The following is a 128,708-nucleotide window of genomic DNA, read 5'->3' as shown; positions in this document are numbered from 1 at the left end:
TGAAGGAGGTTAAAAACTGTGACTGTTATTTAACTCTGGGTTTCTTAGACAATTTGTTTAAACCTTTTAGAGAATAATCCTCCTTCAGTTCAGCATGTTTCTTTTCTCAGATGTGATCATTTCTGTGTCTAATGGCTTGTTTTCAGCAGAGTTAAGCTCTAAGAACAAGAACACGCTGAACAATAATGAAAATAATAAATAGAAAACCCTTTAATCTGCCTCTTAATGTACCCACAGTTGTCTAATCCAGATCTTATTTGTTCTCCGGCTTGCAGTCTATTTTCCTGTGGGATGAGATGGTGTTTAATCGACTTTGGGAGAATTAGTCATTCCTTATTATCGTCGTGGTTTTTACAGGACTTTCCTGGAAAATCCCATTCAACACACATTTTAATTTCATTTCTGCGGCTCAATCATGTTGAGGGCAATGTAAATAATCCAATAACATTAATCATCAATTCTTTTCCTTTTTTTTAACTCCAAAAATAGACCAGAGACATGCGGATTGGATGGACGGAGGCTGTCGTTCACTCTGCTTTATTGGTTTTTAGAAGCTCTGATGATTTGATAAAATGTCATCATGATCCCAATTACTCAGCAGTGGGGGAATGTTTTGTCAAAGCCTCTGGTTTTATCCAGTTTCTGCTTCACAAAGGTTTAAAATCTGTTTTATCAGCATGTTTAGGAGACTGAGGTTAAATGTTTTTAGAATTCAGAATCAGGAGCGAGCTCGAACTCTATCTTCATCTGCTTCTTACTGAATAAGACTCTTATTATGAGGCTGATATTGACTGTGTAAGCTTTACCTGACAAAGTCAATATCAATAGTTAAAAGTTCAAAATGTTGAGATTTTAAATGTTTTTTTGTTGTTGTTGTATTTTTATGGTTTCACATTATTTCTTGTCTTCATTGTGTTAGGCTAGCATTCCTTTATTCTGAAAGTCTGAGGGCTTTATACATAAACACTTTTTTTGATTTTGTAAAATTCATATTGCTTTACCAGGTTATTGGGATTCAGCTTTTTCCCCGTTTTCAGTATCTCTTTACCAAGGTTCTTTTATTTGCTTTTATAATTGACTCAGTCATCGTAAATGAGGGTCACCCTTCAGTCATCTCTAAACATAAATAAAACTTTAGAATTATATTGAATTAATTGATTTTTATTTTGAAAGTCATCCTTCTGGTCATTTCGTAACCAATATCTCAGCTTTTTGTTTCCTGTCACAAAAAAACAAAATTTTCAAATACATTTGAATGTTTTTCAGTTTTTCTCCGTTTAATACATTTCAAGGAACACATTTTTGTTATGACATTAAATATATGTTTTCATCGGAGTTGAATCGGGACACTCATGAACATTTCCTTCAGAAACATCCGTGACAGTGGGCACAGGGAGTCCTGTGTGCAGCTGCTGCAGATTGCACATGATAATCGGAGTTGATAAGATGCAGAGATGATAAGACATAACTAAGATGCAGCCTAATAAGGCTCAGAAAATAAGGCAGCTCAGTCCAGATGTCCCCTCTCCGTCTTCTAATCCACACTGAAGCCGCGTCTTACAGATGAAAGTGGAATCTTCTATCAATTATTATCCTAACATACTGAATTATATCCCCAGAAATCCTTCAAATTATTCCCTAATAATCCTCCTGATGGGATCACATGACCCAGATAGAGCAGAAACATCATCAGTCACATGACCTTCCTCCTCAGCTCCTCTTACACTCAGCAGTCATGGAGCAATTTTTCAATCTAAGACAACACATGTATGTGCTTTGAAACCCAACAGGAAGAAAATATTAGGCTTATTTAAAAGAAATATGTCCTCATTTCTCAGCTCTCCAGAGTAAAACAAATATTTTCCCTTAGACATTAATGTTGATTTTGAATCATTTGTCTTTTTCTTTACTTTATTTGTCATTATCTTATCAGCTCTTAAGCTGTCCTCATGCTTAAATTATGTTTTTCTTACAAGAAATCGGTACCATGCACCTCTAAAACAAATGAATCTGAACATCTGAAAATATGAACTTTAACTTACACACATACAAACAGGAAATATACGCAAAATAAAACTACAGCAAACATTAAATATTTTTATTTTTCATTAGTCTGTTTTTCAGTAATTCTGTGAAACTGAGTTGAAACACTTCTCTATTGACATATTTCAAACATACATTTGAATTTGGTTGACAGCTCCTCCACATAAGCACTTTCTCTGCCTTAAACAATTCATTCAAGTTTGACGTCAGCCTGTTATCAGGACACCTCTTCTCTTGTGTGTATTTGATGTTCTATCAAAGTCCAGTGACGTAGAGCAAGAGAGTTAAATGACAATGTGTGAACATTTAACAGACTCACTACATGCTGTTTTGTTTCATGATTTTCTATTTCTCTTTTCTTTTTATATTTACATGTTATGTTATATATATATATTCGATTTTTTATTTCTATTTTCTTCTGTATGTTGCAAAAAATACTTTTCAGAATTTCTTTTTTCTTCGGAAATAAAACTTTTTCGTTAATTAAAATGTTTGTTTTCTTTTTAATATTTTAAAGTGTCTGAGTTTTTATTCAAATAAATAAACTAAAACTAAATCAAACTAGAAATTCATCAAATGTGCTCTACAAATGAAGTTTATTATAATAATTTGTATATTCTTCCATCAGTTACTCTTCTTCTATTTGAAGGAAATGGGAAATACATTTCACTTGTTCTGTGCATATGAATATTCTTCTGTTTCATGTCTCTGTGTCTTTGTGTGTCGATTAACAACTTAGTTGGATTAGTGTCCGAACTGATGTAATTGTCTCTAAATGTCATTTGTATGTAAATCTGCGGGACGATTAGGATCCACTCAGCTCTGCTTTTGTTCTGTTGACCATCAGTGTGATGAAAATAAAAAGGCAGCAGAAAGATTACAGAACCATTAACGTCCCCGCGACCCATTAACTGATAAAAAGCTATTAGAGGCTTATAGATTAAATCACATATATGGAGCAGAGTGATGATGAAGGCTCGGCAAGAAGAGAAGGAGGGTGGAGATGCACACCACAGAGATGGTGATGTGAGGAAGGAGGAGGAAGAGGATTTTATGTCAAGATCACAGGTTTGATCCACTCAGACAGGAGAAACATATGAAGTATAATTGAGATATTAACTCATAGACTGAAACAAGAGCAGCTGTGGAAAAAGACCTTTTACTTTAGTTAAAATACAAATTCATAATCACTTTCTTTCCTAGCCATCAAATACAAAAGCTTTGACAACATCCTCAGCGTCACACACAGTCACACGAGTTCCACTTTATTAGACACACCAGGTTATAAATCAAAGGATACGTAAGACCCTTCAGGTTAATATGAGACACTCAGAGAAACCTTGCCTTTGGTCACATTGCAGAACAACATTGTCCCATCCTAATCAACGAGGTGGATGACGGTGCAATGGATTTTGCAACTCACACAACTCTGTATGAAAACCATGGACTGTATAAGAAGATGGACAACAGAACGTACCCCCCAAAGTGAAGCCAAAAGGAATTGGAGCTCCTCCTGGAGTATAGGTCACAAAAACGCCATGTTAATAGACAGAATATGGGTAAAATTATAAAATGAAGTTAAACTTCAATTAATCTTTTCTCAAACCCAGTCTCTGTCTCAACCCCACACTGATTTGTTCTCCAGCCTTCCTTTTTCTGAGAATATTATTTTTAATTAGTCAGTTGATGCTATAAATAAATGTAAAATGCCATGATTCACATTTTTGACATCACATGTCAAACATGGCTCCTGCAGCACTGTGTGCACCGGATAAGTGGAGTAGATGAGATATGGTGAGAGGAGAAAAACCCCAACACAACAGTCATTGAACTTTCCTAACTGTGAGTGTCTGCTTCCAACCGACAAAACAATATGTTCTGCTGACGACTGACCTGAGGAATCTATTACATTTTAATAAGTTAAAGGTGTGTATGGGTTAGCACAAGCAGTGTGAAGTCAATTCTGCAGCTCTGATCTATCCTGTTCAGATTCTGGCTCCAAATGAGTAATGTCAGTGCCAATCATGGGGGTATTTTGGCTTTAGATTTGTTCTACTGAAGGAGGTGAAGATGCTTTGTCCACCTGCATACAGTCAATTGTGAAAAACATTTTAATATGTTGTGTGTGTTTAAACATTTTTGCTAACCTCATTGGAACAAAAAAGTTGTTTATGGACCAGATTTTTGTCTTAACCTTCAGATTAAACTTGCAGGAGACAGATGTGATTCAGTAATTTGTTTGTGATGATCAGTTGACAAAGATACAGTTCACTTTTTGATCCTTGCTACTTTTCTTATGGCACAGCTTCCACTGCAGCAGTTACTGCAGATTTGTGAAGGACTTTTACTCACTGTTGATGAATACACACATTGTCCATTATGTTATATGTTAAGAGATAAAAAAATAAGGTATAACATTTTTAATCCTAAAGAGAATCCTTGTGCCAGGTTGCTCAAACCTTTCAGACCAAACAAACAGCAACACAAAAGAGCTTCAAATATAAGAGAAATACAAAACAAGTGCTTCATAACAGTTAAAGGAAAGTATGATAAGTAACACAGTATGACAGTGGTGGATTTTTGACAGTCGTATTGACAGTTCAAAGGCTCCATTTATGCAAGCTCCAGACAGTGACCATGCACATCGATAATACTACATGAATATATAGAAAAGTAAAATTTGACATCATAGTAATAGTGATGTGAAGGTAAATTGCCCAAATAAAAATTATGAGGTTTATTGCATGTGATGGAAAGCAGTATATGATATGATATGAACGTCATGCTCCTCAGTACTCTGGTAGAGGACTCCAGAGTGGTGTGAAGGGGTTGAGAGGAGTCGTTGTCCATGATGCTGAGCAGTTTGCTCAGCATCCTCCTCTCAGACACTTCCACTACAGGCTAACACTGCAATCTGAAAACAGAACCAACTTTACTGATGAGCTCGTTCAGTCTGTTAGCATTATTTGTCTTCAGCCTGCTGCCCGAGCACACTAAAGCGTAGATCACATTTGCTGCAACGGAGTGATGGATGCAGATCTGAGTCAACTAAGAAGATCTAGGAGGCTTTGACTCTTCTTGTAAACAGTATCGGTGTACTTAGTAAGTCCCGTTAATTGTTCATGTGGACGCCTCTGCCCACAATGTCCACCTCTGTGTGCCAATGGTGGAAAATACACTGAGAAAGCTCAAATCTATTAACATTACATTGGACGAAAACAAGTCCAAAAACAAAAATAAAGTCAGATGGGATCTGAACTGTGATCTCAAACATAGAAGGCCTATAGATTATTATTTTCTTTTCCTGAAAGATGAGCTTTTCCCAGACGTAACCAAACTGGGATTGTTTGTTTTGTTTTTTGCGGTCACAGTTTGACTCCTCTCAGCAGGTTCAAAACATTCACTGAATGTATAAGCTGAAGTTGCTTTCCTGATTTCCATTGTAATAAGTAATTATAATAATATTGTAAACAACATACTTAACAATAAGACAGAATGTAAGGTCAAGAAAACTAGATAAACTTGTACCAGCCTGAACATGGAAGTGATGAACACATAAACACATTTATAACTGAAATAATCAAAACACAAATGTCAACACGTTTCTTCTACTAATTGCATGAATATTTATTTTTACTTTTCCATCAGGGTCTAAGGAATTCATTCAAAAAACTGAGTAATTTTTATGTGCGCAACAGTTTGTTCTTCTTTCCCCTGAAAGGCCTCCACACACGCATTCTCACATACACACACACACACACACACACACACACACACACACTCTCTCTCTGCCCCCCCCCACCCACCCCCTACACATATCCCAACAAACATACACTCTCTCACCATATGGTGTGTCACAGCCCGCCCTCTGCAGTGAATGGGGCAGTGTCTTCCCACCAGATTCCCCACAGACCCTCATCACACACACCGCTGCGTCTGATTGGCTGCAGCAGATTAATGGGGTAATGAGCGGCCTCACGCCAGCTGCTGCCGACAGACGCAGAAAGAAAGATGGAAAATTATTATTCTTACTTTTATCTATAATGTGTGTAATCATGTTGGCGCCCCCTACAACCTGCAGGGTTCATTACAGGCTCGTGTTAAATACAGACCGAGCAGCAGTCCAGTTTAACATGACAATAATTGTCCTGAAGGGGGCGCTGAGAGAAGGTCATGGAGCCATCCCTAACTAAAGGGTTCATCCTCTGGAGAGGAAGGAGAAGATGTCTACTAACAGTTTTCAATATTTCATTGATAATATTTTTCTCCTTTCTCTCCCTAACAGTCATGGGAATTTGATGCAATAATAAGAAGTATTTGGGACTGCAGAGACTTTAGGTAATCATCTGTTCATTTTATATTTTTTAAACCACAAAATTATCTTTATTCTCTCTTTTGCCATAACTATGATAATGGAATCTGAAATCATGAAGTAAATTCATCAGGATTCATCGTCTGCCTTCATTTTCATTGTTAATCTGATTTTGTTTAAGTATTTAAATGTCAGACACAGTAAACAATTCTTTGACACTCAAGCTAAAAATACTTATAAAGTAAACTTCTGATTACTTACTACTAAATGAAATGGAAATTGTATACAAATGGAGGCAAGAATATAGTTTTGGAAAAGGAATAAGGTCTGTAATTTGTATATTCTTTTAAAATTCTCATTTAAATGAATAAGGAAACAAGCTGATTAATTATTACCTTCAATTGCATGATAGTCAGAGAGATGATCATTTTATTTATTTTATTATATGTCAATATATTTGTGAAGATTTTGCATCTCAATTGCAATTTAAATAAACACCAGCAGGTTAAGAGGCTGTGTGATCAAAATGTATTAAATATTAAACTATTGAATCATTCATATTTTTGTAGCGACCTGTAGGCCTACATTACATTTCTACACATTTATGTATTTCTTTGCCATTCTGTTTTTTTGTTTGAGCGTTAAGTCTACTGTCTACCGAAGAATGCAAATCTGCTTCCTGTAGTAAATTGTAAGGTACAACTGTTGCTAATAAAAGAAGGTTTAAATGCATTAAATTGACTTTTGATATTAAGGCGCATTCGTGTTTTTGGCCACGTTACCACCTCCGTTCGCGTGACGTCATCAGACGGCGCCGTGTTGACACTGGAGAGGAGCAGAGAAGAATGAAGACATGAAAACTATTTGACGGAGATGTTGCTGATGGTCTGAACTCGGTAAGTATTCACATATTATCGCAGTTTGTTCGCTCTGAAACAGCCTTTGACCGGGGAGACATCAGTCCGTGGCTAGTTTACTGTATATGTGTAAGTCAGCTATGAAAACATAAAACCCCAAAGCACAGATAGTGTGTCAATGTAACTTAACAGAGATATTAATATGTTTTACACCAAAATCCATTTAAATACCTGACATTTGAATAAGAGCTCACATTTAGACATTTAGTCTGTTTAATCTTATTTAATATCTCACATCTGTGTGTGTGTGTGTGTGTGTGTGTGTGTGTGTGTGTGTGTGTGTGTGTGTGTGTGTGTGTGTGTGTGTGTGTGTGTGTGTGTGTGTGTGTGTGTGTGTGTATGGTGGGTGTAAATGGATAGGTGTGCGGTGTAAAAGCACTACGAATACTCAGAAGACTAAAAAAGTGTTATACAAGCTCAAGTCTATTTACCTACAATTCACTTAGCAGACGCTTTTATCCAAAACGACATCAGAGAGTAAGTACAACACAAGCGAGGATCTAGAAAGGAGGAAACAATGTCAGTAAGTGCAAACTGACACACACATTTACCATTTATTTACAATTTTTATGAAGAAAAACGATAGATTGTGTGTCACTTGTGTTTGTTTTGTATGTGTTGGCCCACACTTCCACACAGTAACTAATGTATGGGAGCATTGGGGAACAGGACAAAGTGTATAGTGAATGTTGATTTAACAGCACTTTCAATTTAAGTAAAATTGCAGTCGATTTAGATTTTTCTTTAAAGATATGCATTGAATGTAAAAAACAGTGTAGCAGTAGACCCAGTTTAAAAACAAGACAGACTTATTTCTAATGCACAAGTGACAGTTTATATTGATTTAGCAGCTGTTGAGGACACCTGACTGAAGGCTGCATCCAGCTGATAAAAGTGTCCTGTTTGTTGTGAATCATAAAGTGTCTTCTTCGATTCTTCCAGCAGGAACTCTCAGGATGCAGCACTTGTCGCTCCACACAGAATGAGTCATCATGAAGAGACCAAAGCTGGCTGGAGTTTTCCTCTGCGTGGGCTGCTTGCTCGCCTACCTCATGTTCGTGAAGCGGCATTACAGCGCATCAAAGCCTGAGGCCTACAGACTACCTCCCCATGCCAGCCCCAGCTCAAACAAGCTCAGCGATGATCGACCCGCATCCCACATCCAGTTTCAGTATGGCATCATGTTTGATGCTGGGAGCACTGGGACAAGAATTCACATCTTCAAGTTCCAGATAGAGAACAAAGGTACTGTAGAGGACAGATCGGAGATATTATTGCCCTGACACGATAAACAGCACAGCCAATAAGAGTCCATGCTAAACTTCACTCACACATCAGCCAATTTAATTAGTTTGGATGTAAATTGATGACAATGATTTATAAGGAAAGCAACCCAAAAACAGTTTATGCGACTCAATCTGCACATCAGTTTAAAACACCAGTGAAGAATTAAAAAAAGTTTGTTAAATCAAGAATGAAACTTCCTTGTTAGCTTAGAATTCAGATCTGCAGGTCAGCCCCCGGGTTCTGCTATGAGCTCCACTAATACATTAGTGGATGATTTTGCCCTTACACAGGTAGGAAGAAAAACACTCATTTTACAGTTAGACAGCTCACACTGTTTCTGTGTTTAATGCCTCTTTAATGAATATTAATAATGTGTTTTATGGTGTTGTTACAATCAAAACTTTCTCTCAGCGTTTTGTTTATGAGATATGAAAGAGAAAGATTTATAAAGGTTTTAGAGTCTTGTAACAGTCGATTGTGGCTGATTGATACTACAGATTAAATTATATTTAACACATCTGAAGGGAGTCAGGTACATTCTGAGGAGACAACATGTTTTTAATCACGTTAATGTTTTTATATACAACAACAGAGTCTCTGTGCTCTTCTTAAGCAGCAGGCAAACAGCAGAAACGTTATTATTCTGATGTTACTGGTTTTTTCTAAAAGCGTGTAAATTTGTTGTTTTTTCCACCAACATTTCTTCATTTTTCAAGCATTAAACATTAATTCAGTTTCATACTGTAGTTCACTTTTGATTTTAAATCCTTACATCAGTTTTTAGTTAATGCAATGTTAATGCAAAACATACCTAATCATTTATCCCTCATTTGCTCCTTCTTTAGAACTTTTTTATACTAACTTTTGTACTAATTGAACATAATTTTATTTTTTATGCCAACGTGACTGTTGTGCTTTTTCTTGCGGGTTGATGTTTTGTGCCACTTAGAGTGTGTTTTGTTCTACCTGTAGACACAACTTTTTGAGGGTTCTGAAAACTCAAACTGTGCTGCTAGTAGCAATTTCTGACTCAAAATGAAATACTCCCTGTAGGCGTTAGCTAGAGATGAGGTTTGTCAATCACAGGGGGCATGTGATAAACAGAGTAATAAGAATACGATGGAGGAAATGCCAGGATGAGGGTCTTACATAGATTTCCTAAAAGTAGCTTTTACTCTAAATACTGAAAATGTTTATATAACATTTTATGTTATAAAATGTTACATTTTAACATTTTATAACATAAACTGATATTTATGCCAGATATTAATCAGGTTATCTGGAAGTTAAACCTCTATAATCGATGCTAAATGGATTCAGACAGATCCTTTTAGATTAAACTGAGATGTTTGTAAAGCAGACCTCACTGAATTGCTTTTAGTGTATTTAAAATCCACACACGTTGGCCCCAAACATTAATTACCAGATGTAAATCCCAGCAGACAAGAGGAGCTTTCAGCCTGTAAGTCGTGCTCTGCTGTGGTGCTGCTGCCAGAGTCAAAATGGACAAAAACTCATTAGTGTGTTTGAGAGGTTTTTGGTTTATTAGGCTTAGAGAAAGTTTCCTGCAGAGCCTGGTCCAAATGCCTTCATTATCGCATTTAACCGCTAAGCTAAATCACACAGGCTGAGTGCTATTTTGGCTCCTTTGTTAGCATCAGAGCTAACCGGACTAATGGCAGCACCTGTTAGTTATACAGACTGGGATTGTCATTAAGAGCTTAAAAACAGCTCAAATGTAGGCACAGATCCTGGGTCGCTCAGTTAGAGAGTTAAATTCAAATGACATCTTTGATTATTTACGACAAGTGGAGAAAAAGGGAGATCTTTGTTATGTTGAATATGTGCATACCTGCAGATTCTTTCTAAACTTTTAGGTATGTTTGTCATGTTTCCTGCAGAAGCTCCTAAACTGAACCATGAGACATTCAGAGCCATCAAACCTGGACTGTCTGCATACGCTGATGATCCAGAGCAGGTACAGCTGAGATTTCTACGCTGTATCGACCTACATGCACTTCTATTTGACATATATAAACCATGCTTTTTTTTCTTCTTTCAATCACTGGGACCTCTACTTTCTGTCTTTCTATGACATCATTATGTCTGATTATTAGCCAGATCTAAAGTCCCTAAATCCACTTTGAAATCAGAGTAAACCATGTTTTTACGATTTTCTTCAGTTTCAAAGTAATTTGCTGATTGTGTCCAGTGTATGGCAGGAATCGTTGAGCTTCTGGAGGTGGCCAAGTCCAGCATCCCCTCCTCAGTCTGGAATGTCACCCCTGTGGTTCTGAAGGCCACAGCCGGCCTCCGCCTGCTGCCTGGAGAGAAGGCCAAACACCTGCTGGACCAGGTGAGACACTGCCAACAAGCAGTTTATCTGCAGTTTGTACTCAGAATAAGTCTTCAGATAAAAAAAAAAAAAACCCTGCTGAGCCTGATACACACTGAATAGTTTTTTAAGTATAACACATCCAACCCTAGAGGGATTTATGGTTGTAGCAGACCAGATCGAAAATGACAGCAGTATTTTTGTTTAATACTGTATTCACCTTTACTGCTCACACTCTTGATCAAAAGCATGTAAGAATCAATAGTTCTCACTTTGAGTTTTTCTTTACATCTCTCTGCCTCTCTGCATTAACATCCTCACAGGAAGCTAAAGCCTCCTCTGCTGTCTTATGACCGTCACATCATCGTTATCTTCATCAACATCATCATCACCATAATCATCATCATCATCATCATCATCATCATCATCATGGCCAAAAAAATAGCTTTTAAGTAATCAGTAATAATAACAGAACTCCAGTAGTCAGCCAAAATGTGATTTAATCTAAAGCTTTGCTCTTATTATCAAACTGTTTCAGATGCAGCCAAACACAGAGCTGATTATACAGACAGAGGGAGGGGTCAGCATTAGCCTTTATTTAATTATAATATTCAAATATTGTTTTTATTCATCGTCAAAAGCAATGATATTCACACTATAGTTCATGCCAAATTATTATTTATGTTATATTCTCTGCTATATTGATTTAATATATTTTTGGTTATATAAAAGTATTAAAGTCTCATGGATTTATATTTTTAAGTAACGTGCAGACTTGTGATATTGAACTGCAGATGGAAACATTGTGCTTTTTACTGCTTCTTCTTTTCTTTTTTATAAATCAAAAGTTCCACTGAAACCATTAGTCTCTTAGTTAATACATGTATCTATATGAAATTAATTAGCAGCCATCTTTATGATTATGTAAGCCATTAATCATTTAAAGCATCTCATGCTTCATGATTCTTTGGTGTGAAGATTTGTCAAACTTTGGAGGATTGGACTTTTTGTTAGATAAACAAGACTCTTGTGAAAGAGTCACTTTGGGCTCTGACATCATTTTTCCACTTTTTTGGTTTCTACTTTAATTTTAAGACCAAACAAACTTTTAATAAATGGAGAAAAGTAATCAGCATTTTTTGAAGAATTAAGTTATTATTAGTTGCAAAAGCTCTGAATGAGCTCCAACTCAACCAACTCCAGCAGTAACAGCCTGCCTTTACATCAGTATATTAGTAAACATGATTCATGATAGAATATAACATATAAGATTAGAGTTTTCATTCTCCACTCTTATTACATCAACCTCGTTTTCTGGATAATACCTGAGTTTTTTTTTATTGTGGCAACTTTTTCAACTTAATCATATTACTTGTAAACGTGTAACAAAGTAATTTTACATGCTATGAATCTGCTTTGTGTCCAGGTGCAGGCAGTGTTTCTGAAGTCTCCGTTTTTGTCGAGAGATGACTGCGTCTCGATTATGGATGGCACTGACGAAGGTACAATGTCTTATCAAGAGGCTTTAATATCTACTTAAAGAATCAAATGTGTGGTTCACAATGAAACCAGCATCAAATCAGTTCTTGATGTTATAGCCTTAGAGATGGTGTGTTCTCTCATTCTGGCACTTTACCACGTATTAGAGAGTTTGCTCTGAGCTCATATTCTAACAGCATGAGTGCAGTGGTTTAACCATGAAATAGAAACAGCTGAATGGTCAGTTTTTCCGTGGACTGTGAAGAGTTTTCAAGGCCTCGTCCTGAACGTGACTCTCTCTTTATACGTTTATTCGATTACAGGGAATTTGTGCCTCACTACATCTCCTCATCATTTCATTTGTTTAATCTGTGAAGCAGCTCACATGTTGCACTACACAGAAAGACCTCAGAGGTCCAACTCTGATTTCCCCAAAGAAAACTGCCAATATGGAGGATTAAACAATAAGGAGGATTACAAATTAGATAAATCAGGAGAGAACGGTCCTCATGTTGAAAACCTGCTGATTTAACTTTGAAAAGAAAAAAACACACTCATGGAGTTCCTTAGTGGGTTCTACACTGACATTAAATCCTGATTCTCCTGCTGGAGGTGCCTACATTTACCAGGATGCATTGCATCAGCCATAACACTGTTACTGTTACAGCAATACAACTGCAAAATATATCCTCTTCAAAAAAATATAATTTGCATTTATGTTTTGGAATATAGTTTTCTTGTTTATAGTGCAGTTTTGTAGCTAGCTACAAGAGAAGGTGGAGATCCATGCTGAAATAGACGGCGTCTTCAGGACGCCAACTACTACAAATTGTTGCGCTGGTTCTGATAGAACTACAGATTTAGCTGCTGCATTCTAAAAACACAGAGAACACCTGTTACTACTGCAGGAGGTTCATACACCATATCCCCTTCACTGAAATAAAAGATCAAGTAGGAAAACAGAAAAGAATGTCTTCCAACTTCCATAAAGATTTGTTTCCCATCTTGACAACCCTGCAGTAAGAACTTTTGATGATTGATGGTTTCCAGCATCCTTTACATTTGGAGGAACTTATTGATATCATCCCTGCTGGATCCAGATGTGCTCCCTTCAGCTCCTGGATGTCCAGATGTTTGATGCACATTATTCAGCAGTCCCTCCTTGTGGTTGCTGGGTCACAGTTTTGGCCCTGCTGTGACCTCTCTCCTTCTCTGCTATCACAATGAGCCTGGCTGCACTAATTCCACTGTTGGTGGATACATATATATATATATATATATATATATATATATATTATATATAGGAATCCCATGTAGGTTCTGTGTTTTAAATGCTCGCTCTTTATGGAACCAAGCTCGCCCACATATAATCCAATCCTTTTAAAGTAGTTCATACAAGCAATTATGGCCATGTGGGATAATGTCCCACTTAATCTTGAAGGGGGAGGGAGGGAGGATGATTATTCCCCCCTCAGTTTATTTCTGAAGCTGAAATGTTTTCTCCTTGTCTCTGAGTGGGATCAGCTCGTTACTTCACTCATCTTTTGATGATTAGTGAATTAACTTCTTATCCCGCTCCACTTTTCGTCCAGTCAACGAGCCACTAATGGACAGATTCTTCCGCCATGGCTGCCTTGCCATTCCTTTCTAAGTCTAACCGGCTTCCATCAGCCTTATTATTACGCAGATATTTTGCCGTTCTTGGCCTGGATGCTTATCTCTCTCTGAGATTACCCTCCGAGCGTCCTGAATGGAGGCGACTTATTGTTAATGCAGACCTCTGAGTGGTTTGTGGGGGGGCAGCAGGGTGCTAAGTGCCGGTGTTTAGCCTCCCGACCTAAAGCCTTCTCTCTCTCTGTACTTGTTTGTTTTGTTTGGAAATTGCTTCTTAGTGTCTCTGCCTAAGAGTTTTACAGTAAAGCTTCTATGATACAGTTTCTATCAAGCCCTTTAATCACCCACTCCTGCATGCAGACCAGGTCAGAGGTCGCTGGTGAAAGGCACTAATGCATGCAGCTGAGTGCAAATATTCAACCACAGACACTAATGTCATCTTTGAGTTTGACCCGAATGAGCCGACCCTCAGAGAGCTCACAACACGTCAGATTTTATATCTATACTTCAGACTTTCACTCAGAAATCCTTTGATAACTTTGGGCTGCATTTTCAAAGGTATCCACCGCACATCAGCATACAGGAGTTCAACATGATAAATCCATTATTGATTAAGTCCATTGGCAGAAATTTTCTAATAAAATGTGTTGGATTACATTTTGCATACAGGCCTTCTTTGGATGTTCTTCAAACGGAATGTGTCATTTGGTGCAAGTTAGAAGCTCAACACAAAGTCACTTAAGTATTTTTTTAAGGGTTAATGTTAGCTCAGGTCCACAGGGTTAGACCCTCTTCTCCCTGCAGGATCTCCTAGGTTTTTCATGGCAGAGATTGAACATGTTTCTGGAGGCGTTCCTCTGAAGTTTGTGTCTGGTTGGCTTGCAGCCCTGGTAGCCAAAGAGCTTCAAAGAAACACCTTCTTTTTTTTTTTACACACGATAGTAGTCTTCTCTGTGTTTTTACTTTGTGTCATCCCTGAGTCATTTTCTTCTGCAGAGGAGGAGACATGTGATGTGTAGACTTCTTGATAATTGTGTTCTTAGTAAAAAGTTGCTCCTGCATAGCCCCGGATTCAGGGACAAAGCATTAAAGAGTGACACAGATTTGACTGGTTAAGATGCTAGTTGATTCAAGATTTTCTCCCCCGGTGACATTGACTTTTTCTTTTGGTTAGGCTGATTGTTCCAAAGTATGCCAAGATAATACTACCTACATTTTCACAACAGCAGCATCCTGGACCGCTGATATAATGCACATTGACCTGTTGACTCAAACCACTTGTTTTTTTTCTTTCAGGGATTTCTGCCTGGATTACTGTCAACTTCCTAACTGGTGAGAATACAACACACAGACACAGTATCCACAAATTATATTATATACACTCACTGCTTAAAAAAATATAGGAACACTGAATTGTCGAACAGTCTGGGGGGCCACCAGGACCTCTGGCCCCTATGAAAAGATTTTACATTGGGCCCCACCACTACAGCCCAAACTAACCCTGCAGAATTTCTATAACACGTCAATCGCACAAATGACTCATTAAAACGTTAAACAACTATTATTTATTTTACACCGTGAAAATGGGAGTAATATATACTGTAATATATCCTTATTTAAACAACAGTGAGGCTATCTGAATGTTAAAATTATTATTATAATTATTATAATGAGCACAGTATTCTCTCATAGTGACAGCCTATGTTTATGAATTAATATGAATAAAAATGAAGTTATGCTCTTATATTTTTTAGGGCCCCTGTCAGTCATGGGCCCTTAAACAACTTACCTCTTCACCCAATACGACGCCTCTGGTCACAGTTTAACACCAAGTCAGTTTAACCTCTGAACCATGAGTACCACTTAAAAAAAAGTATGTCATGTAAAAGAGTTGTTCAAGTAAACGCTTTATATTGATATATAATTTCAGCACTTCACTTATACATCAGACAGCCCTTTTCTTTGGGACTATGTTTCTATCGGTGGGGTTTTCAGTTGGTGGTGGTGGTTAGCTCCTCTGAATGTAAACATCAGCACTCCACACGCACCAGTGACAACATCTGCACCGATCATTTTTCTGGAGAGGACCAGATCAGACCCAGCTCAGTCTGGCGAGCCTGGAGGAGATACCAGTCGAGTAGACTGACCGTTACACAAGGAGAGCAGGGCGGAGCCTTTCTAAATGAAAAGAAATCCCTGAAGTTAAACTGACTTGGTGTTATACTGTGACGATAAGGAGGTCCTTTGATGTTTTTGAGCAGCGTATTACATCGTTTTAAGAATACTTGATTGATGGGAGGAATACAGTTTTGTGTTTTCCACCACGTGTGGTTGTAGGCTGACTCTGTACATGAGTGTGTTTTGTAAAAACAGATTAATGGGGACGAGAAATAGTGATTACCTGTTATTGGATTATACCACAGCTCTCTCTCTCTCTGTTTTTCATAATCTGTTTTTTTTTCTTGTTTCTCTCCCTCCTCTCATTTCCTCCCCCCTCCCTCCCTTCCTCTCTCTCTCTTTTCTCTCCACAGGTGATCTTCACGGTGCTGACTCGCCCACGGTGGGGATGTTGGATTTGGGGGGTGGCTCAACTCAGATCACCTTCAGCCCTCAGGATGAGGTAAGGGTGATCAACAAAGACACAAGCCAGTGAAAGAGAGAGGTTATAAAGGGAGTGGTGGAGAGAGGAAGATTCTCTCTCTGTCTCCCTCCCTCTGTCATAACGAAGGCGAATCTGTCAAACTACCATGATGGCCCCATCTTAGAGGCTTTAATCTGTAAATGCCCCGCTAATCCCAAATAAACACCCTCACATCAGTAGGAGGGGGGCAGAAAGGGAGAAAAGAAGGGGGGGGGGGGGGGGGGGGTATTTGTTATGTAGGTCAGGCTGTGTACATGAAGGATTGAAGAGCAGTTCACTGTGTCATCAGATCTCCACTCACCACCACAAAGATATTGTCCTTTCTCTTCCTCTTGTTCTTTTTTCTTCCCCTACTTCTTCTTCTGTGGTTCATCTTTTGCTCTTTCCCGTTTCTTCTTTTGCTTCTTTTCTTTCATCTTAAAGACCTCCCTCCCTCGATCCTCCTCCCTCTCTGCTCTGCTTCTGTGCTACAGATTCTCTGTATCCTTAAAAAAAAAATGAGTAAGGGGTTTAAACAGGGATGGGAGGGGGTAGGGTTGAGGAATGGACAGATTAAAGGCTGATGTCTTTGGACCCACTTACTCTCATTCCTCAAAGTCAACACTCAAGATACACTTACTTAGGAGAAACTGCAGTTTCACAGTGTTTTACCCAGCATGCAGCAGTTACTAAGAGCAGCTGAGATAGTACCGATTACTAGCTCCAATCAACTGAGTCCAATAGAGCCAGTAAAGAGTCAATGAGAAACCCTGATGAGGCTTTATGATGTGGCAATAGTCATAGAAATGTCATTGATAAAGCACATTTCATCACATTTAAGCTTAAACTGCCTTAAAAAAATGTACATGAAATGAATAAGATAAGACAGTACAGGTTCACTAACTGTATGTATAAATGTATTTTTGATATTATTTCTCATTTTATGTTTGTTTTCTGTCTAAGTTTTTTTAAATCAATCTTTTAGTTGTTCAGTAACAAGTGAATTTCCTCAGATGTGGGGGGGGTCAACAGCTAAATGAGTTATCTTATATTATTAACTTTGTGTCAAATCTCTCATTGTTTTGAATTTCTCTGAACAGAAAACCATTCAGACCTCCCCCTTCGACTATATCAGGTCCTTCCAGATGTTCAACAACACATACACTGTCTACACCCACAGGTATACACACACACACACACACACACACACACACTGGTACAATCTCAATTCATGTACTTGTATATTTGGTGTTTAATTGTGTCTGCTTAAAATTGGATCGTTTGTTTGTTACAATATTAATGATGTACATTTTTAAGCCTTTCATAGCTTGAGGTACTTTATAAAAAGGTAAAAGTTTTAATTCCCATCTGTATTCTGGTCTCCTGTCTGATTTCTCTCTGCAGTTATCTGGGTCTGGGTCTGATGTCGGCTCGACTCGCCATCTTAGGAGGAGTGGAAGCCTCCCCCTGTATGTACCTCCCCTCATTCGAAGTCCATTTTTTTTCTTTTGGTTTTCAGTTTGCTTTCATCTCTGCCTTTATACCCCCTCCCCACCTCGTCCTCTCAGATAAATAAGCCATTATCTAATCTTTTAATAACACACAGCAAGATTAATTCCTTGCCTGCCAGCTGTTGCTGCGATTTAGCTGCTGTAAGAAGCTGCAGCACACATCCACCCTGCTGCCTGTCTTACTGTCTGTCTGTCTGTCTGTCTGTCTTAATGTACAAAGTGTGGACAGAATAATGGAAACATTAGGTTGTTTTCTCCATCATTAGCAGGACCCAGTTTGTTTTCCCTTTCTGTTTTATGAGATGTTTGTAATGTGTTACATTAAAGGGATAGTTCAAGTTTTTTTGAACTTGGGTTTTAGAGAGAGGTTTAGAGTTATTAATCAATAATAGGTCTTCTATGTAGAGAAGAAAGCCGTCAGCACAGCTTCTGTTTGGAGAAACCGGCTGCTGTACCTTCACTGAACCTGGGTTATGTACTTCTACCGACTGGACCATGAGTACCATGTACTTTAGCCACTTAAAAAAAGTCTGTCATGTAAAAGAGTTGTTCAAGTAAACACTTTATATTGATATAATTTCACCACTTCACTTATACATCAGACAGCCCTTTTCTTTGGGACTATGTTTCTATCGGTGGGGTTTTCAGTTGGTGGTGGTGGTTAGCTCCACTGAATGTAAACATCAACACTCCACACGCACCAATGACAACATCTGCACCGATCATTTTTCTGGAGAGGATTAAGCAAAACCAAGCCTAAATCTGGCTACCTACTGTACCCAACTCTACCAGGAGCGCTAGCGTTAAATAAATAAATAAATAAATGACAAAAACTCACCAAACAACCCTGGAAATATTCTTCTGTCTACAAGGCAAGAAGTCTCTTCTGTAAAAGTAATTCCTCTGTTTTGTCTGTTTTTTCTAATACCTTGTGCTGAATGCCTAAGTGTACAGGTCCATCTATACAGGACCTTTTTTAGTGTTTCAAATACGTGATACTCATGAACTCGTCTGTAGCAGTAAAAAGCAACTCTGGCCAGTTTTTCCAAACACAGGCCATAAAACCTGTTGTACATTGAACACTAATAATAAGTACTTAATCCAACCCCCCATTTGAACTATACCTTTAATACAGTGTGTGTTTTTGTGTGTGTGTGTGTGTGTGTGTGTGTGTGAGCAGTAGGGGGCAGTACAGAGCTGGTCAGCCCGTGCCTTGCTCCAGAGTACTCGGGCAGTTGGGAGCACGCTGACATTGTGTACACTGTAAAGGGACAGAAAGCAGGTACGGTCAATGCAGTGATTTTTTTGTCTTTTTTGGAATACCCACCATGCACTTGGAGCATGAAAGACCTTAAAGCATTGTGTTTTTCATTTCAGGGGAGCCAGTTTACGAGGCGTGTCTGACCAAAGTGGAGAAGGTTCTGTACAGAAAGGTGATGAAGGCGTCTGAGGCAGCTGACATGGACTTCTACGCCTTCTCCTACTACTATGACCGCGCTGTCGACCTGGGAATCATCGGTAAGATGAAAAGGCCAATGCTAATCTTGCTCCTTGCCTGCAAGCTGCAGATATCGCTCTTTAAGTCTCTGATGTACCTTAAACTCTGATTGATTCATCAGGACAATAAATATACAGCTGTGTTTAAAATAACTGTTAAATAATAAAAAGTCTACAAGAAGTCTGATGGAGAATAAACTACGACTCCCAAGGGTGGATTTGACTTACAACAGCCAATCACAGAGCTTATCTTCTTTTGTTGTGTGCTCTGTTAACAGCAAGCTTCTGGTCAAGATAACAACAGCTATGCAATCAGTTTGTAAATTCAGTAAGCGTGGTGAAGTGTTTTGTTCTCTGTAAAGAGACATTTTTTTTAAACTTACTATTAATTCACACCTCATAACGGCCTCTGCACAGCAACAGCTACGTAGTCTCATGGGTATTGTTGCATTCAGAGACAAAGAGAACAAGATTTGACAGATATTTAATGGATTAAAGAGGCCTTAAATCAGATCGTTTTACAATCTGTCACACTATGTTACTTTTATCTATTTTATAGCAGGTTCTGTAAAATCTTGTGTTTTCTGCAGTGTGACTCAACTGTTAACATGTTTCATTAATCTGATCAGTGATCTGTTTTTTTTCTGTCTGTGTTCAGAGGAGAAGTCAGGAGGAACCGTTCAGGTTTCAGATTACATCAATGCAGCTATAAGAGGTGAGAGGGCGCCATCAGGCTGTGAACACTGTGAACTGCACGTCATACTCATCACTTCATTTTCTTACATCATATATTCTTGAACTTTAACCAGGGTTACTACACAGTTTGGAATAATCTCAAATGGGATTTCAGTCATTTCCAATTATAGATGAGTGTGGAAAACAAGATGTTTTTGTTTCCAGATAATTTATTGTGTTTCTTTGCAGATTATATTTAACATAGCATTAAAAATAATTCTTACTCTACTTAACCCATACATGCCTACACTTAATCCAATAATGGACTTGTTTGAACATTTCAGAGACATGCAGTAGTGTAGTGAAGTAAAAAGAGCGTTTACATGTAATTGGTGGGTTCATCTTTGTTTCCACAGAGGCAGTGAAAAAAAGCAAGACAGTACAGAAGCTGTGAAAACTAACTAAACTAACATCTGAGATAAATCCTTTAAACCCACTCATTTATACAGCACTTAAAAAAAAAGGCTTTGACATACAACAAATGCATGATAAGATCAAAGCAAAAAGAACAAACTGAAAACGTTCCCTACAGCAAAAGAACCAAACGTCAAAATACCCAAGAGCCACTGTAGGAACCAATGAAGACTCCTCATTACCTTTAAGACTTATGATGAGTCCTCATTACCTTTAAGACTTATGAAGACTCCTCATTACCTTTAAGACTCATGATGAGTCCTCATTACCTTTAAGACTTATGATGAGTCCTCATTACCTTTAAGACTTATGAAGACTCCTCATTACCTTTAAGACTCATGATGAGTCCTCATTACCTTTAAGACTTATGATGAGTCCTCATTACCTTTAAGACTTATGATGAGTCCTCATTACCTTTAAGACTTATGAAGACTCCTCATTACCTTTAAGACTCATGATGAGTCCTCATTACCTCTAAGACTTATGAAGAGTCCTCATTACCTTTAAGACTTATGAAGACTCCTCATTACCTTTAAGACTCATGATGAGTCCTCATTACCTTTAAGACTTATGATGAGTCCTCATTACCTTTAAGACTCATGATGAGTCCTCATTACCTTTACTGTTTGTTCCATTTTTTAAATGTTGTGTAATCTCTTGTCTGTTGTGTTGTTTCAGTGTGTAGCAGTCTGTCCACCAGTCCTCCACAGAGTCCCTTTCTCTGTCTGGACCTGGTCTACATCTCAGTCCTGCTGCAGGAGCTCGGATTCCCCCAACAAAAACAGTTTAAGGTGAGGCCGAGCACATTCTGGACCAGAGTCTTGATCACCAGGCAGACTGTAATGTTTATTGAATCTTTTTGTGTGTGCGTGTGTCTTTGTGTGTTGCAGCTGGCGAGGACGATCGACCAGGTGGAAACCAGTTGGGCTCTGGGAGCGACTTTTCATTACATCGAGTCATTGAAGAGACACTGAAGCTTTTGTTATGAAAAGCCTCACTATCACACGTATCATATATCCTGAGGAGATCCTCGACTTCCTGAAGATCCCCAGACTCATTGTGACCTCACACAGTACCAAAAAAAACCTCCTGCGCCCTTACCTTTGTGGACAAACTCCTGAACCTCTACTGCTATTGGCTGGTCATAGATGATGTCACTCTGAACCCAATGCAGATCCAAGGAAAACCTGTACCTAAATGTAAAAATGAAGATACTGTCATGCTCAGAACTACAATGAAAGTGCAAATCCTTAACCCAATATTCTTTGACTTTCTCAGTACCTGTTCAGACTTAAAGGGGCGTTCCCAAGAATTTTTAAATCGAGAACTTATTTGTGACAGCACATGAGCGCCCAATCACCTACTGCCAAAGACCATCCCACAGCCCATACTGAGGTACCTGCACTTTGCATGATATCACATCTGACCAGCCAATCAGATACTCTACTACAGCTTCACAAACTCATCAGGTTGACTTGGCTGCAGTGAGATTCATATCTAAGCTTTTGTTTTTTTTTAACAAACTGACCTCATGGAAACACTCCTCAATACAAACGGTGATCCTCTGTCAGCTGCACATTATCAGTTTATAATGAGTCCAGTGGCTCTTAGTATCTCTACTTTTATTTATCACTCTAGTATTACAATCCTTTGATACTTTGTTGTGAAGGTTGAAAGTCGCATGTTTTACTTTTAATCTGTTGACAGTTTGTACTTATGATGAATGTTGGTGCCAAAAATATGAGCAGTTTCAGACAACAGTTCTTGCCAGAATCTTATGAGGGAGAAACACAGGCATATATATACAGTATACCAAAAATATATTCATTATACTGAGTAGATGAGAGAAGTGGGTTTGGATTGACTGACAACTTCCCCCTTTTTCACCCCTCAGCAGATAATCTTGAACGGTGAATAGAAAAGGGCTAATAGTTTAAATCTAATGTTAGGAGTTTTTTTTAGCTAGGTATGAAACAGACTGATATTTATACTGATGCCTCTAAATGAGCTACAAACAAGAACATCTGAGAGATTAATTATTTCTATATTGTTATTATTCATGTCTGAGACGCTTGCCGCAGGGTCCGATGAAGTGAAACTGCCTTTTTTAAATATATTTTCCACAGCAAAAATGAGTGAGTGATATGTTTTACTATTAACGGAAAGCAAAATAGGAATTTTGTACAGGGCTAAATATGAAAAGATATTAAAGGTACCATTTCCTCCACAGGGGGGATGCCAAAATTGACAAAGTGATTATTCAACTGTTCAGTAGTTATCTCTGGGATTATTTCTTCTATAAAATTAGCTTCATTTCATGTTCAAACCAGCTGTACAGACGGAGTCCTTCTTGTATGGTACAAGTGTTTGTGACGTGATGGTGATCACATATCAGACAGACCGTCAGAAGGAAGTGGTTCATCTAAGATGAACAACTGAGTTTGTTTGATCATCTGAAACATACGTTCACATCTGACCTCATGATGTTAAACTTGATCTGTTTGTATCGACAGCGACTCTGATTGTTTTCTAATCTGAAGGCTCTCCTGTTTTTACATTTGTGTGTTGGATCGGTACGAAACCTGCAATAAACAAATATGAATGTGTTCCTGAACTTTCAAAAAGGACTTGTAATTGGTTTTAAGCCGGCAGTTTATTATTTGAGCTGATACTAATAAGAACAGAGTGAAGGTTGAGTGCAGTTCATGGTTTAAATACCATTAAGAGTAACAAAGACGAAGCAGCAAGTTGAGATGAAAATGTCTTGTTTTTATGTTGAGTTGTACTTGAAATTCAGAGGTGACAGCTATCCATTTATTTGGTGATTACATTTAGATAGATGCAATAGATAGGATAGATAGACAGGTGTGCTTCGTTGAATCCAAAATGGGAAATTGTTTTCTTAATGCAGGTTAATAGTAAATAACATCCATTACGGTTATATATCTGTCACTAGTCAATCACAGGGCTGACATAAAGAGACAGACAAGCAGTCACACTCACATCTACAGGCAATTTAGAGTCACCAGTTAACATAACGAGCATGTCTTTGGACTGTGGGAGGAGGAAGGCGGAGTATCTGGAGGGACCCCACACATGCACGGGGAGAACATGTAAACCCGTGTATGAAAGGCCCTGTCTGATGGGGGATTTGAACCAGGAACCTTCTCGCTGTGAGGCAGTGTAAAAGTAAATTGTTCATAAGGAATAAATACAGAGAGAATAAACCCTAACAATGGAAGAAAAATATATACATAAGAAATTTTACTAAATGGTATTGAAAATAGTCGCTCATGTACTAAAAATGTAAACATACTTTATTTGGATTTAGAAGTGAATTGGCATTACAGTGGTCAGTTATTTAAATATATAGCAAATAGAAGGATCAGAAGTGTAAAAGTGCAAATACGTAAAAATGTGACTATGTGCAGATACATAGTTCGAAGCTGATATTTTTTTTTTTAAACACATCCACAAAAGTTCTCTTCAGGCTCTTAAACACAGACAAAAACTGGAGACCTCAAAGCATTGGTCCTTTAGCAATGAATGGTTTCTACAGGCTGAAAAGAGCCAGATGGAGAAAAAAAGCTGCAACACTGAACTGTTTGGACATAAAGCTTTTATTCATGTAAACGTTGCTCGATTAAACTCGTAAAATCAACACACCTGTCAAGGAGCTGTGACATCACAGTCACCCAGCAGGAAAGAGGCAGATAATTCCCCTGAAAACATTTTAACAGCAGCAGCAGCATCAGCCAACAGACAGATATGTGCTCTCACCATAGCTTCAGAAGCAGAAAGCAAGCAAACAGTGGAAGAAGAGCGTGGCGGGGTCTAAGTGAGGGGGCGGAGTCTCAGAGGAAGGCATCACACCACTCCTTTAAGCACTGAGCGCAGGTGCCGGATTGGCGGGAGTTTGCTCCTGTTACATCTTTTAGCCAATCGCTAAACATCTCTGTGTCTTTCTTTAATAGCAGGAACTGACCCAGAACCACATAGGCCTAAAAAAATACAAGAAACAGAAAAACAAATCATTTTAAAATGCGCACACACATATCTGATAACTTGTTTTATATATACATATATATATATATATATATATCCATATGTTGTGACCGTGCTATCTGCACTGCGTCAGATTTTGATTCTGTTGTTGCCTATAGTGGACACTGCAGACTGAGTGCAGCATGACATGTAGTTCAAGTGTGTTTCTGTGTGTTTTCCAGACCTTGTCAAAGCCCTGATCCTCCAGCTGCTTCCCCAGTACCACTCCGATCCCCGACAGAGCTGTCACATGTTTGTCTCCCATCGGCTCCCCGACAAAATCCCGGTGCTTCTGAGATGTAGTCGACATTGTTCTGGAGATCATGTGGAGCAGAACCCCAAGTCAGATAGTTATATAATCTCAGGTTCAATTATCTATCATTCAAGTTAAATCTATGAAACTATAGTTCTAGTTATTACAGCTCCTTTAATGTGACGCTCTGCTGCAAAGCAAAGACATTTTAATTATTGACATTAATGTTTAACTGATGTAATCAGTTACCAATAAAAATTCTGCCAATGATCGTTTCTTCAAACCATTAACGGTTTAACCCCTAAAGTGACAGAGACATTTTTAATTACTTGGCTGCTTTTCTAAGACCAGAATTAAGTCTTAAATAGGAAAAATCTTTTTTTTTTATTAGTCTTAAACCATGAGAAATCACAAAATACATATTTTTGTCTAATTTTGTTTTAATTATGGCAAGTTATTTACTCTAGTTGTACGGAAAAAAACTCTAAAACTCTGAAATCGTATTAGATAAATATCCTAATAAATGTACTAATAAAAGTAAAGTTGGTGATATTATCAATACGATTAAGTAATAGTGCTATGTAGTAAAATACCTGAAGTTTGTGGGGATAAAAAAAACTGTTGTCTCTAAAATAACTATACATGTAATGTTTGGAGACATTTGTTACCATTCATGCCAATAAAGCATCTTGAACTTGAAAGTGCAGTAAAAAGTATATTTAAATATTTACCATACATGAGATTCCCTAATATGTTACTTAAAGATGTATAAGTAGAAAGTAATAATAGAAAAGGATTAGTAAAATAATTACAAGTATGTTGAAATGTTCCAAGGGTACAGTTGCCTACTATCAATCCTCAGTGTGACTCAGTGTGACAGCTGATTTAAATCCACTTACAGCTCTGAAAAATCAACATACACTGAATAGTTCAACATGAGCCCATACTTGACTGTTTAGTTAGCCAAATGAATTGTAGAAATGTTTAATAGTTAGCGTGTAGGCCTACTACATATTTGTATTTCACATTATTTATCTGACACGATATGCTGGAGTCTGTCAGTGAAACCAGTAAAACCAGTGACACCAGTAAAACAGCTGCTCTGACGGAACCAGACTGCAGGTTTAAGCTGGACTTTGGTCCCATAGTCTGTCCAGAAACCAGCCATCATCAGTCCGGAGAGCTCTCTTACCTTCTGGTTTGGACCTGCTGAAGGTGGACGGGTTCAGGTTCGGGAGGATCAGGGGGCTTCAGACACAGAGAGGCGATAACTGTACAGAGAAACACAGTTTAAACACAGTATGATAAACACAGTATGATAAACACAAGTGAAAACATTTTTTATACATAAACTCAACAAACACCATGGCAGGGTTAGCTTGTAGCCATGCGCTTAGCAGATTGGCTCACCTGGGCTCAGAAAACTCACCAAACTTCACCAAGAACCCGCGAGAAAACTTTTTTTGTTGTTTCGGCGCTTTATTCTGAAACCCGGAAATACCAGCGATATTGCGTGTAGCAATTTGACTTACGTCATGACGCACACCGTTCAAAGGAGGTTCTTTAGTATCATTGTATACAAGGACACAACGAAACTTCGTGATCAGCAATCCTAAACAGCAGCGTTTACAAAAACAACAACAAAAAAATATATTTGTGGTGATATGAAAGAGAAATATGCAAAAAGTGGCCAGAGCAATTGCTGTTCAGTGACTGAATGATAATAATAATAATAAATAAATAGACAGTTGTGGTGACTGAAAGAATACATACAGTTATTGTTTTGCAGTGACTGATTAGGTAAACAAATATATATAGAGAGATAGTGCAAATAAGTGAAGTTATAGTGCAGTGAAAGAGTATATACAGTTATTATTGTGCAGTGACTGGATGAGTAAATAAACAGGCAATAAACAGTAAATACAGTAAATAAACATAAAAGATGAGTCACTCTAGGGCTGGGCGATATGGACCAAAACTCATATCTCGATATTGTTTCGCTGAATGGCGATACTCGATATATATCGCTATGTATTTTATTAACAGTGAAAACACATGGAAAAATAAACTACCTGTTTTTGAATTTAAAAAGTAATATTATAAAATAAAAGTGTTCCTTAAATACAATAAAAGAGAGAGAGAGGAGGAGCAGGGTTAGGAGGGACAGACAGTCAGTCATCATCATTGAGATGAGAAAAAAGTGACCTGGCACCTCTATAATGTTATTTTAATGCAACTTAAACTATATTGATATTAACGATATTGTCTTACCCTATATCTTGTTTGTAAATATATCGTTATATTTTAAAAACCCGATATATTTCCCAGCCCTAAGTCACTCTGAAAATTAATCATCACTTTCACTACCAAAATTGAATTGACCAGTTCTCGAAACATAGAAGGGTAGCCCATATTTGACACATCTTTACGGTATTAAATTGATAAAATCACACAGATTAGTCCCTGTCTGTATCATATAAGGCTACATCCCTGGAATGATCTGAGGTGGGCCTGAACCTTTTCATGAACCAAACAGTAGGAATACATCTTTTTAACAAATGTACAGTGTCTTTGAGTTTCTGAAAAGCGCTTATAAATAAAATGTATCATTATTATTATTATCATTATTAATATTATTAATAATAATAATAATAATAATAATAATAATAATAATAATAATATTATTATTATTATTAATATTATTATTATCATTATTATTATTATTATTATTATCATCTATTTACACTAAAACAGTAAAACTACTTGCTGCATTATCTAATAGGCGAAGAATAGCATTTAAGAAATCTGGGGCGAATGCATACTCTGCCTGAAACAACTTAATATACAAGCTAAATAGGCCTATTAACATCTTAATCCAATAATGAACACTAGAACAATAACAAACCAGTCAATGTATGTTTACCGATCATACATTCCCGTTGTATGACCTGCGAAAGAGGACGGGACACTTTTTTGGTGAAGGAAAAAGATGCAATCGGGGCTGATCTATTTTGGACCTCCGAGGAATCACCAGAGTGAGATGTCTTTCTCTGACTCTCTTTGTGAGGCGTGCTACACATGGACCCGCCCTCTCTGACAACAGGGTCCCTAAATCCCTCCCCATCCATTTCCAATGCTGTCAAAGTTTTGAGTGGGCGGGGCTGTGAGTTGTCTTCCTGATACCTGCAAGGTGTTTACCACTCTCTGCAGGCACAGCTCACCCACAAGTCCACTCTCTTGGCACTTCGTCCCGGCTAACTTTTGACGAATCATGGCAACGCCGTTGACCGACCAGGAGAAGCGGAAGCAGATCAGTGTCCGGGGGATTGCCGGACTCGGAGACGTAGGAGAGATCATGCAGAGTTTTAACCGACACCTTCACTTCACCCTGGTAAAGGACAGGAACGTAGCGACGCCTCGGGACTATTACTTCGCCCTAGCCCACACCGTCCGGGACCACTTGGTGGGCCGCTGGATCCGCACCCAGCAGTACTACTACGAAAAGGACCCCAAGGTTGGTGCAAGAGAATAGATCTGCTGAACTCTTGTGAAAAAAATATGTGGCTATCATATTATCTAACTATGCGAACAAGTCGAATACATGACCAGGCTTGCATTAAGACGTACCAGACATCAAACCAATATAATGTAGGATACATGTGCCACTAAGAAGCAAAGTCTGAAACTTTGTTACTTGCGGTTGTAAGCACAGCAGAGGTCCTGGAAAGTCTTGCGAGCCAGTTGTAAAACACAACATTTCGTCTTTACATTGCCATGTTCCAAGTAAGTAGCAGAGGCCAATGTCAATCTCAAAAATAGACCTACATTTGAGGTCTTGTTTGAGTCACAATTTTTTCAAAGTTCATTGGTTGCAATGATAAACTATTACCCTTTAAACTGGAGTTTGAATTGACTTTCTCTATGACCTTCTCTTGACTTAGTTGTCTTATTTGGAGAGAGACTAAATTTCTCTACATTAAGTCACCTGGCAGTTCAATGTGTTAAAACCAAAATGACTTTTAATGAGGTGTTGCTGGACCTGCAGGGGATATGTGGTCTTTGATGGGGATAAATTCAACCATTCAAATACATTACATTTGTAATATGCCATTGATTATTGTTCAAAAGTACAGAATGCATGTTCACTGTTGTACTATAAGGGTGAAGTACATTGATTATTATGGGTGTTAGATTGTAGGACCTGTATGGAGCTATTCAGTAAATATCAGTCTTGATAGAAAGAGAAGTGTCCCATATAAAGAACATTTAGGAACCAAAGTTAGTCAGAGAACTTTGTTGTTTTCTGGTCTGTCAGTGTGATCAGTACAGTAGATTTCCCGTGGGATGTATTGTGTCAGGACGCAGGACGGAGGGTGTCTCTTTGCAACTTCATACACTCCTAAAAGTCCAGGAAGCAAACTATGGTTGCTGCGAGATCATACAGATGTTCCAGCTGTATCACCTCATAAGTAGTTTCTCTGCAGGTAAATCTGCAGTTAGTTCTGGAGGATGTAGCAGTGTTGTCTGTCAGGCTGATGCTACAGTATGTTAGAGGGGAGTCTGGAAAATGAAGAAAATACTTACAAGAAAACAATCAATCACAAACACAAAACAACACATTAGAGAAATGAAGTTTTCTGATAAAAGCACAGCAGGAATAACAAGGAGTAGAAACTGAGTGAAGACTTAAGAAGAACATGTAATGTTTAACACTAAGTCAGTGTAAACACCAACCTGTGAGGAGGAAACAGTCACAGGTTTAGGTTTGGTATCAGATTTTGTTCAAGTCCTGAATGTCAAAAATGTGTTTCCTGATCAGATCATTATTTTACCTAAACAAAAAAATACCTTCCTGTTCTACAGGTCTTGTTATTTTGTGGAAACAAACTGATTTGAACACTTCCTGTTCACTCCTAGTTCTTCCCACTCTTTGTGCGTTGTGTGAATACGCCTGTTTAGTTGGTTGTTCCATTCAGTGTATTTAGTTTTTTCATATATTATTGCGTAAAGTTTATTCAGGGCTCATGTATTATTTAGGCAAAATATAAAACACTATAAGAATTTATGTCTTGATGTTTAACTCGGGCAACAAGAATGTGAAGCTGTGAAATGATCGTGGGGAAACACAAGAATGAAGTAGTGTAAAATAGTACTCTAATGAATCCCTTAAAATGTACCTAATCACAGTAGTTGAGTAAATGTACTTAATAACTTCCCACTGCTTTGAAAGATACTTTTATCATGCAGGTGTTGATAACTAATTTAATGAGCCAGTTTCACTGTGCCGGCCGTGTGTACTTAGATTTGCATGGCTTAATCTTTGAGGCAAGCTACTGGCAGGATCAACCAGGTAGCCCGGAACACGGACACCGGCTTATCTTTCTCTTTATTTTGTTGTGGTGTGATACGGACACTTTTCCTGCTCGCTGATGTAATATCTGCAGAGCTGTCAACAATCAGATAACAAGAAGGGAAACAAACAAACTTCCTCCTGATTTCCACTTCACAAGATGTGACATTGAGTTAGAGATCCAGCCACATTTATCTTTATGATAATTCAAGATGAATATCAAAGATTTGTTGTTTGTATTGTTTAATTGTCGATATAGTTTGACGTCAGATGTCACAGATTTGAAACACATTTTGACTCAGGATCTGTGCTGCTGTGTGTCCTCAGAGGGTTTACTATCTGTCTCTGGAGTTCTACATGGGCAGAACGCTGCAGAACACCATGATCAACCTGGGCCTGCAGAACGCCTGCGATGAGGCCATCTATCAGGTGATTACACACACACCTGTTTTTCTAACCCACATTAAGTTATCAATAACAGAACAAATTTATATTTTTGTTTTTGTTTTGGAACATTAAGATTTGAAATCTGATATTTGTAACTTCCTTATAGTTTCACAACAACCAGGAAGTAGACAGAAAACACCTGAAAACACACTGATAACTAACAGGCGTGTGTGTGTGCGTGTGCGTGTGTGTGTGTGTGCGTGCGCGTGCGCGTGTAGCTGGGTTTGGACATGGAGGAGTTGGAGGAGATTGAGGAGGACGCTGGTCTGGGTAATGGAGGACTGGGACGACTGGCAGGTAATCACTCACATGTTCTATTTCCATACTTGTGAGGACACTTGCTAACATGTAAAACCTTTGTGTAGAAAAATCTAAAAAATGTTCATCATTGCTTCATCCAGTGTTGGTATGAGAAAAGACACTGTGGCAGGAAGTGATGTACACTGACGTGTTAACACTTACACCGCCTGGGGCGCTGGTTAGCGCGCCCCATGTATGGAGGCTGTCGTCTCAAGCGGGCCGCACGGGTTCACATCCCACCTGTGGCTTCTTTCCCGCATGTCATTCCCCACTCTCTCTCCCTGATTTCTGACTCTATCCACTGTCCTATCTCTCCATTAAAGGCACAAAAAAAATAAAAATAAAACATTACACGGTCCTTTGAAGAAGTGACAGCTTTAGAAAAATGTCTCCACTTTAAACCAATCTGCTTACTTTGTTCATAGGTCTCCACATCACAAACACATTATCACTGTGCCCAAACATCCTCTTTTTCTCAAAAATGCTCTCACTTACTAAAACTACCTCTCTTCAACAAAAACAGCTCGCAATTCAGTTAAAGACCTCTTCTCTCAGCCTCAACATTATTCTCGTTTCTGAAGTATCTCAAGTTAAACATCTATTTAATTCTTATCTAAATTACTTAAGATTCTGTCACACCACCTGTCAAAACCACCTTCCTTTCCTCAAAGCGTGTTTCCTGGACTCTATGGCGACGCTTGGCCTGGCAGCGTACGGTTACGGTATTCGATATGAATTTGGCATCTTTAACCAGAAGATCAGCAGCGGGTGGCAGGTACACACACACACACACACACACACACACACACACACACACACACACACACACACACACACACACACACACACACACACACACACACACACACACACACACACACACACACACACACACACACACACCAGGCTTTCAGGAGGTGTGTGATTGGCTCACATGCTGCTCTGCTCTCCTTCAGGCGGAGGAGGCAGATGATTGGTTGAGGTATGGGAATCCCTGGGAGAAGGCGAGACCAGAGTTCATGCTGCCGGTTCATTTCTACGGCCGGGTGGAGAGAACAGAGAGCGAAGAGAAGTGGGTTGACACACAGGTGAGAAACACACTGATCTGTTAACATGATTATAGAACATCAGATGATTCTAAAGTGAGGCCTGATCAGGAAAAGGAAATATATGTATACAACCTACATGTCGTACACCTAATGATTAAGCATGATTAACTTGAGAAAGTAAAACTGCTGTATTAAATATTAACATCTGTTTAATCTTTTAATCCAAATGTATCTGTTAAACCCTTAGATGTAAACATTTCACTACTTCAACCTCTGACAGATTATTTAAATTAAGTGTTTTTATAATGCTGTGTTTGTGTTTAAACTTACTCTTTCAAACAAAATGAATTGAAGTTTAGAGTCATGCCTTTCTCTGTGGTTGTAGGTGGTGCTAGCGATGCCCTATGACACTCCAGTTCCTGGTTACCGTAACAACACGGTGAACACAATGAGACTGTGGTCGGCTAAAGCGCCAAACGACTTCAAACTGCAGGACTGTACGTCTGATTCTTCCTCATCATCATATTCAGATAAATTAGAAAAACATTCAGTGTGTTCTTTCATTGTTTTTAAGGACAAACGGCAGAACCATATCATCAAATAATAAACAACACATCATCTGTTGATAAACACATGCCGACAGTGTCTCCTAGTGGCGGCTGTGAGGCACTACAACAACAAACACTGCTGCTCATCTCAGAAACATTAACTGTTTTGTAAAGCCAGTTCTGTACATCTATACCTATGATCTATACTTTAGTTGCATATCTGTACCAATGCAGTCCTGCAGAGACCAAAAACTGTCACATATCTAAATATTATTGTGCAGAGAAACTCCTCATTCCTGTGGGATAATGGCATGAACAAACTCACTGCATTAAAAACAAAGTGTTACATGTTATTACCTTTTCTGGGACTGCTTTTTAAGTCAGACCTCTGGAATGATCTTAATCTTTTATAAAGTTCAACTCATATTCAAAACTGAATATTTAATCTTTTTGCTCTTTTCTATGATGAAATATCTCCCAGAAGAGTATGTCATTAATCGTGTTCTTTTATAAGCAAAACTCCTGATACACACACACACAAATCTTTTAAACAGAAGCCCAGCCCTGTAATCTTCATGTCCTACTTAAAACACGACAAACTTCGATTATATTTTATTTTAGTTCAGTTTCTTTGTCTTTATTTATTTGTACCTCAAGCTTACAATCTTGTTCCTGTTATTGAATCCTGATGCACTTGATGGAGGGGGGGGGGGGGGGGGGGGGGGGGGTAATATCTATGGAAAAGAAGAGACATACTTGCTGCGCACATAAAAAATGTCACCAATATCTGTATTATGTTGATTGTTAGTTTTAATGACTCACTAAAAACAAACAAAACAACAAAAAAATTGCTTGATTTGGACAATAAACCAACAAATAAGTGAGTCCAACCTGTAGATTGTATAAAAGTAATAATAAATAAAAGGAAATAGAAGTCTGTGAAAAAGTCAAACCTACCTCCTGCTTTATTATTTGCTTCAGTTACCTTTTATTCCCCAATGAGTCATAATCACTAGTTCCACTATTTCCTCCAAACAGCACGATGCTCAGTTTGTACGTCTTGGCCCCATTTACAGTCAAATAGAAGATTACGCAGAGTATGCTATGCTTAAAGACATGACGATCTGAAAATGTGTTGTTCGTAAAGGGTCTACTTAAAGACTCTTTGGAGTACTGCTGAGACAGATAAACCCAGAGGTGATCTACAGCAGTGTTGGTTCTTCAGTCTGTCTCTGCATCTCTGCTTCACAGTTAATGTTGGAGATTACATTGAAGCGGTTCTGGACAGAAACCTGGCAGAAAACATCTCCAAAGTCCTCTACCCCAATGACAACGTGAGTACACTTTTACAGTTTCTTTCCAGATTCTCATTTTTAAAGAAAAAAATAGAATCTGCTAATACTTGTTAATGAATTTTTACACATGAATTAACCTAGCGGTATATAATATCCTTAATATTGGCTTCTGCGTTACCTGCTTCATTTTTTGTTTATTATGAATGCAAGACATTTGCTGTGTCACTTTTCTCCAGGTATTAGTATTAGTACTTGTACAAAAGTCAAAGATCTGCAGGAAATAAAAGCTCTTAACATTTAAAATTCAGACCTTCCTACAGAGCTTTTATCCTTTCCAACAAGATGAAACATCTGAGGAGTGATGTTTGTCTTTAAACAAAGAAAAGATCAAATATGCCTTTCATAGTTTAGAAGCATACATTTCCTGATTCAGTTGATGAAACCTATATTTCTCTGTAAATTGAGATTGTGTTCTTCTGTTGATTACCAGGAAATAATGAAAATGCAGTGAAAGTGTCTGTGTGTAGTTTTTCGAGGGAAAGGAGTTGCGTCTGAAGCAGGAGTACTTTGTGGTCGCGGCCACGCTGCAGGACATCATCCGCAGGTTCAAATCCTCCAAGTTTGGCTGCAGAGACCCGGTGAGGACGTCCTTCGACACGTTCCCTGATAAGGTGAGACTTTGTTTCTGAGCTCATGAAAAGTGCAATTTGAAGAAATACACAGGACAGCTATGCTACATTCACCTTATGATCTTACTGAATATGATGCATTGATGTTCATTAGACTAGCCAACCACAGTGCTCTGTATTATAAGGTCATCACTGGCAGGCATCTCGTCTCCAGCCAGCAGCAGAATAGAAACATTTCTTTTTCTTCTTCTTCTTCTGTGTTGATCGTGGATCCTGTACTTCCTGTTCTGTCAGGTGGCGATCCAGCTCAACGACACCCACCCAGCTCTGGCAATCCCTGAACTGATGCGGATCCTGGTAGACATCGAGAAGCTGGACTGGGACAAGGTCTGAGCGCTGACTCACTTTACACTTCATTTGGATTTGATTGATTGGATATCAGATTTTTAATCAAGTGATCACATGGTCTCCATCAGAGGATGGATTTTCTCTCAGTGCAGTAAAGACTACCTGCTTATGCTGTGTGCGTGCGTGTGTGTTCAGGCCTGGGACATCACCCGTCGCACCTGTGCCTACACCAACCACACGGTGCTGCCTGAGGCGTTGGAGCGTTGGCCTGTGTTCTTGTTTGAACAACTGCTGCCCCGACACCTGCTCATCATCTATGAAATCAACCAGAGACACCTGAAAGTAAGTAAGACTGAACTGGACTCTGCAGGACACTACTGTGATACTTTGATATGTCACACTCTGCTGGACTTCGACTGTATATCATTAATGTCACCCTGAAAGAAAGACAATATCTAACTACTGATCTCAAATTCACAGATGAGACATTCTGTTTCTACTGCAAACACTGACTCCAGGCTGTGAAACTTTACTGGGTTCTTCTCATTTACTGCAGAGATCATCAGACATAACTGAGCTCTACTGCATTAATACACACAGCTTAAAGCATGTTTCTACTGTTTCTACTATATTCAGATATGCAATTCTGTTATAGGACTCTACAGTAAATACAGACATCTAGTTTTAAGTCTCTAATGAGTTTTATCTAGAAACCGACCCCTAAACTCACTATAACATAAAGCTATAAAATACACACTTCAATGAAACTATACTGACTTTTACTAAGAACATCCACAAACTGTGATCCAAGACTCTACTGAGTTATAATCAAGACAGTGAGTGAAACAAGACTGCTCCTGCATGCATCCCAATATCTCTACAGCAGAATCGACAGCAAACATAGGCAGAAGACTGTTTCAAGTTTGTTACGTTAAACTGAACAGAGTTCTACTTAATTTAACTCTAAACACACTGAGATGTATTCACTGACTTCTTCTGACAAAACAGGCTTCTGGACAGAAAGAAACAGCCACCTTCAACTCAAATCTGCTTGATATTAATTATCTGCGTAGGACTCTAGTGCTTCTTCTGAGCTCTGCTTTGAAGCACAGTCAGAGATAGAGCCCTTTCCTGTCAGACATTGAGTCTGTGAATCAGAGTTTTCCTGCGTCTGTGTCTAAAAATGACTTTTGTCCGATAGCTATAAAAACATGTCACAGTTAATTTACTGTGTCCCTCTCAGCGGATAGCGGCCATGTTCCCCGACGACACAGATCGTCTGCGTCGGATGTCTCTGATCGAGGAGGGAGACCCAAAGAGAATCAACATGGCTCACCTGTGTGTGGTCGGATCTCATGCTGTCAACGGAGTCGCTCAGATCCACTCAGACATCGTCAAGAGCACAGTGTGAGTCTATGAAACCACCAATCAGAACGAACGCAGCCTTTGCTCTTTTATTCCACAGCTTTGGCTACTTTTCTGTTAAAACATGTTTACACACACAACAAATGAAGAGTTAGAAATAAAAGATTGGTTAAAGATTAAGCTCCCAAATTGTTTTGTTATTATGAACTTTAATGTAGTTCAGCTTTTATAATTGAGTTTAATGTTGCTAATGCATCAGTATTTTAACTTCAGGATCTTTATAGTCATTCATTTGTAATGAAGTCTTTTTGTACTATTGTATCACTACCTTTACTAAAGTGAAACATTTCAATCCTTTTTCCATCCTGTTATTTGATGGTGAAGATTGAAAGGAGAGAAAAAATTCAGTTAAATTCATAAACTGGACATGAGAAGTGGACCACTGGTTTGTGGACTACTGTTTTGAAGCATAGAGGTCGGCATTTGGGCCTACTTTTTTTGTGTGCCAGATATGTTCATTGATTGGACGAGAGGGCTGAGCTTGAGAGGAAAACCTTAATGCGAGCGCTTTATTGGTTAGCAAGGAACTTCAACGATGAACAGTAACAGTCAGATTCATTTCTCTGAGTGAACTGGTTCCTTTTAACAGCAGGATGTTTTGTCCCTGAAGGTTTAAAGACTTCCATGAAGTGGAACCGGAGAAGTTTCAAAATAAAACGAATGGCATCACTCCTCGCCGCTGGCTGCTACTGTGTAATCCCGGCCTGACTGACATCATCGCTGAGGTAACAACACACCTGTTGGTCTGATTGACATCCTAACAGGAGTCTGGAGGTTTTAGATCTTCAATGTTGGATACAAGTGATTCCTTAAACGTGTGTTAATGCAGATCTTTTACCTGTAGCAGAGTATTTTTACAGTGTGGTATTTTGTACTGTTACTGAAGTACAGGATCTGAATACTTCCTGTTTTTCCTGCAGAGAATCGGAGAAGACTTCCTGACTGATCTGTATCAACTCAAGGAGATTCTCCAGTTTGTAGACAATGAGGCTTTCATCAGAGACGTGGCCAAAGTCAAGCAGGTCTGTCTGTGTGTCTGTCTGTCTGTGTGTCTGTCTGTGTGTCTGTGTGCCTGTCTGTGTGTCTGTCTGTGTGTCTGTGTGTCTGTGTGTCTGTCTGTGTCTGTCTGTGTGTCTGTCTCACCTGTCTGTCTGTCTCACCTGTCTGTCTGTCTGTTTGTCTCACCTGTCTGTTTGTTTGTCTCACCTGTCTATCTGTTTGTCTCACCTGTCTGTCTGTCTCACCTGTCTCTGTCACACCTGTCTGTCTGTCTGTCTGTGTCTGTCTGTGTGTCTGTCTGTCTGTCTGCGTGTCTGTCTCGTCTGTCTGTCTGTCTGTTTGTCTCACCTGTCTGTCTCACCTGTCTGTCTGTCTGTCTGTCTGTCTCACCTGTTAGTTTTCCTTACCTCTCTGTCTCACCTTTCTTTGTCTACCAGGAGAACAAGCTAAAGTTTGCGTCCTTCCTGCAAGACCAGACTCAGGTGAAAGTGAACCCAGAGTCCATCTTTGACGTGCAGGTGAAGAGGATCCACGAGTATAAGAGGCAACTGCTCAGCTGTCTGCACGCCGTCACGCTCTACAACAGTAAGGCAGAGCGTCTGCAGAAAAGAAGCAACACAAGCTGACCCTTTAATGTTGTGTTTACAAATCATAAAACAGCCATACAAACAGATGTAATATAATAATAATGATAATAGAAATGAGCTGAAGTATAATTCAGTAAAAATATGAGTCTGTATAAGAGCAGGTGTCTTTTTTTAGTGTCAGTGTTCTGCCCCCTGCTGGTAGATCTGTGTCGAATGTTCACATAGTTTTACAATATTAATTTCACGTGTGTTTCTTTTGTTTTGTTTTCAGGAATCAAACTGGAGCCCAACAGAGATTTTGTTCCCAGGACGGTGATGATCGGAGGAAAGGTTCGATCTGATTTCAAATCAATAAAGATGTGTCTACAGAATGCTGGAGTTTAACTTTGTTTAGTGTAGTTTTGATGGTGTTTTACGTCTCTCTTCCTCTACAGGCAGCTCCTGGTTACCACATGGCAAAGCTGATCATAAAACTGATCACCTCCGTGGGTCAGGTGATAAATAACGACCCCGCAGTGGGAGACAAACTGAAAGTAATCTTTCTGGAAAACTACAAAGTGTCTTTGGCTGAGAGAGGTGAGAGGAGGTTAAGTTAATCAAAAATTAAGTTAAAGTTTACAAGAAAAAGAGTCATCTAAGTTTTCATTTTAAAATTCTGGGATGAGCTGAAACTTTCAGTCAGTTAATGGATATAAGAAAAAAATAAAGTTGTTGTTTTTTTAAGGATCAGAACCGATCAAGATCTAAATTTTTTAATTTATTATCAGCTAATAACAGACTCCCATCTTATTATTTTATATTTTATTATAAGTCTTAGTTAGCTACTCCTTAGTTTGATGAGTTGAAAATATTAACATTACCTAATCAAATGATTACCAGGAGAGTTTGGCTCCTTTAAAGTCGATTGAAGAGCTCTCACTCTGTAAAACTTCTGCACAACCAGAGTCTCTCTGCGGTTTAAGACATACCAACAGAGTGGAGCTTCTTGCTTTACAGAAAATCTTTAGTAAAGTTCAGAAACATGAAACAGACAACAGGATAGTTAACTTGTGCCCTGAGTAACCAGAAGGTAAGGACGACTTTGGGTGTGTGTTACTATTTTACTTAGTGATCCCGGCGGCTGACCTGTCGGAGCAGATCTCCACAGCAGGAACTGAAGCGTCTGGAACAGGAAACATGAAGTTCATGTTGAACGGCGCTCTAACTATCGGCACCATGGATGGAGCCACTGTGGAGATGGCCGAGGAGGCCGGGGAGGAAAACCTTTTCATCTTTGGCATGAGAGTGGAGGACGTGGAGGAGATGGACAAGAAGGGGTGAGGAGGCTTTCACATCACTTCCTCTCTTCACAAAAATCCACCGTCAGTATCTGCAGTGTGACAGAAGCTGATGTGATGGAACTGATGTCTGCGGTGCATTTATTGACAATGAGCTGAAACTGGATGCTATTCCTTTATCAGTTTAATTTGCTAATTATTCTTCATGTTAACTCATTAAGCTAGTAGTCCACAGAAAGGGAAAACATGGATCATAGTTGTCAGCCCTGTGATTGTTGTGTTTTCTTAAGGTACAATGCCAGAGAGTACTATGAGCGTCTGCCGGCGCTGAAACTGGCTATGGATCAGATCCAGAGCGGCTTCTTCAGTCCCACACAGCCTGAACTCTTCAAAGACCTGATCAACATGCTGATGAACCATGACAGGTAAAAAAAAAAAAAAAAAAACAGTCTGTTTGTTGTGCGTGTTGTTGTTTATTTATTTATTATTTTCATCCTGATTCAGTAAAACTGTAAGTGTTTTTACTCAGTATAAGATCACGAATCATGAAAAGAAACATTCCAACAGTCAGTCCAGGATGCATTAAGCCTCGCTTGGCATGAAAACTGGAAACAGGAGGAAACAGTCAGCCTAGTTTCATGAAGAAAAAGGAAAAATGCGTCTTCTGACAACTCCAAACAAACGTCCTTTTTCTGTCTTCGGCTTCTCAGTACTTTGTGCATAAGACCTCACTGTCTGTTCTCGATGTTCCTCGTCCAGGTTTAAGGTGTTTGCTGACTTTGAAGCCTACATCGCATGTCAGGAACGAGTCAGCGAGCTTTACAAGGTAGTATGTTTCTCTAAAATTCAACAGTAAAGTTCTCCTTTCTTTAAAGATCTGTGACTAGCAAACCATTTCTTGATTCTATGATATCTAACACACACACACATATATGAGATATGACTTGCGTCTGAAAGTCTTTTGATAGGAACAGATTTATTCTTCAGAGTGTGATGAAAGGGCATCTGTAACTCTAAAGAAGTGATTTGATGTATATTGGTAAAGGCCCTCTGGAACTTGTCGTCTGCATTAATAGTTGAGAAACATACACGTTCATCTTTAGGTCTTATGATTGAATAACTGTGACAATACAATAAACCCTAAAAGATTGATTTCTGTCTTTTTGTTTTCCTTAAGAACCCCAAAGAGTGGACCAAGACGGTGATTCGCAACATTGCTGCCTCTGGAAAGTTCTCCAGCGACCGGACGATCTCCCAGTATGCCCGAGAAATCTGGGGGGTCGAACCGTCCGACGTGAAGATCCCACCGCCAAACGAACCACCGTCTAAGTCCAGTAACTGAGGGGCTTGATCGCAGAGTCAAGTATATGATCCACCTTCACAGCTGTTTGAATCTGTGAACAAACTCTGTAAAGTGAATAATCTGTTTTCTGAGATGCTCATGCTCAACACAAACCTTAAAGGAATACTTCACCCTTTGAAACATGAATCTGTATTGACATTGGAGGTTAAAAACATCATGAACTCTGTTTTAGTGAAAATTCCACTGAATCACTGGGAATCCATTTTACACTGTATCATCTGAATGTTGATTTTTCTTTTTACTTTCATTCATAAAGCTTATGGTGCGGATGCTGTATTCATGTGGGATTATATTCATATTCGTGGTCATTTTAGGGTCAAAATTACACTGAATCAACAACAAAGCTCCATGTTGTTATTGTTGACAGTTAGCTTTGTGTGTAAGCGCCTTTAACTACAGACTTTAAATGAAGTTAGCTCTCATATTCACTCTTTTTACTCATATTTTATATTCTTACAAAATCATATTTTTAAGTGCAAATGTTTCAGAAAAAAAATCTGTTTTCTTTTTTAAAAGTACCACTTGGACGTTGACATGAACAGGATCTCTTTTGGAAATAACAATAACTCAGACAATATGGAAGCAACAGAAATCCTCGATGTTAAAGGTTCCTGATGTGTTAAGGTGTTTCATTCAGAATCAGTTTACTCTGCATGAATGTAAGTCTGACCTTAAATCGTTTGTCACTTTAAAAAGTACTGTATCTCCAGCACTTATGCCTGTTGCTGATCAATAAAACATGTTACATTTGTAATGTGGTTATGGATCTTTCATGTTATATGTTCAAATTTGAGGCTGTTACAGCCTCTGAGCAAAGCCATGTAGTGACAACAGAACAAACAGTAGCATCGTGTCCCAGGAGTCCACACGCACGCACGCACGCACGCACACACACACACACACACACACACTTAAGTTATTGATGCAGAATATATTGTATATCCAGCTTCAGTCTTCCTCCTTTTATATTTTCCCTGCTTGCTTCAGGTAAACATAACTTTAAATTCCCCACAGCACATCATCCATAACGTTAAACAATGATTGAAGCATGGCAGCATGCTGTGGATGAGGCTTTATGCTTGGTCTGAATTTACACCGCTGGTGTAAACCTTATTGTTGACCTTAAAGTCGATGTTTGACAAGATAAGTGAAATTTACTTGAAGTAAAAGACCTTCCTAAGAAAACCCAATTATACTTGAAAAGATCATCTAGACTTTGTAACTAATTTGAAGCAAGTGACCCAGGTTCAAATCCGGCCTATGGCTACTTTTTACGCATGTCATTGCATGGAAAGCCCCAAAATAAATATTTAAAAATACTATAATTAGACTTAGTAGGATAATTTTTTCACAGAGCACAATTAATTTTTCTTTGGCTTTGGTCAAAAGATAAAGTGGTGTTTTGTTTGCAGCTGCTGTGTTGGTTTTTGTTTTCACTTTTTTATATTCTTCATAGACGTTCTTTTTAACAATCTGACCGAGGTATGTGACCTGCCATTACTTTTTGTTGCACAAAAGATCATTCAAACGATGCGTTGAATGACTGTTTAACTGAAATGCACAAAGAGTATGAAGAAGAAAACCTGGTTAACAGTTGATTAAATCATTTTTTGATACCCGTTATTTCTTATCTGCGATTCAGGAGTCCTCACACAATTTAACTGACAGACAGTCAGGGTATGTAAAAGTGTTTTATAGTGCATCTCTCTACTGTCATGAAGAAAGTGTTCATGTTTTCCCTTGATACAGACAGTAAGACGCCGTAACAACAGCTTCATAAAACAAGACATATTTAATTCATAATTCAAGTCATAAAAGCTTCAAACTAAAAAGACATTTTTTTAAAGGACCCTGTGATGCCAGTGTTGGTGAGAGAGGAATGGTAACACAGGAAGAAAAGGGAATGATATGTTTTGTGTCCAGTTCATGCGAGATTGTTGAGCCCAATCAGAAAACAAACAATACTTTATGCTTGTGTTTGTATGCCGTCTAAAACAGAAATTGTGAATGTGTTTTCATGCTGAATCGTCGTTCTGTTGGGGAGCTGTGCCAAGGAAATCACTGCAACAAAAGATGGAGAACACAGAGAAATGTGAGCGTCACTTTAAGGGGATCCAAACATTCAAACACAAGACGCACCACTTTATTAAACCAACATGCTCATTGAGGACAAGTTGTTCCACGTTAATGCTTTGTGTCAAGTTTAACTCATTTTAAAATGAAGAACAATCAACCCATTGATTTCAGATCAATTAGAACAAAACATGTTTCACAAGGCCTTGTTAATAAACAGACTGATACGGTCATATCATCATGTATTAATAAATCCAAAGTGTACACGGCAGACGTTGTAGTCATTACAGTAAATATAGAGTGTTGCTTCTACCTGAGGATGTTTGGCAGCTCTGGGCTCCTGTAGATGAACTTGTGTTTGTAGCCCAGAGAGGACGGGAAAGGAACAAACTGAACCTTGTGACCGCTGAGGCTCTTTGACTGTGAGGCAATGTTGTACAGCTGCAGGAAGAGGTGAAGCAACACGTTATAAGTACCCTACCTAACACATTTTTATATATGCCCATCAATGCTCATTCTGCTTTTTGAATGGAAAACTGAAATACACTTTTCATAGTCTTCCATTTTTAATATATATACCCCAGTTGTTTATGTGTGTGGTCTTGAAAAACTCTGACTATGACCCGTAAGTGGTCTCTTACCTTTTTACCCAGATGGAAAGGAACCACACTGTCATCCTCAGCGTGGAGGATCAACGTAGGACAGGAGATATGATTCACACTGAGGAGACACAAATATTGAGTTCAGTGCTTCATTCATGGAAGTTACACATCTCTGCTGTGATGTGCAGTAAATCAACTATCAGCAGTTCAACCATCAGTCTTTGTTTTGCTCAAGTTCTGCTCTTAAAAACTTCAAGTTTTGATTAAATTACTACATGATCTTCTCACTCTTATATGTGTGTTTTCAGGGCAATGACTCGTATCTGTCAGCAAGGTCAGAGGCCAGCAGCTGTAATAAAGATGTAAACAGTCCTGTGATGCTGCTGCTGTGGACTTTGGGCAGCTAGGAATAAATCAGCTGTTGGTTAACAGTCTCTGTGGAGTCGACAAATAGTTCAGAAGACTCACTTATAGTTTCTCTACATTTTTGAATGCAAACATGTTCAATACAATAGAAGCTCAAATCTTATTATCTGTAAAGTTCCTAAATGATCAACCGGTGAGAAAACTTTTCCCTGCAAAAATATTTATGAAAAATATGTCAAGCATGAAAAATGCCACCACGGTCGTGCAAATAATCCTCAATTATTCCATAACAATGCATAGGGAAAAAAAATAGTTACCAAGTTCAGAAAGGTCCCTAACATTCTTAAATGTCTTTAAAAGTGTCCTGAGTGTATAAAGTATTGACCTTTACCAAAGGAGTAACTCATTTCGAAATAAGATCAAGTTTCTCTGTTATCAGAAAATAAGTTCCTGATGCTCAAAAACATTCATGAGCTACTGGAAAAGTTCCTGACTTTCAACAACATTTCCTAAAATCCTTAAAAAAGGTACAAAGTCTCTCAAAATTCCTAAAACGTTGTTATTATATCCAGCAATATTACAACACAAAGGTCAAAGGCTGTAAACTAGAAGGAAGTTGTAAGATAACGTACTTTTCATCGCTGGCAAAGCGGATGTTGTTGGCTGTGATGGTGTCCAGGAAGAACCAATCAAAGCCAGGCAGGTATCTGTACACCTGAAACACAGACACCAACAGGCTAACAAATTAAATACACACTTGCACTCACTGTGTGTCTTTGATGGTGTGTAATTATGTCAGTGTTACCATGGAGAAGGGGTGGCTCTTGGCCTCCTCTCTGATGTTGGTGAACGGAGACTCTAGGATGAGAGCATCGGGAGGACTCCCTGAAAAGAAAACAATGAATATGTATGAAGGCTGCCCTTGAAGAGCCCTCTAGTGGCTGAATATACACATTTCAATTAAATTGGAGTCCTTGAAGGGACATAATAAAATGTAATTTTAGCCTCACACTGACTCAGAACTGTGGGTGTGTTAGTACTGTGGTAGAAAACATTTAGCAGTTTAAAATTCAAACAAACTGTGCTTTCTCGTATATTTATTTCTCGTTTACTGCACATAGTTCTGTTTACATCTGTTAGTCCGATCACTGTCCACTTATATCTACTCTTTATATTTAGTATTTTAAGTTAAGTTTAAGCTTTAAGTTGTATTTAAATTGACACTTTATATTTAGGTTAAATTGTTTCGTCTACTTGCACTGTTGTTAATTTACTGCTGTGTGCCTTTGAATTGCCCCCCGGGGACAAATCAAGTTTTTTGAATTGAATTGAATTGAATTGAATTTCATTCACCTCTTTGATTGCGGTGGTTTTCAAATGAAGTCACACATATTTTTCTATTATTGATCAGACACTCTGACACTAAGCGATATATGTAAAGAGATAACATCAGCTGTTTGTGTGTGTGTGTGTGTGTGTGTGTGTGTGTGTGTGCGTCTTACCCCTGTCACACAGTCGTCTGACCAGGTTTGTGGCAACTCTGAAAAACAAAATAATATATATTTTTTCAAAACTACCCTTGTGCTGAATTGAGTGTAGCGTGTGTGTACTGATGTATATGTGTGTTTTTTTTTTATTTTAAAAGTTTTTTTAAGTAGTGTTATGTGTGTTAAAGCATGTGTGTGTGTGTGTGTGTGTGTGTGTGTGTGTGTGTGTGTGTGTGTGTGTGTGTGTGTGTGTGTGTGTGTGTGTGTGATTGTGGTTGTGTGTTACCCTGTCCCTAGAGAGTGTCCCCAGATATAAAGTGGTAATTTGCTGTCTAGTCGCTTTTTCAGCCAATCGTAGATGAACAGAGCATCTGATGTCATTCCCCCCTCTGATGGAGAGCCGTCTGAATCCCCCCATCCTGCAAATACGGACACACACCAACATATAGGTATCTTTATCTATTACAGACAGAAACTTTGCAAGTCAAACGTGTGAATGAAGCTTATTTCTCACCTCTGTAATCAAATGTGACTACATGGTAGCCTAATGAACTGAGGACCTGAAAAAAGACACGTAGATAAACTCCAGTTATCTGCCCTCTACTGGTGAAAAGCAGGAACTACAAAATAACTGATTTAAAGGTCACATATTATACTCCTTTTCAAAAAGTTTAAATAAAAACTCTGTTCCTGTATTTTAGCATGCCTATAAATGCCTCTATTTCAACCCTGTTCAGAACAGGCTGTTTCTGTGTCTGTAGCTTTAAATGCAAATGAGCTGTGTCTGACCACGCCCCCTCTCTGGAAGGGCTTTGGTGGTTTGGACTTTCTTGCACCGTGCCCTGTTTTTCAGAAGGCAGACTCAGAGGGCAGAACTATATATATACATATATATATATATATATATATGTATATTTTGCATAATATGTGACCTTCACAATTTACATGTAGTATTTATTGAACAGCTGCAGTGTGTGTGGATGTGTGTGTGTGTGTGTGCGTGTGCGTGGATGTGTACGTGTGTGTGTGTGTGTGGGTGTGTGTGTGTGTGTGTGTACGTGTGTGTGTGTGTGTGTGTGTACGTGCGTGTGCATGTGCGTAGATGTGTACGTGTGTGTGTGTGTGTGTGTGCGTGCGTGTGCATGTGCGTGGATGTGTACGTGTGTGTGTGTGTTTGCTCACCTTGTACAGTTGGACTCTATGGTCTCCTCCTCTGCAGAGAAAAAAACACCTTTACCAAACTGGTCAAATGGTCAAACTGACCTACAGAGTGTACGTGTATTTATATGTGAGTATAAGCGGGGGGGGGGGGGGGGGGGGGGGGGGGGTTACCTGGTCCCTGCGTTTCCATGGAGATAGAGGATGACAGAGTGGGTGGAGCTAAACATGGAGTTATACCACTCGCCTTGTTTCCCCTGAGCTTCTCTCCACATGTGAGCAGGAACTGTGTGCCTGAAACGAACAAACAATCAATTAATTAATTAATTAATCAATCATTTAGTAGAGCAAATTAACAGCTGAGTCATTTATAAAAATTAAACCAACCCCACCATCACATTAAGTATTCATAATGAGAGAATAATAGAACAAATGATACCTTTAAGTACATCTTCCTGAATATAATTACATTTTCAATGTGTTATATTGTATTTGTAACAGTATTGTAAGAGAATGGTTCAACCTGAATACTTCCCCAACCCGTCCACATTTACAAAACAATCTCATTTCTAAACTGGACTAGAAATGTAAAAGGGTGAACTTTTCCATTCTACTTAAAACGTATGGAAGTTATTCTGTGTTTTTAGACTTTTATTGATGATTGACTTAATGTATTTAGATGATACTCATACATATAAGTCTCAATCTTCAACAAAGACGACTGTGACCTTTTAAACTTAAATCAATTGCGTTATTTTGTTCTTGCTGCTGCTTTTAGTGCTGTGTGATGATGACAGGACAAGTCTTTTATTGCCAAGGTCCTTCACTTACAAATCAGAAAAGTGATGAAACTGTTTAAAAAAGCAGTGCAGTAATAAGAAGCAGCTTTTCAACATATCATGTGAAGTTTAAGGTGGAATAAACTAAGATACTAAAATAAACACTGCACTTAGAAGAAGAACAACACCTGGTTACAAGGGTGGATAAAAAAATATAAAGTGTGCTAATTTAGTCCCTTTATTAAGAAACTTAAATGTTTTGTTCTGGATTAATCCTCTACTGTGTTACTGTTCGGTTCACTGCATGGGTCTGTGTGTACAAACCCAGAAAAACTGGATTTACATGACTGCTGTAATGTAAAAGTGCTACTAGATAGAAGCAGTTACATTTAAAGCCCCTGACGGGAAAAAGGCAGTTGGTACATTTTTTACGTGTTTTAGAAAAAAAGGCTTCCAACTATTTTAGCAACAATTTCATTTACAAGTGTTTCACTGACAATGTAACTTTGCTAAATGATGCTTATTCTGTTCTTTGTTATATTCACCAGACTAAGCGTAAATGTGTGTGTGTGTGTGTGTGTGTGTATTTACCAGACTCCTATCTTGAGACTGCTCTCAGGTTCGAGGTAGAAGTTGTGTGTGTGGTTTAGTCCCTGGTCCAGAGGTCTCTTCAAGTCGATGAAGTAGGGCAGCCTCACTGAGCAGAGCGAGTACAGAGGGATCAGAGGTCAGTTTAGTAATCCTTGTACCTTTTCATTGATCCAACACCTCACTCAGTTAACCAAAGATTGAACAGACACATTTAGCTTTGAAGACTCAAAAGTCCAACCAGAAATCTCAGTGTAGTCCTGGATTCAGATCTTAATACATTGTACACTGAGGTATTGAACAAGGGAAAATATTAAAGTGCTGTGAGTCAAAAGGTTAGATGATCATCAAATCTATAGACTTTTATCCTCAGTGGAAGATAAATGCTGTGAAAAATTCAGTCCCAATATCTAACAGGATTCACGGATGTTTACTCTGGATGTTTGCGCTTCCTCGTTTTCTTTCTTTTTTTGGCACCAACACTCACCAAAGTTGAGGAACACTAGTTTTGCCTGGATGGATGGACAGAGTTTAACGATGAAAGGAATGGAGATGTAGACCACCAACAGCCAAAGCAAGATCCTCTTCAGCTTCCCCACCAGACCCAACCTGAGAGAGAGAGAGACACACCAGAGATCCACATCAGATGGTCTGATAGACCCTCTGATCCAAAACAGAATTAAAAGTTGTATTCCTAGTGACTGGAGGGGAAACAAAACCATTCCAACAAAACCATGATGAATGTGAAGAGCAGAAAAACCTGAAAGACTAAAAACCCGTCGATCATTGCATTTAGACTGTATCCAAGAATCTCCGGTTACCGATTGGTTTGTTGTGCAAATATTATGTTTGGCACTTTGGCCAATATTAGATAAGTGACCATAATGAGACTAGAAGGTGGTCACACATTGCTACACCTACAGTATATCCTGGCTGCAGTGGGGATTCTTCAGTCTGTTGGGGCCCTAGGCAAAAATGAATTGGAGCCCAATCAACCAGCATTCCTCACCATTATGTCTGCCAGTGTCCCCATGCTCACTCCTCTTCCTGTATATCTGTTCTCTCTTATAGATGAATAATTCCTCTCCACTTTTCTTTGTTCACTTTCATTGACAAACTTTGCTTTTCACAGCAATAATGCATGTGATGATTAGCAGGGAAATGAGAATTAGTGCTGTCAGTAGGAAAGTACATAATGGGTCTCCATCTGTCACTGCAAAATTTGCACATTTAGTGTTCCTGCTTGGGTTTAAAATTTGTCAGCCCTCAGGGGCCCCCCTACTGGTCCGAGAACCCAAGAAGTTGCCTGCCTTGCCTGTTGAAAAACCTCTGCCTCACCCTAACTCACTGACTTTTTAAAATACTACATAGGATCATAATCTACAAAATTAACATCATGAGGTATTTAAGACAACTTAAATGTAGCTATTGAGACCCCACACTTGTTAAGGAAATGTTTACTGAGGTAATAAATCAAGTGAACAGTAGGGGGATTCCCTTATACACTTTAATACAATTACATCTCTTTCTAGAAAATTCACATTTTCATCCATTTTACATGATAAAACACAACTTGAACTTCACTGTCCAGAACATTTCAACAGAGGCATCTCATCCATCTTTAAACTCCCACTCAGGTTTTATTTGTCTCCTTCTGTGGGAGCTACACCGATCTATTTTAGACCAAACAGGTTGGACAATGCTGGTGATATGTGAGCCCACTTAGTGTGTGCGAGTGTAAGCTGATAACCCTGCAGTCACAGGATCCAGCAACTTCATCCCCTTCAATTATTCATTTAACCTGAAGTCTGCTCCTCGTGCACAGCCTCTACAGCCCGGTATGTTTACATGCAATTAACTTATTGTACTTTTAATAATTGAAGAAATGCTTCGCGATGATTCTTTATTACATTACACGGACCTTCGATACGACAACTTTTAATCTGCTTTGTTTTTTCCTGATCACAGTGAACATGAGAAAGCAAAGGTGAATACTTAATATAACTTTTACAGCTGCATCTAAGGAGTATTTCGATTTTGATTCATTAATTGATTCGTTTGAGTCTACATAATGTCAGAAAACACTTCAAAATAGTAACCAATGTTTCCAACAGCCCAATGAGACATCCTGACGCAGCTTGCTTGATATTCTGGAGTGAATATCTTTTTAAAAAAATGAAGAAAGAAAGAACGATATACAGGGTGTGGCTCTTAAGCTTTAAAAATAACGAGTGAGATTCAATCAATGCTTCATCCGCAGGAGGGTTAAGACCGTTTAATCCACCATTCACCTCACTAAGTTTGAGCTAATCATAAAAAGCGGTTCACAGTTCAGCTGAGTAAAGCTCTAATCTGTCATAGAAAGTTGTGTATTTATCTGAACTCAGACTTCCACTGTCAACAAATGAACTATCCTCCTAATCTTTGATGAATGTATAATGTTTGGCTCTGGGGGTGGCACTAATGTTAAGGTCATGGGGTCATTCAAATCTCCCCGTGTTTAAAGCAAAAACAATAAAGCTAAAATAAGAAATTTGTATGGATCATATTAACATGGCATTAGTGCCACATATCTACTGAAGACCTCCTCGCTGGAATAATGTTGAATAACAGCAGAGAAACTGGAGCGTCGGGGCAGGAATAATCACTAACAGTAAACTGGGACTCTGAGGGGACTGCAGACTTCAGAGAGAAAGAGAGGTGAGATAAAACATGATACCATAAAGAGACGCAGAGAGATAAAGACAGCTGACATCCAACTGTTAAATATCTGCTTCTGACACTCTGATAAACAAGCTACTAATGAGTCTCAGGCTTGATGCTGACGTGGACATACAGGACAGATACAGGACAGATACAGGACAGATACAGGACAGAGCAATGGACAGGAACAGAGCAGATGCTTGACAGATACAGAGATATACAGAATAAATACAGAACAAGAACAGAGCAGATACAGAACATAAACACGACTCAGATACTAAGAATACAGGACGGGACAATTACAGGACAGATATACACACGACACAAATCTGACAAATGCTGGACAGGTACAGAACACATATAGGACATATACTAGGGCTGATTGATTATGGCAAAAATCATAATCAGGATTATTTTTGGATTGAAATCACTAATATTAAACACGATTACTCATTGGTTTTACATCTGAATCACATGCAACAAACGCATAACAAACCCTGTGGAGAAAACCAGAGCAACACGGCATGCAGCACAGTAATCGAGTAATCTTCACGTCTTGTTTTCATGAGGCCAAGATTGAAATTGAAATTGAAATTAAAATTGAAACTCGAGGAATTTCCCAGCACTTCTAGAAACAGGACAGAAACAGGACAAGCAGCTGTTCTTTCAGATCTCTACTAACCCATTCAACTCATCGTGACAAAACGACACCCACGACAGACCCTTTCATCTGTAGCGGAACAGCAACCAGGAAGTTGACTGTGAGTTGCCACTTTGGGCTTTGAGGTGGGCTTCATTGTGAAGAAACAAAAAAGCTTCCATAATTTGTTCCCCCCCCCCCCCCGAGGACTCACAAAATCATCATCATGTTCTGCCTCTGAAGTGTTTTATTTAATGACAGCAGAAGATAGATGGCTCTGTGTCAGGTGCAGAGAATACAGATGAACAGACAACTTGAGCTCAGCACACAAAGAAAACTAAAAAGAACTGAAGGTTCCATGAACAGATGCAGCTTGAATCTCCTCCTCGGGTTTGATTTCTCACTGTCTGAAGAGAGTCACTGATCTATTTCAGTTTTCTCAAATGTTAAAAATACATGTGACATTTAAGTGCACACTGTGGGTGTGTGCGTGTTGTCATTTCAAGTGTAAGTTTATTATTCCACATTAGTTTGACTCAGCACATGATGAGTGTGACTGTTTAAAACATGGATACTAATGTTGGTTCATCCACAGACTGTAGTAGAAGAACTGCAAACAATTCTTTTCCTCATCAGTTTATCAGATGTTTTTTAAACCTTTACTGTCCACATGAATGTTGACTCACACTGAATGTGTCTGTACACTCTGTAAGTGTGTGTTATTAGAGCAGTCTCTCACTGGTCGCTCTGTGGGGTCGTACGTTCAGCTGCAGGAGGCTCAGCAGCAGCTGGCAGCGAGCCTGCAGTATTATTAGCTGATGTCACACTGCGTGCTGCAACCTCAAGGTCACTCAGAGGTGAAGCCACTGCAGAGAGGTGGAGATGCTGGTGGTGTGTGTGTGTGTGTGTGTGTGTGGGGGGGGGGGGGGTTGATAGTGATAGGACTGCAGACTCAGTCAATCACCAATCACCATAAAAGTGGAGGCAGACACCAGAACAGACAGACGAGTGTAGCTGCACAAAAGACTTGAACAATGAACAGCTGACAGATGCAGAAGGTCATATCACAGAAGAGTGAACTTGTGATTCATGTGATCGAGGACAATTACACCTGCAGTCTTCTTAGCTGCTACTACTCAGACTCCACATGTGCAGTTAGATAGTGAATCAGTTTCTGCTTCTTAAAGGCTATGTTTCAACTCCTGATATAAACATCATGCGGGACCAATCAAAACGGATCATATGTCACGATGTCTGTCACACAAGGAGTGAAAAACAGCTTATCTTCAAATGATTTGATATTAATCCAAGGGATCAGGAAGGCCCCTATCTTTAGACTTTAAAAACAGCTGAGTCGGTGTGTTTTCGATTCTCTCCAACGTTCTGATTCTGTCTCCACAACCGCTGCGATTTAAGATCAATTTCATGTACGTCAATCTGTAAATTGTTTTTCAAAAAGTCAATTACTTGCGTCTTTTCTAAAATGCCAGGAAATAGACAAAACATCTATCGGTGTTTCCATATGCCTAAGATGACTTCATCAAATGTCTTCTTTTGTCCACAAGAACATTCGTCATGAATATTCAGTCCATCGTGATAAAAAGGGGAACAAACAGAAAATGTTGACTTGAAAATATAAACTGATCATATATAGAATTTCAAATTCTTCTTCTCACTTACAAAGCTCTTAATGATCAGGCACCATCTTATCTTAAAGAGCTAATAGTGCCATATTACCCTTTGAGAGAATTACGCTCGCAGGATGCAGGCCTGCTCGTGGTACCTACAGTCTCTAAATGTACTGTGGGAGGTAGATCCTTTAGATATCAGGGCCCTCTCCTCTGGAATCATGTACCAGTCAGCGTCCGGGGGGCACTCTGTACTTTTAAGAATAGACTTAAAACATTCCTTTTTGATGAATCTTATAGTTAGGGCTGGCACAGGTATAGACCAGCTTCTAATTATGCTGCTATAGGCTTAGACTACCGGGGAATATGGCACCTTGAGCTCATATTCTTTCCTCTCTCTCTCTGTGCATTCACACCATATTACAGCAAGTCACGATCTGTAAATCTTAGTAATGAACCACATCTTTTCCTTTGGAGCCCCTGAGCTCTCATGTCTCATAGGATCCTCACCATCGTAGGTGGATGGCCTGCCTGCCTGCCTGCCTACAAAATATCAAATAGCTACCCATCAGTTAATTGCTGAAAATCTTGATTCACTTTGAGAGAGCCTGAGAGTTTGTTTTGATGTTCAGAATGAGCGTCTGTCTCGCCACAGGCCGGTAAAGCACTCGGTGTGAGTGGCAGACACTTATTAGGGCTGCACGCGCCAAAAACTCTCTCTGCTCTGCTAAATCTTTCATTACAGACTCAGAGGAAGACCGTGCAATCCTGAGCACTAACGTCTCACGAAACAAACACACCGATGTGATGTCGTCAAACCAAGCAACGGCAGTAAGCAGGTAGCTGAAAGAAATCAGGTTACAGAGGAAATGTGACACCTGAGCTGGAGGATTTTAAATGATTATTTTAATACTATTATTTAGGAACTGTAAAAAAGTCACACCGGCTTGAATTTCTATATCAGTTAATTTTCTGTATATTCTGTATTTAAGTCGCACCAGTATTACATAATGAAAATACATTCATTAACATTTTCAGTGCAGGAATTTTACAGAAGTGGTAATAGTAGGTTTACTGAAATGGAAAGTCTAAATGCCTCTTCCTCTCCTGTTCATTGAATGGAAAACACACACTAGTGCTGAGAAAGAAGTTCCCTGATTGGCTGATATTTCTGAAAGCTAACATCATGTAGCGTCAACATGCTTTACACTAAACTGTCTGATGTGTTAAGTCTCTCAAATATACTTTTTAACTCCCGGTGTGTTGCTCTTACAGCTTCATGAGTTCCAAACTTTGAAAACAGCCAACAGATTTACAATTTTTTGTTGTGTCACACAAACAGAGTTGTGCTTTGGGACAGTGGGGCAGCAGAGTTATCTACATGTGCTGCTCTAGTGAGTATTTGGGCCATGCAGCAGTGGGGTTGACTAAAATGAAATAACACTGTGTTTGTTCATGGACATTTAGGAACTCGACACCCAGTGCAACATCTTGGCTGGTGTTCGTGTATTTAATACGGCACAATCAGTGCAGACGCTGACTCAGACTATCAGAGGGCAGACTTCTTCTTTCACTGCTGAATTTGAAAGAAGTGATTCAGTAATGCTGCAATCAAACCCGTGACCTGAACGTTACCACCGCATCAGCAGCACAGCCACTTCCTGTCTTATTTTAATGAAGTCAAACAAAATGCAGAGACACAATAACACCAAGCTGCAGTTTGTAAAGTTGATCTCATAACAAAACAGAGATCAGTCATGTCCTTAAAAAGGTGCCACTTCCTGTCAGTTACTTCTTCACATGACAGAGATCTAATTTTAGAGTTTACCTCTGTTTAAGGAGGTCGGCTCACTTTAAATCTACACAGAGAGAATGACTGCAGCATTCAATAAAAGCATTTAGATCTATTTCTCCAGTCTGAGTATGTGTACCACAGTTTGGAGGTCATCTGCTAAAAGAAAAGGTCCTGCACAGTAAAGGGAAAAATCAGTATCAAAGAGAACTCAAAGAGCTGCATTGAAACATTAAACTGGCTCAGTTCAATAGTGACCCCTCTATATGACCTCAAAATGCAACCCTTCAGCTTTAAGACTGATCAAATCTGTACAGTCACTGTGCCTGTGGTCTCTGCCAGGAGGTCAGATTAAGACTAATGTGATTTTACAGAAAGCAGTCTAAAGAGCCTTTGTTTACATTTTCCACTGCAAAGTTTCACAGTCAGCCAGTTAAAAGACAGCAGGAAGAGGAGATTTATTTTCTAAGTATGAGGTGTACAGGACACGATCAGCAAGAAGATAAGCAAACCTCTTTCTCCACCGGGGAAATTCTGAATGACACATTTTCCTTTTTATGTACTCAAGATATTCTATCAACAGAGATCATTTCTGCTTCATTTTCTTGCAATTATTTCGATTCATTAAAGAACACCTCCGTTCTGCTATCTGTCTCTTCCTCCAGGTGATTCTTGATCCCTACATTAACTTTACACTACACACAGAAAGCGGTGTGTGTTAATAAGGAGAGGGTTTCCTCTGTGTCTACTCTGTGTTTACATGGTTTTGAGGTTGGAGCAGGAGGACCAGCATGCACTGCTGTGTCCTCTACCTGCAGGTGGATATGGTTGTTCAGACTGACCTTCTTGTTGGTGTTTAAGCTGCTATGTTAATGAGGATTAGAAGAAGCAGAAGAAGAAGAAGAAGAAGAAGAAGAATAAAGCCGTCAGGACACGCAGCAACAGGACAACACAGGACAGCTCTCGGACTGAAAGTCTGGGTCTTCTCTAGATCACACGAAATATAATTCAGAAATAGACTTAAAGTGAATTCACCAAAACTTATTTTTTAATGCCAAACTATGGAGAGTGATTTGGGTCAAGTTAAAGCCGAATGTGTCTCAGATAACTGAGTCAGTTGTGTAAACTGGGTTAAACTGTTTGTGAACTTCCTGTCTGATGGTCTGACCTCTGTGTTGCATTCAGGGACTCGAGAGTCACCTTACTGTTCTACTATTACACACACACACACACGCACACACACACACGCATACATGATTTATATATATATATATATATATATATATATAGCTTAAATAAATTAGATGTAAAAAATTAAAATGATACAACGTTTTTGTAAAGCAGCTTAATGACGTTGATGATGTCATTTCTACTGTCTAATACTGCTGATAAAGTGGGGTCACTGGTTGTGCTGAGTCAAGACAGCACACGCCCCAAAAACTCACTGAGGCAACAGTCCTTGACTTTCAACCTCAGCTCTTTAATGCACGACTACCCCACATTTCCTATCTCTCTTCAGCTGTCCTATCAATACAAAGGTCAAAATGTAATCTTAAAAAAGGTTACTTATACAGTAGAATGACTGAGATTTTCAACCACCTTTGACTGCTGTCTTGTGGTATCTGTTTTCCAAACGTGCAGCTACATCTACATCAGGCTCCATCAGGAGGAACAAAAACATCCCAAAAGAGGGCTTCATGAAACAACATCCAGTGTGTGTAATTGGTAAAAGTCTTGCTTTTGTTTTCGTGTCTGATTTACATAACTATGATGCTGCCAACAAAAAGACAACTCACGTCATCACACGGCAGACCTTCACATTGACATCCATTCACATAAACACTAGTAACATCATCGACAACACAAACACCTGCACAGGTAACCTGATGATGTCACTGTGTCTGTCTGATGGCTGTGGAGAGAGGGTCTTGCTGGATCAGCAGCTTCAAGTCTGACCAGCGCATCAGTCTCACTGAAACCAGAAGAACCGGTCAGCTTAACCTCAGAGAGACTGGTTTGATGTGCATGGGTCAATATTTTTGGAATATATTCAAATTAACTCATTTTAACACACAGTTTCAGATATCATCTTGGAAATTGGTAAATTCAGAGTACCAGTTCAGCAGTGAAACATTACAAATGTGCAGGGATAAAGATGTTAATTTGTTAATGATATCAAATATTAACTATCACTGTGTAAGAATAACATTCTGGGTTATTATGTCTAAACTTCTGCAATATTTTAAAAGTCCAAACAAGGAGAAATTCACCCCACCAGAAATACACACAGAAAGGGAGACAGTTAGTTCAGGTGCTTACACACCTGCTCCGGTCTCAGTCTTACCTTCTGAACGGTTTCCCCATGTCCGGTTCCACTCCCGGGCCCTGCTGGTCGCCTGCTACGGGCCCCCCTGTTCCCCTGCTGGGACGCTGCTTCAGGTCCGGGTCGCTGTCAAGCAGAGTGCCGGTGGTGCCGCTGTCATGCTCCGTAGTCGGCGAGCTATTCCGCTTTCGCATCACTGAAAACGTTAGAAACAAGAATCAACCGGATAAATACCGAAGGATTGACAAGCCGTGACTGCGGGCCTGTCAGCAGGGAGCAGGCCGTTAGCTGGCCGGGCGTCGGAGCAGTGAAAGCCGGTGAGGACGGAGCCGAGTCCCCGCTGTGTTTCGAGCTCTGTGCCTGCACTGACATCCGCAGAGATCCGCTGAGGAGCACCAAGCTGTCACAGCCAATCAGAGCACAGAAAACCCACCATGTGGTCTCACTTTGCTGCGTCCACGGACCTTTGGGAGCGTCGGAGCAACGACTACCAAAACAAAATCTGTTGTCGGAAATGGGCAAAAACCTCAAGTAGTGCACGGTGCCTTCAATTACACCTCGTAAAAGAAATGTTTTAAACATAGACTGTAAATATTAGGATTTAAACAGGAAATTAATTATCTCAGGAATAAACATTCACACAACCAACATATTAAAAAGCAGCACAATTTAGCGTAATCCAAATTAGTAAAGGACAACTATTTCAACAAAGTCCAAAACAGAACTGATCATAATCAATCTTATCAATATAAACTTGTAGTGAGGATTCATTTAACCTACTTTATTGTCCCTTTATACGTCAACTCTTCTGGTGATACAGAGAATTAGTCCAATACAAAACTAAATGCATAGGCCTATATAAAGTTAACTTTAGTAAAAAATGGCTTATTGTTTTAATGTATAATTCTGCGTCATATTACATGTGACGATCAAGGGTTTTGTATGGAAAAATCAAGTATATCGTTAATGTAGCCATTACCTATGTTTCAGGTGAATTCAAAAAGTAGCATTAAATAGCTGAAGAAAAGTAGGGGAGCAATAAGTGCCTTGTTGATATCCATATAATGAGGCTTTTGGAAAATATTACTGCTGCATTAATATATATGTACCAATTCCTAACTTAAGATACTTTTGGATACTTTAATCAAAGCAATTGGTTAAATCTAATTAAGATTAGCATATGTTTGTGACATTGCTATCCTGTAAAAACCATGTATCTCTAAAAAAATATATAGGCTACACCTTTAATTCATTTAGAAAAAATGCCTTTTTTTTAATGGGAGAAGAATTGAGAGCAGTTCTTAACACTTAAATTTGCACTTGGCACTTTAGTTTGTCAAAAACAGTCAATTGTCATATATGGATATATGTTTTTTTATGGTTTGTAATCTGAAATGTGAAGAAAAAAAAAAGCTGTCCGACAAGCGTAGGAGAGTAAAAAGATATTAACCAATGACATGTAGTGGAGTAAAATAAAGGTAAAACGTTTGGAAATACTAAGGTGAAGTAGACTACATGTTAATCAAACTTTATTATTTACAAACCTATAACTGGTGAAAAAGAAAAAACAAAACAAAAACACCTGCCTGACATTTTTCTCACTTTGAATGTTTCTATAATGAAGAGGGGTCTTCTAATCTTTCAAGTTATTTTACATTTTAACTTTTCGACTTTAGTTCTCACTTGACTGAAATAATTTCCTGGTGTTGAAGTCAGAAACACATAATTACCATTTCAGAGCCACATTCCTTTCCCAAGTGACGTGAATGCATCACAACGCAGAACGACGAAGTTGTAAAAGCGACACAAACAAAATGTAAAATCTAACCTTCCTACAGTTTTATAACAAGATAAATTCAGAGTATAAAAATACGGTTCTTCTCAGACTCTGTTGGTTCTCTGTCGTCAATGGAAGCTGTCGATTTATTTTTAGCTGGTTATCCCGGAAGCTGTGATATTTGCTAACCGGAAGTCAGTCCGTAGGCGAAAACAGTGATCAAACTGATTGTTACCGCTAAAATCTATCAATATAGAAAGAAAACACAAACTCTAAACAGCCAGACTGTGGGGCATAAACCGGTGGCGCGGTATGACTTCACTGAATTAAGCGAACAAAACTGTTTGTCGACAACATTATGTTTATCTGTCATGAAGTTTGTCCCAGCGCGGTTGCCGGAGTGTCGCGTCATCTGGTCACATGATCAAAACACTGCTCCGGTTTTGCCGCGAAACTGAATTGAGAATGAGACGGCGAGAGACAAGTGTCCTGCTTCTTTGAATAAAGTTATTATAACTAATTTCTGACCCGTGTGTTTGTCTGAAGCTTTTGGGATGTTTTGCGAAAAAGCCATCGAGTTAATCCGGGAACTACAGCGGATGAGCGACGGTCAGCTGCCCGCTTTTAACGTGAGTGAACCGGAGTGAACCGGAATGAAGCCCCGGTTAACTACAAATATGTTTTTTAAACTACAAACATTTTGTTGTTTACGTTTTTAACTACAAATATGTTTTTTAAACTACAAACATTTTGTTGTTTACGTTTTTAACTACAAAATTGTTTTGATAATGTTTTTAAACTAGAAGCAGAACTTCCCTCAAATCCAGCACTATCAACTTTTTACACAACATAACACTTTAAAACTTTTTACACAACATAACACTTTAAAACTTTTTACACAACATAACACTTTAAAACTTTTCACACAACATAACACTTTAAAACTTTTCAACATAACACTTTAAAACTTTTCACACAACATAACACTTTAAAACCTGATGATAGAGTGAAAACGTTTATTGATGCACTGGGCAGGACAATGTAAGCAGTAATCTAAAACACTGTAATGATAAGTGAACATAAGGATTTATGGTTGTTTTAACTAAAGGTTTTTAGTGTCTGATCCCTCAGATTAGTTTACTGTTTAAATGAGTTTTAATCTCGTTCTTGTTTTCAGGAGGATGGACTCCGGCAGGTTCTGCAGGAGATGGAAGCTCTTTATGAACAGAACCAGACTGATGTGTAAGTCCTCACAAAGAATATTTTAAATTTAGAGATTCATTAAAAATACATTCATTGACTGCAATAAATTCAGTTACAGCTCAATAATTTGAGATATTTTGGTTAAAAACAGCGACTTGCCTCATTTTTAGCACACAGACTAGATTTGTACTCTGTTTTAGTATTTGCTTACTTTACTCTTCAGGTGTTTTTCTTGCCAAACTATTGTTATGGTAATACATCTAAGATTAAGATTAAGATTAACTTTATTGTCCCAGTGGGAAATTTGTCTCTGACTTCACAGAGCTCTGATGCAGTAGCAAAAAACAACAAAATACATTCATTCCATACAAGTGAATTACTAAAACCATAAATATGTAATAGTTATGAAAAGTGATAACAGTGCAGGTACATCTACACATCTTCACACACACACTCACACCACCTCATACATGCACACGTATACACACACATTACAGCTTAGGTACTGTTGAGGGCTTTGATGGACAAGGGAACAAAGGTATTTCTGAAACGGTTGTTCCTCCCTCGGGGTAACCTGTATCGTCGGCCTGAGGGGAGGAGCTGGTACTCAGGGTGAAGAACATGAGATGGGTCTGAGATTATTTTTTGTGCCTGTCTGATTATGGTTTGTTGAAAGATGTCTTGGAGGCTGGGGTGTTGATGAACTCCCATGATTTTAATGGCTGTCTTTGTGAGTCTGTTGATTTGGGCCTTTGACTGAACGGTTAAATTTCCAAACCATGCAGAGATACCATATCGTAGGAGGCTCTCTACTACTGCATGGTAGAAGAGAAGCTGCACTTCCCAAAGTTCCTGAGTCTTCTCAGAAAGTGAAGCCTCTGCTGCACTCTGGAGCAGACAGCTTCCACCTGGGACTTCCACACTAGTTTATTGTCTATGTGGATGCTGAGATATTAGAGACATCTATTTAAATAAAGTTTAATTTCACTGAGTAACATCTGAAAAAAAATGATGTGCCTGCATTTTAATGTCTTTTTAATAATCCCCATTCATTTTGAATGTCAGAATTGAGCACAAGAACACCAACACATTCAGATTACAAGAAGTGAAATTATTTTAATATTTTGTTTAAATCATGAAGTAATCAGATTATATCTTCAGAATTTAATTAATATACCCCTTTACTCCTTTTTTACAATGCTTATTTTCTATATTATTTTGGTCCATATCTTCTTTTTGTAACAGCATAATTTGAATAGTTAACAAGAAAGCAAGCCCCTTTACACTACACTTTTTTATTTCATTTTTTTATCGATCCATTTCATTTGAGTTTGAGATTTCTGTTAAAAAATCATTTTCTTTTTAGCTTGTCAGAAGAAAGAAAAATAAGTCAACTTCTGTTGTCTTCCTGTGTTTCAGAAACGAGGCGAAGGCTGATGGTCGAGCTGACTTGATCCCCTCCATTAAACTGCGTCACTGCTGCCTGCTGAGGAACCAGCGCTGCATCACAGCCTACCTGTAACCACCTGACACATAACTGTTGATCTCTAGTTTGTCACGTGAGCCATCAGAGTGTTTCATTAGATTACTAAAAGACACATCTTTTCCTCCTGTCAGCTACGACCGCCTTCTGAGGATCAGAGCTCTGCGGTGGGAGTACGGCAGTGTTTTGCCGCCAAACGTCCGCTTCCACATGTGTGCAGAGGAGGTGAGTGTGACATCACTTACTGTTTATCTGTAATGCAGAGTTTATATATGTTTGTACATGTTTGTGTGTAATGTGTCTGTGATCTCAGGTCCAGTGGTTCAGTCAATATAAGAAGTCTTTGGCCTCCTTCATGCGCTCTCTGGGAGGGGGGGAGGGTCTGGACATCACTCAGGACATGAAGCCTCCTAAGAGTCTTTACATTGAGGTGAGACTGTTTTAATTATAATAATAATAATAATAATAAGGTATTATGCTATTTATGAAAGTCTTTATGTCACTCTGTGACCTGTCTTCTGCTTACCCCCTCACTGCAAAACAACATCTCTTAAGGTCTGTGATCTTAACTTGAATCAAAGGAAATGTAGGACTAGATCCATTTCTGGCCATTTTCTCAGTTCATGTTTGTCTTCATTCAGCAACTGTCCTCATACATGCACACTGTTATTCTTTCTTTGCTGCAAAGCTGAGCCAAACTAGACCAAAATGAAAGACCCCTACACAAATCGTGGTTCAGCGTTACAGAAGTTAATGTATATCATTAATGAACTTAGCAGAGATCCAGAAGAGATCCACACTGAATCCGATGATAATAATTTATGAACATAAAGTGATATTGTGACACTACAATGAGTCTGCCTGAAGATATGAATGAGTCTATTAAAACATTTTCATGGTCCTTCCTTTGACAGAAATGAGATGTAGTGTGAAAGCTGTGAAATGCTTTCCTGTGTGTAGTTTATGGATAAAGTTATGTTTCAATCAGTGAGGTTTACTCTTATTACAGTTATCTTACTGTTGATATAGATGTGTTACCATTCTTTAAGGTTTAATTACTTTAAGAAAAGTCAAGTTAATACAAGTTGAATAGCTCTAAAGTGATATGGATTCAAATAGTTATTGTTGTGGCTGTTTGGTTGATATAAAAACAGTGTTTTTACTCTAGTTTCTCTAAAGTTGGTAACTTTGAGTCCCGCTTGGTTTCAGATGAACTATTTAATTGTATTTGTTGTTTAATGTTGGACACTTGTCTGTCTGTCTGTCTGTCTGTCTTTCAATATTTTTGTTAAATTAGGGAAAACAAAATAGAGAATATCAATATGAAACATTCTTTCTCTTTTTGGTTTTCATTGAGTGACTGATTTATATTTATGTTTTTTTCATTTTAAACTGGTTTTATTTCTTATCTGGACTCAGTGATAATATTGTGTGTTTTTCAGGTGAGGTGTTTGAAGGACCACGGAGAGTTTGAGATCGATGATGGAACAGTGATCCTGCTCAAGAAAAACAGTCAGGTTAGAACTCCTTTTTCTTGCTATTGATGAAGTCAAAATACATATATATTACTGTGTCAATTTATCTTAACAAACTGTACTGACTCTGCTGCTACTAATCACAGCACTGTCACTTTAATTAGCTTAGCTTAAGTTTACAGCAGCTGTCAATATGACTTAATACAGAATACATGAATATGTAGGCTATGACTAAAACCTCAAACCTGTAAACCTCAAAGACAAACAGCTATAACGATCATCTGACACTAAATTGCATGAGTCACTGACAATGTGTGTTTTTGTTTACAGCACTTCCTGCCGCGGTGGAAATGTGAGCAGCTGATTCGTCAGGGTGTCCTGGAGCACGTCATGTCTTGAATAATGTGATCGATCTGCAAAGTGGTTGATTTTAACAGCAGGAAAACATTTTTTGCCTGGAAGCTTCAAAGTCCTAATTCCCCATTGTCCTTTGAACACAACATGTAAGCAATAAAATATTTCTTTACGTTTCTGCTTCAATTGTCATTACTGAATTTTTACTCAAACATTTTACAGAAATAAAGTTATCTTTCTCATATTCCCTGCATTCATCAAATAATCATTTATTATCCATATAAATGACACAAGACAGCACAGCTTGATAAAACATAATTTAATGTGGTTTTCATGTTTAAGTATCATACATGGTCGTCAGTCAGTCTGTCCCACTTACAGGTGTGTGATTTGGTTCATTGTACCTGAACAGGAAAAATCATCAGAGGAGGAGGTCTCACTCTGAGGGAAACACCACAGACTAACAGAATGCATCTGAACATGTAATTGGGACAGCAGGCGCCTGCAGACACTTAAAATCCACGAACACAAAAATAAAAAGTCTCACTTTGACATAAAAACAACAATACAAATATATAAAACAACATAATACCCTCATGGCTGAAATACTTCAGAGTAGTGCTGTCCTGCTGAATGCACAGGACTGTGGTCGGACTGGTTGGTCGTCTTAAAGGAGCAAAAGTTCAGTTTCTGTGAAGCAGCTTTAGCTAGAACAAACAGAAACAGTCACCTGCTGAATAGATGTTGTTACAAGAAAGGCTGGTGATGACATGTAGTTGGCCCTGCCCACTGGCACACGACAAATCAACATCTCACCACCGTTTGTGGTTCCTGATTATGTTTTTCACAGACGCCCACGATGAAGATTTGAAAAACCAATAACTTACTCCTCTTGCTCTCCATACAGACAATTTTCCAGCATTCAACAAAATGCTCCAACATGATTGGGTGTGAGCTGTACTACACAGATGTTTAAGCTCATGTGTGAATGATAAAACATCTGCAAAATGTTTTCCTTTATCTTAAAAAAATCAGTTTTCTGTTGCTGTATTAGGCCCTCTTTAATGTCCTTTGGTCATCATATTGTCCATTATATGTTAAATATTGTATTTGCCTTTACACAACAATGCTCTTCAGTGTTGATCCATAAATAAATCTGAAGGGTATACCACTAACATTCTGTAATGGTTTGTGCTTCAGACAGTTAGGTCCCACTTTGTAGACATGGTCTAAGAACATGTCACACCATTCTCAACCTTCAGAGCATCCAGCTCCTGTATTTACATTGGTAAGAAGACTGTTTTCCCCTGCTTCCAGTATTTGTGCTTAAGCTGGGCTAAACAAATCCTGTTTCTGTCTGTCTCCGAGCTGAAGCTGCTTTAGTGAAAGTGACGCTGAGGTGTTTGGTGTTTCATTGAGCAGCTACGTGGCCAGTGAGGCGGGGACGATCTCTCTCAGAAGTTTGTTCAGAGCATGGACTTTCTCCTCCAATAAAAAGTTATTTTTCTCTGCACTTTTCTGTCGCTGCTCTGTGACCTGCAGAGCTTTCATGAGCTGAGAGTTCTCCACGTACAGATCCTTCAGCAGCATGCTCGACTTTGTGTTCTTCGCCATCTGCAGAAGAGAGGTCGACATTTTCACTCTACAGTTAGAGGATGACTAAAAGGATCTGGACTGTATGTTTATTGGACTGACCTGTTCTTTGAGCTGCTGGACTTTCTCCTGCAGAACCAGCCGGACCCCCTTCAGTTTAGTCTCCAGCTCCTCCATCCTCTGCTGCAGGGCCGCCATTGCCTTCTCATACTGATCCTGAACAGACACAAACAGTAAGACATGTGCGAGCCACCATCAAAGTGTTCACACTGACATCAAGAGCAATAGAAACTGTGACGACCCCTGACTGTCAATGCTCCTCCTGCCATGTCTCTCACCTCTCACATTGGAGGAGCCAGTTCATTTGATTTCATGCACCTGTGCAGACTGATTTACAGACGGCATATTCTTTATTAGGAAGTTTTGCCTTAGTTTTCAATAAAAAAATATTTTAATTACTTTAAAACTATGTGGACTCCCTCTTTGTCTCACCGTGCCCTTTGACCTTTGTGAGTTTACCTGCTTCATGCTGAGCTGGGTGCCGCTCTGCTGGGCCTGAAGCCTCAGTGTGTCCTCCAGCTGCTGACTCCTCCTCTGCTCCTCCACCAGCCGAGCTTGCAGCAGCTCCACCTGCTCTCTGGTCCCTTCCCCTGCTCGCTCCTGCAGCTCTTGCAACTGCCGCAGGTGCTGTGCCTGTACCAGACTGAGCGCAGTGTCAGCCTGCAAAGCCTAAACATACAGGACATGTTTTTAAAACACAAAACTCAGATTTCATATCAGTGTTTTCAGTGTCTGTTTATTCTGTCAGCTGTGGTCCTGACCTGATCTTCAGCCTGCGTCTGTGCCGTCTCCAGCTCCTTCAGTTTGGTCTTCAGGATCTGCTGCTCCTGGGTCAGTTTGTGGACCTCCAGACCCTGAACCTGTAGTTCAGACAGCTGAGAAACATCAAGCAGTTAGCTTTTGTGAACTCTCATCTATGATTACATTCAGGCAGTTAAACAGTCTGGTACCTTGAGTTGGAGCTCCTGGTTCTGGACTCTCAGTTTGTGGGTCTCCTCCTGGAAACTGATTGAGGTCTGCTCGTCCTGCTCCTCTAGAGCTTGTCTCAGCTCTTCTTTCTCCCTCATGAGCTTCTTGACGCTGCTCTCCAACTCCCCAATCTAAAGATGAAGAAACAGAATCTGTGAAGTTACTGTTGACAGTATACAGAGGTTTATTGTCCTCAGTCTAAACAAAACCCATAACCAAAACGCTGCATGAGACAAGAACCCTAACCAGAGTGATGTCAGATTTCAGATTTAGGGCATACATTCAATTACAATGAAAAAAAAAAATTTGGGGAAAATATAGGTCCCTTCAAATGTATATTCTCTAGCCCTCAGGGACCCAAACCTTCTGGTTAGGAGCAATAGTGTGTTGTATTTTGTAGGCACTGACCTTGCTCTGACCATCTTGCAGCTTCCTCTGCAGGTCAGGTACTTCCTGGGCATGGCCAAGGTTCACCTGATTGACTGCGTGGAGCTGAGAGCGTAGCAACTCCACCTCCGGCTCCACAGAAAGCAACGACTGCTGCAGTTTCTCAACCTGCTGGAGACAAACTTAATGTTAAAACTGATTCCGTGGAGTTTTTTTTATTACTATTTTTATTTTCAAACAGTGGCTTTTTGTTCGTTTCTGTCTTAGTTTTGACCTTGTTGTTTCTGTCGTCTGCGTCTCTCAGCAGCTTGGCTTTGTCCTCCTCCAACCTTTGCAGCTTCGACGTCACACCGCTGAGCTCCGCCTCCAGCTCCGACAGACGACCCAGCTGAGGAATTTTGAAAAACATCTTAACACAAGACTGACTGACACTTAACATAAGACTGGACCAAACACTGAAGGTCAGTTATGCCGATGATGAAACCAGCTTTTTGGTTCTTAAATGAATATTGTAATACCAATAAATCAAACACAAACACAAAAATAAATGCAGAACATTCAACCTTAACTAAACGTAAACTTGAGAGTTGTAGAAATATTCTCCTCCTTGTCAGTTATTATGAATAAAGAAACGGGGTGGACAGACCAAACCTTCTGTTGTAGACTTTGAATTGTTTTTTGCAAATTCGGGCATCAAAGTATAGAGCCTAATGGGTATTGCCAGTCATTTTGTTCCTGCAGCAGGAGTGAGGAACTACATTTTTTCCTCACACCTGCTTTTGAAAGGCAGCTGAAAACACTGAAATATCTAGTTAGTTGACCTGGTGCTGGGATTATTCAAGTACACAAACATAAGCTTCTTTTCAGCTAAACAGATCCAGGAACTTAATGTCCCTGTTGCGCAGTCTTGCTTATGTGCTGGTCACATCAGTTACACAAATGACAGATTAAAGAAAAGATGACGGCTTTAAGCACCTTCTCCTTGCAAGAGTGGAGCTCTCTCTCCAGCAGCTGTCTCTCCTGCATCCAAGAGGTCTGCTGCAGCAGCTTCTCCCTCTCCTGCTGGATGGCGGCATCCTGCAACCGCCGCACCTGAAATCACAAGAAATGGTTTAAGTGTGAATCTTCTTGCATAAAGCTCTACAGAATTAAAGAAGCATTTCAGCTTTGAAACAGATCTTCTTCTTTCAGTTTGCTCACCGATGCTCCTTCCTCCTCCTGCGCCTTGGAGACCATGGCTAAATGCTCCTGCAACATCTGAACTGACTCCTGGTCTCCACGGAGACGGGCACTCAGCTCAGCGTTGTCGTTGCTGAGCTGAAGGTTTCTGCTGCTCAGATCCAGAACCTCCTCACGGTACCTCGAGTTCTGCAGACAAACAGAGGACGAGATTGTTTTAGTCATTCCATCAGAGGTCAAAGTTAGAATAGTTCAGCAAGACAGTTTCTCACTTCTTTGTGCAGCTTCTCCTCTTCTTCTCTGCTGCTCTCATGTTCTCTCTCCATCTCCTCCAGTTTCCTCCTGACAGAAGGAGTAGGTTTATGCATTTCATTGTCGGTAGTGGACATATATTCATGACATTTGCACGCCAGGAAAAATAAACTATAACGTTCTTGTGATATTATTATGGAGCTACATAAATGTTACTTTATAATTATACAATTATTGTGTATTTATATTAAACATATCGTTCTAGAAAATGTAGGGTATACCTTTAGAAAACATGAAACGGAGCCTCAAGAATTTAAATGTTTAAAATGGGAAAAATACATTTTCAAAGAAAGTAATTTAAAATACTTGCTTATCTGTTTAAAGACTTTAAATAAGGCGCTGCTTCAGAAGAACCATCCAAATGTGACAGTTACTGATCTGGATTTGTGAATTTGTTGGATTGAAACTTTTTTATTTACAGATCAAACAATAGACGGAGAGAAAGCTGATTAAGGAATATTCAATAAAAAGATGTTCAGGCCAAAAATGTCTTAATTTGATGGAGCCCAAGGCAGCATACTATGACCTCTACTTTTTTAAATGCATACAGGATTTAAACGGGCAGCATATTCTGAAACAGAATTTGATTTCCTGTTTTATGCAGGTTATGTGCTCATCTGCTTTTAGATCTTAGTTGGCCCTCCCGATGTCCTGCCCATTTTTGCTTTGGGCTGTAAATACAACTAATAAGCATCAGAACCATAACCCACTTTCCCCTTCCTGTTATATTTAGATATGTTATTTTCTCTGTCATGTACAGAAAATTGAAGATGGTTTAATGATGTTGCTAATGAGACACTATATACACCATATGGATTTATTAATTATAAAAAATAAAAATAATAATAAAGATGAGGAGCAGGTTTGGTTTAGTGTGGTGCTGCAGGGTGCATTAGAAACACTGACTGATAGTCTTGTTGTTAGTGTTCATGAAAGGAATATCTGGATTCTTTTGTTTCATCACCAGTATGAGCTAGCCTCAATACAGGTCTTTTTGCCTCATTGATACAAGTTTACAGCTTGATAATACCTGTTTTTTAAGAACAAAACCCTTTCCTGTGTAATTATACATTATTGTATTTTTTGATTTAACTGAATGTAAATATGTTTGATTTGATTTTAACTTCTATTTTTATTTTTAATAATTATATTCCCGTCCCCTGTTTTCTGGAGCTGCTGTAATGCACAAATTTCCCCCACGGGGATCAATAAAGTTTATCTTTATCATTAAATACGTTGTAGTTTTTTTTCTTAAAGTTCTTAAATCTCCTGGCGACAACTTAATAGTTGATCATCGGTTGTATTTTGTATCTTAAGAAATGATGATCATGAGTCATTGCATGTTTTAAGGTAGTTTAAAGGTTCTAAATGTCAGTTTCACCTTTGACTCCCCACTGCCATTAAAGAAAAGCATACAACATTACAGGCTGACTGATGAGAAAAAGAGCTGCTCATCATCAGTGCTTTCTCACCTCTTCTTGGCCACATCGTCCTCTAGGCTCTGGACTTCCTGCTGCAGGAAGCTCAGTCGCTCCTGAAGAGCTCCGTTCTCTGATCGTACCTCCTCCAGCTGAGCCCTGCAGCAATGGGACGCACTTATCTTAGAAACTTTATCTCAAACAAACTCTTTTTACGTTGACTGATCATCTGGAGTACATACTTGTCTGCCAAATTATTAATTTATGAAATAATGAAGTCACAATGTTTGGACCTTAAAAATCATATTTTGTGGTTGAAATTAATGTTATGATGATTTCAATTTGTATCTGTTTTTAAAACCTTGATTCAAAAAGTGCTTTACTTCATTACAGAAACATGAGGTGGCCGAAGTCTGCTTCAAAAAGTGTTAGCAATCTAATTGTCTGAGCATTATTTTTAATGCTGATGACTAGCAGATTTATTTCCATCCAGCCAGGAGAGCCTGATCATCTCCTCACCTTTAATTATTGTTGTTTATCAATAATCAGTGACTCATGGCTGTTACTCAACATTCTCTATCTGAAATAAACAACAGAAATTAAAAGTATTTGGCTAAAAATATTTATATTTCTTAATATCTTTTCTTATAACCTGGACTGACACTTCCATTTCAGCATGCCATTTTAACTTTATCATATGATAGAACTGCACATTTTGGGCAGCACATACAAAATATGGACTTTGAAGCAAACTGAAGCCTTCAGTTTGGGATTTTTTTTAATTAAAAATTGAATCTTCATCTTGTCAAATATTATTTATACCACAAGAAAAACATTGAGTTTCAAAAGAAAACAAAAAGGACAGACGGGATGTCATAGAAACAGTGTTATGGATGAACAGTCCGTCATGCATTTATCATTCGGTTAGCGATGAGGTGAAGTGTTAAAGCGTTGCAAACAGGGCGTCGGCTGCAGTGCACAGTGGAATATAAACTGAGCAGCCATTCACTCTGTAAGAGTTTCTACCTGTTGAAAATGTCAATTAGTCATTCAGATATTGAGAGTTTAAAGCACGGCGGCAGATGGAGGTTAGTCATCATTTGGATCAGGATCTGGATCTCTGAAGTCTGTCGCATGCTCCACAAACCTGTGTGGACTGCCCGGGTCCATCACTTCCTCCAGGGCCAGGACCAGTCTTTCCAGCTCCATCAGCTGCTGTTTTAGCCTACTCTTCTCCTGTTCAAAGTCCTCCTCTGCCTCCCTCAGCTGGTTCTGGTAGTCCTGCAGGACCTCCTGAAGCCGAAGAACTTGTAGTCTGACCTGGTTGAGCTCTTCATCCTTCACCTCCAGCTGATTGGTCAGTTGCTGAATGTTGCTGTGATCCTTCTCAGAGGAGGCCTTGGCTATCTGTAAGAGTTCAGTACCGTTCGCTGCCTCAGCCTGGAGCTGATTCATCACTCTGGTTTTGGAGTTAAGTTGCCTCTTGAGGTCCAGGACCAGATCTGCGGTCTCGTTGAGCTGGGAGCTGAGCTCTCTGAGATGGTCTCGGAGCACGGAGATCTCCTCCTCCATTTCTACAATCTGTGTGGAGAGTTGGTCAGCCAGCCGGGTGTAGCCTACATTCTCCTGGCTCAGACGACAGGCTTCTTCCCTCTCCTCATCCAGACTGGACCGGATCTGCAAGGTCCGGGTCTGCTCCACCTTTAGAGCCTCCTGCAGAGCCTCCTCACTACTCTTCTTCCTGTCCAACTCCTCAGAGACACCATCCAGCTCCAGCTGCAGGTTGTCCACAGCCATGGCCTGGTCCTTCAAGTCTTGGATCAGCCTGGCCCTGTCAGTCTTCAGCGAGTCCAGCTCAGCAGTCAGTCTTGACAGACACTCAACTTTGTTCCTCATGGCCTCCTGTAGATTCTCCAGCTCTGACCTCAGGGAATGAACAGTCTGCTCTTTGGCTCTGAGCTGGGCCTGCTGTTGGTTGAAAGCGTTGGAGAGGCGGCTGCAATTATCAGCCACCTGCTCTCGATCCTGCTGGATGCTGTACGACATAGCCTTGAGGTTTCCTAGCTCCTCTTTTTGCTGTGTGACCTGAAGTAAGAGCTGCTCCTCCCTGCTCTTCACAAGCTGCAGCTCCTCTTCCAGAAAGCTCTTCTCTGAAGCGAAGCGTTTCTTTAGAACCTCATGAGACTCTAGGAAGGTGATGCTCTCTGCCAGCTGAGTACAGGCCTCCTCCAGTCTAGCTTCCAGCTCAGAACAACGGCCACAGGAAGCTGCGAGATCCTCCTCCAGCTGACCACAACGCTCTCTAAACTCCTCTAAACTGGCCTCTAATTGGCTCATCTGCAGACAGGAGCTCTGGAGCTGATGGACCTTCTCCTCATGCTGTTCTTCCATCCTTTTCTTTTCAGAGGAGAACTGACTGTAGATCCAGGCCTGCTCTTCCCCAGCTCTCTCTTGACACCGCTGCCTCTCCTGCTCGGATTCGGCAAGTCTATTTTCCCAGAATCCTTTCTGCTCTTGCAGTTGCTGGCGCTCCTGGTGGAGCTGGTGAATAAGGCAGCACTGACCCTCTGTGTGCTGCAGCTTCACCTGAGAAAGCTGCTGCTCTGCCTCCTCCCTGCTTACAGTGGTCATTGTACACGACAGATGGAGCTTGTTACACAATGAATAGATGAAGGCAGTATCCAGGTAATTGTTTACCTGCTGTTTACATTTCTCAAAAGGGAACTAATCAACATTTTTATTCTTGTTTAAAATACCAGAAAAGCTAAGATGAATAATTTTATAAATTAAGCTCTCTTCCGCCTGGCCAACTTGTTCTGTGATGACTTCTGACCTCTAAAACCAAAAATGAAAATGCATAACACAGGGTAACATGTCTGCTATAAAAAGATTGTTCATTTGTTTTGTCTGCATTATCAGAGATACCAACATGACTTCAACTCTTTAGCCTTAAATAAATGTCTATTTAAGGCAGTGAGGAACAGAGTAGCCGTGATACTGCTGATGTTATGTAGGTACAGTACAATCTCTCTACTGTAAGCATTAATAAACAGAGCAGACTGTGAGGTCACCACCCACCTGACCAGCATCACTTCCTGGTCCATCTTCAGCTTCAGCTCAGCCTCCAGCTGGTCCTTTTCAGCACTCAGTCTCTGAACAAGGTTACCAATCTCTTTTGCAAAGTTCTGCTCCAGCTCAGCGCGCTCCCGATGCATCCTGGGAAAATAAAACGGCACGAACATGGTCAGAAACAAGATAAGAAACTTATTCAGCAGAATGGACAATAAAACGCCACAACAGTGGCATTTACAGGAAATATTTTCCTTGCATGAAACAGTCAAATCCACATAAACAACAATGAATAAACTTTGATGTTAGACCAAGTAACAAAAGCAGTGGAGAGATTTTTCAAGTGTTTATGGCGTCTGCAAATTTCCAAAAAGCTCCAGAACACAAAAAACAGGACGGTCCATCTAGTCTGAGAGAGAAAACCCTGGGCTAAAGTGAGAGGGTAAATATACGAGGTAAGATATGTTTCATAATTTTCCCAAACTAAATAACATAAGTTACAAATGTGTTTGGTATGTCTACTGAAAGCTGAAAACTCTCATTTACCTGCGCTCCTGCTCGTTGCTCCACCCTCCTCCTCCTCCATGTTGAATCTGAGTCTGCAGTTTATCCAGAGTCTCCCTCAGCTGCTTCACCTGCAGCTCCGCTTGAGCTTTCTGCTCCTCCACTTCACTGATCTCCATCTAACAGACATGTTCAAATATGACCAATTGAACTCATGATGACACAACACATTTATCAGGTGTTGTTTACAGCCAGTGTTATCTGATTATTTTCCATTTACATCTTTAAGTGTCAGAAGACTAAGTTAAAAGTAACATCTGAACACTGACTAAATCAGCTCAAGAAGAAAACTAAAACACTTGTGATCTATTATTGTCTTTGTTCTCTTCTTTCTTATAATACATTGTAACAAGTGTAAGTATATCAATGCATCTATCAATTACTGCCGATTACTCAAAATAGTAACAAGGAAAGGAACCTTGAAGGCCTGAGAGATGTCTTTACGTTCGACCTCCATGCTCTGTCTCATCACCTCCAGACTGCGCTCGTAGTAGTTTACCTGGATGAGGGGGAGGAAGAGGAGGAGGAAGGTTTGCATTGTCATTCATGTCAAACATCTTTATAAAACCTTAAACATGTGTGATGTGTGTTACCTGTGTCTCCAGCTTGATGTGCAGCTGCTGTAGCTCCTGGTTGTGTTTTTGCTTCAGCTGCTCTAAAGCCAGTTCAGTCTGGATGCTGACAGCAAGCCCAGAGATGTTATCCAGAGAGCCCAGAGCTGAAATAGAGAGAGAGAGACAGCTGGATGACCAAAGTGATGTGATGGGATGCATGGCACTGACATTTTTTTTTTTGGAACAGCTATAAGAGTATTTCATTCCAGTGTTTTATGAAAGTTAGGTTCATTGAAGAAAGAAGACTATTCTGACTTTTGCAACAACACAACAAAAATAAAAATTCTTAGTAAATGTAATTTACTTCATAACATACCTTTTGTCTACATTAATCGTATCCTGAGTTAATCAAGTAAGGTAATAGATTTAACAAGAAAATATACAGACTCCCTGCTGTGGGCTTCAAACTGTCAACACTGGCCAACAGTCAAATAAAGAACTAATTTTTTAAATTATCTAAATAGTTGTTAAAGGTCTGGTCTACATTAAATTGACTGGACATATCAACTCTCTTGCAGTTGACCTTTGAACAACTTTTTTCTTGTCTTTTTAAGTTTTAACTTAACAAGTCCAGACAGAAAAGTCAATGACAAGCACCGAGCAGTGACACAAAATAATAAGACTATCGTGCTCAATGCATCGGGTTCCCACTCTCACTCACGCTGTTACCACTGTTATCAATAAAGGTTAAAAAGCCCCCAAAAAAATAATACAAAAAGAAAATTGAAGTGAACATCAACAAAAGCCATTATTCTTTGTCTTCCTTTATCCAAATAGAATCCATTTCACTAAGAACCCGAGCCTTATCCAGTGCCATCCTACTTCTTTCTTGCTGGCACTCCACTTTATAGTTTAAAACTAGAGATGTTCTGATTGGCCGAAACCACTCAAAGTACTTTATATGAAAAAAATTGCATGTGATCAGAAATTATAAAAAAGCGGTTAAACCACAAACTAAAATCTTTTTCTATAAAGGCGACATATTATTTTTTTTAAATGGCGAGACCAGTGACTCAGCCTATGGTAATCAGCCATGCTGCCACGTCCCACACAGCCAGGTGATTAACTACAATCATTGTAAACAGACATGTATGTGCAGGTTGTGATCCTCACCTGTTTTATCTGCTGGCTGCAGTTTCTTCCTGACCAGAGGAGAAGAACTGCGCTTCATATCCGACTCGTCTAAAAAAAAATTAAATAAATAAAAGCAAACAAAGTAATGTACACTGTGATACGCATCATTTTAAACTGTAACAAGCGCAGCAACAGGAAATAAGTACTTTGGTCAGGAAACTGACAATTTGACATGTTCAGATAGAAAACTAAAAACAGAGACTCACTGTGAGACATGATGGAACTTAAAAAGACACAGAAGAGACTGATCTATCTCCTGAAGAGTGTTTATGTGTGTGTCCCTGGGCGTGTCTACCTGAACAGATCAAACCTGTTCAGCTGAATTCCTGAGAACACATCCAGGCCCCATCTCTTTTAATTTGCTCTGATTATTTGAAGAGTTACGGTAACGTGTAAGATCTGAAACAAAAGCGCCTTCATTCTTTATTTCATTACTGGCTCATAACTTAGTTCATTACTAATTCAATGTCATTTTACACACAAAAAACACGTTTAGATTCCCTGGTGGCAGATCTACAATTTGAGGATTTGATGCTTTTCTTAATTTAAAATCACAGTAAACTTAATATCTTTGGTTTTGGACATGCCTTGGAGATTTGTTTCCCCCTTTACATAGTTTACAGGCCTAACAATCCTCAGCTAAATCTTTAATTTATATATCAGTCTTTCATTGAACATCTTCACCTCTTGTTTGAACAGACTTTTAATCTCAGTCTAGTTTATCACAACTAATCTCTATTCTCCGTTTCGAGGACCTAGTCTTTGAAACCTAGATCTAAAAAGCGAAATAAAATGGCGCCACCTTCTGTGAGAACAATGTTACTTCATAAGCACATTGAGTAATATGTCAACCATAGATGTTTTGGATTTAAATGATGTTCTTCAGCAGTCTTGTGTAGGTCATCATAAATTGTGTGTGTGTGTGTGTGTGTGTGTGTGTGTGTGTGTGAGATGTTACCAGAGTCGGATTCAGCGCTGTCTGTGTGGTGTTGTTCGCTCCAGCTCAGAGCAGAAATGTCGTCTCCTGCAGATCGTCTGGACTTCCTAACACTCTTCTGACTCTTCAGCAGCTCCACCTCTGAGCTCAGCTCATCATTTCTGTCCCGCAGCTCCTGAACACAGCAATCATCGGTAGCTCAACTATTTATTCTTTTAATGCACATTTTTTTCAGAATATGTTTTTTTTACTGTTTTTTTTCTAAAGAGCAGCAGCTTGAATTTCATTAACTGCAAGGAAAACAAGATAACTCCGTCGTCAGAATGAACAATTTATAGATTAAATTCATAAGTGCAGACATCTTGAATTTCTTTCGAAGTTGCATAAAAGCTCCTTTCTCTACAATAGATAAACTCTTCAAACACAGTGACAACACCTCTTCCTCCTTCACAGTTGAAAATGCTTTTCTTTCATTCTTTCAATCCAAAATTGACACCATTTACAGCAGCTTCAACACTCTCACTGTCCCCTCTTCATCCCTACCCGCATCCCCTCGCCTCATCACCCAACCTCTGTCTCAGTTCTCCCCTGTGTCTCCAAATGAGCTGCTCTGGTTCAGTACCCAAAACTCTCAAACTGGCAGCCGTCACCCCCATCCTCAAGAAACCTGGACTCAATACAGACAGCATGTGCAACTTCCGCCCTATCTCCAACCTCCCCCTCCTCTCAAAAATACTTGAACGTGTTGTCGCCTCCCAGAGCAAATGCCACCTCTCCTCCAATAACCTGTTTGAACCATTCCAGTCCGGCTTCCGTTCCCAGCACAGCACAGAAACAGCTCTCCTCAAAGTCACCAACGACCTCCTCCTCTCCTCAGACTCTGGCCTCCTCAACATCCTCATCCTCCTCGATCTCACTGCAGCCTTTGACACCATCAGCCACAGTATTCTTCTATCCCGCTTAGAACACTCACTCAACATCACCGGCACTGCTCTTTCCTGGTTAAAATCCTACCTCACTGACAGACAACAGTTTATCAACATCAATAACGGCTCCTCCTCCATAGCTCCTTTGTCCCAAGGCATCCCCCAGGGTACGGTGCTTGGTCCCCTCCTGTTCATCATATGCTTACTCCCCCTTGGTAACATTATCCGCCAGCATGGTCTCCATTTCCACTGATGCAGATGACATCCAGCTTTACATCTCCACCAATTAAATCACCACTGAAACCTGCTCTACCCTGACAAACTGCCTCAATGAAATAAAAACATGGATGCACACCAATTTCCTCTCTCAACTATGCAAAATCGGACATAATAATTATCGGCCCCAAATCCCTCACCAATTCCATTCACAACTTCTCCTTCACAATAGACAACTCCACTCTCTCCCCCTCCCCTCATATCCGCAATCTTGGAGTCATCTTTGACAGCCAGCTCTCCTTTGATCACCACGTCACCCAGCTCACAAGAACCGCCTTCTTTCACCTCAAAGACATAGCCCGCCTCCGTCCGCTACTCTCATTTTCTGCTGCTGAAACCCTAATCCATGCATTCATCACATCCAGACTCGACTATTGCAATAGCTTCCTTTTCGGCACATCATCCAAAGTCCTTAATAAACTTCAATACATCCTAAACTCTGCTGCACACCTTCTCACACATACCCAAACACGCGAACACATCACCCCTGTCCTGCAAAATCTCCACTGGCTCCCTGTCCCTCACACTCCTGCACGCAGCCTCCGTTCTTCAAAAGCCAACCTCCTTTCTCCCCCTCTTAGAACCAAGCACCGAACCTGGGGGAACAGAGCCTTCTCCATAGCTGCCCCCTCCCTCTGGAACTCACTCCCTACACACATTCAACACTGCACCGACCCTCCTACTTTCAAATCACTTATCAAAACTCACCTCTTTAAACAAGCTTTTAATGTATGATTGTGATGTAGTTTTACCTTTATTGTTGTCATCTTTATGATTTGTGTGTAATGTTGCAATGTCTGTTAGTCTGTCCTTACTGTGCTGTTCTTTCTGTTTTTTAACAATTGTACAGTGTCTTTGAGTTTTTGAAAAGCGCTTATAAATAAAATGTATTATCATTATTATTATTATAAAGAATATTGTTTGAGTTAATCTCAGATAGAACAAACTTCAGAAGCATCAGCTCACACTCAGCAGCATCATAGTAACAGGTATCAGCGGGCTGATACTTGTTTCCAGCTGTTCTCACCTTGATATTCTGCTGAACCAACACGAGGCATTCAAGTGCACAGACAAAAAAAGACATTAAAACTCCCTAATGGACTTTTTCTTGACAATATTTCAACTTATTGGGACAAACTTAAATTTTGTATTTATTTTATTAAGTTTAGATATTTCACATTTCTTTCTTTCAATTTTCTAAAATCAAGCGACGACTAGTTCTGAAATGAACATGGGGAAGAATGCTCCACACAGATGAGTAAATTAAACTCTACTTTTAACATTATGAATTAATAATAACAAACAGAAAAGTCCAAATGAAAAAAGACGCACAAACACAACTACAGACTCTCACCCTGCACCGCAGCTCGTACTCTTTGACGATCTCGGAGAATCGCTCCTCATTACTCAGACCAGCACCTGAAGGGTCCAAGCTGCCAAACTGTCAATCAAAAAAAAAAAAAAATGATGGTAACATTCAAATCAATGGATCAGGAGTCAGCGCCATTATAAGCAGAAAAGAAGAAGAGGAATGAACTGAAGTCACAGAGGAAACATTGATAAATTATTCACCAGCTACAAGTTACCTTACACCACTCAGTGTGTGTGTGTGTGTGTGTGTGTGTGTGTGTGTGTGTGTTTTTGTGCTTGTATTTTTGTGAGGACTTATGTTTCGCTGTTATAATTGAGACAGTTCTGGAAAGTTATACTTTTTTTTCTGCTCAAGTTTAAGATTAAGGTTTTGTAAATAGTGTTAAGAAGAAATACGTTTTAGGTTAGTGTTGGAGATCAATCATTTTTATTCTTCCTGTAGCTTTATGAGCACTGATGTTACACTCTGACATAACGTTACCTCTGACACTCTGACATGATGTTACACTCTGACATGATGTTACACTCTGACAAGTAGGACAGTTGTAGTAAAATGGGCCATTTTGTCTTGGTTTGGTTTTAGGGTTAGGAAATGCAGTTTTGAGTCAGAATTAGAGTAATTACAGAATTAAGCATTTAATTTGTTGAGTGTGTGGCTCTGCCAAAACACTGGCACACATTAACAGGTTTGTAGATCCATAGTTTTGTATTGTGATACAACTGTTTTTACCTTTGTTAATACTTACTTACATCCCAGTTAAAGCATTATTTATTATATCTTTTCACAATTTAAGGCAGCAGAAAAAGCTGAAAAGCCATCAAAGGTCTTATCCTTATAAGTGGATTTCCCCTAATTTTGACACTAGAGGCAAAAGATCTCCTTTGCTAAGCAAAATTATAGTTACTCTATACATTTGCAGCTTATTATTACAGTTTTCATGGCTAATGTCAAACACGTTTGGAAGCTGTTGTGTTGTGCTTTGCTACCTTGTCATGAAGCAGCTGGTCCAGGTCTCTCTGCAGTCTGTTCACTGAGCTTTCTGTATCAGTCAGCTTCAGCTTCACAGCACTCAGCTCCTCCTCCAGACGACAGTTTTCCTGGATAGACAAAAAGGCATTTCAATACTGTAATATTATATTTCTATAAATAGAAGTCAGCATTGAAGCCCTTCAGTGCAGGTGATATGAACTCACCTGTGTGGCGCTACAGAGCTCCTCCTGCAGCTCGGCCTCCTGTGCTCTGATGAGCTGCAGCTCAACCTGCAGCGTGCTGCGCTCTCTCTCCACCTGCTGCAGCAGAGCCTCGTTCTCCTGCTCCGACTGAGTACGAAGAGCCGCAAGTCTATCACGATATTCCTGCTCCAGGTCCCTACCAATCAAAGAGCAACAGATCAATGTCTAAGATCTTTACACAAGACATATGTGATGTATTTCTTGTTTTTATTTTTCATTTCTAGCTCTGGCAGCTAAAGTTTAGAGATGTTAACAGTAAAATGTGTAGAAGATGATCATAATGTCATTTCTTATTTTAATTGTTTAGTAAGCAATATAGCGTAAGACTTCAAAATCAAGAATTAAGTCAGACCTGATTCTGGTTTGGTTCAGTGTCTCCATGCTGGCATGTCGGTCATCCACTTCTCTGACAAGCTGCAGGTTCCTCTGATCAGCCAGATCCAGGTCTGTCTTCACTTTGTCCCGCTCCTTGCATGCCTGCTCTGCCACCATCCTGAGCAAACAAACACACGCACATATATACTCATTAAAATACGATGCTTCCTCACATGTTCATTGGGCAATTCAAGAGCTCATTATGTGTCCACAGTAGCCAAGCTGCAAAGGTTATTTCTCTTCTGAATGTTACACATGTTGCTGCAGCCACCAGAGCTGTCAGCTGTTGTTTCTTTCTATTATCCAAACATATTTGTATTCTTCACTGCAGGAGGGAGAGAACTTCAATCACCGGAGATGAAAAGTTACAGTTGTTCCCTTGAACACAATCAGCCAAATACTCATAAAAGACATACAGGTAAGAGACATAAAATGTTTTCACTTCCCTGAGGTAGTAAAACTTCCCACTTACTCTAGATTTAAATGTCAGCACTTTAAAATCAGATTCATTTATTAATGTCATTGTGGAACAAAATTCCTTACATATTGCTGTATTAAAAAATAATTAGCAGTAGTTTAAGTATTATGTCACATAGTTATGCCCATATTGCGTTGGGTAACAACCCCAAATATAGGGGGAAAAAACTCAAGAATTTTTCATCGTTTAATCATCAGACTTATGTTAATACAACAATTTACATGACTTAGTGACATAATATTTACTGTGCAGTTACGGAAAAATCTGAATTAATACAAATTGATTAATCCCTTAAGCCTTCCTTTCCGGGCATTCAGCTATAGACAATTAGATTTTGATTTAATCTTCTCACAGCTTTAAGAGTTGGCAGAGACTTCTGAGTTCTGACCGCTACGTAACCATGCTTTTGGTACACGCTACTATACTTTTTTTTACATTCTGCACAGGGATGTCAGTTCAAGTTTTAATGACTGCAATTCATGTGCACAATTGTTTTAATGTTATGAAAATTAGACCTGGTCTAAATTTTGTCTTGGAACATCATCTTACAAATCTAAGGCTCCTCTGAAGACAAAATACATATATCATTTTAAGTCTCATGTTGGACTCTCTGAACATTCATTTCAATGCAGGTACACACCCCCTCCAGCAGGGGGCGCTCTGGCGGTATGGAATACAACACAGGACCAGGCTGAAACTATGTGACAACCCTGTACCCTCACAGAATTACTCTGAATTTATGTGCTCCTAGGTTGGTCCCAATTCAAAAGTTGAAGAAATATAGATGCTACAAAGGTAATGAGTTTAATTATAATTATTACCTAGACCTAATATATGCCCCTCCATTTTGACAGGGACAAACCGTTACAGCCTAATAAGTTATTGCAGATACAAATGTGCTGAAAAATGTCATGCAATACATGAATACATGAAAAAAAAAAAAAAAAAAAAAAGATGTAGTTTCAGTTTTTGCCTATATTTAGTTGGGACAGGGGACAGAGTAGGAAACCAGGGAGAGAGAGTGGGGAATGACATGCAGGAAAGGAGCCATAGGTTTGACCCGAACTTGAGCTGCCCGTTTGGAGGACTGCAGTCTCCGTACTTAATAAAATGTTTTTGACCATCAAGTCAACCTTCACTGTGGCCCACCATGTTTCTGCATAATATTATGTTAAGTCTGCCAACTCTTCAAGTCTGTACCAACATTTCCTCTGACTTTCTCACAGTTCTATGAAGCCTCTGTTTCAAGGGAGCCTTCTACATGAATTTTCTCAGTTAAAAATGTTATTTTTCTGATTATCTTGACACAACATAAATGCTGGGTAAACATTGTGGTTTTGGAAAAAAAACTAATAATCACATACAGTAGGTTTGTTCTGTTGTCCACGTATGTTGAATACATTTCAGACAGTGTACATTGTTTAAAATAAATCTTAAATAATCTTCCCTAGTATTGACTGAAACACTTGAAACCACTCTGATACTGGTGACCTAATAGCAGCAGTTCAGCTATTGCTGTAAAGAAACACAAATCAACATTTTTTGTTATTCAAAACTATTTTGGCCCTCAGAGAAAAGTTGATTTGCTTAATTTGACTTGTGGGCTCAACCTTTGACCTCTAGGCTGCAGCTGACCCAGTAGAGTCTGAATGGGTTGTGTTGATGGTCAGTGGATGTGACAGGAAACCACTTTGTGTCAACAAACAATTTGAATCAGTGGTCAAGTCCAACATTAAGTCCAATGTACCCCCTTTCTCTGTCTTTAGGAGAGTAAAAGGTTTCAGAAAATAACAGTTTCATCTGACTGAGAGCAGATAGACACTGCTAGAATAGCTGCATCAAATATTCAGAATATACCTTTAAGACTTGTTAGTTTTTAACATACATGATGAAAATCTATCAATCCATCAGTCAGCTACATTAACTGACACTGCAGTGAGGTCAATATACCATGGTCGATATTCAAAGTCAATAACATGCTGCTTATAAAGTTGGGTTGCTGCAGCCTGAGGGGATACAAACGAGTGAGCACAGAGTACAAACAGAGCGAATTATCCCCTTTCAATCCCAATTTTTATCCCAGTTTCAACCATTCTGACTACTACTAAGGGTTGATCTGAACTACATTAAAACTCACTCATAGCAGTCGTGAGTAACTTTCAGTTTGTGTTACAACGTACATTTTCCTGCTAACCTTAAAGGGATAATTCACCCGTTGAAACATGAATCTGTATTGACATTGGGTCATAAATGTTGTAGAAATGTGAAATACATTTTGAAGTTGGTGCCTTCTTGGCCGAGAAAAGACAGAATCCCAGAACCAAATCCCAGAATGCACAGCACCGCAGGCCACTCCCACTAAGGTCCTCTAGTTCAGAATATGAAATACTTTATTAATCCCAAAGGGAAATTCGATCGATACAGTTTCTCAAAAATATACAGCATAGCAGTAGAAATATAATAATAAAAACATTTACAGACATATTTACTTCAACACAAAGTCATTTCCTCAACTGATTCAGAGACTTCTTCCAGAATTGATCTTGGAAATTCCTGTCAGAAAACAGACTCTATGTCTGTGTCCATAGGCAAACAGTGAGAGCACCGACACTACCAGTCCGCCCCATCTTGAGCCGGCCCGGGCTCCTCATCCTCACTGCAGCCGACAAGCAGACCTTATGTCTCGGCTGCCGAGCTGGCAGTGGCCGGCTGCGGCAATATAGCAATATAGCCGAGAGACGGTTGCTGCCGACAGGCCGGTCTTGTGTCACGGCGGGCAGCGGCTAGTGGCCAGCGGTGGTCCCGGCAGCCAGCAGCCGCAGCAGCCAAAACTCAAGACCGGCCTGTCGGCAGCAACCATCTCGCTGCTATATTTAGATTTTTTGCCATTATAAGGCTTCTCCATAGAGCCTGTTTGCATAGCTTCCAAGCAATATGGCGGACATTGAGTTTCGATTCTGGGAGTGAGTTCCCACCCACTAATCTGTGATTGGTCTGTAGCTTCAGTGGTCGAAAATATGAGGAACTAGCGTTGTAGTTTCACCCTGCTAACCATAACAGCTTCCAGTGACGCAAAAATCGTCATTTTGCCTCACTGGAAGCTCCTTTTCAGACTCAGAAATACAAAGATTTCCCATCTCAGGGGAAAATGAGGGCGGGATGCACGACCATTCAAAAATACTACCAGGTTTCTAATGATACAAAGCTTAATGCAAATGGGTGAAGTATCCCTTTAAGGGGTTACTGTAGTTCTTTTAGTTTCAATTGTGGAGAATTTCCCCTCAACACTTAATAACTCAGTAGAACACAAACATCACCACATCTGAAGAAACATGATAATGACTTGGCAGGAAAGATGCTAAACTGTTATCTGCAATAAAAGATGTCAGAAAAGAGTAAATAGTGCAAATGCAATATTACTCTCTGAGAAGAAGTGGAGGAAAAGTATGAATAAAAGGAAATGGAAATAGTCAAGGAAAGTAAAAACACGCTGATGTTAAGTTAAAATGTTTTAACAACAGGAAAACCTACTGCAGGTGTTGGATCTCGTTCTTGTAGGAGATGAGCGCCGCCTGGTGGATGCCATTCCCGCTGACCAGCAGCTCATTGTCCAGAGCCAGAGTCAGGTCTGCCAGACTGAGACGCTCCTCCAGAGGGAAGTCCAGAGTCTGGAAGGGGAGAACAACAAATTGACTGAAACATGACTTTATTGTTGATTACTGTTGGGTTATAAGTGATCATATTTAAGTAAAAAACGGCCCAGTTTTTATTTGCCGTCCTGCTGCTCTTTAAATTGGATCTCAATAATTCTCGGAAGCAATTCTTTTTTCACCTGTGTTTATTGACTTAGCTGTTCCTGATCAAAACATTTGACTAATGTAGTCTGTTTCTATTTGAAAGAGTCAATCTGTTGGTGGCAAATGTAAAACACAGTTTATGAATTACATCTGATCTTCATGAATTTTATTCTGTTATCCTCCATTTATTCTGTTTGTTTGGTTTTTCTGTTGTGTTACTATTACGTTGCGGATTCATGTATCTGCTAGTGAGACTTCACGATGATGGTCATTTTTTAGCCGTGAGTCTGTATCTGTAGAACTTAAAGATATCTCTACATATAATCATAATTACTTAAGATTCAAAACAAATCAATTCCTATTTCCAAGTTTTGGCTTGGACTACAATAGTTGAACAATGTGCTAAAGAACAAGATGTCAACTTTTTTTTAACTTCACCTCCGTCTGTCTGATCCAGAATCGCCTCATACCCTGACACCATATACTGTACAAAAAACCCCTGCTTGCTCCTGACGAGTGAATGTTCTAAAACTAGGCAGTTGTGTTGAATCTCTGACAGGAAATGGAGAAACCTGAGCTTCTGTTCAGCTTCCAGAAGAAACAAAAAGGAATGAGGTGGAGCTGCTCTGGTTTAGGGAAACCCTGGACCTCACAGCAGAAAACCACAGGCTGATGAGGTTAGTTTGGCTGTAGCTTAAAAGACTGAGTGCAGTTCAACTGTAAATCAAGCAGTTCCCAGGAGGGAGGACTTAAAAGACAAGGAAACATGCAGAGTGGAGGGTAAAGTGAGAGTAATTTAACCGGGCTTGTTTGTTTATCTTACAAAAATCTCTGAACTCTGATATGCTCCAGAAGTGGGTCAGTATGGAACTGAATCACATAAACTGGCTCCTTTTCTGTGTTTATCAGGAAGACAACAGGAAGTCTGAACTGAGCTCCAATTTGTGAAACTTTAATGAAAATTGTTAACTGATCTGAGACTCCAACAGTGTAAAAATTGCATTGCGTGATTTTTTAACTTTAAAAAGTGGAAGGTGTGTGTGCGCATTTGTGCGTGTCTGTCAATTCTCTCTCATGTGCGTGCGTGTGTGTGTGAGAGAGACAGTGAGAGAAACAGATGTAAATATGAAAATATAAAGATAAACAGTTTTATTTCACTTTAACTGAATCAAGATGGATTGAAATCTGTCTGAGCAGGAGAGGACCAGACCCATCTGACAGGATAAATAAAACATGATCCATGGTTCCCAGACTGCATAAATGATTTATCAGAAAATTATGAAATCCAAACTGAAAGAACATTACGCAACACAAACAGAGCAAATCGTTAAGTAACTACTCTTTCAAAGGAGAAAAATTATAGACAATAGTTTCTGGATTCACCCTGCATTGTATCATGCAGGAGTACTGATCTTCCTGTTCGGTTTACAGATTCATCACCATAGCATAGCTCAAGGTCTCCACTGCTTAAAGTCGATTATTTAAAACAGTTTTATAAATATAAAAAGCTGTGAGAGAAAAAAACAAACTAAAACCTCATCACCATAATACACGCCTTCGTCCAACCTCTCAGTCATGTTGCCAATATTCCTCCTCCTTGTCCATACTGACCTGCAGAATGTCCCAGCTGTTTCTGATGCCCTCCTCGGTCCAGAGGGCCGTGACCCGCTCGGGGGTGCTGCATCCTGAGCCGTCATCCAGCCGGCTGAGGACTCTGTGACCAACAGTGGCCGTTAGTAGGGATGGAGTTGTGGAACGAGCGCAGTGCTCCTCTGAGACAGCTTCAGACTGCATGGACGACAAGAAACTGGATTCAGACTTCAGAGCACATCAGCCCTGTGAGGTTAAAGTGTGCCTGTTCTCGTTTCAAACCAGATGAATGAGTTGCAGTGCTGAGATCTGTGTTGTGATCAGCATTAGAAGGTTTCACAGACAGAGGGGCTTTAAACCAGCAGTAATGAACAGATTTCTCAGGGTCCTAATAAACGCCTGTTGTTGCGGTGTGACGTGGTAACATTTAATCTGGATTAGCCTACTTTCACTGAGAGACATGCAGATCTGAGCACTAACATCCCAGAAACACCAACCCGAACATGGAGAGTAGTGGACCGTGGAGGTTCCCACTACACAGTAGTACATTCCCATGAGGAAAAATCTGGTCTGATTTTCCCCCAAACAATTAATTATGTTCCTTTTCTTATATTCTGTTGTAATGTCTGTAAATCTGAGTCTACAAAGTTATATATTAATTATTAATATTACCAATAAATGGAGTGCAGCATAGTGTACAATGTTTTCCCTGGAGATGTAGCAGAGAAGTAAAAAGCAGCAGAAAATGAAAACACTAAATTGTGCTAAGTAGAGAACTTGAGTTAATAATCTTGGCTACTTTCAAACACTGCAAGCTAAGGCGTAGAGCAGGGTCAACATGTCAACCTGCACCACAAGGCATGAAAGAGTGAAGAGATTACATGCAGATCTGAGCAACAACATCCCAGAAACACCAACCAGAACATGGAGAGCTCATTCTAGTGAAAATATTAAAATGTTACAATTAGAAAGCAAGACCAAACTGCTTGTACAGAAAGACAATATGTTTGTCAATCTAACTTTAAAAAAAACCCCAGTAATGACAGTAAAATTCCTCTGAAGGTGAAGAAAAGTAAGACATTTAAATTTTCTGGCCCCTCTAACAATTTCAAAGACTATTTTAAGTGGTGCTCTAAGTGGCATAAAAGCTGGTTTATGCATAATATATAATGAAGCACTGCTGCAAGTTTTTGGTCTTGGTTCCCTTGGTCTTGTTTCCCTAATCGTATTCTAAGCTATTTTTAAGTATTACGTAAGAAAAGCTGTTTTGGGGTTGCCGTGGGAGCTCAGAGTGTAGAGCGTGTACCAGACAGAGACTGAGTCCATGTTGCAACAAACAAGGCACGTTTCCAAACCAGGACCTTTTCTGATCAGTTTTTGCAAATTGACCAGTTTCTACTAGTTGATTAGAGCGAAGTGTAAACTGCAGCCTATACTGCCAGCTTCTGACCAAACTAAATAAATACCAAATGAAATCAATAAATAAAGTGCACACATTTGTTCATTTATCTCATGTAGTGTTTAAAGATATGTCCTCCTGTTTCCTCTAAGGTTGGTGACATCTAACAGATTATAGAATATGAGAAAGTTTGAAGTTTAATATATTTCTTTATGTTATTCTGACAACGTTTGATTCCAATATGATTTTCCTCCTGGTAAATACTTTAGTATGCAGTGTAAAATTATTTAAATGAGCACTGTTCTGAAAGTAATTACTAAAAGATTAAAATCTCTGCTGAAAATTGCGAGACACAAACCAGGATTTTTTTGATAGTAAGTTAATGTTATGGTTTTCACCAGTTTACAACATTTTCAGTCTTTACATGGATTTGAGGTTCGATCTGTCCTACCAAACTCAACCTTACTTCAATCAGCTATACTTGAGACTCTTCAGGACATACTGGAATGTTGAAGTTTCACCTGGGTGTAGCAGGAGGTCCTTGTGTAGGCGACACTCTTGTCTGTCCTCACCCATGTTAACAAACCACAGCCTGAGATCAGACCTGACGTGCAGTGCATGCTTCTTGCCGTCTGCCTGTCTGTCTGAACAGCTACCTGTTCTCCTGCAGCACCTGACTGACTTCCTCCTACCTGATTGGACTGATGGCTATCAGCTGCAGCAAAGCCTTCTGATTGAAGCACTGATGATGCATTCAGGAGCTGCACTCAGCAGCCTCAGAGAAAAACCTACATTTTTTATTTTTTCTATATTAGATCTGAATGTGTAATAAGTATTTTTTGTTAAGATACCTTTAAAATAAATCAAAACCTTGACAGCAAAACCAATAAGGTCTATGTTAGTTTGATTCCATGTTACATTATAGTAATGTCTATATCAAAATGTATCAACAACAAACTGTATATTGAGGTTTGTAATTTAAAGAAGGTGTTCTTAAACTAGAGTCTGACCCGTTGTGGTGCCCTCTGCAGGTCAGCCGGTCGTACAGGGGTGGAGCACGAGATGGGTGCGGAGCCACGTAGAACCTTCTGGAAGTCTCTGATGCTGACTCTGCCGTCCAGGTCTGGGTCCAGCTTCCTGAGCAGCAGGTCCAGATCCTGTTTTAATGGTGTCAGCTGTTACTTGTCACATTCAATCATGTAAAACATCCTCCTGTGCTTTTTGTGTCATTTCTTACCTCTGTGTTGAGTTGCTGCAGGCCAGGATGACCACACATTGCCGTCAGGACGCCTCCACCACAAACTCCTCTTCCGCCGCCTTCAACGACAGACCCTAAGTCCACCTCCTTCTGCTGAGGTCCTGCACAACACACAAATAAATACATATATTCAGAATGAATGTAGTTAGAGCATGAAGCAATCAGCTAGATATCAGAGAACATGTACTGAATTTTAAGCCACCATGAGCTATAGAAATGTGAATGTATCATGTATAAAACTAAAACCACTGGATTGGTAGTTACTGTACTATCACTCCAATAATTGACAGTCAGTTATTTCAATACAAAGACCAACAAGTAAATCTAACTCTTCAGGTATGCGTGTACATGTTTCCTGAGAATCTTTGCTCAATGCAAAAAAATAACAATAATGTAACAATATGATCTATATTATTCTTTAATAAAATCAGTAACATTACATAAACTCAATACAATATAATTCCCTAAATGTTTCTATTTCAGATACCCCTAACCCTGGGCTTCTGTTCTTTTAAGCAGAAGAGTCAGTAAATGGTGTACGTACAAGCTCTAGAAAATAAAAGATGCTTTGTTTCTAAAGCAGGGAGTCTCCCTCCTTTGCCTGCTGTAAGCTGCAAATCAAACAGTATTCAAAGCTCTCTTATTGGATGTTTCCTACCTAAATGCACATTCAAAGTTATTTACTTCTACCAAAAAGTTTCTGTAAACAGGTTTCTGTAAAAGTGGTTGATTTTCCAATTAGGAATCATCCGCCAACTAGGGTTTGTATCCGGTACTGAACGACAGAATAAATGACACTGTCTAGTGTCTACTGTCAAACATCTCTGCCCAAAAAATGATTTGACATAATTTCTATGACATATTGAATAAATGATATAATCGCAGAGGTCTTTTTGTTTTCTTACACAAAAACATTGTCTACACTTCCTTACTCATAAATGTTCATGCTTCTTGATACAACCACATGTTTAATAACAGAACATACTGTGTTATCTTACTTTGAACAAGATCAAGCTCCCTATGGTTGTGCTCTCTCAAAAAAAGGGAAAAGTTTTTGTCACAAATGCCATTAAACAGGTTCAGGTTTAGCTCAGCAGTTAGAGAGCCTGCACATATACAGAGGCAGTGGTCCTCTTCACAGCAGCCATGTTTTTCATATCAGACCCAGGCCCCTTTATCACCCCCCACTCTCTCCTCCCAAAGATTACCATCTCTCTTCAGCAGCACTTTCAAATAAAGGTAAAATGGCCTAAAAATAACTGAATAAAGTCAGAGTCAGAACACCTTGATCACTGGTAAACCATGTATCTCTGTAGAACTGTTTGTTCTACAAGAAATCCCATATGAACCCAAAGTGAAACCAGAGTGTCTTCAAACTAGAACTACTGGAGCCATTAAGATTATAAATCCAAAGAAAACAGTCGAGCAGAGAGTACCTTTAGACTGAAAGTCTGGCTGGATGTTCTCCTTCTGACTTCCTACATCCTCATCAGACTTCAGGCTCTGCAAAGAAAACATGGAGGTCAATGTGAGTGTGATTTACACTCGGTGTGTGAGTGTGTGTTTTTCTGTGTTAACCAGCCCGTGAAACTTGTTTGAACAAACAGCCGAAAGTGTTATGAAAGACTGTGTGCAGCTTGGACAAGGGTATGCTGAGAGAAAATTATGGAAGTGTGTGTTAGTGTGTTTGTGTCTGTGTGTCTGTGTGCACTGCGGTGATGCCAACAAGCCAAACAGTGATCAGAAGGAATTCCGGAGCGGTCATTACCTCTGCTAGGCTGAACATATTGTGTGTGTGTGTGTGTGTGTGTGTGTGTGTGTGTGTGTGTGTGTGTGTGTGTGTGTGTGTGTGTGTGTGTGTGTGTGTGTGTGTGTGTGTGTGTGTGTGTGTGTGTGTGTGTGTGTGTGTCTGTGTCTGTGTGTGTGTGCGTGTGCGTGTAAAGGCTATAGACCCTGATTGTCACGTTAAAGAGCTTAGCATGTAAAGCCCACCCTGTGTCAGGACATGTGTGGGAAACCAAACCAGTGACTTGCCTGGTCAAGAGAAAGGTGGCAGCAGGTTTGCAGTAAAAACAGAAAGTCAGAAAGAAATTGCGACAGTAAAGAAATCTCCAAAGATGTCTCTTGAGTGTTCTGTCATTAAGCTCGGTGCGTTAGAGAGTCTGAGTGCGTGTGTTCTTGACGCAGCCTCCATGAATGAACATTTGTATGAAAAATTGAACAGTGTTGTATAACTGTTCCCACTAATGTGGAGCTCAGCGGCACTTACGCAAGCACATTGTCTTCCCCTAAACTTCTCTGTCTCTTTCGATCAGGTTTGTTTTGAACAAATCAGATTCTCCTAACTCTCCGAATGTTCATGACATCACGGAGACATCTTGTGACATCACAGAAGTACCGTGACATTACAGAGTCATAAATTACAAGTAAGCTGTGGGACTGAAGAGCGGTGAAAAATGTTGCTCCCGATCCCTTACGAGCATTTTAAAAATATTGACATCAACTAATATACACCACTTTAATTATTATCCTGACTGTCACTCATTCAAAAGTAAAGAATTTGCCGTGAAGCAGTGGCCCGTGAATGTTTCCTCGTTCCTGTCTGACTGAAGACGAGCAGATCATAGTCTCCTGCACACAGCTCTGTCACAATCAGAGGGAGGCTGTGTGGCTGCTCTATGTATGTAGTCGCTGTGCGTAGATTCTGTGTGGTCAATGATGGAAGAAAAGGAGGCTAAAACTGCTGTGAAAAATTCAGCAGCAGTGGATCAATTATTAACGTGTCAGTGTTAGACAGTTAGCTGTAGAGGCATCCAGCATAGTTAGCCTATATCCGTCACACCATGTTAACCTGCTAACTTGAAGAGACACACACACACACGCACAGACATGGAAGTAGAACTTGGGTGGCGTGATTATTTCTTAACTCTGGGTGTCTTTCCTGTATTCATCACATTTTTATCTGGCTTTAAGGCTATGGTATAATAGAAGGGACCAAACCACAGCTGTGTTTCAGTTACAATCTATTGTCTGTAACAAAATCTTTCTTTCAACTCGTTTTAAAGCAGCCATAGCTATGCTGGTGAATACATTTAATTCATTCATAACTTTCGCTATGATTACGAATACAACATTTCTTCTATTTAAGTCAAGTTTTAATTCTGTTCTTCATTTCTGAAGTACAGATATTATCTTAAACATTACAAAACATTAACAGGAATATTACTTGAAATTCCATTTTTATTAGCCATGTAAAAGCTTAGAAAGAATGTAGTATGTTATGGAAAACAGTCAAAAAGGTATTAGTTATTGTACTTAAATGTAGTTATTGTAATGTTACATTTAGAACATTAAGTCTCACATTAAAGACAACATGTTGAAAAGACGGTGACTTCAGGAAAGCAGCCACCTTTCTGTTTCTGTTCCTGGATCTTTTGTTTCTGTCATTTTGATAGTGGCCACGATTTCAGTGTAGCGGGAGGCTATCAGTAAGCTACTCTGTGTTCTCTTTGAAGTTATTTATGTCCTTAATGTACACAGATATACATGATTTTTGAGGGAAAAAAGAATCTCCAATCCTGCATTTTATTACAATGATTAAAATGAAAAGCTCCTTTTAAACAATATTTGATCGAGAACTAAAATCGACACCTGCTGTCAGCTGTCCCCATGAATCCATGCTTATCTACAGAAACAGAAGTTTTTACTTGTTTAAAATCAGGTTTGGGTCAAGGATTTAGTCATTTGCCTTTCGTAAGGACAGCTGCTTTTGATTCGAGGCTAAATTTAGTTTTAGAGCTGATCATTCCCTCCTTGAGCTCTTCCTCCATTGTCCAATGAAACCATATTGAAACCTTTTTACTTAAAGAAAAACTAAAACATGAATCCAGCATTGTGTAGTGTTTTCTTTTAAGAATGATAAAGGTTTACTTTAGATTAGATATGATTAGATAAACTTTAATTTTCTCCGGAGCGGAAATCTGCCTTGAGCAAAAGTGCAGAGGGAAAAAACATACACAGCTCTGTGCAACTCACATACAATAAAAAAAACCATAAGAGAGTAATACATTCAAACTGTTTCCATGTCAGTGAAAAGTAATGATTAATCTGTTTTTTAAAAATCGAGGGAAATGTGAGATAGGGTAAAAGTGAACTTCTCTTATTCTCTTATTAAGAGGAAGATACAATGGTTACAGTATGCTGTTTGTCCTCTAGTTTGATACACTTCACAGGATAAAACCAGCAACTGTCAGGCTATGATTCAGCTGATATCATGAAGTCTGAACCTGACATGCATGACATCTGATCTCTTTTTGTCTTTTTCAGCCACTTCTTTCATTTATCCATCCATCTGAACATTCATACATCCACCAGATGGGAAGGGGTTTCAGCAATTTTAAGGACTAAGTCCCAAAGTTTTTAAAATATAGAAGAAAAATGTTGGACAGGCAAACACACAAACACTACAAACCAGTGCCAACCATAACCTAACCCTGTCTTCATATTGTAAACAGCATCTGCCAGTCCTCCTCTCCATAAGCCCTTTATGTAACAGACTAAATGCTGAAAATGTGAAGCATTTCCAGAGATTTCAGCTGGTGGAGCTGAATAAAATCCACTGAGAGAGACACATACAGTGAAGAGAGAGAGAGGGTTGCAGTTCTTAATCTGCAGGAATCTCAGAGCAGAGTTACATAAAAACTCTTCAATATTTTAAACAGAAAGACGGAGAGTAAAACAGAGTTTCTCTTATTTAACAGCAGGAAGACTGTCTCTATAGTACTGTACTGTTATGTTCTACAAAAACTCTGTAGATGGAAACTTCACAGTTTAACAACCCATCAGCTGTCGGCAGAGATTCTGTAATAGAGGAACACTGACAAGCTTGCTGGCAGATTATCACTACAGGATTAAAATCTTGCAATCACAGAAATATTGCCCTTTTCCCCCAAATCCTATCATTTAATTTACTACAAATAAAGTCAGACTGAGAAGGGCTTGGATCAGGATCATCCTGCTCTGACCACTAATGAAGAAGAAGAAGGTGGGGTCAAGACAAAAGCAACAAAGAGAAGCTGCTGTGAAGCCATTTGTGTTCAGGTCTGTTTGAGGGAACATAAATCCAGCTGCTGCTGCCAGAAGCTCTCAAACCAAACTGGGTTTTTAAATCTGCACATAAAACAGTTGAGACATTTTTTTTTTCACGAAAAACAAAAGTGAAAATTGTCACATAGAAACAGACTGATGCATCTCTGATCCACAGCCAAACCAGCACAGACCGTCTGCCAGCAGCCGCATTCCTTACAATCCCACTTCCTGAAAAACCTCCGACGCCCCCAAAACCACCAAACCTCCCCAGTGGGCTCCTCCCTCCCTCCCCCTTCCTCCCCACTCAGGTATTCACGGCCTCGACAGCACAAACTGCAGCAGAGCAGCAGAATCGCAGCAGGTCTGGATATCTGAGACGAATAAAAGTCAGCCAGAACAAAAACACACAATGAGCCTGTGTGTGTGTGTGTGTGTGTGTGTGTGTGTGTGTGTGTGTGTGTGTGTGTGTGTGTGTGTGTGTGTGTGTGTGTGTGTGTGTGTGTGTGTGTGTGTGTACACTCAGCTGTACTCTCTTGCTTTTTCTTCACATTATTATCTTCCATCAGAGCCACAAAGTCTCAGCACAGGTCAAGAAGTAGTTTAACCTTTGTTTTCTTCATCACACCATGAACTGATGAGGGCATGGGTCACAGCGAACGATTGACACAACATTCCTTTACTCAGTTTCCTTATTACAAGGCCAATGTAATCTTAGATCTGCGGTGTTATTTGAGTGAAATCCAAAGTTGAATTTTTCATATTGATTGTAATTATAAAACAGCATTATATCAAGTCATATATTTTGCTTGTCCTCAATAAAACCTATTTTATCTTCACTTTAAACAAATCATATATAACATGCTTAAGTGAGGTTAGTTCTCTAGCTATACAACAAACACAATGGTTGTTAGTGGCTGTAAATATTAAAATATAACTTATCTCTATTTAACAACTTGCTTATCTACAAATTGTTTTCATTTAATGATAATAAAACTCCCCTAAGTAAACACTGGTGTTAACACAAGCAGAGTTTGAACATATGAACAGCTGCTGCAATCACTGTCATCAATGTATGATTATATAATAATAATTTTATTCCTTCAAACTTTCCCTCTCCATCAGTCTAGGACTGCATAGGAAAATCAAAATGGAAAATCAAAATGGTAGAATAGTGGAAGTAGCAGTAGGATAATTTAGGAGAGTTTTTATTGTCCAAGAGGGAATATTTCTAAAGATTTTCATAAATAGATCAGATTTGTAGGAGAACATGAAGCAGCATCTGACCTCGACACTCTCCAGAGACGTTGATCGTCTCAGTTTGGCTCTGCGGACTCCGGTAGGTGATGAGTCTGTTGCCTCGTTTCTGGACAGTGGCGAGTCCTCCGAGTCGCAGGTCAGCGCAGAATCAGGCTTGTTATCGGGGCGGGAGCGGCGGCCATAGCGTTTTGTTCCCTTCACAAACTTTGGCTTTACCTCCTCTGGAACAACTGCAGAGACAAATAAGCAGGGTCAGTCAAACAGATAGGTTGTATGTAGGTCAGTGAAGCTGCAGAGTCACTGTGGAGACTCAGACCCAGAGCCAAGGAGCAAATTAAAGACTGAAGCCAAAATCTGTCACACAGGAATCCTTTTTCGCAAAACCGTGACTTTAAACAAACATAGACCAGCACAATGGCTAAAATACAACACTCACCAACAAACCAAGACCTTCTGGACCTGCAGTGAAGAAAACTTAACTCAAATCAAGCACCTTTATATTTCCTTCCTATCCTTTATTTTGTGCAGTATTGCAATTCAAACTTAAACAAAGCACACAATGAACTTCGCTAAAAGTGTATATCCAGTTTGTAGAAAATGTTCATATTCAACATCATCATTTAGTCAGTATTTTCTTAACATTTGTTTCTCAGTATACTGAGAAGTATAGACGAGAACAAAATTATCTTTTAGCTGGAAGCCTTAGGACATTTACAGCTCTTTATAGGGGATAAAGAGCCGTTTGTCTTCTCACTGATACAAATTCTACTGCCATCCTCTATCAAATCAACAACATATTTGTATTCCTATCTATCCTGAGTCAAAAATGTGAATATTATCCAGATTTGAAATAAGGAAATAAACACACGTGAAACATGAAAAATGGTCACACAGATGTGGATGATCCCCACCTCTAATGAGGGCAGCAGGACTCATTATGTTTGGCAAAAATAGATAATATCATCAGACTTATTTTCACAGTTGACATCTAAAGTGTTACCTGGCTCCAGGTAGCTGCTGTCATCCTCTGATGTGCTGAAGTCCAGAGAGCGAGAAAGAACAGCAACAAAGCCTTCTTTAAACTCCTCAAAGTTCACCTGAAGGTCACACACACAGAGCTCATTTCAGGTCACATACAATATATTCACAGTTGATATAAGAGCTGTGTAGTTCTTTCACCTCTTAGTCTAAATAGTCAATGTAGCTAAACAACTTAAGCTTCATAAGCCTGATATCTATACAATTATTTTTAATGCCCGTCACTGCAGCCGTAGGGTCAGAGTCTGGCAATACATTCTGAAAGAGCCATTGTTTACATTTTCTCTGACCTTTTGTCCATAAGGGTGGCAAAGAATTGAACAAAATAAAAGTTCCTCACTGTTGCAATAATTAAGTGTGCCTGACAATAAATAATCACACTTCTATACATGTACTATATTTAAAACATTATACTGTACGTGAAGTGCTAATAAGTATGAGCAACCAAAGGTGCTTTGAAAGTAAAAGTACCGAGGTAGGTATTTATGTTGCTGTAAATGCAAAAGTGTGTTTGTGTGTATTTCTGTTGTGTATCAGTGTGAGTGTGTTACCCTGGCTTCAGTGTTCAGTGTGTGTGTGTTACCCTTGCATAGGTGCGTGCTCCCAGCAGTGTGTCGAGCAACAGCGGCAAGTGAGCGTCTAGCTGCAGTTTTCGGCAAAGAACTGTCAGCTCCTCCCGGTCAAGGAAGCCAGTAGCTGTGGTGTCGCAGCTGTTGAATTCGGACCTCAGCTGATCGACGTAGTGGCTGTGCTCCGCCTCCTCCATCACCACACATCACGCTGCAACGCCAAATCCCCTGCAGGAAAATGTCACTGGGTAAGAGGCCTGTAGCATGGTAGTTCATCTTTAGGTGATATGATATTATATTATGTAGAATGAGCTCACATGAATACATTTCAACATGACCATGCATAAAAAAAATATGGTTAGAGTAATAAACAGAAATGAAATGAGAAACAGATAATAGGTGCAGTGTATCATCAATAAAAAAATAATGGGTTTTCAGGTTTTTTTATTTATTTAAGTAGGACTGTGCACTTTTATCATCTATGTTAATATGCCAGAATTAGCACAATAGCTAAAACGTGTTTGTACCAAACAGCCTGGAGTAAATGAAGTGTGTTCCTGTGTATTGTTGAAACTTACACAACATGAGGTCATCAGAAAGTTGCTGGCTGCTTTTCAAGTTAACCCTTGTGGGGTCATATAAGTAACATGGACATTGGTTTAGCTAGCTGCTGGTATTGCCCCTCCCATTCTGGTTTTAACATTCATACAGAATGGCTAAGCATAATAATGACTCAACATTCCCAGCTGTGTAAAGGGGGATCATTAATAAGAATATTCACTGGAAGTCGGATCATTAAATGGGCCTCCAGTAAAAAGACAGGCACATCATTAAATCAATGTATAATGAACAAGTCATTTTCTTTGTCTTGTAAAATATTTAAGTGATTTCAATCAATCAATCTGGGAAGGAAGAATTCTTCTTCTTTACTGGGGGAGTTTTTCATCTCATGATGCTTCTGTGGGTCTTCTTCTCTGGTGGATTTGACCCTCACCAAAAACCTCACCAATTATGTTTGAGTTATCTGAAATATTTCCTGCTATCACCAGAGATACTGAAAATATGTGAGTGAGTCGTCACAGTGTCTGGAGACCGTCATAAAGATGTGGCGAACACAGACAGAAGTCCAATGATTAGACAAGTTCTATGTTGGACTTGTGTTGACAGTTAAACATGTCTCCATCTCTGTTGTGCTGTTGAATCAGAGGCTGAGCATGCCCCCCACCCTCCTGTGTTTCTGTTATATAATCAGTAATCTGTGCTCCTCTTATCTTTCTGTCTGCTGGTTAACCATCATCATCTTCTTCATCATCAGCCAGACAATGCTCAGAGCCACACCATAGCTTCCATATATAGCAGGGCAAACTGTTACTGCAAAAACGCCACATTTCTCAAAGATACTGTTATTCATATATTGTCATGAAATGGGTTAAAATCACATTTAATCTAATAACGTACTTAAATACCTTCTTTAAAGCTAAACATTTACGTCACTCATTTGACAGTCAAACTCTGTATTGTAGGCAATATGTCACAACATTAATGCACATGCTGGTTACTTATGAGATTCAAATTATTAAAACCAAAATATATCATATATTTATTTTGCATTATTACATATTGAAAGTGATGAACACACGAATGCGTCAATGATTAAAATGTAATCCTTCAAATACATTATATACTGTGCATGCCTATATTGTACACTTTCACTTTTTAGATTTTAAGTATAGCCTATTTTGATTTTGAGTTAAGGTAAAAAATGTAGGCTTTTGTTTGTAACAGAGTATCCCTCCACTTAGGGATTACAGGTATAATAAATAAGAGCAGTACATTTTCGAGAAATGTAAACTGGTTAAAGTTCAGTACCTTCGTAAAAATGCAGTGTAACGTTACAATAAAATCATAACGCTAAGGAAAAACCATAGACTGTAAATATTAGGGAAAAACCTGTAACCCTGTAATAAACCCATAGACTGTAAATATTATATAAACCCTGTAATATTTACAGTCTATGAATAAACCTGTAATATTTACAGTCTATGAATAAACCTGTAATATTTACAGTATATGAATAAACCTGTAATATTTATAGTCTATTAATAAACCCTGTAATAAACCTGTAATATTTACAGTGTATGAATAAACCTGTAATATTTACAGTCTATGAATAAACCCTGTAATAAACCTGTAATATTTACAGTGTATGAATAAACCTGTAATATTTACAGTCTATGAATAAACCCTGTAATAAACCTGTAATATTTACAGTGTATGAATAAACCTGTAATATTTACAGTATATGAATAAACCTGTAATATTTACAGTGTATGAATGAACCCTGTAATATTTACAGTCTATGAATAAACCCTGTAATAAACCTGTAATATTTACAGTATATGAATAAACCTGTAATATTTACAGTCTATGAATAAACCCTGTAATAAACCTGTAATATTTACAGTATATGAATAAACCTGTAATATTTACAGTCTATGAATAAACCCTGTAATAAACCTGTAATATTTACAGTCTATGAATAAACCCTGTAATATTTACAGTATATGAATAAACCTGTAATATTTACAGTATATGAATAAACCCTGTAATAAACCTGTAATATTTACAGTATATGAATAAACCTGTAATATTTACAGTGTATGAATGAACCCTGTAATATTTACAGTCTATGAATAAACCTGTAATATTTACAGTATATGAATAAATCCTGTAATAAACCTGTAATATTTACAGTCTATGAATAAACCCTGTAATAAACCTGTAATATTTACAGTGTATGAATAAACCTGTAATATTTACAGTATATGAATAAACCTGTAATATTTACAGTATATGAATAAATCCTGTAATAAACCTGTAATATTTACAGTATATGAATAAATCCTGTAATAAACCTGTAATATTTACAGTATATGAATAAATCCTGTAATAAACCTGTAATATTTACAGTATATGAATAAACCCTGTAATAAACCTGTAATATTTACAGTCTATGAATAAACCTGTAATATTTACAGTATATGAATAAACCTGTAATATTTACAGTCTATGGGAAAAACGTGTTCTCTGAGTCTCGCGAGCTGATGAAGCTTCACCATGGGAACGGAGTCGCGAGCTGCACGAACAAAAGGCTCGCGGCGAAATTTCCATAACACACAAGATAAACTAAATTTAATCAAAATTAAACATCTGTCCCTATGCCAATTCCTACGACCTTAAAACGAAACTCTTGCTAGCAGAAAGTTGAGTCTGTCCGTTTAATAATACACCAGAAAGGTTACGGTAAACAAAACTGAGTTAGTTTGTTTCTTTTACTTTCTTACCGCGGGAAAAGTTATCTCCCCCTCCGCCGGTACTCTCCAGTAAAACCTCACGGTTCCTCCATGAATATGGTCCAGGAGCTCCAGACTGTCTACCGATAACCAACCAACGTGTAATGAGAGTAACGGGGCAAGCCTGCACCGACCGACAGCCGACCGGAGACCCACAGAGAGGTACTTCTGGTGAGGTTTTTCACAATAAAAGACATCGAGGACGCCTGTGTTGTGACCATTGGGTTGTGACTAATTAGCCTACTTTTTAATCGACAAGGGCAGAATTAATCACATATTTTCATTGAACAGCTGAACATTAAATTTAGATAAAATTAAGACCGATCTGAGGCTGTTTAGTTTGTTATTTTGAGTTTAAAAGCAGATTTTTATTCCAGAAGAGCTTCCCCAACCTGTTCCACTCAAAATATTCATTCGTCTTTATTTACAGAAAACTGATATCTTCATGAACAAAAAAATATATATTCTAATCAAACCCCATAAGCATTCAATTTAGGAGAAAACTTACATTTTTATGCAAGCTTGCTGACAGTAAAATAAAATCATACAAATATATTTAATACACTCTCTTGTGAATTAAAAAAAAAAGGCTAAATCAACGAGAATATTTTAAAACTTTTTAAATTGTTTCTGTGATAACGATAACCCGAAATTTTCTATCAAGTTTTATTTTCGATAAGAGAAAATGATCAGCTCTGGTCTGAGCTGTTTCCACTGTGGCGTCTTGACGATGCTTCAGTACTTAGTTATGCCGCTCGAGGGCGCTGCTGTGTTTGATTATATTGACACAAACTTTAGACAATTGCACTGCCAAAACCCCGTGATTAAATACATTAATTCAGTTTTACATAAAACATCAAATATCAAGTGAACACACGCACATGATCCGATGCTGTTTCAAAGGTGTTTTTTATTTGTGATGGTGTAAAAAAAAAAAGTATACAAAACAATGAACAAAAAACAAAACATAAAAAAGAGGAATAGAATCAGCAAACAATAGCAAAAAGTTAAATATATATATATGTATATATATATATATATATATATATATATATATATATATATATATATATATATATATATATATATATAAGAAGATACGATAGTGATAAATTAATACTACTATGTATACACTTTCACTTATGGAAAGACAGAAAACATACACAGTGTATAGTATATTGATGATAATGAACATTATTATTTGCAAAATATTGCATAAAATATTATCAAAACAAGGATAAAGTAAGGTAAAAGGTCAATTTTCCGCTAACATTTACAGGTCAGGCTTAGTTTGAAGGGAAGAGGAAGTAGCATGTCTGATGGCAGGTGTCTAGTTCTTTGGTGTGTTTTTATTTCAATGTTTCCTGAACTTGAAAATGGGCAAAGAAGATGACAGAGGACACTGGAAAACTCACTCCCTCTCCTTTTCATGGATTTTTTTTCCCATTTAATTAATGATTTCTTAAAACTCAAACAATCCATAAGGAGTATAGCAGCAGCCTGTTAATCTTAATACAAAAATAAAACAAAAACATGTTGGTTTATATAAACCATTACAACTAGAAACCATGCTGAATTAAGACATACCGAAATCTACAAAGACAGCAGGAGAAGCTGAGGAAGCATGGCTCTGACAGCAGGACCATCAGCACTGGGTCCCCTCAAGGCTGCATTCATTCTCCTCTGCTCTTCTCCCTGTACACCAACAACTGCTCCTCTAGTCACCAGTCTGTCAAGCTCATCAAGTTTGCAGACGACACCACCCTCAATGGACTCATCTCTGGTGGGGATGAGTCTGCCTACAGGTTGAAGGCCGACCATCTGGTGACCTGGCGCGGCGAGAACAATCTATGCTCTGAAGACAGTGGAGATGGTTGTGGACTTCAGGAAAAATGCAGCCAAGACCGGCCCCGTCACCATTGATGACTCCATGGTGTCTGCTGTGGAGTCTTTCCGCTTCCTGGGGACCATCATCACCCTGGACCTCAAGTGGGAGCTGAACCTCAAGAAAGGACAGCAGAGGATGTCCTTCCTGCGGTAGCTGAAGAAATTCAACTTGCCAAAGACCATGATGGTGCACTTCTAAACTGCCATCATCGAGTCCATCCGCTCCTCTTCCAACACAGTCTGGTACGCTGCAGCCACAGCAAAGGACAAAGGCAGGCTGCATCATATCAACCGCTCTGCAGAGAAGGTGATGGCTGCAATCACCTCCAAACCACCTCCATCAGTCGCAAATGTATTAAAACTCTTCTCCATAAGTTTCTCTCTCTGTGTCCTAAATCTCCATATTTCTGTCAGAATATCCAGTGCTGTAGCTGCTGAGCCATCCTGTAGTGCAAACATCTGCCCCAGTGTGTAAACAGTACAACAGTAGTGAGAATGAATGAACATAACTCCATGTTGAAAACATGACCAGTGTAATGACCATGAAACAAGTGTTTGGAGTCAAATACATGACACAATCTCAGAACGCAGAAAAAAAAAAATGACCAGGTACTGATGTCCAAGTCCACGACGTTGCACTGCAAGCAGGCTCTCCTTCACAGGTCCTGGGCCGAAGGAATACCAACCTCCGACGCCTACTCTGGGAATAGTGGTGGTTGGTATCATACTGAAAGGGAATAAGACCGTTAGCAGAGAAAGGCTGTTATTGTGTGCATGCTCAGCCCAAATCAGAGGTTTGCTCCAGGACGATTTGGTAAAACGGTTTTAAAACCATCAGATCTCGACAAAAGCCGGGCTTAGATCAACATTCAAAGGGAAAAAATCACCAGAAGAGTCGAGAGTGACAGCAGGGCATGACGAAAACAGAAGGGAGAAAAGTTTCAGCCACAGTGACAGACACGCTGGAGGAGCTGGAACACGCTGCAGCTACATTTCCCCTTAAAGTTAAAGACTAGATCCTGGTAAAGATAAAAGTTATTCACAAAGCATCTTAGCGCTTAATAGAGCTCCTAAAGTAAAGATCTGAGGAGGAAGAGTTTCTCACAGAGAAGAAAGAAGGAGAGAAAGGTGATCATAACAATTCCAGCTCTATCACAGACTCATATTAATGTCAGATTAAGTAGACTCTTACAGTTACCAGCATGGTGAATACACATGAGCACATAAATATAAGGAAAATACAAAATATTTGACATAATTAGAGCTCAATTAATAAAATAAAAGTTGTAATTGACTTTTGCATCAGACTGGTTCAAGAGTAAATTGGTGACTGTTATTTTTCAAATCAAAAGTAACGTTCCTAGGCCAGCGGTTACAATGGTCGAGCCAGTGATCCTTGAAAAGTTGTGGCCCAGGGGACCACTGGCAAATTTAACTTAATGTCAACCCCTGCCCTCTATGTCCCATGTTACAGCTCCAATCACACAGGATAGAGGCAGGATGTAACTGGGAGTTTTGGGTATAGTGTTAGGGTCAAACATGGGGGACAGAGCAACTGGCTTGATATTTTTGGAACCTGGGCGATAGGTTAGAAGGAAATTAAGTCTATTAAAGAAAAGAGCCCAACTTGCTTGTCTGACGTTTAGTAGTTTGGCACCCCGGATGTATTCCAGGTTCTTATGGTCTGTCCAAACAAGAAAAGGCCACTCTGCCCTTTCCAACCAATGGCGCCACTCCTCTAATGCTACCTTGACAGCCAGCAGCTCTCTGTTCCCCACGTCATAGTTTGCCTCAGCAGGGGAGAGTTTCCGAGACCCGAATGCACAGGGATGGAGTTTGTTGTCTGCAGGGGAGTGCTCAGAGAAACCCGCCCCAATGCCGACCTTATAGGCAGCCACCTCCACAATGAACTGAAGATTGGGGTCAGGGGGCTTCAGGATAGGAGCAGACAAAAAACATGATCTCAGTCTTTTAAATGCCTGCTCAGCTTGGCGGGTCCACTGAAACTTGACATGAGGAGAGGGGTGTTCCACTTTACTTTGCAAAGAGAAAGGAGTGACCTGGATCCCTCTGGACAGGGAGTGGTATGATAAACAATCTTGCTTAGGGTTTTGGTGAAGACATCCACAGAGAAGCAGATGGAGGAGTGCCTAGCCCACTCAGCTGTAGCCCAGGCCTCAGCACGGCTGAAGAGATGGGTTATTATGTAAGCCACTTTGGCTTGGTCTGAGGGGAATGAAACAGCTTGTAGTTCAAAGTGTAGCCCAAATTGTACCTGGAAAGAGAGGCAGTTGGCAGAGGCAGGTGGCGAGAGGATAGCAGGAGAAGCATCAGGAGCAGCAGCAGCAATAGGAGTGGACACTCCCAGTGTGTCCAGGCGGCCTATTAACTGTTGCAATCATCATTAAGGAGACACACCTGAATCCCGATGGATGACTGGAAGCTGGCTTGACATTAGTTCATCTCTCGCACTCCAAAACACACAGAGGTTAGTTGCTCCTCATGTTTCTGCAGCTGCCTCAGATCTGTTGGCGGCTCATAGTAAATCAGAGTCGTCTGAGCCCATCTTGTGACCAGTTCGTACTGTAATGACCATGAAACCACAAGTGATAGGACTCAAACGCGGGACACAGCCTCGCAGTGCAGAAAACAGTCTTCTGTTGTATGCCTTTGATTTTGGTCCATGTGTCTATGTAATGTTTATAAATGTTTTATAAACAATCTCTTAAAGGTTTACAAATAATTTGGTGATCCTTAACAAACACTATATGTCGTGTATAAAATGTTATAATGTGTGCATCAATAAACTGTGAACAAAACAGAAATTATAGCATTACAAATAATTAGCGAACATTATTGACTATCGTTTCATTGTTTGTTAACAGTAAAATAACTATTAACTAAAGGTTAATTAACTATTAATTTACCCTTTACTGCTGTTGGTAATCATAAAGTGTTGCCAGATATTGCACACACCTTTTCTTCAGAAATACAGTCACTGCTGCACTTTTTTACAAACAGCATTATTATTGGGTTTAACAGTTCCCAAGTTTTCAAAATCGAGGAACAATCTCAACATCGATATCCTCAATAACAGTATGAATAACACTGGGCTGTGACCGAAGGGAATCAATAATCATATCTTTAGTCTTAGACACATTAAACTGTAGGTAGAAATATTTGCAGATGCTTAAGTCAGCCAATACATAACCATGCTCAAACTCATCATTATTTATAAGACTCACAATGACTGTATCATCAGCAAATTTCACCAAATGCCTATTATTATTATTATTATTATTGTTAATAATAATAATAATTAGTCCCACAGTCCTTTGTTTACAAGATAAAAAGTAATGGATAAAGAACGTATAGGTTTGTTACCTTTCATCTTTTCCCCTCTTCACTTATTTCACTTCCTTTTGTTCAATCAATTACTCCTTCCCCCAGCATTGACTGGTTGTCATCTATTTCTGTCACTCTTCATTTGTTGGATTGAATTCACTTGTTTACTCTTCATTTAAAGACTACTCTCATTTTTACCTTCACATGGGGCGGCAGCTCAGCAGAGGTGTGTTTTTCTCCTATTTTTAGTCTTAATTTACCCTGCATTTATCAACATTGTCTTGATAGAAAGTATGTCTTATTTGTCTTAATTGTTTGTTCTACTAATATGTATTACTTTGTCTTTCAGATATTTAACACATCCCATGTGTTTTTTTTTTTTCTATACCCTCCTCCCCCAACCCTTATTAAACTTATGTGAACTGAAGAAATATACCTTTGTTAAACACGAGTAAAGTTTCCTCGCTAGATTCATGCAGCTCTGTACGGAAAGCCCCCAATGTAAAGACATTTCAAAAGATTGTAAAAAGGAAAATTGACGTGTGCTATTTTTAAATGTAATTGATTTGACAAAACTCTTTAAAGCTTTTGTTCTTATTCTTCTGTTTGCATTTATTAATTTTTAATTAATGAAGAGAAAGAAAACTAAGTTAAAATTAACTATCACAATTTGAACAACTTTGTGCATGACTCTTACAAAAGAACTCATCATCTTGTGTCAAACGTAACTGAATGTCCTATAAACAAATGCCAGCAAATGCCAAATTAGAATAAAGAATAATGGACATGCTGTTCAAAACCAAAATATTTCCATGTATTTCATCATCTGAGGAAAATATGTTGTTACTTCATCTTTTATTATGTTTTCATCATGTCAGTTCATCCTCAAGTCCAAGTGGACTTGACACTTAAACCAAATTACATGAAACAGAAAACAAAATGTATCCAAGACTATCCCAAGTGTAGAGGCATAACAATATACCTTTATAATCACAGAACAAGTGCAGTCAACCTTTTTTGGGGTAAGACAAGGAGAAATAGCTTTGCTTTGGGTAAAAACAGATCCAATGGACTCTTTAAGTCATAAAAACAAAGATGTGGTGTTGAATATCCCTTCGAAACAAAGTGTCAAAATTGTTCCAACTTCAATGTAGAAACGATTGTTTTTGTTTACCGACATAAGTATGGATCTATATGGATGCAAGAATATTTTCATGAACTGAAAATTTAACTCTTCTATCTTTTCTTTTATTTCATTAGATTATTTTTCTGTTTTAAGTACGTTATAAGTATGGAAAAAGCTTGTTGTAGGTTACGTAAAATTGTGCCTCTATGTGAACTGCTGCTGCATACATTTTGTAAGCATGGTTGAATAAAAGTGTGATGTTTGATTGTTCACAACATTATAATTGATTCTATTATGCCTATTTATGAAGACTTTATTAGAAGACCATTTTCCCCCCTGAAACGCAGTTAAACAGAGACAAGATGAATACAAAACTGCATCAGTATGCCTAAAACAAGCTAACTTCATGCTAAATAAACATCTTATTATTCCAATGCAAGTACTATCTATTTTTTCTCCTTTACAAAATATCTGAATGATTAACATCTTAAATGTTAACCTAAAAATACATTTTATTTCTAAGATTGAACTTTTGTATAGCCACATGTTTTCACAGTTTCAACAGCTATTATTGTATTTCAATCTCCAACAGAAGCAATTCAGTTTGACTTTTCCTTAACATACCACATTTAGTTATCAATTAAGGGCTAAGTTGGTACAATCCTTCAGTTTCTTCAGTATGTATTTCATCCGTCTAGCAGCATCAAAATATCGTATAAGCTCCAAATATGCAGAGTACCTTTTACTCAGTTTTTTAAAAAAGCATGTTACTATCTTTGTCTGTATCTCCACTGGGTTAAATGTCAACAACAACAAGAAAAGAAGCATCAGAGGTCATTAGCAAAACAGAAGACACCATTCAGTGAACTCTGCACACTGATGTGTAAGTGAAACACTCATGATCATCAGCTGCTTAAAAGCTGTGACACATTCTTGATTTTGAGTCAAAGCGGACCATCTTGCAACCTGTTTGGTAACAGTGACGTCACATTACAAATAATGCTGAGTCAGCTTTTTATCAGGCAGCTGATCGAGAGTCTGAGTGGAGACATTTCACTTATTAACATTCCAATAAAATGCAATCTATAACATAAATATGTGCTCACCTTTGTTAAACTAGGAATTCAGATTGATTTTAAAACCTCTTTATTAAGTGAAACAAGAAAGGGTAAAGAAAGGGTCACTATATTATGCATGTAGCCTACATGCATAATATAGTGATATAGAATGGAGCAATATTTAATCATGTGTTAGTAAATAAAAAGATCTCAAAACTCTCCCATCACTCTTGACAATGAATAAAAAATGTCTAAATTAAAACTACATATAGGTGTGCTGCTTTGTTGCTCTTCTTTTGATGACAGTGATCAAAACAGCTGTTTTTCACGTGGTTCTTTCGATTTACCATGTAAAATATGTAGATTTTTAATATATAGCCTATTGCAACATGTAGGCCTACCTAAAAGTGAACGTTTACATATGAAACTTTTTCTCTTGAAAGACTAGAAGAATCAATAATATATCCTGTATATTTATTAGTTATTTTTAAATGTTAGATTTTGAACAAATAACGCTCTCACGTAAAACAACAACATTTCTTACAGCTCCTGAAGGCAGCGGAAGACCCCGCCCCCTCCCCCCCCCCCCCTCACGCTCTTGTTCGGGTGGACAATGCGGAGCTCTGATTGGTTGAGAGCTAATGATGTCAGCTCGGCGTTCATAGGAGGAAAAGTCAGCGTGCGAGAGAGAGAACTTGCATTTACATTCTATGGTCTGGAGAGTGAAGATTTCAGAGACGAGCCGGGAGACCCAAATAATTAAATATTTCCACCTACAGCAGGTAATATTACTTCCTGTTTGTGTTATAAGACGTGAGACTTTAGACCAGCGGACTGTTTAGACCGACAGCAGGATATCTCTGTTCGTACGAAGAGACAGACGTGCTGGAGAAACCTTGTGCTACTGAAAACATCGAAGGAGGTATTTCTGTACATTTCTCTCTGAGCCCACCACCAGCAGATAAAAGTACTGTTAGTTAAATATACCGCCAAGCAAAATAATGCTAATAATAAACCATAATGTGTTGTACACACTCTACATAAAGTACATTTGTGAAATAAATACAGAAACGTAGGGAGGGAGGGAGGACAAAATAAACCTAAAAATGGGACAGACTAACGTGTTTAAGTAGGCTACAGAAATTGCATCCCCACCATAGGCCTTCACTGTTTTTAGTTCTTTGATATTAGAATGTTTAGGACTCAATTATAGCTGATTTAGGATGCATAAAAATATATATTTTAATATATAAAAATAAATAAATACTACTAATTTTTTTGTTTTACTTTTGATCCTTTAAGAATATTTTTCCTGATGAATAATTATGTTTAGTGAAATGTATTGGCTAGTAATAAGGATTTATTTAATGCTTAGGTTAGGATTGATTTTTACCCTACCGGAAACACTGCACACGATGCAAAAGGAACAGCAACCAATGCAATGAACACTTACTGCAACACAGTTTCCAAATGCCGATAAACCATTATTGCTACAAATGTAGAAATGGGGTTGGTACATGTATGGCGCCTACCAAAGGTCTTTGAGTGTAATTACACTGTTGTGAAACAAACAGTGCTGTTTATGCTTCCCCCACTCCTCCACCTTACAGACAACATGCATTTGTTGACAAACAGAGGGCCAGTGTTGAGAGAAGGTAAAATTATATTTCTGGATTTTGTGCAAATATGACTCTGGTAGTGTTTATTGCCAGTTGTAGTGACAACTTTTGGCGCAAGATTATTTGTATGCAAACAATACTTGGGTTAGATGACTTTCTGCACCCGGTAAAAGCTGCAGACAACGATGACACTGATATTGATACAGCGTAACGTTATGAATAAGATCTGCAGGGATGTACACTCCTCTGTCTGCTTCTTGCTCGGTCACTCCCTCTTTTCTCTTATCACCTTCCTCCATCAGCGTCCTCTTTAATCTCTTAGCCTCAGCCATTGTATCAAACAGTACAGAGATGGGTTAACTTAAGTTGCTGGTGCCATAAACCCATTCATACTCAAGGGCGTAGGTTTGGATTCAACATTGGGGGGGGACAAATTTTCAGCGGGGGGTCTGGGGTTTCCCCTCCAGAGAATTTTGAGTGTCAAACATTTCATTTCCTGCATTCTGGTGAATTTTTATGCAACAATTTGTGCCTTTTCTGAATTAATGTATATGGAAATTATAATTATTTTTGAATTACTATTAATTATTCAACTGTATTGTTCATAACTTTCTGCATATTCAAAACATTACAGGTGTTTTGGGATGTTTTTTTAGGAATCATGTACATCTCAAATCAAATCTATTAGAGAATGACACCTTGTTATAGCCTTAGTATCCAAAATGTAAAACTACATAAAAGCTGTTGTTATGGCTGACTAATCTTTCATTTTATTTGGAAAAAATGTGGTCGGATATTGTCCGTGTTTATTGCACTTAAAATCAATTGATAGGCAGGCTATATAAAGAATAATATCATCAAGGCATGTAGATTTATAGCCTGCTGTTTTTATTAAAATGTTGGCAGGCAGAGGAAAGAACAATTACACAATGAATAAAGCAATAACGTAACACTGCCAAACATCACAATGACAGTGGACTTCTGGGGACTTCTGTTCTGTGTTGTTTAACACTTAACTCTTAATCAACAGCCTAAATCATGGTTAAAAGTTAAATGAGTGATAACTTAAACAATGTTATTTAGTTATGCTGGTTCAGAAGCTCTCTGTGTTCAGAAGCTCTCTGTCCTTCTCGTCTCCACGTCGTCCATTCATTACTGATAATTGGACACCTCGTCGGGCATTAACTCGTATACTTTGTGGTGTCACCTCTATACAGTTAATGGGACACTAATGCAAACACCAACCTGTTGCTCTTGCTTTGTCTTGTCACTGTCTGCGCCCGTGACCATAGACTGTATAAAGACCACGACTCCTAACCTGACCGGACCTGATCCATTGACCATTGTTACTTTAAGAACCACTCCAAACTTAGGACAGGTGAGACACCTCTACAGGAATGGGGCGGCAGAGGGATAGCTACCAGTGTTGCCCCTTAATGAGCCTCTCCAATGTGTCCAGCTGCCAATATCTGTATATGAGATCTAATCATATAGCCTTTAAAAGAAATCAAATCAAATCATACATCAATAGATAGTTGCCTTTTGACAGCAGTTCTACATCCAGTATATAGCAGTTTAATAAAAGCATGTCATGTTGCCAAGCATGTAACATTTTCCGACACTTTTTTTCTTCTTTTCTATGTTGACATGTTACCACGGAGCAGCTACTTCATATTTTGTACAATTCTTCCAGATTTCATGCAACCAATGTAATGAGAGTGGGTCATTGATTGGTCTCTGTGTGGCATGTAGATAAAAGACTGTTTGTCCTAATGTTAAATAACAGTATTCAGAAAAGCAGCACAGTGATACACACAGTCAAAGTCCCAGTGATGTTGTTCTCTTTAACAACACTAATGGCAGAAATAACTGTTATAATGAAATGATTATTATACATGGAAGTATTTTGAACTAATCTCACTCAGTCTGCAAGACATCATGCAGGATCAGCCATCAAATGTTTAATGATCAAGTGCAGATCTGCAAAGTGTTTGAATATTTAGTGAAATAAATCAAAAGAATGGTACACGCCTGGAAAATAAAATAAGGTGTGTATTTATATTTGTCTAAGCAGATATGGGCGGTCAGGCCTCGTTGGTGCAGGGTGCCCATGTGGTTGTTGTGGGCGGTGGTTTCGGAGGCATCGCAGCAGCTCAGCAGCTGAAATCACAAGGGTTCAGCTTCACTCTGATCGACATGAGAGACGCTTTTCATCACAACGTGGCAGCACTGAGAGCATCTGTGAAACCCGGTACCTCACTATATTATACTACGATTTTACGAAAAATCCCTTTGCTTCTTTTTATTTTATTTATTATGTTGTATTTAATCAATTAGATTTTTACTTTGGTAGAATCAAAACATTTGTTTTATTATTATTATTATTATTATTATTATTATTATCATTATTATTATTATTATGAGCAGTAGTAGTACTATTGTTGTTGTATGGTAAAAAGAGGTTTTAATGAACTTGTTTACACAGACAGTGAATCCAGAGAAATTACTGGAGAACATCAGTCACTTGTCAATTATTATTATTTTTTAAAGATTTATTTTTGGGCTTTTTGTGCCTTTTAATGGAGAGATAGGACAGTGGATAGAGTCGGAAATCAGGGAGAGAGAGTGGGGAATGACATGCGGGAAAGAAGCCACAGGTGGGATGTGAACCCGGGCCGCCTGCTTGAGACGACAGCCTCCATACATGGGGCGTGCGCACTAACCATTGCATCCCACTTAAGGCAATTTAAGGTGCAACGGACCAACGTTTGGACGCGCACTGTATCATGAAAACGTAATCCTTTGCACATCAAGACGCTAGTCCTTTGCACCTTAAATTGCCTTAAGTCATTGACATAGTCCAATACTTCCTTTGGAGTGTCTCTGAGACCATAGACCATTTAAAATGTTTGACTTTTTTTTGCACTTACTGCAATTTCATACAGAGTCATTTATTTTTAAACAAACTTTCTAAGCTACAAATGTTATATTCAAATTAATTTAAAAAGAGGAGACAGCTTGGTTATCTGATTATTAAAAATAGTTGTGAATTTATTAGCATCAATATTTTGTTTTTGTTTTTGTTGTTCTGTCACAGTAAAGTCAGACAGTAATGGTGATGTAGACTGATGAACTGAACCTTACAGGAGTCTGTAGCCCACAAAAGCCCTTCACAACATCCATAATAATAACATTGTGTGTAATGACTTCAGTTTAGGAATTGACCTTTGACTTCTGGGCATCCTGCAGGCTTTGCTCAGCGAACCTTCATCCCGTATGCTGCGACGTTTGGAGATAGTTTTGTTCAGGGTCGAGTGGAGCGAGTCAACACAGACACACAGACGGTGGTCCTGGCAGGAGGCAAGGTAAGAACACACAGTCTGAAGCTTCTTTAAGTTTACACCTTAAAGAAGCTTTAAAACATCTTAATAGCCCCCTTATTATTTATGTTATAGTGTATAGTCTGTTTAAAATATTACATTTATAAGTGTAAACAGCAATTCATTAAGATTTAGGAACATTTATGACTCCAACACACTTGAATGTAAACGTGTTAAAGCAGCAAATACAAAACAACACTGAGGTCAACATACTTACTTATAGACACAGACGTGACCAGAGGCTACTTCATCATTCATTGTAATAAAACAGTGCAGTCCTTTCATGCTGGAGATGAGCTGACATTGATGCACACTTAATGTTATCTGGACCTCTTTTTATGAGACTGTGACAGTCTGTTGCTGGTAGCAGAGGCTCCAGTCTGCAGGGCGGCTCCCACACTTTACTGATATACTGAAACGCCATGCTTCATGATCAATTTAATCTTTGTTTTAATGCCTTCACTCCTTCCAGTATTAACATACTCCGTAGCTCTTGCTCGTCCCTATGAACTATCTTACACCTCCCTTTTCTCTTGTTTGGGACTTGGTGGTTATAAATGATGAATTAGGGCGCACTTACACTAGCAAAGTTGTCCCATATCATGCCACCCCTGGCCTGTTCTCACACTGCTCCAGAACTAACCAGGCCAGAGCACGGTAACCTCTTGTACATAACGTTCGTAATACAATACATGTGGCTTTACGTGATCATGAAGCCTGCTTAGTTTACAAGACAGGCGGACTTGAGAAAAAGATAAGGGACTACCTTACTGACTTTCACATCTTAGTCCAAGTAAAGAGGGGGGAAGGATTTTATGAGCTCATGGTTTTTATTGTGCCTGATTGTATGGGCCCTGATTTTAGGGGTTAGAACCAGATATGAACTTCTGTCTCTCAGAACAATAAAGAAAAAAACTACTGTTATATTTTAAAATAGTTAATTTTTTATACACTATTTATCATAGTTTTATTTGTTTAAATAATTCATAATTTTTTTTCTATTTTTATGTGTATTTTAGTGCAAATTTCATTTTTCTTTTCATGACATTTTTGTTTTATAGCTTAGCTTATTACTTCTTCATACACAGACTGCTGTACAAAATTATAAAATAACAATAACACATGCCGCTACAGGTATATTCAGAGTCTTAACTGATCAAATCAACCTGTGATAAACTACAGTCAGTGTTTTCCTCTGTGCTGCAGGAGATCCAGTACACACACCTCATCCTGTGTACTGGGACCGATGGAGCTTTTCCCGGGAAATTCAACACGGTGGCTTCATATCAGACCGCCATTCAAACATATGAGGACTTCGTAAAGCAGGTACCATGACAGGACAACGAGTACTGAGAGAGGTCTGCAGAGAACCAAGGTCATCACTGTCTAATCATTGTGTGTGTGTGTGTGTGTGTGTGTGTGTGTGTGTGTGTGTGTGTCTGTCTGTCCGTCCGTCCGTCTGTCCGAGTTTTCAGGTCCAGACAGCAGACTCTGTGTTAGTTGTCGGAGGAGGCTCGACAGGTGTGGAGATGGCTGCTGAGATCAAAACAGAGTATCCTGAGAAGAGGGTGACGACAAACTTAACTCTGTCCTTTATTCAACCGTTTCCCTCCTCAGAGTTTCACACTGGGCTAAACATTTAGTTAAAGGTTTTTTACAGTGTTGTTGTTTTTTCATTAGCTCCTGAATAATTCAGTGTTGAAAGACGTATCAAAAAACATTGACTTAAGCTTTCCTAGCTATACCTGGTGCTGCTGGTGCTAAAGGTAATGCCACTATTACTGGTATGACATATACTACTATTTCTTTTCTAACTCTCTGTGCACCTGTAATGCGGGTGATCACAGTATTCATTATAGAAACAGGTGTATGCTGCACCTCCTCTTTCACAAACTTTACATCCTGTCTATATATGGTCCATACACATGTCAAGAATTGTTTTTTTTACCTGTTGTTTCCATGTTCAGGTGGTTCTGATCCACTCGAGAATCGCTCTGGCCGACCCAGAGCTCCGGCCAAGCGTCAGACAAGAAGCTAAAATGGTTCTGGTTGGAAAAGGAGTGGAGCTGCTCCTGGGTATGAAGAACTGACTTCTACACATAGACAGGTATTTGTGTCAGACCATTACTTTTATTTATAAAAAAAATAATAACACTTATAAACATTGTGTGTTTCTTAGATCAGAAAGTTTTGAATTTGTCAGAGCTGCAGCTGAACGTGACCCAGAAGAACACAATCGTTACCACTGATAAAGGAACCAGCCTGACCACAGATCTTATCATCAGCTGTGTCGGACTAAAGATCAACTCTGCAGCTTACGCCTCCAGCTTCTGTGAGTGCACACACTTCACACCTGATACTGAAACACTGTGCTTTATGTTATCTATCCAAAGACTATGCACATTATACAAATGAGCTAAAACATGTGGTTCTATTATCTGCTATCATGCAAATGCACTGAATATGTCACCATCTAATTATTTGTTATGACTCTGACCTGTAAAGTATTAAAGTACAAATATGCTCTATTTTAATATGTTCCACTATTTGATTATTATTACTCATACATTTGAAAATAAATGTCATATAGAAAAGAACTTCAACTCATTAGTACAAACTTTGTAAATAGTAAGAATCACAACAAAGGTGACCCACCCACAATGTTTTACCAAACTAACAGTCAAAACCTCTATGTCATTACAAATAAAAAGAAATGTTCAAATCATTGACAATAAAGGCGGATAGTAAATACAGATGCTGTTGTGTAGAGGCAGAGAGACTGGAGTAAAGTACAGTATCTCAAGTATAGTGTTTGTGTTCATTCAGCCTCTCAGTTATTATTTTTCAGACTGTGCTTTGCCGTCTCTTATAATGCCACTAGAGGGCGATGTCTCTTTATTTTTCACTCTCACTGTTTTCAGACAGTGATAGATTGCAACAAAAATCTGATGTTGATGTATGATGGTACTGATTGTGGTCCAGTGAGGTTTTTAATCCCCTTATCGTTCCGCTAAAGCCGCTATCAGGACGGAAAGCATCCTACATGTGAAACATCAACACCAGACACACTTTCAGCCATCAGATTTTTACTTTCCATTTTGTAATCATTGATTTCACATATAAGCAGCTGTAAGTGAACGTAAACTCACAGTTTCAGCTTTAGTTTTAACAGCAATGTATTCTGGGTACACCACCCCAACTCCCAAGGTCACATTAGTGGATCTTGAAATAATAATCCCTGTATGAATCAGTTATGAATCAGAGGTCTTTTTTTGGTGACAGCCGGATGTCTGGCTGAAAACGGAGCTCTGAAGGTGAATGAGCACCTGCAGGTCAAAGGTTATTCCAACGTCTACGCCGTGGGCGACTGCGCAGACATTAATGAGCCCAAGACGGCGTACCATGCTGGACTACATGCTGCTGTCGCCGTTACCAACATCAGCTACAGTCTCAACAGGAATGAGCTGACCCCATACCACACAGGTACACACACACATTCACACCTGTCTGGGCTTTAAGTTGCCTTTCTTAGATTCTGGTTGCCTGTCAAAGTTTTTACATGAGTTGTTAGTTGTCTTTCTTTTTTCCCTTTCCCCTGTCAGGTTTTTGTTTGTTGTTTCATGTTGTCTAAGTTGCTGGTTGACTGATGTTTTTTCTGCTTCGTTGTCAGTGTTTTTAGTTGCTTTTCTACATTGCCAATTGACTCATGTTACTTCTAGTTGCCTGTCTTTCCTTGTGTTTGTTGATTGACTGATGTGTTGCTTGTTGCTAGGAAGCATCACCATGCTGCTGGCGATGGGCCATGACGATGGTGTGGGTCAGTTCAATGGGTTAAAGTTGCCTCGTTGTCTGGTTACCCTTGCAAAGAGCCGAGATCTTCTGCTGTGGAAAAGCTGGCGGGAGATGGGGCAGAAACAACCCTGATAGGACCAAACAGACTTCTCACACTCTCACACAAATGTTCTGCAACAAGCAGGTTCTCCCTGACAGCTGGTGAATTGAAACGCTTGATCCTCAATGGGTCCATTAATCAGTTTCAGATCAGTTCATGTTCTGAACTTCTTGTGTTACGGGTTTGAGGTGAGGGATAACAAAATCTTGGCATCAGTTACATTGTCATATTCATCACCAGAGTTGCCTCTTCATTTTGAACAGCTAAGTTGTTTCTGTTCAGCTCATCTGTGTTATTTATATGAAACTTTGTTTAACCTGAAGACAGAAGTGTGGCAGCTTCTTTCCATTAAACACTTGTCTAGCAGAAAAGAAAGTCAGATTTCTTCTTTCATTTGATACAAAAAAAAACCTGACTCTTGTGAAATTTTCTTTAAGTTTTCCTGAAATGTGTCTGGTCAAATTCAGCTTTACATAAACATTTAACCAATCTATTTTATCAGATCTATTGAATATTTAGTACTGTACATCTGTGTCTACACTTGAATCTGTATATGTCAAACTTCCTTAAATACATATTTTAATATTCACTGTTTTAACTTAATAATCTTGACTATAGTCTAACATGAAGCATTTTGTTACTTACAAACCAACAGAAGCCTCATAATTATGTGTTCAAGGTTTTGTGCAAATGAAACCTTAAATGTTCCTTTAATCAAGTTGCAGCTTGGAAAACCTTAAATGAAAGAAATGAAGTACTGATGTATAAACAGCTTCTTTATTATATTTTTTCAGACTATAAATAAAATATTTTACACCTGAAAAATGGCATGTTTTTCATTCATCAACAACAGAATCAGGAGTTCAGCTTGTTCATTCAGAAAATCAATGATTTTCTATCAACCGGCTTCTCCTGCTGCAGCAGTCAGACAAACTTTAAACATCACACACACACACACACACACACTCTCTTAAAAAAACAATATTAGTGATAAATGATAACGAATGAGCACCTGCACAATTAAACACGTTTGTGGGGCAGAGGTCATTTTCTGTAAACGTAAAGTCAAACCGTGGTAAAAAAAAACAACAAAGAAATAGAAAATCAAGTATTTTCATGGAGTGATTTACATGAGTGAGTTTTAAAGCAAATACATTCAGTGGAAGTTAGATAACACCTGTGTTTGGAGACTTTTCCGGCCACCGACTGGCTGCCATCATATGTCTAAGAAATACTTATCCATAAATACGTTTCTTTCAACTGTGGAAAAAAGTGAAGGAAAAAAATCCAACTGAATTGAAAAGTTTGACTGAAGAAAAATGATTCCACTGATCACTATTTGACTCCAAATATCGCCTGTGTTTTTGCTTCTCTCTGTATCCTGTGACAGTAAATTGAATTCATTGTGAAAAGACATTAAAAAACATGTCACCTTGACTCAGAGCTCCAGACAGATCTCAAAGCATTTATTGGAATGTTAAAAAGGGATTTTAAGTTGCAGCTGTCAAGATGGCAAAATAAATCATAGGGATCCATGACCCAAAAAAAACAGTTTTGTTCATTTAGGTGTCAGTAAAATCAGATTTAACAACTAAGGGTTAAAACAAAAAGCGAGGCACCACCGTGGAATTTTCCAGTTTGTCAAAAGTTGATTAGAAGCTTCTTTGCCTGCACAGATTCATTTGTACATGCCCAATGCTTTTGTTTAGCATCTCTGGGTTCATCCTTTGAACGTTAATGAGTAGATTTTTCCCACCGCAGGAAGTCAACGTGCAGTTTGATGACAAAAACTGACTTTCAGGAGTGGCACCCCTCCCTGTGACAAACACATCCAACACCCATTGAGGTACAAATGGCTGTTCCTGCTACAGCCTCCTGATTGGCTGCTCACAGACAAGAAGGGAGGTGTGGTGTGGTAATTCCAGTCTAACCAGTACGAGCAGGTGGGAGGGGATGGTTTTTAATCACCCTGCTGGAATGTGAAGCTGAGGTGATGATTCAACATTTGACTAGTGTGCCTCACATTTGTTAAATGTGACTGCTGAGTGGAAGACGAGTCAACAAAAAGGCCAGTAGAGCGCATTATTGTGTATATTTAAAAATGAACATTTCCAAAATATAATCTGGATTCAACACATTGAGCTGCTTAATTACAAATCTGATAAGCTTAAAACTTTTTTTTTTATATAATTTTCAGTCAGAAATAAACCAAGAAGCAATAATAAATTAATATGTTGTTATCTCTCAGAACCCCCATCATTGAGTTGAGGGAAATAGGAGATAGATCTGCTCCATTTGAGATACAAATACATTTTATATATATATATTTTTAAAACAATGTTTTGTGTTTGTATCTGTTGACGTGTTTCTTTGCTTGTTAAAGTTCACTCATGTTTTTTCTGATGGAACAAATCTTCTTCATCCTTCCTAGGAATATTTGCAACTTTATTTCAGTTCTTTTTTAAGATTAAATAAGCAGTAAAAAAAACAAGCGTAATCTGCTGAAGTCAGTGTGAAAATGATACAGACCTTGTGCGGTCTGCAGATGTTGAATCTGGCATGTTTCATACAAAGGATTTTCCATCCTGACACTTCATCAGGGAAAAATCTTTGGATAAAAGTTTGTTTTTAAAAATTAGCAGCTTCAGTCTTTGTGACAGATATCCCACAATCTCAGACTGTCTACTCGGTCTTGACGATCTTAGCCTGGTCATTGGGTCGCAGGTAAGTCTGGTAGAAGAAGTTGGCGAAGAGCAGCAAGTAGCTAAAGTACATCAGCGTAGCCCAGAAGATGTTGTCGAGTCGGGACGGGCAGCCGCCATGCTGCATCCAGCGGTACACCAGTCCGCTCACCATCAGTCCCATGCCCATCTGCCCGATCTGAGCGCTGGTGATGAGCACAGCAAACGGCCGTGGCACACGCAGGCCCGCAGCACGGGCAGCATAGTAGCTATACATGAGTGCATGCACAGTGTAGTTCATGGTCATAAACCAGCCACCACCAGCCACCATATCTTTGTAAGAGTACCAGGAGTACAGCAGCACGGTGATATGATGGTACCAGTGCAGAAACAGAAGCTTCTGCTTCCTCAGCACAATGAATGCTGTGTCACCTGCCAGACAGAAAGCAGGAATTATCAGTCATTATGAAGACAAAGACAAGTGTTATCTGTACAATATTGTTTTTTTAATCTGTTTAAAATATCCATATGAACTCATTCTGTTTGATTTGAAGACTGCGCAGACTCTTAGATTTTAGAAGAACAAATAGACCAAGGGAAGTTATCATAAAGCTTCCTCTTACAACCAGTTTCTCCCAGCGACAACATTTTTTAAAAATTCTAAGAATCACGACATTTTCAAAGAATGTCCCCTTAAAGTTCAAACTAGATCCTGGTGAAGAGTTGTCTGAGCATATTCCTAGGGCTCTTTTAAGAGCTCTGACAGTAGCCAGTCTCAGAATGAGTTGTTTTACTTTCAGTTGAACAGACCAGTTTGAGGTGCATTGGTAAGGGTAAACTAATTCATATAGAGTTGCGAATTAAATAATAGCAACACCTGTCAGTGTTGTTATGAAATACATTTTGAAAAAAATGTATAAAGATAAGACCTTTTTTTTTTTTTTTAACATATAAAGAAATATAAATTCTTGACTTAAATCAAAACACAAATATTAAAATCTGATACTAACAAAAGGCAGACCTGCTCATCAAAAAACAGTTATTCTGAAGGAAAACAACCCTGTGATTGAAAAGCTCAAATCCATACTTGAATTTTAACATTATTGAAACCTTGCTCTACCAGTCCACGCTCCCTTTTCACTTTTAAAAGAGTGTGTGTGTGAGTGTGTGTGTGTGTGTGTGTGTGAACATACCAAGCTCCGGCGCTTTGCTCAACACGAAGGCATACGCCCAGAACTTGCTGACCGGCCCGTTGTAGAAGCTCTGGTCACAAATGGACTGTCTGAATCCGCTTCTGCTCAGGATATAAAACATGTAGGAGCCAGTCCGAATGGCACCGATGATGCTGCAAAAACAAAGAAACCCCATCAACAAACACGCCAGAACATGATCAAATAAATGTTACACAAAACTGCACTGCCCTCCTTTTTCAACCCTACAGCTGACATGAGACAACATTGTGCGTTTGGTTTTCAGCCACTCAGTTTGTGTTCGAACCCACGACTGCTGCAACAATGACTATTGCCTCTGTACATGGGACTAGCGCTAACCCCCAAGCTGCAAGTGGAGGCTATACACAATAAATTAATATTAAATAACTACTCACTACATATGCATTTCCAGAGTACGGAAAGCAAGTTTTGGTAATCTATTTCTAAGATTTCAGGGGATGGGTATCTCAATCGATAATGCTTTCTCTGTGGAAAATTTTTATAAACACCATGCCTGTGTTCAGAACATAGATTGTTCAGAAAGAAAGTCTGCCCTTTTCACAAAATGCAACCACGAATTAACGCATGGTTTTACTTTGATTTCAAAAATGGAAACCTATATTTTAAAAAAAGGAGGCCTATCTGTTTAATTTTAAAAAATAAGCACTGAAAGCCTTGTGACCAAGTCTCCTTAGATAGCCTACAAAACCATTTAAACATATCTTACATAATCTAGCCAACTGATAGACCTACAATATCCATTATCTAGTTATCTGAATGTTCATTTATTTAAAAAAAAAAGAAGAAAATAAATGAAATCCTGAATAGGCTTGATTAATATACGCATTTTATCTGTCTGTGTGTTTTATGCCACGCCCATTGATTTGTTCATTTAATGTGTTGCCTTTTTTAGTCAAATCTTTTTTATATTCCTCATAAACCTTAAAAAGCCTTCGGATCTTAGTTTAGATCAGACACTGCTACTGTAAGTCATGTTTGTGGTACAGGTCGAGATTTAAGTGAAAGTTGAAGCTAGTTTGAGCCAGGCCAACTCAAGTAAGCTTTGCCTTTATTATCTACTTTGGTGGAATACTCCCTCCCCCCTCCACCCTGCTTACTCAGCAGATGCCCACCAATCAGCAAAGTCTCCTCAGTGTCGATATGACACCAAATAGCAATAATTCAACTGACTAATCATTTATCTCCTTCAGGATCTGTTTGATTTGTTTCTACAGGAAATTCATGAGAGAGCCATTAGATGTCACAACCAAAGGGACATAACATCAAGGGTCAGTGTCACAACAGTCATGAAAAACTCTGACAAAAAGTCTAGGCTAATAGTTTTTAATGGCGATTTTAAGAAGAGTCCTCCATAGATTTATCAACACGAAGCAGCAGAATCTCAGACACCTGCAGCAGAGCAACAGGTGACACAAAAACAAAAACACACCTGAGCTGTAATTATCTTCAAGTAGGGCTACATGATGTACAGCCCCACAACAAATCTGCCTGTTACAATGGAGACAGAGGCTATTTAAGATTGCCACAAGGTAAACGTAAACTGAAGACTAAAAATGCCAACACATAGAAGATTATCAGGCGTCTGATAATCTTCTTTGTTATGAAGCTGGCAGATTTCCTAATGGAGTCATAAAAAGCACTCCACGTTAAGGAAGCTATCGTTTTATTGTTACTAAAGAATTATTTGAAAACTGTATTACAGAAATCTGTTCAGAAATATCTTCCAAGAGTGCTGCAAATATTTTAGACAAAAATACACTGTGTTATTCTCTGAGTAACAAGCCCACTTACAAACTGTATAAAATATAGATACTAATGATGTACTGTGACCCTGAGTTCTATAATATCAACCACTGATACAGACTCTGATGAGAAACTTGATTTGTTTAATGTTGAACAGCTGTAGATACTTTCTAAAAAACATAATAGTATATTATCTACTGTGTGTGTTACAGGTGTGTGCCGTTACCTGAAGACAGCGAGGCTGAGTGACCAGAGGATAAGTGGTCGCCGCAGGTTCAATTTGGGTCGAGGTTTCATGTAATGCTGACCTCCAAACACCAGGGTGGCGTACAAAGCGCTGAACACAAAGGACGTACTCCTGCAAGAAAAAAAACAGAAAGATAAATCTTAATGTTTAAAGGGGACATATTATGAACATATATTTGGGTAATCTGAGTGTCTACATCCCCACAAAATGTGAAATAAACCCATCCAGTCCTTTGTTTGTGGTCTGCATAAGTCTTACAACGCCAGAAAAATGCTCTGTTTCAAATTTGTTCAATTTGTTCAACTTGTGACATCACAGAGGGATTCTGGTAAAAAAAAAAATCTCCCCTGGTATCTCCACCCATCGACTCCACCCCCGGCCTAGAACAAAACTTTTGCGCAGGTCTCATTTAGACCACAGGATACTGTTTTAAAAAGGTGATAAAGGGGTATAATGCTAATGCTTATAATGTACGATTTGTAATGCTAAACATTAATGTGAAGACGGTAATGCTACCATGATTTCTTAATGCTTATGCTACAATTGTAATTTAACTGATTCATTCTGATTTGCTATTATTACAACCTCACACTCATCTTTAGACTATTTTAATGAACATTTCTTATGATTTTAGTTACATTTAGACTATACAACTTCGAACATCAGATTAAATTATACAAGTATATAAAAAAAACTTTTTTTAAACAGGATATTTATTCAATTCTGCTGAGAAACTGAAAAAGTAAACTACATTTGTTCTGTTCAGCAGGTGAACATGCACTGCACACCTGAGGGATGTTGTCAAATCAAATCTGATTTTTACAGTCTATGGTTTTTATATAGCCGTTGATTAAACAAAAATAATCTTCAAAGTCATACAAATTATAGCCTTCTTTTTATTATTATTATTAATAATAATAAAAAAAATAATAATGATAATAATAATCCTTGTTAATCGACTCTGTGAGCTAGATCATAAATAATCATATTTTCCCATCTGCAGGTTGTTTGGAATGTTTCTTCAATAAGCCCATATTTTAATATTTCAACATCACTGGGAGGAGAGACTGCAGCTTTAACGGGAAAAACCGGATTTCAATTGCATACAGAAGCATTCCGCAAATACCCAGCAAAGTATGACATCATTGTGCCGGTTACGCACCTGAAGTAGCCTACACCTATAGCCTCCGACTGACCGAACTTACTGACTGACCGCATTTAGCTGTTTGTAATTCCGAGAATAGGCCTACTTAACATCAACGTGTTAAGTGTTTACCCTGAATCTGTGCCTCCTCAGTAAAGAGAGAGAGAGAGAGCCTTGTCAAACTTACCTAATATATGACTTGGTTTTTAATGATCCAGCATGTCAGTAAATTAACACTTTAAACAACATTTGTATCCTATAAGCCCCCTCGTTCTGAATAAATGAACTTAAAAGAAACAATGTATTTAAACACATCCATGAGGTCTGTGACTTGATGCCTACTGATCTCTCTGGTATTGAGCGTCGGAGCGAGTTGAGTATCGATCAAACCGGTTATGGTGAATAAATGTTTAAATGGGTGCAGTTTGATGGAGACTACTGGATGTAAGTCGAACTTAACACAGGGATATATCCTACATCATATAACTGCCTTATTTTTTATTGTTTTTTTAATCACAGTGAGTTCATTTTTTAAATTTTAATCATTTCAAGGGAGTTCAGAAGTCAGCGTGTCCACTGAAAAACTCTGTATAAGCTAGCCTACTTGAGTCAGAAAGAAGAATCATTTTGAGTCGAAGTTTATCATGAAATAGTAAAGGTTTGTTGTCTTACCAGTTCGCTTGCATCCACTCAATTGCACTCCTCTCATCAAAGCGCCGCTCGAAGCTGTACTCAGACAGCGGGAGGTAGAAGTCTGACTGATTCAACATATTTCACTTTATCAGTTGTATTAAATCAAAACAAATGGAGTCAATCAGATAAGCGCGCTCCCTCAGTCTCTCCTGCGGTCTGTCCTCACACCTGTCCGTCTCAGTCCTAATTAATGCCTGTCCGCAGGGGGCGGGGCTTCATGGACACACCTGTGGGCTGCTTCCCCCTCCTCCCTCGTCTTTTGTTCTCAACTCTCTGCAAATAAAATGCAAATTGTCTGCACATCAAGTACCATTCTTTTGTTTTTGTTTTCCCTGAGCAAAACTCATGTCCCCTTTATTTCAAAATAAAACAAAACTGAGTTCATCCTGAGGAATATTTCTACATCATATATAAGATTATATTCATATTATTAAAAAAAGATGACAACAGAAAAAATAAAGGCATACTATACTTCTATTTAAATCAACTAAAATTGTAACATAGTTTTAAACAATATGTGCAGGTTATCAAATAATAATACAACAATTATAAATAAAAAAAGAAGGACTATACACAAACAATATGCAAACTGTAATGATGTTTCATCTTTGCATTCATAGAGAATTTTTTTTTATAGTAGACAGCATTAAGATCATTTAGCTTCAGTCTAAGGACTGAATAGCTCTTCTTTTTCATTCTGCAAGCTACACATGAAATATGTGTAGTATCTGATTCTAAGATTAGTCCCTAGATCGTAGAACTCACAGTTTCACACAGGCTGGTTTGTGTTAACCCTGTGCTGTAATAATAAGACAGATAAAAAGGAAATAATCACCTCCATTCATTTATTTATCCTATTGTTTGTAGGAAACCAAACAAACAAACAAAATAGTAAGAAAAATAGCTTGAAGCCCAAAGTGGACCTTCATTAGCCTATATTTTAATTATATACATTCAGTGAAGGGAAAGGCGGTTAACACTCACATCTGAGAAGCTGGATCCATAAAAGGTTTTCACATTGAACATTACTCTTATCATTATATACTTATACTTATTATTGTCTACTATGTCCTTTGAATTTGCCTAAGAATCCATGCTCAAAGATTTAGTGCTCTACTACACTTTAGTGTTTCATGTTATGAAAAATCTGATTCTCTAAATTATATTATTGATGTGCTGAGTGTGTGAAAACCTTAGTCTGTAAAGTTTCTGTCTAACAGGTTCTGCCGCTTAGTAACCAGACTTAACACGTTACTTCATACAGGCAGTTCAGATCTTCTGCCTTTACTTCCTCTATCTTTATCTCACAGATGGATTAACGGTATCTCAATCTTTTTTTTTTTTTTACAATGAATAAACATCATATTAAAGCTGCATCTATATGAGCAAAGAGCTTTTATATGAACAGATTTTTACTGACTGTAGAAATATAGTTAGACATTAAAGTGCTGCATGTATTTTTATACTTTAAAAAAAGTACAAGCATCTGATAAACATTTACTACCATAAGTTCAACTTGTGCCAAATAATATAAATGGATTAAGATTATTGCTGCATTGATGTATTCCATATTTAAATGTTGCAGCTAAGCTGAAGCTCATTTCTAAAACTTTGTTGCTATACTGCTTGATTATTATCTGCTTTTTAAAATTGTCATTGTGTATTTTACAGATATTATTTGGGATATTGTCCTTACATTTATCGGATAGCTAAGATACACTTTCAAAGTATTCTTTCATGCTTCAGTATCTTTTCATGATTTGATTTAAAGTGTTTGCTGACAAATAAGCTGTTGTAAATCATCATAATTTTCCAGTAATCAGAATCTACCGAGTAACTAAAGATGTCAGATTGATTTATTGAACTAAGTATACCTTAAATTTGACCCAAGTAGAAAAATGCACATTTCCTCTCTGTGTTTATGTTGTGTGTTATGTTTTCTTCCTTTTGGGGCAATAACTCAGCAGAATCATCATGTTGATATGAATCAAACATGTCATGTAAAATTGACTTCACATTAATGATATTCAACAATCCAAGAAGTGTGTATCTTTAAATACTACTATTTGCAAATGATCTACTTCTAAATGTAATTTGAAGCATGCAGAGCTACAGAAAGTCTAACAGATCATTGAAGGGGACAATAAACACCAACAGAGACATTAAGTTTTAATTTAATGAACTATTTATCAAGACTTCAGGTAAAAACTCTTCATGAACTATGAAGTAGTATCAGGTGGAAAGTGTTCATATTTCACAGTCTTTAAGTGAAAAAGAAAGAAAACAGACTGACATATACAGAGCTGCTGCCACCTACTGGAAAAACCCCTCAAACCTCAGGAAAACCCATCAGTTCATGTTTCTGTTTCCTTGTGGGGTTGTGTGTTTGTAACTGCATTTGCTCTCACTCTGTAACAGCATCATGTTTAAAACAACAAATGTGTGATTAAACAGTTCAACAAAACGTATAAAGTTGTTGGACCCGTCAGAAAGTTAATCTGGCCAAAATCAGCAGGGCCTCAAAGCTTAATTTAAATAAAGACAGAATTGAGCGTCTAAATCATTCTTGTAATTGTTGGATGTGGAATTCTCTATATTTTAGCTTCATAGTATTTTTCATAAAGGACTATTGAAAATATTGTTCATATGACTAATATGTGTTTTTTCTAATGTAATAAAAGAGCCATTCAGTTTGATCAGCAATGTACAACGGTTTACAGTATGCAGAAAGAGAGAAAAAAATATTTCTTCATTAAAACAAAAAGGGTAAAAAAAGCTACAGGCTTTTAGGACCAGGTAAGGACTCTTCCTTTTTATGTTGATTGGCGCCCCATGTGGACAAAGCTATTATGGTCTCTCTGATGATCTTGTTCTGCACATGCCAAAATAGTGTTTTTGGATGAGAAAAATCCATCCTGCCTTCTATGAACGGTCAATTGTATGAAACATTGTTATACTTTACTGCAGAATGTGTAAAAACTTTGAATAAAATATGTTGAAAACAAAGGAGCAAGTTGTTAAGAGCAAGATACAGTTTAATACAGGCTACAAAAATAAATTATATTTAAGAAATACATTTTGCAGCAAGCATTGCACCTTTAAAATAGAATGAAGGAAACTAAGAAGATATGCAAGAAGAATTAGTCATCTTATTTCAAGATTGCCTAAAAGGACAACATGAATTTTAAGAATAAAATAAGAATATTTTCTTTTGTTTTTTTTTGGGAACGCGTTATGAAAGAGATAATAGTATCTCAAGGTAAATCACAGTTTGATCACAAGAGACCCAAGTAGGTTAAATGCTTCCGAGTTAAGATAAATGAAGCATATTTGTCTTTAGCTAGCCTCCATTTCGACTTTATTCTGAAAAATAAAAAATCTTGGAAAATAAAAACTTAATATGATATTAAAACAGACAGGTTGAAAACCTTGAAAAACAGGGTTCCAGTGACATTCTTTATTACAAGACTGTAATATTTAAATTACCGCTGTGTGTGTGTGTGTGTGTGTGTGTGTGTGTGTGTGTGTGTGTGTGTGTGTGTGTGTGTGTGGTCCTGATCCTTTGTTGTTTTTGTGTGTGCGTGAGTCTACTGGTCGGTCCGGTCTGATGTCTCCTTACGTCGCTGTTACGTCACATCAACGATGCGGAAGCTGGAATCACCGTGGAGAACGTAAACTAATGTCAACCAACCGCCTAAAAAAATAAAAAAAGAAGCTTCGGAAGAGGCTGAAAAGAGGGAGAGTTCACCGATGTGACTCTGAACACGGCGGACAGGTCACCTCCGGCAGCTCTTACACCGTTACCGGCATGTAACTCTGGTAGTTAACCATCACATCTGTCTCATTTCTGAGAAACGACACCGTTACTGTCTCATGGAAACACCGGGAGACCCAGAGCCCACTCCGGTGCTGCTGAGGGGCTACATGAGTCTCTAGGAAGCTGCAAGACCCGCTACACTCCATTACCCCTTGAAGGCAAGTGAACAGCATGTCAATCTCTCTTCTAAAAACACATACTTTTAGATTCTCTTTGGGTATTAGCTACATTATAAAGATGCCCGAATAAAACTAAAGTTACTCGAAGATTGTGTGGCGTCTCTTAATCAATTCGGCATTGGTATTATTGCATGAAACAGCAGTTCCTTGAACTAATATTCTTTGTTTTGCGGTCCCTCCATCTGTTAACGATTGTCTTTTCCTAACGTCGGTCCTCCCTGCTGAGCTGTGGCCAGCAGCGACCCCAGCCTCTTCACAAGTCGACATTTCAGTAAAGGCAGTGCCACTGGGTCGCTTATATACAAGCCGTACTCTAAATTATGACCATGTGGTTTATAAAATACCTTGGGATACACATTTGACCTCGGTTTCTTGGGAGAACAAGCCAGGGATGCCGTAAACTGAACTATTTTTGAAAGGAGTTCAGGCGGTCTGGCTGCTTCCGAGAACAGCGGTTGTTGGAGCTTGAAAAACACACAGAAGAAACGCATCCTAATATCAAACATTATCGCGTTTATTACTCTTACACAGTGTACTTGATCAGGTTTTATGTTTGTATAGTTTTATGGATTACACTTCAGAGATATCCATCAAATGATCTGTAGCCTACCGAGTGCCCTGTATTCGGGATCGGGATCAGGGATGTGGAAGGTCGAGCGGCAACCTTTACATGACGGGACACTTTCTGACACAAGTGTCACATTCATGTAAGAAAGCTCTCAGAAATAGAAAGAACTGAATCAGAAATGAATTCAGTTTCGCTTTCAAGTGTGTATTTGTGTCCTTTGCTCAATGATATCAGGTCATGTGAGCACTGAGTGAGGGGAGGAGGGCAGCAAAAACCAACACTAAATATCTGTATTGATCAATCTATTGATCTTGTTTTTCAACTCCTTTATGAATATAATGGATAATGTCCTTGAGGGGAACTTTAATTATAGATCAATCTACAGATTATTTTCACACTTAATCATTTGATTGTTAAGTATTTTAGATATTTTAATTATTTTGTCAGAAAAAGAAACCAAGACTAAACATCTTCTATAACTGTCCTTAATGTTAACTAAAAGCAGCAAATAGATTGAAAAATGAAACAATTAATCCATTATATATATTATAAATGTATATGCTAATTCAGTAAACTGATTTACATTTTTAAAATAATAATGGAATAATACAATATTTTTCAGTGGCAACCTGATTTTTTTTACTCTGTATTCAAAGGATTATCATTTGTTACAAATCAGAAATCAGAAAATGCTCAATTTTCAAATTAATTATGGTACTGTATATTACAAAATTGTCAACAGTT

At 38.8% G+C, this 128,708-nt stretch overlaps 8 protein-coding genes across 16 annotated transcripts; 4 read left to right on the top strand and 4 right to left on the bottom strand.

Moving 5' to 3' along the window:
* Positions 1-7,160: 7,160 nt before the first annotated feature.
* On the top strand, positions 7,161-23,378 carry entpd6 (ectonucleoside triphosphate diphosphohydrolase 6). 2 transcript variants are annotated; one of them, XM_061040476.1, is made up of 14 exons: positions 7,161-7,251; positions 8,218-8,517; positions 10,461-10,537; positions 10,772-10,915; positions 12,321-12,396; positions 15,284-15,319; positions 16,519-16,607; positions 17,708-17,787; positions 18,012-18,076; positions 19,299-19,400; positions 19,496-19,636; positions 20,274-20,330; positions 21,443-21,555; positions 21,655-23,378. In XM_061040476.1, the coding sequence occupies exons 2-14, from the start codon at positions 8,265-8,267 to the stop codon at positions 21,736-21,738; spliced, it is 1,317 nt and encodes a 438-aa protein (XP_060896459.1). In that variant the 5' UTR covers positions 7,161-7,251; positions 8,218-8,264; the 3' UTR covers positions 21,739-23,378. The 2 variants fall into 2 exon arrangements, with proteins under 2 accessions (XP_060896459.1, XP_060896458.1); XM_061040475.1 differs by having other exon boundaries at positions 7,169-7,251; positions 8,215-8,517.
* A 988-nt stretch (positions 23,379-24,366) lies between these two features.
* On the bottom strand, positions 24,367-26,544 carry LOC132975720 (barrier-to-autointegration factor-like). Its single transcript, XM_061040474.1, has 4 exons — positions 26,491-26,544; positions 26,254-26,332; positions 24,993-25,122; positions 24,367-24,765 (listed from the first exon to the last, which is right to left on the bottom strand). The coding sequence occupies exons 3-4, from the start codon at positions 25,116-25,118 to the stop codon at positions 24,619-24,621; spliced, it is 273 nt and encodes a 90-aa protein (XP_060896457.1). The 5' UTR covers positions 25,119-25,122; positions 26,254-26,332; positions 26,491-26,544; the 3' UTR covers positions 24,367-24,618.
* Positions 26,545-28,222: 1,678 nt separating this feature from the next.
* On the top strand, positions 28,223-41,432 carry pygb (phosphorylase, glycogen; brain). The gene is made up of 20 exons (XM_061040468.1): positions 28,223-28,575; positions 30,739-30,840; positions 31,077-31,155; positions 31,830-31,933; positions 32,115-32,246; positions 32,593-32,704; positions 34,007-34,089; positions 34,578-34,721; positions 34,974-35,066; positions 35,223-35,369; positions 36,271-36,434; positions 37,063-37,177; positions 37,373-37,474; positions 37,889-38,036; positions 38,310-38,368; positions 38,473-38,614; positions 39,147-39,354; positions 39,606-39,740; positions 40,075-40,141; positions 40,493-41,432. The coding sequence occupies exons 1-20, from the start codon at positions 28,333-28,335 to the stop codon at positions 40,655-40,657; spliced, it is 2,544 nt and encodes an 847-aa protein (XP_060896451.1). The 5' UTR covers positions 28,223-28,332; the 3' UTR covers positions 40,658-41,432.
* A 1,019-nt stretch (positions 41,433-42,451) lies between these two features.
* On the bottom strand, positions 42,452-58,857 carry abhd12 (abhydrolase domain containing 12, lysophospholipase). 4 transcript variants are annotated; one of them, XM_061040471.1, is made up of 16 exons: positions 58,692-58,857; positions 58,548-58,612; positions 56,839-57,013; positions 56,365-56,466; positions 48,219-48,340; positions 47,735-47,840; positions 46,539-46,658; positions 46,389-46,419; positions 45,721-45,766; positions 45,493-45,625; positions 45,222-45,259; positions 44,525-44,604; positions 44,352-44,434; positions 43,393-43,471; positions 43,065-43,192; positions 42,452-42,739 (listed from the first exon to the last, which is right to left on the bottom strand). In XM_061040471.1, exons 3-16 carry the CDS (start codon positions 57,009-57,011, stop codon positions 42,694-42,696), a joined length of 1,287 nt encoding a protein of 428 aa, XP_060896454.1. In that variant the 5' UTR covers positions 57,012-57,013; positions 58,548-58,612; positions 58,692-58,857; the 3' UTR covers positions 42,452-42,693. The 4 variants fall into 4 exon arrangements, with proteins under 4 accessions (XP_060896454.1, XP_060896452.1, XP_060896455.1 ...); XM_061040469.1 differs by having other exon boundaries at positions 58,548-58,857; XM_061040472.1 differs by lacking the exon at positions 56,365-56,466 and having other exon boundaries at positions 58,548-58,857.
* A 140-nt stretch (positions 58,858-58,997) lies between these two features.
* On the top strand, positions 58,998-63,289 carry gins1 (GINS complex subunit 1 (Psf1 homolog)). The gene is made up of 7 exons (XM_061040473.1): positions 58,998-59,223; positions 59,772-59,836; positions 61,217-61,315; positions 61,415-61,505; positions 61,594-61,710; positions 62,723-62,797; positions 63,086-63,289. The coding sequence occupies exons 1-7, from the start codon at positions 59,149-59,151 to the stop codon at positions 63,152-63,154; spliced, it is 591 nt and encodes a 196-aa protein (XP_060896456.1). The 5' UTR covers positions 58,998-59,148; the 3' UTR covers positions 63,155-63,289.
* A 124-nt stretch (positions 63,290-63,413) lies between these two features.
* Positions 63,414-99,497, bottom strand: ninl (ninein-like). 4 transcript variants are annotated; one of them, XM_061040464.1, is made up of 31 exons: positions 99,345-99,497; positions 96,015-96,244; positions 95,394-95,490; positions 94,421-94,623; positions 89,485-89,551; positions 88,028-88,149; positions 87,801-87,947; positions 85,413-85,589; positions 83,536-83,672; positions 79,504-79,644; positions 79,113-79,287; positions 78,906-79,016; positions 77,902-77,988; positions 75,367-75,520; positions 74,388-74,456; positions 73,254-73,378; positions 73,079-73,159; positions 72,643-72,779; positions 72,106-72,243; positions 70,175-71,641; positions 69,082-69,186; positions 67,570-67,639; positions 67,319-67,486; positions 67,094-67,210; positions 66,393-66,506; positions 66,140-66,286; positions 65,713-65,862; positions 65,524-65,637; positions 65,222-65,431; positions 64,805-64,918; positions 63,414-64,723 (listed from the first exon to the last, which is right to left on the bottom strand). In XM_061040464.1, exons 2-31 carry the CDS (start codon positions 96,195-96,197, stop codon positions 64,532-64,534), a joined length of 5,319 nt encoding a protein of 1,772 aa, XP_060896447.1. In that variant the 5' UTR covers positions 96,198-96,244; positions 99,345-99,497; the 3' UTR covers positions 63,414-64,531. The 4 variants fall into 4 exon arrangements, with proteins under 4 accessions (XP_060896447.1, XP_060896446.1, XP_060896449.1 ...); XM_061040463.1 differs by having other exon boundaries at positions 96,015-96,228; XM_061040466.1 differs by lacking the exon at positions 70,175-71,641 and having other exon boundaries at positions 96,015-96,228.
* A 7,900-nt stretch (positions 99,498-107,397) lies between these two features.
* Positions 107,398-116,485, top strand: aifm2 (apoptosis inducing factor mitochondria associated 2). Of its 2 annotated transcripts, none has more exons than XM_061040460.1 (9): positions 107,398-107,551; positions 110,463-110,639; positions 111,638-111,753; positions 112,975-113,094; positions 113,244-113,336; positions 113,736-113,844; positions 113,948-114,100; positions 115,051-115,251; positions 115,541-116,485. In XM_061040460.1, the coding sequence occupies exons 2-9, from the start codon at positions 110,465-110,467 to the stop codon at positions 115,690-115,692; spliced, it is 1,119 nt and encodes a 372-aa protein (XP_060896443.1). In that variant the 5' UTR covers positions 107,398-107,551; positions 110,463-110,464; the 3' UTR covers positions 115,693-116,485. The 2 variants fall into 2 exon arrangements, with proteins under 2 accessions (XP_060896443.1, XP_060896444.1); XM_061040461.1 differs by lacking the exon at positions 107,398-107,551 and adding an exon at positions 107,557-107,691.
* LOC132975713 (elongation of very long chain fatty acids protein 6-like) lies at positions 116,416-123,574 on the bottom strand. Its single transcript, XM_061040462.1, has 4 exons — positions 123,380-123,574; positions 121,543-121,674; positions 119,535-119,686; positions 116,416-118,773 (listed from the first exon to the last, which is right to left on the bottom strand). Exons 1-4 carry the CDS (start codon positions 123,475-123,477, stop codon positions 118,343-118,345), a joined length of 813 nt encoding a protein of 270 aa, XP_060896445.1. The 5' UTR covers positions 123,478-123,574; the 3' UTR covers positions 116,416-118,342.
* Positions 123,575-128,708: the final 5,134 nt, after the last annotated feature.

The sequence above is a fragment of the Labrus mixtus genome, chromosome 6 (genome assembly GCF_963584025.1).
Source record: "Labrus mixtus chromosome 6, fLabMix1.1, whole genome shotgun sequence".
In the NCBI taxonomy this organism is placed as follows: Eukaryota; Metazoa; Chordata; class Actinopteri; order Labriformes; family Labridae; genus Labrus; species Labrus mixtus.
Note: the sequence above shows the minus strand (reverse complement) of the source record. Positions and strands in the feature narration are given on the sequence as shown.

Coding starts and splice junctions, on each gene's coding strand:
- entpd6 (XM_061040476.1), top strand. CDS start 8,265: ATGAAGAGACCAAAGCTGGCTGGAGTTTTCCTCTGCGTGGGCTGCTTG. Junction 10,916..12,320: donor CCAAACACCTGCTGGACCAG/GTGAGACACTGC, acceptor CTTTGTGTCCAG/GTGCAGGCAGTGTTTCTGAA. Junction 19,637..20,273: donor TGTCGACCTGGGAATCATCG/GTAAGATGAAAA, acceptor GTCTGTGTTCAG/AGGAGAAGTCAGGAGGAACC.
- LOC132975720 (XM_061040474.1), bottom strand. CDS start 25,118: ATGTCGACTACATCTCAGAAGCACCGGGATTTTGTCGGGGAGCCGATG. Junction 24,766..24,992: donor AGGATCAGGGCTTTGACAAG/GTCTGGAAAACA, acceptor GTATTTTTTTAG/GCCTATGTGGTTCTGGGTCA.
- pygb (XM_061040468.1), top strand. CDS start 28,333: ATGGCAACGCCGTTGACCGACCAGGAGAAGCGGAAGCAGATCAGTGTC. Junction 30,841..31,076: donor GCGATGAGGCCATCTATCAG/GTGATTACACAC, acceptor GTGCGCGTGTAG/CTGGGTTTGGACATGGAGGA. Junction 40,142..40,492: donor GAGTCAGCGAGCTTTACAAG/GTAGTATGTTTC, acceptor GTTTTCCTTAAG/AACCCCAAAGAGTGGACCAA.
- abhd12 (XM_061040469.1), bottom strand. CDS start 57,011: ATGCGAAAGCGGAATAGCTCGCCGACTACGGAGCATGACAGCGGCACC. Junction 45,767..46,388: donor ATAGAGTCCAACTGTACAAG/GTGAGCAAACAC, acceptor GTCTTTTTTCAG/GTCCTCAGTTCATTAGGCTA. Junction 44,435..44,524: donor AGAGCCACCCCTTCTCCATG/GTAACACTGACA, acceptor TCTGTGTTTCAG/GTGTACAGATACCTGCCTGG.
- gins1 (XM_061040473.1), top strand. CDS start 59,149: ATGTTTTGCGAAAAAGCCATCGAGTTAATCCGGGAACTACAGCGGATG. Junction 59,224..59,771: donor GTCAGCTGCCCGCTTTTAAC/GTGAGTGAACCG, acceptor TCTTGTTTTCAG/GAGGATGGACTCCGGCAGGT. Junction 61,711..62,722: donor CTAAGAGTCTTTACATTGAG/GTGAGACTGTTT, acceptor TGTGTTTTTCAG/GTGAGGTGTTTGAAGGACCA.
- ninl (XM_061040464.1), bottom strand. CDS start 96,197: ATGGAGGAGGCGGAGCACAGCCACTACGTCGATCAGCTGAGGTCCGAA. Junction 72,780..73,078: donor ACATCTCTCAGGCCTTCAAG/GTTCCTTTCCTT, acceptor CATGTCTGTTAG/ATGGAGATCAGTGAAGTGGA. Junction 65,863..66,139: donor TGCAAGATGGTCAGAGCAAG/GTCAGTGCCTAC, acceptor CTTCATCTTTAG/ATTGGGGAGTTGGAGAGCAG.
- aifm2 (XM_061040460.1), top strand. CDS start 110,465: ATGGGCGGTCAGGCCTCGTTGGTGCAGGGTGCCCATGTGGTTGTTGTG. Junction 113,337..113,735: donor CAGAGTATCCTGAGAAGAGG/GTGACGACAAAC, acceptor TTCCATGTTCAG/GTGGTTCTGATCCACTCGAG. Junction 113,845..113,947: donor AGGAGTGGAGCTGCTCCTGG/GTATGAAGAACT, acceptor TGTGTTTCTTAG/ATCAGAAAGTTTTGAATTTG.
- LOC132975713 (XM_061040462.1), bottom strand. CDS start 123,477: ATGTTGAATCAGTCAGACTTCTACCTCCCGCTGTCTGAGTACAGCTTC. Junction 121,675..123,379: donor GAGTGGATGCAAGCGAACTG/GTAAGACAACAA, acceptor TTTTTCTTGCAG/GAGTACGTCCTTTGTGTTCA. Junction 119,687..121,542: donor CTCAGCCTCGCTGTCTTCAG/GTAACGGCACAC, acceptor TTGTTTTTGCAG/CATCATCGGTGCCATTCGGA.